General features: G+C 37.1%; 1 protein-coding gene and 1 non-coding gene across 2 annotated transcripts; both read left to right on the top strand.

Moving 5' to 3' along the window:
* The first annotated feature begins 27,614 nt into the window (after nucleotides 1-27,614).
* On the top strand, nucleotides 27,615-132,259 carry SYT10 (synaptotagmin 10). The gene is made up of 7 exons (XM_061124145.1): nucleotides 27,615-27,765; nucleotides 60,754-61,111; nucleotides 81,356-81,923; nucleotides 110,681-110,801; nucleotides 124,897-125,068; nucleotides 128,966-129,095; nucleotides 132,188-132,259. Exons 1-7 carry the CDS (start codon nucleotides 27,615-27,617, stop codon nucleotides 132,257-132,259), a joined length of 1,572 nt encoding a protein of 523 aa, XP_060980128.1.
* TRNAG-CCC (transfer RNA glycine (anticodon CCC)) lies at nucleotides 130,669-130,741 on the top strand. Its single transcript has one exon. It is a non-coding gene; the product is annotated as a tRNA-Gly (tRNA).
* Nucleotides 132,260-144,179: the final 11,920 nt, after the last annotated feature.

Below are 144,179 nucleotides of genomic sequence, written 5' to 3'. Positions count from 1 at the left end.
AGCAGAAAAACATTTCAAGACATTGAAGGATACCTCCCTTCCCCTGCCCATTTGGTATCAAGACGGGTTGACTAAACAATGGAAATCTGGAAAATTAATATTACAGGGAAAGAAGTATGCTTGTATTTCTCCAGATGGAGCCAACAAAATCAGTTGGCTCTCTCGTTGGAAGATCTGCCCCAGGGGAGCCACCAGCATTCAAGATAGAGAAGAAATGGCAAAATCTCCAGGAGGAGGAGATTCCAGTACAAGCCATGGTGCCTTTAAAAATTTCCAAGAAACATCCCACCCTCACCTTTTCCCACAGAGTTCAAAAGTCTGTTCTGTACTTCTGTGTCTCTTTTTCTGTTTTGCATATAGGGTTATCGTTACCATCTTTCTAAATTCCATATATATGTGTTAGTATGCTGTAATGTTCTTTATCTTTCTGGCTTACTTCACTCTGTATAATGGGCTCCAGTTTCACCCATCTCATTAGAACTGATTCAAATGAATTCTTTTTAACGGCTGAGTAATATTCTATGGTATATATGTACCACAGCTTCCTTATCCATTCATCTGCTGAAATGCCACACTCGATGTCATCGAACTTATGATCTCCCTACTTGGGGACAGATAAAAACCCTTACTAATCAAGCTGAAAATCTGGTTTCTCAACAGGGAATGCCTCAGAATCCTGAAAATATTTTTGTTGCTATGCTTGCTTTGCTTCCCCCGCTCAGGCTGACTTGATTAATCACACTTATTGGGCTTATATACCTAGCCCCCCTTTATTGCAGGTTATAGAATGGACAGACATAGGACCAATTGTATCCACTAATGATTCAGTACATATGCCTCCCCTTTGGAGCTTGGAGGGGCCCTCTCATCCTGAGGAAGAAGGAAGACTAATTAACATTTCTCTAGGCTATGAAATCCTTCCTTTATGCATGGGCCCAGCAGGATTATGTATTAATGGTAGTTGACAAATGTGGGCTTTCATCCACCTCCAAAAAAGAACTACCAAAACTCTAGGAAAAGGAAAAAAATTGGAACATAAGGGTTTTACTTATAAGGACTTTAAATATACTCCTGTTTATTGAGATAGATGTCAAGCTAAATCAGGGAAATTAATATATATGGCCAATTACACCATTGTTGATTGGGGACCCCATGGTATGTGGCTATCTAACTGCTCAGATGATATTAACAGTACTATATGTGATCATGTTACTCAAGTAACATGGAAGATTACTAACAGTTCAATGGAACACTTCCATGACAAGGGACTCCTTAGCTGGCTTGACAGTGAAATGGCACCTCCTCACCCTCAAATCGTCCTCAATAAATGGATTGGGCCTGAACAATGAGACACCTGGAAACTTGCTGCAAGTACTGAAAAACTTGGAACTTGGACTGGATATTTCACAGGGACCAGTCATAGTCATAGTAACTTTTCCTTCTGTTATAATCATTCATATTTTATACAAGCTTGTGTTCCCCTTCCTTTTGTTATAGCCATAGGAAACTTACAATTTAATAAGACTTTACATTCTGTGACTTGTATAGATTGCAAATTGTATACTTGTTTTAATTCCTCTATTTCTCTAAAAAACAAATCCCTTTTGATTCTTCGATCTCGACATAGTCTGTGGTTGCAAGTAGATCTCCAATGACCCTGTGAAGAGGGTCCCATGGCAGGACTTGCCTCTCGGTTACTCACTAAATTACTCCGATGATCTATGAATCTCCAGCGATTCATTGGATGGTTAATTCTTGGCATTTTAGGGTTAATAGCCATTTGCACCACTGCTGCTGTTGCAGACATTGCTTTAAAAACTTCAATTCAAACACAAAACTTTATTCAAAATTGGACTAAAGATGCTAATACTATATGGTCCACTCAGGTGCAGATAGATGAAAAAGTTCAAGATAAAATTCAGGAATTAAAAACCATCCAATGGTTTGGAGATCAATTAATATATTTACAAAAACAAGTATTATTAAATTGTGATTTGAATTCTACTCAATTTTGTATCACTCCTGTTCGGTTCAACCATAGTGCTTACAATTGGGAACAAATCAAATTTCATTTACAAGATATACATAATAATGCTTCCTTAAATGTATAATTGTTGCAAAAAGAAATCTTTGAAACCTTCTCTAAGAGTCTACCATCTTCCAACAATTTGGAAACCTTAGCTGAACAGCTAGTTGATCAATTATCTGGACTAGATCTTCGAAGATGGTTTCAAAACATTACACATAGTATTGGATCTGGAACTATAATGCTGATAATTATCCTGGTGATTATATTTTTAGTATGCAGATGACTTTCAACTAAAATTGTTCAAACTAAACAAACTCAATTGGTCAGGACCTTTTTCACAAAAGTATCTACAGTCACCTTCAATTATGGAAAAATAGAAAAGGGGGAATTGTTAGGGAACATTCACCTTTAAGGGATCCAATATGTTTTCTTCCTTTGTGTGCCATTTCTCAAGGACTCTCTGTTCCTTATCAGTTCCTAGAAAGCAGGAACAAGCAGAGCTGCACGCAGTTCTCAGGACTGAGATCATGGGAAAGAGCACCTGCTTGGGTTCCCTTCAGTGACTCCCTTCAGTGACTCTCTTCAGTGACCTTCTACTTAAAGGACTATCCATGTTGTTGTAACTAGTGGAATTTCATTCTTTTTAATGGCTGAGTAATCATTTTATTGAAGATATATAAGCATGTGCTTCTGCAAATAAAGTACCCATGTTTCACTCGAGACTTGGGTCCCCTGCATCCTTCTTCTCGTCGACTCCAGTCCCCAGGTCCTGGTCTACAAAGACTGCGACACAAACTAATCAAAGTAAATTAACTGTGTCCAAAAACAAAAATTAGGGAATTTACAGGAATGCAAAAATATCCAGCTCCCAACAGAATAAAATTTTATATATCTGGTATCAATTTAAAAGTGATCAAGCACACAAAGGCCTTCCCTAGTGGCTCAGATGGTAAAGATGGTAATGCCTGCAGTGTAGGAGACTCAGGTTTGATCCCCTGGAGAAGGAAATGACAATCCACTCCAGTATTCTTGCCTGGAAAATCCCATGGACATGGACGGAGGAGCCGGGCAGGTTGCAGTCCATGAGGCTGCAAAGAGTTGGACATGACTGAACGACTTCACTTTCACTTTCAAGCACACAAAGTAAAAAACCACTACCAATGAAGAGAACAACCAATCAGAGATTATGCAATTAACAGAAAACAATTAAACATTTGTTATAATTGTGTTTCATATGTTAAAGACAAACTACAAGAAAGATTGAACTTGTTAATAAGAGATATGGAATACATACATGAATATATACATATATAATATGATGATAACTAGTATCTGAGGGGACAAATACACTAGGACTTATAAATAGCAGATTAGATACTGCAGAAGGAAAGATTAGGGAGCTTGAAGTCACAGCAAAAGAAACTGCAAAATGAAAGGGTAAAAAATAAACTCTCAAAAAATAAGGAGCAAAGCATCAATGATCTGTGGAACAACTTTATTTGGCCTAAAGATCATATGATCTTGAGTCCCTACAGATGGAGAAAGAATATTTGAAGAAACACAAACAAGCATTTTCCAAACTTTTAAAAACCATTTTATTGAGATATGATTGCCAAAGACAAAAATATGTATATATTTAATGTACACTTTGATGAACTTTGAGATATATATATTCAATTTATATATATATATAATGAACTTTGAGATATATATGTATTCAATTTATATATATATATACATTTATATATATGTATATTCATGAAAACATTACCAACAGTCTATACTGTAGACTAATCTCTCACTTCCAAAAGTTTCCTCCCACCCTCTGTGTTTGTTATTACATTTTATAAGAACAATTTGTATAAGATATATCTTATTTGGAAGAATTTTAGTATAAACTGCAGTGTTTTTAACTATAGGTGCTATGCTAGACAGTTACTCTCTAGGACTTATTAATCTCGTATAAATGAAATATTTTACCCTTTGACTAATAAATCCCTATTTCCCTTTCCCCTGAGACCCTAGCAGCTACCATTCTACTCTCTGCTGCTATGTGCTTAACTATTTTAGATTCCTCAGATAATTCATATCATGTCATATTTGTCCTATGGAATAAAATAAAATATTTTAAAATCATATAGCTGATAAAAATTTAATATCCAAAATGTATGTTCTTCAAACTTGAAGAAAAATATGAACTGCAGATTCAAGAAACACAGTGAAGTCCAAGCACAGAAAGTGTAAAAAACTTTATCAAGGCACTTGATGTTCAAACTGCTTAAAACCAGTACTCAATATGAATGTTTTCTCAGTAGCCAGTGAAAATAGACATGTTACAAACAGGTAGAAAAAAAGATAAAGATGATAACATATTTCTCATCAGAAACTGTGCAAATAATAACTTAATTGACATTCACAGAGCATTCTATGTAAGAACAACATAATAAACTTAATTTTCATGTGTACATGGAATATTTACTAAGGCAGTATTTGCTAACCACATTCCGGACATAAAATGAATATTTAAAAAATATAAAGCTTCAAGTCATACAAATGATCTTCTCCAAGTACTGTGGAATTAAAATATAAATCAATTACATATTTCAAACTTAATGAAGATAAAGAGATAGTATATTGAATTCAGTGTATGAAGCTAAAGTAGCACTTAGTGTATATATTGAATTGGGTCATAGTGCTCTACAGGTCTACTATTTCCTTCTACTTTTCTGTCTATTCATTCTACTAATTTATGAGAGTTTGATATTAAAGCTCCAACTAAAAATCTGCATTTATCTACTTTAAAAAATTGAATATATAGTGGAACTATATGTAATTTTGTTTTGAAGTTTCCAAGTCTCCTGTAAATGTGTTATAATACTTTCATAATTTAAAAAAAAATAAAAAAAGAAGGAGAAAAAATTAAATAGCACTTAGGGTAAATACTTACATTAGAAGAAATGAAAATAAATGACCTCATCCTCTATCTTGAAAACCTAGGGGAAAAAGTACAAATTAAATGCAAAGTAATCAAATGAAAGAGAAAAAAATCAGAACAGACATCAAGAGATTGAAAACAGAGAAACAATAGAGAATAAAGATGAAACCAAAAGCTGAGTCTTTGAGATCAGTATGATTAATTACCCTTTAATAAAAATGATCCTGCCTCTTGAGAAACCTATACACAGGTCAGGAAGCAACAGTTAGAACTGGACATGGAACAACAGGCTGGTTCCAAATAGGAAAAGGAGTACATCAAGGTTATTTTGTCACCCTGCTTGTTTAACTTATATGCAGAGTACATCATGAGAAACGCTGGGCTGGAAGAAGCACAAGCTGGAATCAAGATTGTAGGGAGAAATATCAATAGCCTCAGATATGCAGATGACACCACCCTTATGGCAGAAAGTGAAGAGGAACTAAAGAGCCTCTTGATGAAAGTGAAAGAGGAGAGTGAAAAAGTTGGCTTAAAGCTCATCATTCAGAAAACTAAGATCATGGCATCTGGTCCCATCACTTCATGGGAAATAGATGTGGAAACAGTGGAAGCAGTGTCAGACTTTATTTTTTGGGGCTCCAAAATCACCGCAGATGGTGATTGCAGCCATGAAATTAAAAGACGCTTACTCCTTGGAAGGAAAGCTATGACCAACCTAGATAGCATATTAAAAAGTAGAGACATTACATTGCCAACAAAGGTCTGTCTAGTCAAGGCTATGGTTTTTCCAGTGGTCATCTATGGATGTGAGAGTTGTACTGTGAGGAAAGCTGAGTGCTGAAAAATTGATGCTTTTGAACTGTGGTGTTGGAGAAGACTCTTGAGAGTCCCTTGGACTGCAAGGAGATCCAACCAGTCCATCCTAAAGGAGATCAGTCCTGGGTGTTCATTGGAAGGACTGATGCTGAAGCTGAAACTCCAGTACTTTGGTCACCTCATGTGAAGAGTTGACTCATTGGAAAAGACCCTGATGCTGGGAGGGATTGGGGGCAGGAGGAGAAGGGGACGACAGAGGATGAGATGGCTGGATGGCATCACCGACTCAAAGGACATGAGTTTGAGTAAACTTCAGGAGTTGGTGATGGATAGGGAGGCCTGGCATGCTGCGATTCATGGGGTCAGAGAGTCGGACATGATTGAGGGACTGAACTGAACTGAATAAAAATGATCAGAAAAAAAAAAAAGAAAAAACAAATTGATAATATCAGAGATGTAAGATGTCCGTCACTATGGGCTCTCAAATATAAAAAGAATAATAAGGGAATATTGTGAACAATATTATGCAAATCAATTCAACAACTTAGATGAAAAGGACAATTACCTTGAAAGACACAATTATTGAAGTTGACTAATATAGTAGCTTATGTAGGCTTCTAACAATAAGCGGCATATTTAGGCCTATGTCTAAAAAGGAATTATGTTTTTAGTTAAAAAGCCTAATCACAGAGAAATGGCTATACTGGTAAACTGTAATGAATATTAAAGAAAAAAATCAATTTAATTTCACATGAATATTTCCAGGAAAAAATATCAATTCCACATGAATTCTTCCAGAAAGAGGGATGAATACTTTTCTACTCATTCTATGAGATGTATATCATCTTAATGCCTAAACAGACATTACAAAATAGCAGCAATCCTTATGAGGATAAAGCATTAAATAGTGACTCAAATAAAAAGTAAATCAAGCTTATAGTATGTCCTGACCAACTGTGGTTTATGATTTGAATGTTAAGTTGGTTTAACATTCAAAATCAACCAGTGTGATTTGTGATATTAACAAACTAAAAAAGGAAAAATATAATAACAATTTTCTTAATAGAAAAGAATTTGATAAAATCCAACATTCCTTTCTGAAGACATAGAAGAAAATCTTTGTCATCTTGGTTAGGAAAAAATATATATAAAAAATGCCACCACATGCTGGGAAAACTGGTCAACCACTTGTAAAAGAATGAAACTAGAACACTTTCTAACACCATACACAAAAATAAACTCAAAATGGATTAAAGATCTAAATGTAAGACCGGAAACTATAAAACTCCTAGAGGAGAACATAGGCAAAACACCCTCCGACATAAATCACAGCAAGATCCTCTATGACCCACCTCCCAGAATATTGGAAATAAAAGCAAAAATAAACAAATGGGACCTAATGAAACTTAAAAGCTTTTGCACTACAAAGGAAACTATAAGTAAGGTGAAAAGACAGCCCTCAGATTGGGAGAAAATAATAGCAAATGAAGAAACAGACAAAGGATTAATCTCAAAAATATACAAGCAACTCCTGCAGCTCAATTCCAGAAAAATAAATGACCCAATCAAAAAATAGGCCAAAGAACTAAACAGACATTTCTCCAAAGAAGACATACAGATGGCTAACAAACACATGAAAAGATGCTCAACATCACTCATTATCAGAGAAATGCAAATCAAAACCACAATGAGGTACCATTACACGCCAGTCAGGATGGCTGCTATCCAAAAGTCTACAAGCAATAAATGCTGGAGAGGGTGTGGAGAAAAGGGAACCCTATTACACTGTTGGTGGGAATGCAAACTAGTACAGCCGCTATGGAAAACAGTGTGGAGATTTCTTAAGAAACTGGGAATAGAACTGCCATATGACCCAGCAATCCCACTTCTGGGCATACACACTGAGGAAACCAGATCTGAAAGAGACACGTGCACCCCAGTGTTCATCGCAGCACTGTTTATAATAGCCAGGACATGGAAGCAACCTAGATGCCCATCAGCAGATGAATGGATAAGGAAGCTGTGGTACATATACACTATGGAATATTACTCAGCCATTAAAAAGAACTCATTTGAAGCAGTCCTAATGAGATGGATGAAGCTGGAGCCCCTTATACAAAGTGAAGTAAGCCAGAAAGATAAAGAACATTACAGCATACTAACACATATATATGGAATTTAGAAAGATGGTAATGATAACCCTATATGCAAAACAGAAAAAGAGACACAGAAATACAGAACAGACTTTTGGACTCTGTGGGAGAAGGCGAGGGTGGGATGTTTCGAGAGGAATCGGGTGGAGAGGGAGGTGGGAGCGGGGATTGGGATGGGGAAGACGTGTAAATCCATGGCTGATTCATATCAATGTATGACAAAACCCACTGGAAAAAAAAAAATAAATAAAAGCTCATGAAAAAAAAAATGCCACCACAAAATTTTAATTATCCTCCAATTAAAATAAATAAAGTAATTAAAAAATACCAAAAGCCTAGAAGTAAACAATAAACAATAAACAAATTGGACTTCATCAAAATTTTAAAATTCTTCAAAAGACATTTTTAAGAGACTGAAAAAGCAAGCAACAGACTTGAAGAAAATATTTACAAGAAATTCCCTGCCTGTTCAGTTGTTTGGACTCTGCCTTCACTGCCGTGGGCCCGGGTTCAGTCTCTGGTTGGGAAACTAAGATCCCATAACTGTAAGCCATGAGGCACAACCAAAAATAAACAAAAGAAGATATTATTTGCTAATCATATATGAATTGTCAAATCAACTCTTAAAAGATTGTCAAACCAATTAAGAAATGATCCATGTCAATGTATGACAAAAACCACTACAATAAAAAAAAAAAGAAAACTAATAACCAATTTTTAAATCAGGCAAAAGATTTAAATAGACACTACAATGGAGAAGATATTTGAATGGAAAATAAGAACACGAAAAGACGCTGAACATTTCTATCTGTTGCGTGCGTGTGTGCTAAGTTGCTTCAGTCGTGTCAGACTCTGTGTGACTCTATGGACCGTAGCCTGCCAGGCTCCTCTGTCCACTGTGGACAATCTCAAATGGAAGTACACACCTCACTTTTCTTCTTCACTACACTTACACTATTGTGGTATGTGTTGGAGAGAGGGACAGGGAGGTCATGTGAAAGCAAATCCCTTTACCAGCTGCCCCTAGACCTCCACCACATGACCACAAGTATGATGTGGTGTGGTTTAGTCACTCAGTCATATTCAACTCTTTGTGACCCAATGGACTGTAGCTCCTTGTAACCCACCAAGCTCCTCTGTCCTTTGGGTTTTCTAGGCAAGAATACTGGAGTGAGTTTCCATGTCCTTCTCCAGGGGATCTTCCCTACCCAGGGATCGAACCCTCATCTCCTGTGTCTCCTGCATCGCAGGTGGATTCCTTATCCAATGAGCTATTGGGAAAGCCAACAAATGTGATGTATCTAGCTTACGTGTGGAAAAACAAAAAGTTTTGAATCAAATGGAGATTGAGTTTTAAATGTACAAAATTAAAATCCAAACTAAAGTGAGATTATTGTAGACAATATGTGAAGCATCATGGAATCAGACTGGCTTGCTCTTAAGGTAGCATTCTTATCCAGATGGAAAGAGGGCATGAAAAGGCACTATTGGCATTAATTACTGGGGAAAAGGAAACTGTCTTATACTCACTCTTGTGAGTTGTGACTTTCTAGTGAACTAGCTAAAATTCTATTAAAATTCAAATATGTTACCTGGAAAAATATTACATGAAATAGTTGCCATTAACAGTTGTACCATGTTGCCTATCAATTCTTAATGTGATTTTGAATGAGAGTAGTGAGGGTGAGAGAAGTGACACAGTGGGGAGCCTCTTTTTAATCTCTGGTCAGTCCATGAGATTTTTGCTTTCAATAATTAAAGCAAGAAGCTATGTTTTGTGGAGGTGTTCAAATGGATTTGAGTAAGTATGAACCTGATAAGGCTAAAATGAAAAAAAAAAAATGTACACTTTGAGTCATTGTTGACAAAGGAGAGAATCCATTGTTTTCATAAGATACATTCAGGACTCCATGACCTCAAATTCTAAATGGCACATACAACTATGTCTGAAAGAACCAGTGAAAGAACCAGTATCTGGATAAATGGGTTGAGGATAAATGTGAATTAAAGATGGACAGTCACAGGAAAGAAGCAACTGATGACAGAGACTGGATAAGAAATCTTGTGTAAGAAGGGAAAGGAAAGAGGGAGAGAAAAAAAGACTTAATGGATTTCCCAGCTGGCACAGTGGTCAAGAATCTGCTTGCCAACACAAGAGGTACAAGAAACATATGTTCGATCCCTCAGTCAGAAAGATCCTGTGAAGCAAGAAATGGCAATCCACTCCAGTATCCTTGTCTGGAAAATTCCATGGACTTTCCTGTGGAGTTTTCTGGAAAATTCCAGACTACAGTCTATGGGGTCGCAAAGAATTGGGCACAACTGAGCACATGAGCCCACAAGGGAGAACTAGAAAGGCCATAAAGGCAATGATGTTATTAGAAAATTGTGTTTAGAGTCAGAACAGCGTATTTTAATGCAGTATATTTATTTTCATATAAATGTGAAGTGCCTGTCCCTTATAATTTCTGTTTGTTATATATAACCACAAAAGCAATACATGTTAACACGACAAACTATTACCAAGACATCATTTAAACATTACTGATAGCAAATACATGTAAAAGTTTGAAAGAAAACATCCAGTAAAAATTAATTTATTTAAATTTTGTGGAAACAATCTCTGCTTTCCAAGTCATAGAAATAAGTCAAGTATGAGTGAAAGTAAAAGTGTTAGTTGCTGTCCTGTCCAGCTCTTTGTGACTCCATGGACTGTAGCTCACCAGGTTCCTCTGTTCATGGAGTTTTTCAGGTAAGAATAGTGGAATGGATAGCCATTCCCTTCTCCATGGGATCTTTCTGACCCAGAGATGCAACTGAGGTCTCCTCTATTGCAGGCAGAATCTTCACCATCTGAGCCATCAGGGAAGCCCCAAGTCAAATATAAATATGCAAAATTCTAGTGGGTCAGCACTTGGTCCACTTGCTGTATTAAAGTACTGAGTTTGTAGATGTTATAATACAAACAACCCTATTCTATGGTATTTATAAAAAGAACATAATAACATAGAATGTATTTCCGACTTAATATACTCATGGACTTCTTTTAGGGGGTTATGATTGTGGGTTTTCTTGTTTTTATTTACCACAAGAATTGGAGCTCTTTGAAGGTAAATTATTTCAGCGTAAATCTTCCTTGTGTATCCAGGTCTAGCAAAGAATTCTTTACACACAAGATTTCACATATCATAAATGATCAATGCAAGTTTTCAAGAAGCTAATAAATGAATGGAAACACGGAAGTCACAAGGAATAGATTCCTTCATATTTCGGAAAGTGATAACTCACTGTGCGCTTAGTAGAAGGTTTATTGATGAGGAGGAAATGAATCTGATTGCAAGGGTTGTGTAAGATTCTATGTCAAGATAAATTTGATAAAAGAGTAAATAAAAATTTTACAGAAAATTACAGTTAAAATAATGTCATAAAATATTTTTCAAAATGATTCCAAGTATATTTAGCATTCCACAGCTAAGAGGGTGTCACAGTAATAATAAGTAGCTTGAGGCAAACTTGAGATCAGGAATGTAAAAACAAAGAAAAACATTATTCAGTAGAAAACATGCATAAACACAGAAATTTGGAGATCTTTTGGATCTTACATATAAATGCTTTGAAAGTGAAAATGTTTGGGGGGATTCATAATAATGCATACATATAGACTCTAGAAAAATGGTACTGATTAACCTATATGCAGGACAGTTATAGAGACTCAGATATACAGAACAGACTTGTGGATACAACAGAGACAGGAGAGGGTGGGGCGAATTGAGATAGAAGCATTGAAATGTGTACATTACCACAGGTAAAGTAGATAGCTAGTGAATAGTTGCTATATAACACAGAGAGCTCAATCTGGTCCTCTGTGACAGCCTATAGGAGTGGGATGGGATGGGTCGTGAGAAGGTGATTAAAGAGAGGGGATATTTTGTATACCTATGACTGATTCATGTTGATGTATGGGGAAAACCAACACACCACCATAAAACAATTATCCTCCAATTAAAAATAAGCAAATTAAAAAGATTTTTACCTCAAGGTACCTACAAATTTACCACAAATTTTTCAGCAGAGCTAAAAAATCCAAGTGCAAACACACACACACACACACACACACACACACACACACACACACACATACATACATACATGGGTTTGAGCCAGGATTTCCTCTACTTAGCCCAAAATCTCTCTTTAGTTTTACTTTTTAATATAATGGAAATACAATGTTATCTTACTTTCAGGTGTACTAAATAATGATTTATCTTTTGTATACATTATGAAATTATCACCACAACAAGAGTTTGGTGTTCATCTGTCTCCATACAAAGTTAACACAATAGTATTGAGCTTATTCCTTATGCTGTATATTTCATCCTCATGATTTATTATATAATTGGAGGTTTGACTCTTAATCCCCTTCACATATTTCACTCAACCCTCCATACCTCTTTTCTGGTGACTTCCAATTTGTTCTATCTATGACTGTTTTAATTTTGCTTCAGTTCAGTTCAGTTCAGTCACTCAGTCATGTCTGACTCTTCAAAACCCCGTGGACCATAGCAAGCCAGGCCTCCCTGTCCATCACCAACTCCCAGAGTCCATCCAAACCCATGTCCATTGTGTCGGTGATGCCATCCAACCATCTCATCCTCTGTCGTCCCCTTCTCCCCCTGCCTTCAATCTTTCCCAGCATCGGGGTCTTCTCAAATGAGTCAGCTCTTTGCAGCAGGTAGCCAAAGTATTGGAGTTTCAGCTTCAACATCAGTCCTTCCAATGAACACTCAGGACTGATCTCCTTTAGGATGGACTGGTTGGATCTTCTTGTGGTCCAAGGGATTTTCAAGAGTCTTCTCCAACACCACAGTTCAAAAGCATCAATTCTTCAGTGCTCAGCTTTCTTTATAGTCCAACTCTGACACCCATACATGACCACTGGAAAAACCATCACCATGACTAGATGGACCTTTGTTGGCAAAGTAATGTCTCTGCTTTTTAATATGCTATCTAGGTTGGTCATAACTTTCCTTCCAAGGAGTAGGCTTCTTTTAATTTCATGGCTGCAACCACCATCTGCAGTGATTTTGGAGCACAGAAAAACAAAGTCAGCCACTGTTTCCACTGTTTCCCCATCTATTTCCCATGAAGTGATGGGATTGGATGCCATGATCTTAGTTTTCTGAATGTTGAGCTTTAAGCCAACTTTTTCACTCTCCTGTTTGACTTTCATCAAGAGGCTCTTTAGTTCTTCACTTTCTGCCATAAGGGTGGTGTCATCTGCAGATCTGAGGTTATTGATATTTCTCCCAGTAATCATGATTCCAGCTTGTGCTTCTTCCAGCCCAGCGTTTCTCATGATGTACTCTGTATATAAGTTAAATAAGCAGGGTGACAATATACAGCCTTGACGTGCTCCTTTTCCTATTTGGAACCAGTCTGTTGTTCCATGTCCAGGTCTAACTCTTGCTTCCTGACCTCCATACAGGTTTCTCAAGAGACAGGTCAGGTGGTCTGGTATGCCCATCTCTTTCAGAATTTTCCACAGTTTATTGTGATCCACACAGTCGAAGGCTTTGGCATAGTCAATAAAGCAGAAATAGATGTTTTTGCTTTTTCGATGATCCAGCAGATGTTGAAAATTTGATCTCTTGTTCCTCTGATTTTTCTAAAACCAGCTTGAACATCTGGAAGTTCACAGGTCACATGTTGCTGAAGCCTGGCTTGGAGAATTTTAAGCATTACTTTACTAGTATGTGAGATGAGTGCAATTGTGAGGTAGTTTGAGCATTCTTTGGCATTGCCTTTCATTGGGATTGGAATGAAAACTGACGTCTATTAGGTACATTATTGTAAAAAGAGAAATCATAATCTCTGCCCTCAACAAACTTCCACTTTGAGGTTATTTTTGATTATTTTTATACAAAATAACTCATGAAATTCATAAAAAAATGATGCGAGGTATCTTTTAGTGTCATTATTTTAATTGAAAATATGAGAAAACTAAGGCCTGGAAAATTAATTGATTGTAGTATCTAGTTCTGCTTCATTGACTACACTAAAGCCTTTGGCTGTGTGGATCACAACAAACTGTGGAAAATTCTGAAAGAGGTGGGAATACCAGACCACCTTACCTGCCTCCTGAGAAACCTGTATGCAGGTCAAGAAGCAACAGCTAGAACTGGACATGGAACAATGAACTAGTTCCACATTGGGAAAGGAGTATGTCAAGGCTGTATATTGTCACCCTGCCTATTTTTTTTAAATTTATTTTTTATTGAAGGATAATCGCCTTACAGAATTTTTGTTTTCTGTCAAAGCTCAAAATGAATCAGCCATAGGTATACATGGTATACATAGGTATACGTGGCCTCCCTTTTGAACCTCCCTCCCATCTCCCACTCCATCCCACCCCTCCTCAGAATGTGTTCCTTTTTATGGCCAATAATATTCCATTGTGTATATGTACCACGGCCGCTGCTTCTGTCAATGGATATCTAGGTTGCTTCCATGTTCTAGCTATTGTATGTAGTGCTGCAATGAACAATGGAATACACGTGTCTTTTTCAATTTTGGTTTCCTCAGGGTATATGCCTAGGAGTGGGATTGCTGGGTCATATGGTGGTTTTATTCCTAGTTTTGTAAATTGAAGTTGCTCAGTCATATCTGACTCTTTATGACCCCATGGACTGTAGCTTACCAGGCTTTTTCTTCCATGGGATTTTCCAGGCAAGAATACTGGAGTGGGTTGCCATTTATCTCCATACCATCTTCCATAGCGGCTGTATCAATTTACATTCCCACCAACAGTGCAAGAGTGTTCGCTTTTCTCCACACTCTCGCCAGCATTTATTTTTTTCAGACTTTTTTGATGATGGCTGTTCTGACCAGTGTGAGGTGATATCTCATTGTAGTTTTGTTTTGCATTTCTCTAATAATGAGTGTTGCTGAGCATCTTTTCATGTGTTTGTTAGCCATCTGTATGTCTTTTTGGAGAAATGTCTAAGTCTTTTCCCACTTTTTGATTGGGTTGTTTGTTTTTCTGGCATTGAGTTGTATGAACTGCTTGTATATTTGGAAATTAATCCTTTGTCAGTTGTTTCATTTGCCATTATTTTCTCCCATTCTGAGGGCTGTCTTTTCACCTTACTTATAGTTTCCTTTGCAATGCAAAAGCTTTTAAGTTTAGTCAGGGCCCACTTGTTTACTTTTGCTTTTATTTCTATTACTTTAGAAGGTGGGTCATAGAAGATCTTGCTTTGATTTATGTCATCGAGTGTTCTGCCTATGTTTTCCTCTAAGAGTTTTATAGTTTCTGGTCTTTAATCTATTTTGAGATTATTTTTTGTATGGTGTGAAGAAGTGTTCTAATTTCATTCTTTTACAAGTAGCTGTCCAGTTTTCCCAGCACCATTTATTGAAGAGGCTGTCTTTGCTCCATTGTATATTCTTGCCTCCTTGATCAAAAATAAGGTACCCATAGGTGTATGGGTTTATTTCTGGGCTTTCTATCTTGTTCCATTGGCCTATATTTCAATTTTTGTGCTGATACCATATTGTTTTGATGACTGTAGGTTCATAGTATAGTGAAGTCAGGAAGGTTGATTCCTCCAGCTCCATTCTTCTTTCTTAAGACCGCTTTGGCTATGTGGGGTCTTTTGAGTTTCCATATGAATTGTGAAATTTTTTGTTCTAGTTCTGTGAAAAATGCCATTGGTAATTTGATAGGGATTGCATTGAGTCTGTACACTGTATTTGGTAGTGTAGTCATTTTCATAATATTGATAATTCCTACCCAGGAACATGGAAAATCTCTCCATCTGTTTATGTCATCTTTGATTTCTTTCATTAGTGTCTTATAATTTTCTGTGTACAGTTCTTTTGTCTCCTTAAGTAAGTTTATTCCTAGATATTTAATTCTTTTTGTTGCAGTGGTGAATGGGGTTGATTCCTTAATTTCTCTTTCTGATTTTTCATTGTTAGTATATAGAAATGCAAGTGACTTCTGTGTATTGATTTTGTATCTTGCAACTTTGCTAAATTCACTGATTAGCTCTAGTAATTTTCTGATACTATCTTTAGGGTTTTCTATGTATAGTATCATGTCATCTGCAAACAGTGAGAGCTTTACTTCTTTTCTGATCTGGATTCCTTTTATTTCTTTTTCTTCTCTGATTGCTGTAGCTAGGATTTCCAGAACTATGTTGAATAATAGTGGTGAAAGTGGATGCCCCTGTCTTGTTCCTGATGTTAGGGAGAATTCTTTCAGTTTTTCACCATTGAGAATATTGTTTGCTGTAGTCTTATCATATATGGTCTTTACTATGTTGAGGTAGGTTCCTTCTATGCCCAGTTTTTTAAAGAGTTTTAATCATAAACGGGTGCTGAATTTTGTCAAAGGCTTGTTCTACATCTATTGAGATAATTATATAGTTTTTATCTTTTAATTTGTTAATATAGTGTATCACATTGATTGATTTGCATATATTGAAGAATCCTTGCATTCCTGGAATAAACCCAACTTGATCATGTTGTATGAGCTTTTTGATGTGTTGCTGAATACTGTTTGCTAAAATTTTGTTGAGGAGTTTTGCATCTATGTTCATCAGTGATATTGGCCTGTAGTTTTCTTTATTTCTGTTGTCTTTGTCTGGATTTGGTGTCAAGGTGATGGTGGCATTGTAGAATGAGTTTGGAAGAGTTCCTTCCTCTGCAATTTTTTGAAAGAGTTTTATAAGGATAGGCCTTAGCGCTTCTCTAAATATTTCATAGACCTCCTGTGAAGCCATCTATTCCATCTAAGCCTATTCCTGGGCTTTAGTTTCTGGGGAGATTTTGGATCACAGTTTCAATTTCAGTGCTTGTAATTGGGTTGTTCATAATTTGTATTTCTTCCTGGTTCAGTCTTGGAAGATTGAACTTTTCTAAGAATCTGTCCATTTCTTCCAGGTTATCAATTTTATTGCCAAATAGTTGTTCATAATAGTCTCTTATAATCCTATTTTTGCATTGTCTGTTGCAACCTCTCCTTTTTCATTTCTAATTTTGTTGACTTGATTCTTATTTCTTTTTCTTGATGAATCTGGCTAAAGCCTTGTCAGTTTTATTTATCCTCTCAAAGAACCAGCTTTTAGTTTTATTAATCTTTACTATTGTTTCTTTCATTTCTTTTTTTACTTATTTCTGCTTGGATCTTTATGATTCCTTTCCTTCTACTAATTTGTGGGTTTGTTTTGTTCTTCTTTTTCCAGTTACTTTAGGTATAAAGTTAGGTTGTCTATTTGATGTTTTTATTGAGGTAGGATTGTATTGCTATAAACTTCCCTCATAGAACTGCTTTTGCTGCATGCCATAGGTTTTGAGTTGTTGTGTTCTCATTGTCATTTGTTTCTAGAAAATTTTTGATTTCCCTTTTGATTCCTTCAGTAACCTGTTGGTTATTTAGAAACATTTTGTTTAATCTCCATGTATTTGTGTTTTTTACAGTTTTTTTTTTCTTGTAATTGATATCTAGTCTTATAGTGTTGTGGTGGGAGAAGATGCTTGATATGATTTCAATTTTATTAACTTTACTGAGGTTTGATTTGTGACCTAAGATGTGGTCTATCCTGGAGAATGTTCCATGTGCACTTGAGAAGAATGTGCATTCTTCTGCATTTGTTTTTTTTTTTGTTGTTGTTGTTTGTTTTGTTTTGTTTTTGTTTTTTTTTAGTTGGAGGATAATTACTTTACAATATTGTAGTGGTTTTTGCCATACTTTGACATGAATCAGCCATGGATTTACATGTATTCCCCATCCTGATACCCCCTCCCATTTTTCTGCATTTGGATAGAATGTCCTGAAAATATCAATGAGATCCATCTCATCTAATGTATTATTTAAGACTTGTGTTTCCTTATTAATTTTCTGTTTTGATGATCTTTTCATTGGTGCGAGTAGGGTGTCAAAATCTCCTAGTATTACTGTGTTACCATCAGTTTCTCCTTTTATGTCTGTTAGTGTTTGTCTTATGTGTTGAGGTGCTCCTATGTTGCGTGCATAGATATTTACAATTGTTATATCTTTCTCTTGGATTGATCCCTTGATCATTATGCAGTGTTCTTCCTTATCTCTTGTAATCTTCTTTATTTTAAGGTCTATTTTGTCTAACATGAGTATTACTACTCCAGATTTCTTTTGCTTCCCATTTGCATGGAATATATTTTTCCATTCTCTCACTTTCAGTCTATATGTGCCTTTAGGTCTGAAGTGGGTTTCTTGTAGACAGCATATACGTGGGTCTTGTTTTTGTATCCATTCAACCAGTCTGTGTCTTTTGGTTGGAGCATTTAATCCACTTATATTTAAACTCATTACTGATATATATGTTCTTATTGCCATTTTCAGCAAGAGAGTTCCAGAAAAACATCTATTTCTGCTTTATTGACTATGCCAAAGCCTTTGCCCTGGATGAAATCCCCATAATAAGGCTGAGATTGTGATCATTGGGAACAATTGTAGACACTAGGACAAAGTACAAACTCGAGTAAGGCCAGATCTGAGCCTGAGCTGACTCCAAAACACCCACAGCAGGTCCAGAGACCTTCCTAGAAACATTGGAGTACTTTCTAAATAGGCAGATTGGGTGATGCTTGCTGTGTGGAGAGGTCAGTGCAGGAGTAAGGCCATTCATCTTACTACCACTCTCTCTGTATATAATTTTTTTCTCCTTCCCTTTTCTTTTTTTTCTTTATCACACAGTTCTAATGTTGTTCTTTATTATTTCTTTAATTGTTAATTTCCCCTTTACTTCCCCCTTCAAAAACGAATCTTATTTTAAAATAAACTTACTTTATTTTATGTTTTTTTTCTATTTTTGTAGTACTATTTAATTATATTCATTTTCCCCATATTTTTGATTTTGTGTTTTTGCTAGTGTAGGCTTTAGTATTTATTTTAAATTATGTCTTGGTTGCCCTCTTCTTTCTTGATTCCTGCTTTTATTCATTTTTTTATTTTTCATTTTTTTCACTCTTCTCTTTGTATTTGTGTGAGTTTCTTAGAGTGTTCTTGGCTGTTGGATGTTGCTTTCACCATTAGTCTTGGAGTTTTGTCTTCTGTGCTGTGTGGCTTATGAAGTATTGGTGTGACAATAAGTTGTCAGGCTGAACTTTCAAGGAAGGAGATGGGACTCCAGGATGTTGGACCACCAGAGCATTTCCAACCCAATGGAACATTAATTGGTGAGAGCTCTCCCAAAGGCCTCCATCTCAACACTAAGGCCAAGCTCCATTCAAAGCCAGCAAGCTACACTGTTGGACACTTCATGCCAAACCTTCAGCAAAACAGAAACCCAAGCCTGCTCATTAAAAAACAGACTGCACAAAGCAATACCATGCCCATACAAACCACAAAACTATACTGAACATGGCACTGCCTTTTAAAGGACACGATTCAGCTCCACCCACCAGATCATAGGAACAAGTCCTCTCAACCACTAAGCCTTCACAAGGAACTGGTCCAACCTCAGCCATGGGGGACAGACCTCACAAATAAGAGGAACTATGACTTGTCCAGCCTTCAGAAAGAAGACTCCAAACAAAGTAAACTAAACAAAATGAAAAGACAGAAACATACAATAGATGGAAGAGTATGGCACAAGTCCACAAGATCAAATAAATGGAGAGGAAATAGGCAGTCTACTTGAAAAAGAATTCATAGAAATGATAGTAAAGATGATAAAAAATCTTAGAATAAAATGGAGGCACAAATAAATAGAATGGAGACATGAATCAAGTAGATGCAAGAAATGCGTAACAATGAGAAAATATTTGAAGAGATTATAGTCAAACACTTCCCTAATATGAGTAAAGAAATAGCCACCAAAGTCCAGGAAGCCCAGAGAGATCCATACAGGTTGAACTCAAAAAGAAAAACATGCCAAGACACATATTAATCAAACTAACAAAAATTAAACACAAAAAATAATTATGTAAAACAGCAAGGGAAAAGCAAAAAATAAATACAAGGGGATCTCCATAAGGCTAACAGCTGATATTTCAACAGAAACTCTGCAGGCTAGAAGGAAATGGCAAGATATACCTAAAGTGATGAAAGGGAAAAAAATCTACAACCAAGATTACTCTATCTAGCAAGGATCTCATTTAGATTTGAAGGCAAAATAAAAAGTTTTACAGATAAGTACGAAGAAGGCAATGGCAACCCACTAGAGTACTCTTGCCTGGAAAATCCCATGTACAGAGGAGCCTGGTAGGCTGCAGTCCATGGGTTTGCTAAAAGTCGGATATGACTGAGCGACTTCACTTTCACTTTTCACTTTCATGAATTAGAGAAGGAAATGGCACTCCAGTGTTCTTGCCTGGAGAATCCCAGGGACGGGGGAGCCTGGTGGGCTGCTGTCTATGGGATCGCACAGGGTTGGATATGACTGAAGCGACTTAGCAGCAGCTGCAGCACAGATAAGTAAAAGTTATAAGAATTCAGCACCACCAAATCAGCTTACACCAGGAAACAAATGCTAAAGAAACTTCCCTAGATAGGAAGCAAAGAGAAAGAAAAGACCTAAAAAAACAAACAAACAAACAAAAAACCAAAACCCAAAACAATAAAGTAAATGGAAACAGGATCATACATATCAATAATTACCTTAAATATAACTGGTCAAAGCAAAAGACACAGTTTGGCTAAAGGGACACAAAAACAACAGCTGTCGACAAGGGATACACTTCAGACCTAGGAACACATACTGATTGAAAGTGAGGGGCTAGAAAATATTATTTCATGCAAATGGAAATAGAAAGAAGGCAGGAGTAGCAATCCCCATATCAGAAAAAATGACTTTAAAATAAAAAAATATCATGAGACAAAAGAACACCACCTAATGATCAATAGATCAGTCCCAGAATCATATATAACAATTATAAACATATATGCATCCAACATAGGAGGACACCAATACATAACACAAATGGTACCAACTACTATAGTGGAAATTGACAGTAACACAATAAAAGAGGGAGATTTCACCAACTCACTCACACCAGAACAGATCATCCAGACAGAAAATTAATAAGGAAACACAAGCATTAAATGATACACTGGACCAGCTGGATCTAATTGATCTCTATAGGACAGTTCATCCAAAAACAGTATGTCTCACTTTTTTTTTCTAAAGTGCACATGAGACATTGTTCATGGTCACATCAAGGCTTGATCTTGCATCACATCAAGCCTTGGTAATTTTTTTAAAAAAATGAAATCATTTCAATCATATCAAATCATATCTTTTCCTACCACAGTGTTATAAGATTAGATATCAAGTGAGGGGGGGAAGTCTGTAACAAACACATGGAGGCTAAACAATACACTTCTGAATAACCAACCTGTCACTGAAGAAATCAAAAAGAAAATCAAAATATACCTAGAAACAAATGATAATGAAAACACAACAACTCAATATCTACAGGATGAAACAAAACAGTGCTAAAAGAGATATTTACAGCAGTACAAACCTACCTCAAGAAACAAGAGATGCAATAAATTCTTACACCTAAAACAACAGAAAATGAACAAAAACCCCCCCAAAGTTAGTAGAAGGAAAGAAATCATAAAGATCAGAGCAGAAATAAATGAAAAAGAAAAAGGAGGACAATAGCAATGATCAATAAAGCTAAAAGCTGGTTCTTTGAGAAGAGAAAATTGACAAACCACTAGCCAGGCTTATCAAGAAAAAAAGGAAGAACACTCAAATCAATAAAACTAGAAATGAAAAAAGAGAAGTTACTAGAGACAACACAGGAATACAAAGGATCATAAGAGGCTACTATGAACAACTATGTGCCAATAAAATGGATAACCAGGAAGAAATGGAAAATTCTTAGAAAAGTATGACCTTCCAAAACTGAACAAGGAAGAAATAGAAAACATGAGCAGACCAATCATAAGCATGGAAGTCAGAAGTGTATTGAAAAATCTTCCAACAAAGAAACCCCCAGGGCCAGATGATTTCACAGGTGAATTCTATCAAAAGTTTAGAGAAGAGCTAATACTTATACTACTCAAAACTTTGCAGAAAATTGCAGAGAAAGGAAAACTCCCAAACTCATTCCACAAGGGCACCATCATTCTGATACCAAGCCAGACAAAGATACCACAAAGGAAATTTCAGGCCAATATCACTGATGAACATTGATGCAAAAATCCTCAACAAAATTCTAGCAAACAGAACCCTACAACACATTAAAAGTTTATGCATCATGATCAAGTGGGTTTTATCCCAGTCATATATATCCCAATATATGCAAGGCATGCATATATTGCATTCAATGTATGGAAATCAATGTAAAGCACCATATTAAAAGATGAAAGATAAAAAATCATATGATCATCTTAATAGATGCAGAGAAAGCTTTCCACAAAATTCAATACCCATTTATAATAAAAACACTTCAGAAAATAGGCATAGAAGGAATGTACCTCAACATAAAAGTCATACATGACAAACCCACAGCAAACATTCTCAACAGTGAAAAACTTAAAGCATTTCCTCTAAGATCAAGAACAAGACAAGAGTGCTCACTCTCACCACTATTATTCAATGTAGTTTTGGAAATCTTAAACATAGCATTCAGAGAAGAAAAGGAAATCAAAGGAATCCAGATTGGAAAAGAAGAAGCAAGACTCTCACTTGTTTGCAGATGACATGACACTATATATACATAAAAAACCCTAAATATGACACCAGAAAATTAATAGAGCTAATCAATGAATATAGTAAGGTTGTAAGCTATAAAATTAATACACAGAAATCCCTTGCATTCCTATATGCTAAAAATGAAGAACCAGAAAGAGAAATTAAGTAAACAATTCCATTCTCCATTAAAACAAAAAGAATAAAATATCTAAGAATAACCTACCTAAAGAGAAAAGACCTGTATTCAGAAAACCATAAGACACTGGTGAAAGAAATCAAAGATGACACAAAAAGATGGAGAGATATGCTGTGGTGTTGGATTGGAAAAATCAATACTGTGAAAATGACTATATCCCCTAAAGGAAGCTAAACTTAATGTAATCCCTATCAAATTACCAATGACCTTTTTCACATAACTAGAACAAATAATTTCACAATTTGTTTGGAAATATAAGACCCCAAATAGTCAAAGCAATCTTGAGAAAGAAAAACAGAGGAATCAACCTTCCTGATTTCAAACTATACTACAAATCTACAGTCATCAAGACAGTATGGCACTGACACAAAAACAGAAATATAGGCCAATAGAACAAGATGGAAAGCCCAGAGACAAACCCATGCACCTATGGGCACCTTATCTTTGACAAATGAGGCAAGAATATACAATGGAGAAGAGAGTTTTCAATAAGTGGTGCTGGGAAAATTGGACAGATACCTGTAAAGGAATTAAATTAAAACACTTTCTAACATCATACACAAAAATTAACTCAAAATGGATTAAAGACTTAAATGTAAGGCCACAAACTGTAAAGCTCCTAGAGGGAAATAGGCAGTATATTAGTGCATATATATGGAATCTCAAAAAATGATATTGATGAGCCTATTTGCATGGAAGGAAGGGAGATGCAGTTATAGAGAACAGACAAGTGGACATGGTGATAGAAGGAAAGAGTGGTATAAACCAAAAACATAGGATCAATTATATATACACTACCATGTGTAAAATAGAGAGCTTGTGAAAAATTGCTATATAACACATGGAGCGCGGCCTGGTGTTCTTTGATGACCTAGAAGAGTAGGATATAGGTGGTGAAGAGAGAGGCTAAAGAGGGAGGTTAAAAAGCAAAAATGTTAGTCTCTCAGCCATGTCTGACTTTTTGTGACCCCATGGACTGTAGCCCACCAGGCTCCTCTGTCCATGGAATTCTCCAGGCAAGAATACTGGAGTGGGTTGGCAATTCCTTCTCCAGGAGATCCTCCTGACTCAGGGGTCAAACCCAGGTCTTCTGTGTTGCAGGCAGATTCTTTACGGTCTGAGCCACCAGGAAAGCACTGAAGAGGGAAGTGATACATGCATAATTTTGGCTGATTTGCATTGTTGTACAGCAGAAGCCAACACAACAGTATAAAGCAATTTTCCTCCAATTAAAAAATAAGTTAATCAAAGGAGGAAAAAAAACTGGAAAAAATCCATAAGAGGGTTAATAGAAAGCCATACTGCCTCACTCCAAAAAAGCAAGTAGAGCCTCTAAATAGTATAAAAATCACTGGTTTAGACATCCCATACAACAGCTCATGTAGTAAATATGAAAACAGCATTGCTTTGCAGGTCATTTCATATGGATCTGTCTAAGTGTGGAGGATTGGAAGGCAAGGACAATTGGAAAGGGACTTATTAAAATGTATTACTTATGAAACTAAGCAGGACCCTGAAGGGCCTTCCTGAGTACAGAATCCCCTCTATGCCCTCATTTCTTGTTTGTAGAAAAAAAGGCTTTAGTCTTCAAAATCTTTACTGAGCTTCAAAGAGTAGGCTCAAGCAGTTAGTGATTAGGACAACAGAGTCATTAAACTCCTAATTCTTCCTGAAGGGATAGAGATACAATTTAATGCATATCTTTGAGCTTTTGTATAAATTAAGGCCCCACCGAGGTGGAGGATGGTGACTACATGCTGACTACACACATGTAGGCCCCAGACTGGAGCCGGAAGATTGAGATTTCCCAAACATCACTCTATTATCTTACCATCAACCTGTTACCAAGTCCAAACTCACTCTGCTCACCACATGACAGGTCAATAAATCCAAAAGACTAGGTGTTGAGGTAAGGAATATAACTATTTGGAACGTTGTCTGACCAAGAAGATGGCAGACTAATATTTCAAAATAACCATTTTATTGGAATTGGGAAACCAGTATCTTTTACAGAAAGGAGAGGGGGAAGCAGTGAGGAAGTAAAGTAAAAAGATATTAATCCTGGGAACATTTCCTGGAATGGCCAATCTCAGGGAGGGGCTAAGTTAACTTCTTCCTTCCTAAAGCGACCCACAGGTGAGCAGGGTCCTGAACAAAGGCACTTTGGTTTAACATTCAGACAGAGGGGCAGGGTTTCCCAAAGCAGGCCATTATTTATGACTATAATAACAAAAGCAACAAAAAGCAAAGATTAAAGTCAAAGAAACAGATCCAACATGGAGTCAAAATTGGCTCTTCCCTATCAGCCAATCAGAAGAATGTCCACAGTTCTTTCCTAACATGGTCTGTAAAAACTCTTGCTTGAAAGCCATTTGAGCATAATCTGCCTGTTCTTGCTTAATGCCCAAATAAATCCTTACTTTGCTGCAAAGACCCACTGTCAGAGTTTGGCTTTCTATAACACGGGCACCAGAGCACTTATTTAATAACAGCTTCAAACATAGTAGATATTTAAGGTTTCTTAAATTGATGGTGAAATTATTTCTTTAGTCAATCTGATCTAAAAAAAACCCAGATCAATGTGCATAAAAACAAAAAGTAAATGAAGCCAGCAGATTATACTTTGTCTTAATTCATGAAAGAAAAATTCGTCCTTAGTTATACCAATTGTCCTATGAATCAGGTTAAAATGATTCAACTAGTATATGCTCCCTACTGGGATGCTATGCTAAATGTTTACCCTAAGATTTATCATAGTGTCCTTACAGAAGAAAGAAGAAATAATTTATCACAAACAGTGGAATGGTTTAAAATAAAACTACCTATTCTTTGGGAGCAAAACCTGTCACCCCAAAATGTCTCTTGGGCACACAGATTATTTTGAGCTGAAAACAACACCCAAAACACTCAGGAAGAAATTTTGACAGTCCTTCTAGCTGCCTAAAGAATGTAGCTAGAGCTGTTCCGGGAAGGGAGCTATCATCAAAGAAAACTATTGTATGAACTAGATGTGTAGACTGGGAGAAACCTAGCAAAATCTTTGTTAAAATTCTCATTGTCTCATATTGTCTGTATGGCAGAGTAAACATTTGTTTATCAAGCATCTGCTTTTTCATCTCCTTGTGAATTGTCTTCCACCCCTCTGAGGTACCAAACTGATACCCTCAACGTCCTCTTTTGTCTTTAGCTGAAGAGGGCATTTAAGGTGAGGGCTTCAGCCATTTTGGTGAGTCACTCATTTTTCCTGAGTCTCTCCCATTGTACATTACTATTTTTTTTTTTTTCTCCTGTTGATCTTTCTCACATCAATTTAATTCTTAGACCACTCTGAAGAATCAAGATGGGTAGAGGGAAATTTCTTCCTCCTCAACATGAACAAATTCAGGATGTTTCACTTCTAAAATAAAGAATCCTTACCTAACAAAAGTTAAATCAATCTTCAGATTATAATATGTATGGGATCAAACTTTGCCTGAAAACAATTTAAAAGCAATGCAAATTTATTTCCTACAACCTTGTGGCACATGTGTATTAACATTATTTTTGTAGCTTTAGCTCCAACATTTGCGTTAGAGAATTGTAAGAGTCTAAACTCTTCAGTCAGCCCTTTGACTTAGTTAAAGCCCTGAAAGCAATTTCCTCAGGTTAAGCAATCTGTGTGACAGATTTGAACTTAACCCTTTTCCCCCTTTAACACCTGTGCCTTGTCTTCTTCAGTACTTAAGTCACTTGAAAGAATGATAAAGGAGGTCAGGTTATGCAATCTCAATTGCCAATTGCATATCAATGGCAAAATTCAAACTGAATATTAATACAAACAACATATTTTGTTTTGTGGTCTCTTAAATTTAGTAAAAAAAAAAATTTTAAATAGCATGAACAACTTTGCCTATTCACTTTATTTATGCATAAAGGAAAACTGAACTGGGTAGAAGGTAAAGATGCACCTCATGGAGAATTTTACTAGTAGTAGTAAAAAGAGCTCTTGGGTTGAATATTCTGTTTCTAAACAATCATAGTTAGAAATCAAAAAGAAAAAAGAAGTCATTTCTAAAATGCTTTCCTGGGATGTCTTTTTTTCTTTCTGTACACGTCTGGTTTGATCGCTCATCTACTAGGTATTTGATTAACTTTTTCAGCTTGTTTTCAGTTGGCATGATCTTTTAAAAAAAAGTATTAGAGAATCAGAGCACATCCGTAATCAAGAGGGGCTTTGGTACGGGGGTACGGAGGCTGGGAAAGGTACCCAGAAAACCAAGATTTCTCACCAACCTGCGCGCCAGAAGAGCATCTCCGGCCTCAGCAGGAAAACCCAGCAAGGGCGCCCGGCGGCGCCTCCTCCGTTGTCTACCGCTTCCCCCGGTGACTAGAGAAGGGGTCACCAGACCCGCGCCAGGCTGCGATTGGACGCGCCGTCGTCAGGCACCCTCCAGAAACACAAACGCTTCTGCAAGTGAAGGGCTTTCGGTTTTTTACGTCTCCCCCAGCTCCCCTCCGCTCTCCGTGCAGGTCTCTCTGGCTTGCTTGGGCTCTTTCGCGCGGCGTGAGAGTTAGCAAAAACCTCGCTGCCGCATCCGCCTAGCTCTAATTCCCGCCCCAGCCTCTCCACCTTTTCTGGAGCCCTCTGCTCCCGCCATGGGGCCAACTTGGGGCTCCTAAGAGTTGCCGCCTCTTAGCTGCGCGCTCCTGGGCCAAAGTCTCCGAAGGCGGGATATGGCTTAGGGCGCTAGAGGGGTCAGCACAAAGGTAACTGGAAGGGGAACGAACGGCTATCTGGGAGAAACGAGGCCAAACGATGAGTTTCCATAAGGAGGACGGAGTGAGCAGCCTGTGCCAAAAGGCACTGCACATCGTCACGGAGCTGTGCTTCGCGGGCCAGGTGGAGTGGGAGAAATGCTCCAGCATCTTCCCCCCGGACGGGGGCAGCCAAGGCGGAAGTAACACAGGTAACTGGGGAGGGCTCCGCTTGCAACCTCGCAATCCTCGGGGGCTCGCGCTCTCGGCTTTAAGCTCCTGAGTCCTGCGCCTTCCGCGAGGCGGGGGAGGGGGGGGGAGCTTCTTTAGGAAGCCTAGCCTTCCTGTCTTCTCTCTCTCCTTTGGTTAGCTCCTGGCGACTTCCAGTGTGGACTGTTCGGGTTTTGTCTTTTTGCCTCCATCTGTCTGGCTTCTTCCACTTCTCTGGTCCGCTTCGCACCCGCCGCCGCCGTTTCTCGCTCCTGGGCTCCTGTAGCCTCTTTCTCTGAGCTCTCCCACGCCTCCCATCTCGCTCCCAGAGAGGAGAGGCGAGCGCGGGCCGCGGCGTCCAGACCGTTAGCCGAGCGCTGCCCGCGGGGGCCATTTGCCACCGGGACTCTGGCTGCACTCGCTTTTGTCCCGCAGGTGGCGGGTCGCGGCTTGGGGAAGGGGCCAGGTCGAAGAATCCGTACTTAGATGCAAAAACAAAACCAAACAAAACAAACGCCTTGGAAATGGGGCTGCGTTGGTCCCCGAGAACAGAAAGGAGCCCGGTAGGGGTAACACGCAACCAGTGTCATGTTTGCATTTGACAGTGTGCAAAACCCTTTAATATATATGAAATTCTAGGGCTTCTTGACAACGTTGGGCCAACAGCGGGGATGATCAACCCCATTTTTCGAGGCAACAAGTAAGGCTTAGAAGACAGATTTAAGTGGAAGAAGGAAAGGTTTATAAATCCTTTCTACACAGGTGTTCATACAGCCCTTAATGCAGGCATCCTCTCTGCCCCATCAACAAACTTGGGGGAAAAAAACGGGGTGGGATGGAGGAAGCACATGGATCTTTAGAAATCTGAAGGTGGAAAAAAGTCTCAGGTAACAGATTTTTTTGCAAAAGAGATGTGGAGCATAGCAGAGCCACTCAGGGGTGATGCTTGGGGGGAAAGGATTTGTAACCACCTGCTCTGTGATTAGTTTGTGTAGCCTATTGTGCCATTGATGGGGTCTAGCTGGATTCCTGGAGTTGCGGGCCGAGTAGTTTTAAGAGTGCCATGGGAGAGAGTCCACATAGTTTTGGGAGATGAACACAGGTTTGGGGATTTTCGTTATCAGGCTGGAAGGTTGTCATTCCTTCTGTAGGGTTTGTTTCCTTTTACTAGCCTGTCATTTTAGTCTTCTGGCGGGTCCTCGTGGGTTGAGGGTAGTCAGGGCAACAGATGAGAGCTGGACCTTAGCTCAGCGTGGAGCAGTAACAGTGCAGAACCCCGTATGCTGGGAAGGAGACAAGGAAGGCACACTTAGTGGGCTCCCCATCCACTACCACCAAAGACAAAGAAAGAAAGGATGGAGGTGGGGGACAAATGTGTTTTAACCTTTACAGTACCGTTATTTAAGTGGAATATTTGTACTTTTAAAAATTCTCTGATCATGGCAACAGGAACCAAGAGAGGCTTCTGTCTGCCCTTGGCACAGCCTGAGGAGATGTTGCTACTTGGGCCCTGGAAAGGAATGATATATGATTGCTGCTGTACATATGCTGGAAACATGGACATTTTGTGAATTTTAATAAACACGGCAGAGTCTTTTCCATTTGTTCAGCAGGTTTTCCATTCCTAGGAGTGTGTGAAATTCAACTACTAGTTGAAGGCACTGGCTGAATATTGCATATATGCTTGTCTTGTGTATAGTTGATCAGCATGAAGTAAACACTCAAAATAGTTTGAACTTAAAGTCTTCTGTGGTAATTGGATAAGTTGCTCTGAAATTGATGATACACATGCTAAAGCTAAGACTCGGAGATGGAAGTGCAGTGAAAGAAATGAGAGTATTTAAAAGATCTGAACTTTGGCCACTTAATAGCTGATGCTGTGGATAAGACTACTGATTTCCACTCCACCCCCCAACCCCACCCCTTGTGATCATACAACAAATAATGGTTTTCTGGGCCTCAGATTGGCTGGTAATAAGGAAAATCTGAAGACTGGACATCAAATACTAGCTTTTAAGTCTTTACAATTATGGCCTTCAGGTGGGCTTCCCAGGTGGCTCAGTGGGTAGGGAAACTGTCTACAGTGCAAGAAATGCTGGAGATATGGGTTCGATTCCTGGGTCAGGAAGATTCCCTGGAGGAGGGCACAGCAACCCACTCCAGTATTCTTGCCTAGAGAATCCCATGGACAGAGGAGCCTGGTGGGCTACAGTCCCTAGGTCTCAAAGAGTCGGCCATAACTGAAGCAACCTGGCTCAGCACAGCTTAAGGTAAAACACAGCATATGAATTGTAGAGAGAATTCTGGACTTGTTCTAAGCATTACAGGAAGTAATTGTAATCCTAATTCCTTTTGGATTTGTGCCGGGGAACAAAAATAGAGCAAAACAAAATCTCAAACAATTTCATGGGTATTTTTCTGCCCTTAAGTGAAAATATGTACTATTCACATTGGGTATTCAATCTAATATATGAATATTTATCGAATGGTTACCACTAAAAAAGACATCTTACTAGGTTGTGTATGAGGTATAAAGATGCAAAGCTTGTTTTACACTTTCCATTTGTAAATCCATGCAACAATTAAAAGTAAAATAATCTGCAAATAAGCTCCTATTACTAATAGATATCTATGAAATATATCAAAGATTAACTATCAAATCTTTAGCTATATTAATTAGCTACTCAGCCTCACCTTGTTCTTTATAGTAGATTTTCTTATGCACTTGTTCTAGTAGGTGATTCTCTACTCACTGTTTGTTTAATGAGAAACACATTATGGTAAGAGGACATGGACACTGAGTAGAAGGGTGGTTTTTTACTTTCAGCCCTGCTCAGATGGTGCCGGTTATTCTAAGGTTGCAACAACAATTGCAAGCTTCCAGATTGTGCGTGTTTTTAGATCCCTTCATGCAGGGGTAGGGGGAGAGAAGTTCAGGTACAGGGCTCTCTTGGTCTCCTTGGGGGATTGAATTCAGGAGGCCCCACAGATACCAAGATTTATGATGCTCAAGTTCCTTACATAAAATGCTGTAGTATTTGCTACAGCACTTTCTCCCATATATTTTAAATAATCACTAGATTACTTATAATACCTAAATCTTCAAGAGGTACTTCTAATACCTCTTCATCTTCTTAATGAAGGGTATTCATACCTTCATCTAGGTATTAGAAGTACCTCTTGATGAAGGTGAAAGAGGAGAGTGAAAAGTCTGGCTTAAAATTCAACATTCAAAAAACTAAGATCATGACATCTGGTCCCATCACCTCTTGGCATGAAAAAATGAAATGAAAGTCACTCAGTTGTGTCTGACTGTTTGCAACCCCATGGACTCTACAGTCCATGGAATTCTCCAGGCCAGAATACTGGAGTGGGTAGCCTTTCCCTTCTCCAGGGGATCTTCCCAACCCAGGGATTGAACCCAGGCCTCCCACATTGGAGGGGGATTCTTTATCAGCTGAGCCACCAGGGAAGCCCACTTCATGGCATATAGGTGGGGAAATAGTGAAAGACTTTATTTTCTTGGGCTCCAAAATCACTGCAGATGGTAACTGCAGACATGAAATTATAAGATGCTTGTTCCTTGGAAGAAAAGCTATGACAAACCTAGACAGAGTATTAAAACACAGAGACATTACTCTGCTGACAAAGGTCCATATAATCAAAGCTATGGTTTTTCTAGTATGTGAAAGTCGCTCAGTCATGCCTAACTCTTTGCGACCCCATGGACTGTAGTCCATGAAATTTTCCAGGCCAGAATACTGAAGTGGGTAGCCTTTCCCTTCTTCAGGGGATCTTCTCAACCCAGGGATCGAACCCAGGTCTCCCACACTGTGGGTGGATTCTTTACCAGCTGAGCCACAAGGGAAGCCCAAGAATTCTGGAGAGGGTAGCCTATCCCTTCTTCAGCAGACCTTCCCAACCCAGGGATCAAACTGGAACCACAGGGGAAGCCCAATAATTCTGGAGTGGGTAGCCTATCCCTTCTTCAGCAGATCTTCTGAACCCAGGGATCGAACTGAGGTGTCCTGCATTGCAGGCAGATTCTTTACCAACTGAGCTATCAGGGAAGCCCTCACATATGGACATAAGAGTTGGACCATAAAGGCTGATTGCTGAAGAGTTGATGCTTTTAAACTGTGGTGTTTTAGTATACTGTATTGGTCTTTATCTTTCTGGCTTACTTCACTCTGTATAATGGGCTCCAGTTTCATCCATCTCATTAGAACTGATTCAAATGAATTTTTTTTAATGGCTGAGTAATATTCCATGGTGTATATGTACCACAGCTTCCTTATCCATTCGTCTGCTGAAGGGCATCTAGGTTGCTTCATGTCAATGTATGATAAAAACCACTACAATATTGTAAAGTAATTAGCCTCCAACTAATAAAAATAAATGGGAAAAAAAATAAATAAACTGTGGTGTTGGAGAAGACTCTTGAGTGTCCTTTGGACTGCAAGGAGAACAAATCAGTCTATCCTAAAGGGAATCAATCCTGAATATTCTTTGGAAGGATTGATGCTGAAGCTGAAGCTCCAATACTTTGGCCACCTGATGCAAAGAGTTGACTCATTGGAAAAGACCCTGATGCTGGGAAAGATAGAAGACGGGAGGAGAAGAGAACAACAGAGGATGAGATGGTTGGATAGCATCACCGACTCAATGGACCTGAGTTTGAGCAAGCTCCAGGAGATGGTAAAGGACAGGGAAGCCTGGTGTGTGCAGTCCATGGGGTCACAAAGAATGAGAAACGATTGAGTGACTGAACAACAGCTACCTAAATCAAGGTAAATGATATGTCACTCATTCATTTGGTGCTCAGCCATGTCTGACTCTTTGCAATCCCATGGACTGTAGCCCTCTAGGCTCCTCTGTCTATAGGTTTTCTCAGGCAAGATTACTGAAGTGGGTTACCATTCCCTTTTCCAGAGGATCTTCCTGACCCAGGGATTGAACCTGGGTCTCCAGCGTTGCAGGCAGATTTTCTTCCATTTGAGTCACCAAGGAAGACCCATACAAAGACAATGTAGATAGTTGCCTGTTTGACAATCCAAATTTTGGTTTCTTTAAACTTCCTGAATTTTTTAGAATACTTTCAACCTGTGGCGGGTTGATTGCATGGATATGAAATGTGGATACAGAAGGCTGATTGTAAGCCTAAAGTTACTCTACCTTAAAGAAGTCATGAATCACGTATAGAAATAAAATATTCTTCTACTGTTTTTTTTTTTTTAAACACCAATAAAGAACAGGCTTCACCATTCTCTTTACCATTTACTGCTATAGCAGCAGAAGTAGTGATAATGTTATTGACTTGAGAATCAAGCAGTCAAGTTGACAGATTCTATATTTTAGCAAACTTTACAGTAACTTAACTGCAGATGGCAATACTGGTTAATTTACTCTTTTGACAAAGTTTTTTCAGAGACATTATTGATGTCAACATTACTAGTACACTAGAAAGTTCATCGTGTGCAGTTTTTTAGAAAATAAGATTTTTTCAGTCTTTTTACCACTGATTCTCCCCCTCCAAAATAGACAGGTCACCCACTAAATTCATTAATGTAAAATAGAACTTAATACTCTAATACTTAGGGAAAATACAAAACAGTATATTGGTCTATTGCCTTAAATGTAATTTATCATATATACTGTGACTGAATATACATAATAGTTTTTGAACTGGATTTGAGTTCATTTCTGGTCTTTAATTGCTGCTCCATATCCAAATGCTTGTGAGATTTTAGGAAATTTCATTACTTGAGAAGCAGACCTCATAAGTGCAGCTAATCAAAGCCCCTTAAACTCATAGTCACATCACAACTGTGCAGACCTAACCATAATTTAAAAATTTTATACAAACATTTAATTCCTCAATATTTTAAATTTACATTTTACACTTCTAATTTAGTACTAAAATTCTAAAATAAAAATGTAAACAAATTCTTCTAAATTTGTATATGTGTTCTTCATTTTCTTAAGATGTGGGAATAGTAGGTATTTATATGGCGAACACTTTCATTGAAGTTACTTGACTAATAAAAATAGCAATGGCTAAGTAAAAAAATTAAAATAACATGATTTCCTCTGAGAATAAGGCATTTTAAGTCTGTCATAATAGCTTAAAATGAGTAAAAGAGCTTTGTAGGTTTTCTCTACAGATAGAAAGCAAATGACTACCCAATTAATTTATTTTGTATCACTAGTAGTAATGAGTTTTACACATTTTAATGATTGTATAAAGAATTACAGTTTAATGTATGACAAAGCCCACTGAAATGTTGTGAAGTAATTGGCCTCCAACTAATAAAAAATAAAAAAATTAAAAAAAAAGAATTACAGTTTAGAAATGTAGTAGGCATGTTAAGTTTCAAAAAGTAACTGAACCACAGTGAATTCAGACCTGTAGGCACAGTTGAAGAAGGCTGCACCTGAGGGTTTTTTCCTTCCCGATGTTGATACTCCACTGAAGAATGGCCAGCTACTACTATTTCTAGTTTCATAGTTACATGATCTTCAGTACATATTGTGCTTGCTCTCAGTTGCTTCTAGGCAAATGGATGACTACCTTGGCTTCAAAGGCCAAGCAGGTATCAGCAAATATCCAGTACTCTTCACTGTGAGATATCAATATTTCAGCAGTATTGGCATGATTTATATTTTGCCTTAAACTTTTTTCCACTTTGAGACAAATTAAGATCTGTGTTTCCTCTCTATATGAGCTGTGAATTTCTGAAATCTGATTCTTTCAAGAGCAATTTAATATATCGAGTATATAGCTGTCCATTTCATCCAAATCAGATTTTCTTTAAAACTTAGTCATCATTGTAATCTTGTTTTATGGGGGAAAATTGTCATTATTGGGAATACGTCTGCATTCATTTACAAATTGTTTTTGTACAAAACAGTGTCAGAAAATGAACATTATCATAAATGTTTAATGGGCTTTACAATGTCAATTTCAATAATCTATATTTTGAAAATATAATTATGTTTTTCCTGATCTACCTTTTATTCTGTTAATGACATTACTTCAGTAGGCTGTAAACACTTTGGGGACAGTGGCTTGTTTATTGTTTTATCCTCAGTGCCTAGAAAAAAACTGTGGCTTGTTAAGAGTTTCAATAAATATTTGTTGGATACTGAGAGAATGAATAATTGAGTTAATGAATTTATCCTCAAGAAGCCTCAATATCCTTAACTGTATAACAGTGGGTGCTATTTAATCATCTCCCAATCCCTTCTGAAACTCAGTCTGTTCAGTTCAGTCACTCAGTCATGTCCAACTCTTTGTGTCCCCATGGACTGCAGCATGCCAGCTTCTCTGTCCATCACCAAATCCTGGAGTTTGCTCAAACTCATGTCCATCCAGTTGGTGATGCCATCTAATTATCTCATCCTCTGTTGTCCCCTTTTCCCCTGCCTTCAAACTTTTCCAGCATCAGGGTCTTTTGCAATGAGTCAGTTCTTCGTATCAGGTGGCCAAAGTATTGGAGCTTCAGCTTCAGCATCAGTCCTTCCAATGAATATTCAGGACTGATTTCTTTTGGGTTAACTGGTTTGCTGTCTTTGCAGTCCAAGGGATTCTCAAGAGTCTGTCCCAACAGCACAGTTCAAAAGCATCAATTCTTTGGTGCTCAGCTTTCTTTATGGTCCAACTCTTACATCCATACATGACTACTGGAAAAAATCAAACCATAGCTTTGATTATAGGGGCCTTCATCGGCAGAGCAATGTCTCTGCTTTTTAATACTCTGTCTAGGTTTGTCATAGTGTTTCTTCCAAGGAGCAAGTGTCTCTTAATTTCATGGCTACAGTCACCATCTGCAGTGATTTTGGAGCCCCCCAAAATAAAGTTTCTCACTGTTTCCATTGTTTCCCCATCTATTTGTCATGAAGTGATGGGACTGGATGCCATGATCTTAGTTTTTTAAATGTTGAGTTTTAAGCCAGCTTTTTCACTCTCCTCTTTCACTTTCATCAAGAGGTTCTTTAGTTCCTCTTCACTTTCTGCCATAAGGGTGGTGTCATCAGCATATCTGGGGTTATTGATATTTCTCCCAGCAATCTTGATTCCAGCTTCTGCTTCATCCAGCCTGGCATTTCACATGATGTACTTTGTATATAATTCATTTTTGAACTTTAATTTTGAACTTCTGAAACTAAGTTGTATATATTTGTATCTTTGTGCCTATGGTGTCCAATACAGTATTCTATGTAGATAATATACCACTTATTTAGTTTTATGATAATAGCAAAAATTAGAGCACTTAGGCATTTAAAACCTAGAATATGATAAGCAACATATTCAAAAGTAACTGAACTTTGGATGTCCATTCACTTCCTGAGTGTATTCAGGTAGAACTATGACTCCAGGGCTCAACTTATGTGTTACACAATAAATGTATTGAATTTATTAAAGTTCTAGAAAAGTGGGAATATCTGTTTAATATACCCATTCACAATAGTAAAAGGAAAACCTGTTCATTTGCTTATGTAAAAAGTAGCATGGGAAAAATAATCATATTATTATTCAAAATGTTGTTAGTCATTCCATAAGAACTAGAAATCATCATTTTGCAGTTGTGAAAACTAAGGCAGAAAAGTTAGCAACTTCCCCTCAATCACAACTAATTAATGATGTGGCTAGGATAACAACGCTGGGCTCTTTAGATCCTGTCCTAGGTTCAACAAAAAGTAGGCATAAAAAGAGATCCTGGGGATCCTCTATGACCCACCTCCCAGAATATTGGAAATAAAAGCAAAAATAAACAAATGGAACCTAATGAAACTTAAAAGCTTTTGCACAACAAAGGAAACTATAAGCAAGGTGAAAAGACAGCCCTCAGACTGGGAGAAAATAATAGCAAACGAAGCAACAGACAAAGGATTAATCTCAAAAATATACAAGCAACTCCTGAAGCTCAATTCCAGAAAAATAAATGACCCAATCAAAAAATGGGCCAAAGAACTAAACAGACATTTCTCCAAAGAAGACATACAGATGGCTAAAAAACACATGAAAAGATGCTCAACGTCACTCATTATCAGAGAAATACAAATCAAAGCTACAATGAGGTACCATTACACGCCAGTCAGAATGGCTGCTATCCAAAAGTCTACAAGCAATAAATGCTGGAGAGGGTGTGGAGAAAAGGGAACACTTTTACACTGTTGGTGGGAATGCAAACTAGTACAGCCACTATAGAAAACAGTGTGGAGATTTCTTAAAAAACTGGAAATAGAACTGCCATATGACCCAGCAATCCCACTTCTGGGCATACACACCGAGGAAACCAGATCTGAAAGAGACACGTGCACCCCAATGCTCATTGCAGTACTGTTTATAATAGCCAGGACATGGAAGCAACCTAGATGCCCATCAGCAGACGAATGGATAAGGAAGCTCTGGTGCATATACACCATGGAATATTACTCAGCCGTTAAAAAGAATTCATTTGAATCAGTTCTAATGAGATGGATGAAACTGGAGCCCATTATACAGAGTGAAGTAAGCCAGAAAGATAAAGACCAATACAGTATACTAACACATATATATGGAATTTAGAAAGATGGTAACGATAACCCTATATGCAAAACAGAAAAAGAGACACAGAAGTACAGAACAGACTTTTGGACTCTGTGGGAGAAGGCGAGGGTGGGATGTTTCGAGAGAACAGCATTGAAACGTGTATATTATCAAGGGTGAAACAGATCACCAGCCCAGGTTGGATGCATGTGACAAGTGCTCGGGCCTGGTGCACTGGGAAGACCCAGAGGGAGTGGGTAGAGAGGGAGGTGGGAGGGGGGATTGGGATGGGGAATACATGTAAATCCATGGCTGATTCATGTCAATGGATGGCAAAAACCACTGCAATATTCTAAAGTAATTAGCCTCCAACTAATAAAAATAAATGAAAAAAAAAAAAAAAAGAGAGAGATCCTGGGGCCATCCATGGTGCTAAAGGACACTGGAACAATGTCAATTTCCTCTGTTGTGTAATACCCAATACTGTTCAAGTTTAGAAACAAAATTCCTGAAGGGAACCTCTAAAGAGAGCTATTTTCTTTTTCCTCACAATGTTAAATATCCTAGTGACCACTGAAGATGTAAGAGCTGACATTAACATTGCTTAGGTAGACTGTCAGAAAGTAAAACTATATATATATATATATATATATATATATATATATATATACACACACATATATATGTATATATGTAATAAATATATTAATTCTTTCCTGCAATTGTGCTGTGATGGTCTGAGAGCTAAAAGGTAAAATCATCTAGAGGGAGTGGTGAGGGAAAAAGGAACTGATATTAACTTTTTTCCATTCAGATGGGACCCAAAGTGTTACAATCTACTGTTAAATATTTTGTTATTGAATAGAGAACATGATAGCTTTTAAAACCTTGTAAATCAGTTTGTCCATACTGCAAGATTATTTTAATTTAACAATGAGGACTGTTGTTTTCTCTTCAGTATCCATTGTTCCTTTAGTTGTGTTTAATTAGTCACACATTTATAGGCATAATGAACAAAACAATATTAAGTGATTTATTATCATTTTGAATATATTATAATATGAGTTGTTAATATATGTGAGACACTGAGGAAACCAGATCTGAAAGAGACACGTGCACCCCAATGTTCATCGCAGCACTGTTTATAATAGCCAGGACATGGAAGCAACCTAGATGCCCATCAGCAGATGATATGGATAAGGAAGCTGTGGTACATATACACCATGGAATATTACTCAGCTGTTAAAAAGAATTCATTTGAATCAGTTCTAATGAGATGGATGAAACTGGAGCCCATTATACAGAGTGAAGTAAGCCAGAAAGATAAAGATCATTACAACATATTAACACATATATATGGAATTTAGAAAGATGGTAATGATAACCCAATATGCAAAACAGAAAAAGAGACACAGATGTACAGAACAGACTTTTGGACTCTGTGGGAGAAGGCGAGGGTGGGATGTTTCAAGAGAACAGCATGTATATTATCTATAGTGAAAGAGATCACCAGCCCAGGTTGGATGCATGAGACAAGTGCTCGGGCCTGGTGCACTGGGAAGACCCAGAGGAATTGGGTGGAGAGGGAAGTGGGAGGGGGGATTGGGATGGGAAATACATGTAACTCCATGACTGACTCATGTCAATGTATGACAAAACCCACTGCAATGTTGTGAAGTAATTAACCTCCAACTAATAAAAATAAATGAAAAAAATATATATGTGAGAGATAGTTTTAGCATTATGCTTTTTTCTAACAAATATTTATTGAGGTCTTACTATGTGAGAACCACTTTGCCAAACATTAAAATGTACTGATACCATTAAATGTGCATAGTTTTTCAAGTTAACATAAAGGTAGAGTTGATATAGAATAATAGATTATGAATTATTTACTCAATTATGAATATATGTAAAGATTTAAAAGTAAATTCGGCTAATTTAATATTTGATACCATGCTTGATACTGTCAGGCAGGCTTATTTCTCTTCCTTGATTTTTGTCTCCTCATATCAAAGATTTGGAATGACAGACTAATTACAGCTCAAGCAGGCAGGATTTTTCAGCCCCTGTCTCTTCATAGTAAGCATTCAAAACAAAGGTAAGGTTACAGCTCAGTTATAGCTCAAGCAGAAAGGTCTTTTATTAAACAGACAAGGGATAGTACACTCCTGAGATGTGGGGACAAGCCAACCCTGAAGTAGTGGCCACAATCCCTCTTGGCTTTCCCTTTTTATACTCCCTGTCTCCTCCTCTTGGTTCTACCCTGTACAAAATGCAAATGAGCCAATCAGGGAAGGGTGGGTATCTGGTCACATGCATAATAAGGCTTTTGTATATTCATCTAGATGGGTGCAGACTGAGAATTTTGATAGACAGTTGCTAGTTATATAACAACAGTCTCTATTGTGCATGTCTTTCCCATAATTCAGTCTGTTATAATCAGATGTATGTATGTCTAGAATATTTATGAATACCTAATGAACTGAACTGAACTGAATGGACTCCTAGGGGCCTAAGGTCACTTAAGGAAGTCAGTTCTAATGAGGACTTAAGGACTTAAGGAAGTCCCTGTGGTTAGTTTGTATTCATTGTGTGCCTAGGGTACCTGTGCAGGAGTTGGAAAAGTTTCTGGGGTTATTTTTGTAGCTAATCTGTGAGCTCTCCTGGGCCTGTCTGGAATGGGATTTAGAGCTTGCATCTTTTTTAGTTAGTCCACCTCTTGTTGCTCATATCTAACTTCCTACCTAACAATACCATTTCATTGAATTTAGGATGCTGTTGATTACAAGGCACACCATTATTTTATATTATACCAGGAAAATCAAAAAAGAAGACCATAAAAATTAAATTATGACTTGGTTCTTTTTCATCACATCGAATTTTTAGTTTACACCTATGGAAAAATTTCTTTTAGAACAGACATAAATTTTAAAAATCATATATCATTCTTGTACAAGTATTAAAAGGGAAACAAAACAACAATAACAAAAAGGAAAACACAAAAGACAAATAGATTAAAATAATTTAAAATGTAAAGTACTGAGTCTGATTCTTCTGAATTGTGATACTTTCATTTATCCACTCATTATTGGACTCTATGGCATCAAAAATACTGTCAAGAGTATTAATGATCCATTTTTTTCCTTAAAGGAATTCATTGTTGTGCTAAGTCATGTCTCTTAGCGGTCCCATTGTAGTATGCCAGGCCCCTCTGCCCATGGGATTCTCCAGGCAAGAAAACTAGAGTGGGTTGCCATGCCCTTCTCCAGGGAATCTTCCTGACCCAGGGATTGAAGCTGTGTCTCTTGTCTCCTGCATTGGCAGGTAGTTTTTTTTTTTTTTTTTTTTTTTAAACCACTGACACCACCTGGAAAGCCCCAGAGGAATTCAAAAGAGAGATAAATACTAGTGTTGCTGCACTCTAAAGCTAGCTATACAGTTATGTTGATCCTGACAATGTTGCCAAACTCATTTGACCCAGCAAAAGTTTGGCTTATGAAGGTTATTTCTCTATTTCCTCAACACTTGCCTCCAAGCCATTTAGACTCATTCTTTGACTTCTGATGCAGATGCATTTGCTTTAGCATAAACACAGAGAAAACTATGACACACTTACTTAATGACTACTAGTACTTATAACAGGGCTTCCCTGGTGGCTCAGAGGTTAAAGCATCTGCCTGCAACGTGGGAGACCTGGGTTCGATTCCTGGGTTGGGAAGATCCCCTGGAGGAGGAAATGGCAATCCACTCCAGTATTCTTGCCTGGAGAACCCCATGGATGGAGGAGCCTGGTGGGCTACAGTCCACGGGGTCGCAAAGAGTCAGACACAACTAAGCGACTTCACTTCACTTGTAACAGGTCATTGATACTGATACATTCTGATTTCAAAAACTGAAATGTCTGAAAATATGCATTTTGTAATCAATGAAATATGGTAATGATATAAAGTTTCTATCATTTACTGAAATTCAAGAGAAAGGCAAAAGTCAATAACAATTAAATGGAAATTTTAAGAGGCATTGTTGCAACAGTAATAGGTTGGTTGATTATGTATTGGATTTATGGATGAGGAAGAGACTGATAGTTGTTTCCTAATATTCATTTCCCCCTTCTATTTCACAGCATTAGAATCATTTATTTTTAGTTTGGTATGTGGCAGCATTATTTTTTTAAAAAAACTTTAAAAAGAACAACTTTTTTTAAGCATATCTTATAGGTTGGTACAATTGCATGCCTAAGTTATGATTGTCGGAATATTAGCAGCAGTGATGTGCACTACTTCTAGATTTTTCCCTTAAAGTGAAAGGACACACCATTACCTTCCTTTTTCACTTATTATTTTTCATCCAGCTGCCTGGAATATAAACATGTAAGCTTGCCATCTTGGACACTAAGGAGTAGGCAAAAACCTTTGAATAGAAAAGCAAAAACATGGAAGAAACCAGGATTCCAGACACCTTAAGCTGATGTGTTTACCCTGACTTGCTTATACTGGACCAATTAATTAAATGAGAGAGAAATAAACTTCTGTTTTGTTTGTTAATATTAATTTGCTCCCTTGTTGTAGAAATCAGAATTATGTGGCATTATAATAATACCATATTGTTGTTGTTGCTTAGTCACTAAGTCTTGTCCAACTCTTTGCAACCCCATGAACAGCAGCACACCAGACTTGCCTGTCCTTCAGTATATATCTGACTTTGCTCAAACTCATGTCCATTGAGTCAGTGATGCCATCTAACCATCTCATGCTCTGTTACCGCCTTCTCATCTTGCCCTCAATCTTTCCCAGAATCAGGGTCTTTTCCAGTGAGTCAGTTCTTAACATCAGGTGGCCAAAGTATTGGAGCTCTGTGGGAGAAGGTGAGGGTGGGATATTTCGAAAGAACAGCATGTATATTATCTATAGTGAAACAGATCACCAGCCCAGGTGGGATGCATGAGACAAGTGCTCGGGCCTGGTGCACTGGGAAGACCCAGAGGGATCGGGTAGAGAGGGAGGTGGGAGGGGGGATCGGGATGGGGAATACGTGTAACTCTATGGCTGATTCATATCAATGTATGACAAAACCCACTGAAATGTTGTGAAGTAATTAGCCTCCAACTAATAAAAAAAGAAATAAAAAAAAAAGAAAAGAATAAAATAAAAAAAGTATTGGAGCTTCAGCTTCAGCATCAGTCCTTCCAATGACTATTTAGGACTGATTTCCTTTAGGATTGACTGGGTTGCTCTCCTTGCAATCCAAGGGACTCTCAAGAGTCTTCTCCAGCACGGTTCGAAAGCATCAATTCTTCAGCGCTCAGCCTTATTTGTGGTTCAACTGTCACATCCATACATGACTACTGGAAAAACCATAGCTTTCTAAATTCCATATATATGTGTTAGTATGCTGTAGTGTTCTTTATCTTTCTGGCTTACTTCACTCTGTATAATGGGCTCCAGTTTCATCCATCTCATTAGAACGGAGAGGGAGGTGGGAGGGGCGATCGGGATGGGGAATACGTGTAACTCTATGGCTGATTCATATCAGTGTATGACAAAACCCACTGAAATGCTGTGAAGTAATTAGCCTCCAAGTTAAAAAAAAAAAAACAAAAACCATAGCTTTTACTATATGGACAATGAGGACAACCAAAGAAACAAAAGATTTGCAATTTACAAGAAATTATCATTTCTGATTAATTGAGAAGTTACCTATTTGTACATTTTGAGAAATTAAAGAACTAGAATTTTTAAGTTTAAAAAAGTAGTAATTGGAATTGAGAGAATAGCAATTGGTTTACAATTTTCTGCATCATTGTAGCCATCTGCATGGATAATATGTACTTAGTCCTAACAGTATTTACAATTTCTAGTAATTAAGACCAAGCAGATGTTAGAAATTAGCAAAATTCTGGTTTATTAAAAGCTTATGAGGACTTAGCATGTTTTTGCTAATTATGTTTTCTGATGAGAGTGGTTTTTTTTTTTTTTTCCCCCAGAACTCTCTGACTTTATTCTGAGATATTAAGGAGTGATAAAAGAGTAAGATCTTTCTTTATAGCTACATGAGTCAGAGATGAAGAGCCAGCCAGATGGACAGATGAATAAGTAGACACACAGTGGTAGAAGCAATAGTTATGCCTATGTATGTAATAAAATCAGGGTTTGTGCAATATTAAACCTGATTATCTTTGAGCCTAATTTAATTTTTGAAATTTCATTAACTTTAATTCTTACCAAGATATAATTGGATGAATGGTATATAATGGATTATTTTTAATTATCCAGAGACATTGAAATTTTGAGCTAGAGAGATCCTACTCATCAAGTTTATTCATTATACAATGGGTAACTTCAAAGTCTGTGTGGAGAAGGAAAACCATTCATATGCATCTCCCTCCAGTGCTCTCCTCTCCACCTTACTTCATTTCTTTCATGATCATGGCCAAACACTTGTCATTATGTTAAAAGGACTATTTTAGAATTATAAATCCAAATATTCCAAACCCCAACCAAAAGCTCCTATGCTTTCTTCTTTTGCATTTAGAAACTCCATTCAATTTTCTACCTCTGGCTGAATTCCCTGTCAGTAAATATTGCATCATGCTTATGATACATCATTTAATCATTGCAATCACTTTCTCCTTTGAGGTTTATTACATTCTTCTGGGAAGATTGAAGGTGCTCATTCATGGATAAATTCGTCTGCTTCTCTATTCCTACACCAAAGAACCTGAATATTTAGAAGATTTTATTTTATTTTTATTTTTTTTAGTAGAAGATTTTAAAACCAGGCAGGCTAGTATCACTTTTAGTCTTCAGGTGCAAAAGAACCCTCAATTCTGACCAGATGTCCTATGTTTTCCTATTCAATTTTCTCCTATTCTCTAAAGTTCATATATCAAAATTTTCCCAAGGTATTTAAATATTCCAAATTATTTTCCAATATCCCAAAATAACTGGCAGTTGACTCTAACTCCTATTTGGAGGAAAATTATAAACAAGAATTACCTTGAATTCCTGCCTATACCTATAAAATTTGATTCCAGAATCCTTTTTTTCTTGAAAAGGAAAAAATGATTGAGTTCTTTCATCTTTGCTTCAGATTTCATCCATTGTCACCTTTTATGTGACTTTATTGTTAATTATTCACTCTGCTTGATTTTCTTTCTCCCTTATCTAGTAATACTTTCCCATAAATTATAAACCATGCTGAAATATTGCACATTTTAATTAAAAACATCAATTCCATGAGTGATTCTTTCCTCCTTTCCTAAATACAATATCTTGAAAGAACTATCTATACTCACAGAATTCGCATCTTCACTCCATTCATTAAACTACATTCATCTGGTTTACACAGTCTCTGCTGCACTAGTCTCATTGAATTCACTGCAGACTTACTTGTTTAAGTTAATGTTTACTTATCTACCTTAGTTTTGATTGAATTTATTTTAACTTCTTATGCTACTTATCACTTTATATTCTCCAAACTTCTATGAAAGCACCTTGACCTCATTTTTTTCATAAGTCTTCTACTCTTTCTCAGTCTTATATGCAGGCTCTTTGTTCTTTAAATTTCTCTTTCTTTCTTTAATTATTGATGTCTTCAGGATTCTGTTGAGGAGCTTTTACCTTCTTTGTCACGGATTCAGATTCTTCTGTTTAAAGAAGTCCTTCAATTTTATCTTCAATTGCAGTCATATATGACCAACGGCTTACTCAAAATTTCTGCTTGCATGTTGAATATTATTATTAATATATAGTCTAAACCCAACATAGCTGAAGTCATGGTCTTCCTTACTTCATCATCCTGTTTGTCTCCCAGTGAATCACATTCTTGTTCTTCAATCTTCACACTCCTCACTAGCCCCTTGCCTTGCCAAATACCTCTAAAATGTGCTCTTTTCCTCATTCTAGCCACCCTCATTCAGAACCACTATCATCTCTCGTGTGGATGACTGCTATAATCTGTAACTATTTTTTCTCTTCTCATCTGGCCTCCACTTTTATTTTCTCCCCAGCCAGAGTGTTATTTATGAAATGCACATTTAATCATTTCATACTTTGACATAAAAATGCTTCTGGGATTGCATATTGCAATTTGAACTAAGTCCAAACTCATAACATCCTTTATGTCATAGTTAAATGTTGAAAAACAATCATTAAAAAAAATTTTTAAGCATTTTGATGACTTTACAAATTCTCACAAATCCTCCCTTAATCTTTTTTAAACTCTTAATCTTTTGATAGTCAGAGTCTTTATCTTGTTTAACAAATTTTGTTGAAAAAAATGTGATAAAGACCTAAGAATTAAACTCTTGGTTTTGTTTTTTAAATACTCTTATTTGTCATAATTGCAATAATAAGCAATGTAAAAATATATAATGCAATAAGCTTGTTTTTATAATTTTAGCTTTATTTTTCTCAAAGAAATTCTAATTAATGAAACTCCTTTCACTTTTTGTTGTTGTGGGAAAAGTCCTTTCCCCTCGTTTTGCATTTTTGGATGGAAGAAGCTACAAGATAAGATAATCAAGGAATCTTAGCTTACCCTATCCCTAAGACATGACTTACCTGTTTCCCTCTTCATTGATGGATATTCTCTACTCCTTCATGTAGTAAATTTTATAGGGTCAAGTACTCATGGAGAATACTTGTGGTTGTCCAGCCAGGCTTCTGACTGTATCTAAAAGTCTAATTAATTCAAGGTGATACATTAGCAAGTCCACTTTCTAACAGACCTAAGAAGAGTTGATGCTTTTGAACTGTGGTGTTGGAGAAGACTCTTGAGAGTCCCTTGGACTGCAAAGAGATCAGTCCTGGGTGTTCATTGATGTAGAAGCTGAAACTCCAATAATTTGGCCACTTCATGCAAAGAGCTGACTCATTTGAAAAGACCCTGATTCTGGGAAAGGTTGAGGGCAGGAGGAGAAGGGGACGACAGAATGAGATGGTTGGATGGCATCACCGACTCAATGGACATGAGTTTGGGTAAACTCTGGGAGTTGGTGATGGACAAGGAGGCCTGGTGTGCTGCGCTTCATGGGGTCACAAAGAATCGGACACGACTGAGCGACTGAACTAACTAACCAAGCTTATGCTAACTTTTATTATAATTGCTACCTGGTTGAGCAGTTTCTCTGAGCACAACTGGGTAGGAAAATAGAATGTTATTTATTAGCTTCTTGAAAAAATAATTTTTACTTAGAAATTTTGGTCTCTAATATAAACAAATTCACTCCTTTTAGTACCAAATAGCATTGGAAGATGTTTCTCTTCTTACTAATCTGTGAATCACCATTCAATCCATACTCATTCCATACCCATGCCTCCTTTCCTCTAGGTACTCTTGTTTAAAGAAAAAAAAAATTGATAATAGTAACAACCCGTTGTTACCCTTACTATGTTGTTATTACTCATAGTTGTTGGAAAATATGATGTTAAATAATTTACATACATTTCCTTATATAAAACTCAAGCATTCCTATGAAACAAAAAGATAAATTCCTCAATTTTACTAAGATTCTTGATCTGGGTTCAAAATGGTTTCACAGTATAATTGTACTATTTTCCTAGTATAAGAATTTCTGCATATTTCTTTCATATCACTCAACTCTTAGTTATCCAGCTGTCCTGAGGTACATAGGCATATCTTTTCAGATAATTCCCAAAATATGTTTTCAGTAGCTCCATAAATATTTTTTGACTGTGTGATATATACTAAACATTAAAAAAGGTAAATAAAGGGAGTGAATTTATTTTTAGGCTGGGAACACATGGAGAAGCAAAATAAACACATATCCACAATCCCTTATCCACAGTTATGGAACTTCCAAACCTCTAAAAACTGAAAATTATTTTGTAAATTGTCCAATTTGGCACCAACATCTTACCTAAATTGACATTAAGTTGCTTATGGTCTTCAGTGATCCCATTCAGTGTGCCTAATTCATATATTTCATTACATATCTATTAATGTGTTTGGTTACTAGATGTTATCCCTGATAATGTTTACCATAATACCTTCCTAACATCCAAAAGAAAATAATTTTTGAAACCATTGTGTCCCAAGCATTTAGGATAAAAATTATAGGCCAAAAATTATTAATGTTACAGTACTAGTGCTGTGGTGGTGGGTGTGCTTTAAAAGCCATTAGGAACAGAGGAGACAGAAAGAGCTTCAGGGAAAGATATTACTGGATCTGGTTACTGAAGCATGAATACAAATTTGCCAGGCAGACAGATAGGAGAAAACAATGGAGCCACTTGAAACAGACTGAACAGAAATCGTGAGAGAGTAACATGTGGCCTGGAGGAGGAGACTAGGCAAGAGAGTGGCAGACGAATGAAGTTGGGTCAATAGCCAAGGGTCAAATCACAGGATACTGTGGAATGCTATGCAAAGTTTAAATTTGACCCAGATTGGCTAAGGTGACCTGGGAGGATGTTAAGCTAAAAGAGGTAGGAACACAGTTTATCTAAGTTGCATAGTAATATAATATATAAATTAATAAAATAACTTTATTCCTGCTATCCTGGTATTACTGATAGTATAGGCTGTCACTTTCTTTTCTTTTTTTTTTTAGATTTTTTCCATTTTATTCACTTTCCAAATTTATAGACGGTAAAAAATCATGCTTGTGCATTTCTAGGATTTTGACAAATGTATACAGTTAAATAACAATCACCAGAAATAAAACAAAAACAAGACTTTTATCAACCCAACAATTTCCCTTGTGCTGCCCATTTAAAATCAGTTCCCTTCCAGCCCCTGGAAAACTTTGAATTTAAAAAAATTTTTTTTTCATTTATTTTTATTAGTTGGAGGCTAATTACTTCACAACATTTCAGTGGGTTTTGTCATACAGTGACATGAATCAGCCATGAAGTTACATGTATTCCCTATCCCGATCCCCCCTCCCACCTCCCTCTCCACCCGATTCCTCTGGGTCTTCCCAGTGCACCAGCCCCGAGCACTTGTCTCATGCATCCCACCTGGGCTGGTGATCTGTTTCACTATAGATAATATACATGCTGTTCTTTCGAAACACCCCACCCTCGCCTTCTCCCACAGAGTCCAAAAGTCTGTTCTGTACTTCTGTGTCTCTTTTTCTGTTTTGCATATAGGGTTATCATTACCATCTTTCTAAATTCCATATATATGTGTTAGTATGCTGTAATGTTCTTTATCTTTCTGGCTTACTTCACTCTGTATAATGGGCTCCAGTTTCATCCATCTCATTAGAACTGATTCAAATGAATTCTTTTTAATGGCTGAGTAATATTCCATTGTGTATATGTACCACAGCTTCCTTATCCATTCGTCTGCTGATGGGCATCTAGGTTGCTTCCATGTCCTGGCTATTATAAACAGTGCTGCGATGAACATTGGGGTGCATGTGTCTCTTTCAGATCTGGTTTCCTCAGTGTGTATGCCCAGAAGTGGTATTGCTGGGTCATATGGCAGTTCTATTTCCAGTTTTTTAAGAAATCTCCACACTGTTTTCTATAGTGGCTGTACTAGTTTGCATTCCCACCAACAGTGTAAGAGGGTTCCTATAGGCTGTCACTTTCAAAAGTGATTTGGTTTGGATGAAGTATTATATGACCAAGAATAGTGAGAAGAGAGGTGTGATATTGTGTATATATATTTAGTCTTTATCCACAGTTTCTGGCTCACAGCTCCCAAAAACCTTAGTATTTCTTTAGTAATGAGAGCCATAAAGGTGTCTTGTTAGGTTAATGACATGACTTCTGGATCCCAGCTAAGGTTGGGTACTGTTTTCCAGAAGATCAACCACGTGATTAGAGGACTGGAACTTTAGTTCAATCCTGCTGAACTTCTGGGAGGGGAGAAGGGCTGGAGGTTGAATCAGTTGGAGGTTGAACCAATGGCCAATTTTTTTACTCAGCCATGCTAGTATCAAGAAGCCTCTATAAAAACCCCAAAGGATGGGGTTTGAGAGCTTCTGTGTTAAACATGCAGAAATTTGAAAACAGTGTGCTCTGAGAGGGCATGGGAGCTTTCTCAATACTTTGCCCAATGAACTCTTCAATCTGGCTATTCCTGAGTTATATCTTCTTTTAATAAACTGGTAAATAAACAAGTTTCCTGAGTTCTATAGGCTTGTCTGGCAAAGTAATCCAGTTTTCATTCCAATCCCAAAGAAAGGCAATTCCAAAGAATGCTCAAACTACCACACAGTTGCACTCATCTCACACGCTAGTAAAGTAATGCTCAAAATTCTCCAAGCCAGGCTTCAGCAATAATGAACCGTGAGCTTCCAGATGTTCAAGCTGGTTTTAGAAAAGGCAGAGGAACCAGAGATCAAATTGGCAACATCTGCTGGATCATCGAAAAAGCATCCAGATGTTTCCAGAAAAACATCTATTTCTGCTTTATTGACTATGCCAAAGCCTTTGACTGTGTGGATCACATTAAACTGTGGACAATTCTGAAAGAGATGGGAAAACCAGACCACCTGACCTGCCTCTTGAGAAACCTGTATGCAGGTCAGCAAGCAACAGTTAGAACTGGACATGGGACAACAGACTGGTTCCAAATAGGAAAAGGAGTATGTCAAGGCTGTATATTGTCACCCTGCTTATTTAACTTATATGCGGAGTACATCATGAGAAATGTTGGGCTGGATGAAGCACAAGCTGGAATCAAGATTGCTGGGAGAAATATCAATAACTTCAGATATGCAGATGACACCACCCTTATGGCAGAAAGTGAAGAGGAACTAAAGAGTCTCTTGATGAAAGTGAAAGAGGAGAGTGAAAAAAGAAAAAAAAAAAGTTGGCTTAAAGCTCAACATTCAGAAAACTAAGATCATGGCATCTGGTCCCATCACTTCATGGGAAATAGATGGGGAGTCAGTGGAAACAGTGTCAGACTTTTTTTTTTTGTGGGGGGGGGCGCTCCAAAATCACTGCAGATGGTGATTGCACACATGAAATTAAAAGACACTTACTCCTTGGAAGGAAAGTTATGACCAACCTAGATAGCATATTAAAAAGCAGAGACATTACTTTGCTAACAAAGGTCCGTTTGGTTAAGGCTATGGTTTTTCCAGTGGTCATGTATGGATGTGAGAGTTGGACTGTGAAGAAAGCTGAGTGCTGAAAAATTGATGCTTTTGAACTGTGGTGTTGGAGAAGACTCATGAGAGTCCCTTGGACTGCAAGGAGATCCAACCAGTCCATCCTAAAGGAGATCAGTCCTGGTGTTCATTGGAAGGACTGATGCTGAAGCTGAAACTCCAATACTTTGGCCACATCGTGCGAAGAGTTGACTCATTGGAAAAGACTCTGATGCTGTGAGAGATTGGGAGCAGGAGGAGAAGGGGACGACAGAGGATGAGATGGCTGGATCACATCACCGACTCGAACGACATGAATTTGAGCAAACTCTGGGAGTTGGTGATGGACAGGGAGGCCTGACATGCTGCAATTCATGAGGTCGCAAAGAGTCGGACACGACTGAGCGACTGAACTAAACTGAACTGAAGGAGTAGGTGGTGGGAACCTCCTCCAATCTTTTGCCAGTTGGTCTGAATCCCACAGGTGACAACCTGTGTTTGCTACTGGCATCAGAAGGGAGAGGGACAATGTTTTGGGACTGAGCCCTTAACCTGTGGAATTTGATGCCACCTCCAGGTAGGCAAACATCAGAATTGAGTTGAATTTTAAGAACACCCAGTTGGTATCCACAGAATTGTTAGTGGTTTGTGAATCACCCCTCCTCCCACACACACATTGAAATTTGGTAAAAGAACCTAAAAATAGGGGATATTTTCAGTTATAGACTGAAAACTGTTTCTGTCCTTTCTCCCACCCCGCATTGTCCTGCAGTCTCCTTATATCTTGGCTTTGGCTCCAACTGAGCAGAACTTAGCCACTAAAGAAGTTAACTGGGTTAAAATATCCAGAAAAAATATATAAGTGGGGCTTGAAATATATGAAGAATATGAAGCAAATCATAGGCTTCCTTCATTTCAAAATTGTAGTTAATAATCAGGAAGCATATTGATGTTATATTTCTTCTCTTTTACTCAAGTTATAGTGCTAAAAATAAACTGCAAAATATAAAATATCACACATTCCTCATCAATGGAATATAAATGGAAAATATAATCAATGAGGCTTTAGCTTCAATTGAAAAATGAAGGAAAAATTAGTAAACAATAAAAACAGAATTATTTCAATTTCTGAATGGATTTGCATCAGCAACAGATTGAGAATTAAACCAGAACCATTTTATCTCACTAATTACAGAAATATAAAACTACCAATCATTTTCCTATCAGGTCAATGAAAATAAAAATAAAATAGTATTTCTCTGAAATTGTAGGAACTGGTAAGCTTATATGATGTTTTTATTAGTGAGTCTGAGTTCTGTTTTGAAATATCTATTGTTGTTGTTGTTGTTCAGTTGTTAAATCATGTCCGACTCTTCGAGAACCCATGAACTGAGGCACACCAGGATTCTCTGTCCATCACTATCTCCCTAAGTGTGTTTAAACTCATGTCCACTGAGCCAGTGATGCCATCCAACCATCTCATCCTCTGTCACCCCCTTCTCCTCTTGCCCTCAATTTTCCCCAGCATCAGGGACTTTTCCAATGAGTCAGCTCCTCGCATCAGGTGGCCAAAGTATCGGAGTTTCAGCTTTAGCATCAGTTCTTCCAATAAATATTCAGGGGGGATTTCCTTTAGGACTGACTGGTTTGATCTTCTTGCTGTGCAAGGGGCTCTCAAGAGTCTTCTCCAACACCACAGGTCTTAAGCATCAATTCTTCAGCGATCAGCCTTTATGGTCCAGCACTCATGGTCCAACTCTCATGGTCCAGCTCATCCCAAGAAAGTGAAATCTGATCCTGTTTCCACATTTCCCCCATCTATTTGCCATGAAGTGATAGGATCTAGTTTTATGTTGAGTTTTAAGCAGGCTTTTTCACTATCCTCTTTCACTTTCATCAAGAGGTTCTTTAGTTCCTCTTCACTTTCTGCCATTAAAGGGGTATCATCTGCATACCTGAGGTTGTTGATATTTCTCCCAAACATCTCAATTCCAGCTTGTGATTCATCTAGCCTGGCATTTTGCATGATGTACTCTTCATATAAGTTAAATAAGAAACATAGCAATGTACAGCTTTGTTGTACTTTCCCAATTTTGAACTGGTCAGTTTTTCCATACATGTGGGCTTCCCTGGTGGTTCAGTATAAAGAATCTGCCTGCATGAAGGAACCCCAGGAGATATAGATTCAATCCCTGGGTTGGGAAGATCCCCTGCAGGAGCGCATGGCAACCTACTCCAGTATTCTTGTCTGGAGAATCCCATGGGCAGAGGAGCCTGGCAGGCTACAGTCAATAAGGTTTCAAAGAGTTGGACACAACTGATGTGACATAGCATGCACAAATACATATAGTTTTTCCATGTCCAGTTCTAACTGTTGCTTCTTGACCTGCATATGGGTTTCTCAGGAGACAGGTAAGGTGGTCTGGTATACCCATATCTTTAAGAATTTTCCACAGTTTGTTGTGACCCACACTGTCAAAGTCTTTAGTCAATGAAGCAGAAGTAGATGTTTTTCTGGAACCCCCTTGCTTTCTCCACGATCCAACAAATGTTGGCAATTTGATCTCTGGTTCCTCTGCCTTTTCTAAATTCAGCTTGAACATCTGGAATTTCACAGTTCACATACTGTTGAAGCCTGACTTGGAGAATTTTGAGCATTACTTTGCTAGCATGTGAGATGAGTGCAATTGTGCAGTAATTTGAACATTCTTTGACATTATCCTTCTTTAGGATTGGAATGAAATCGGACCTTTTCCAGCCCTATGGCCACTGCCGAATTTTCCAAATTGGCTGATATATTGAGTGTAGCACTTTAACAGCAGTGATATCTTTTAGGGTTTTAAGTAGGTCAGCTGGAATTCTATCACCTCTACTAACTTTGTTCATAGTAAGGCTTCCTAAGGCTCACTTTACTTCCCACTCCAGAATTTCTGGCTCTACATGAGTGACCACACCACAGTGCTTCTCTGGGTCATTAACACCTTTCTGAGTATTCTTGCCATTTCTTCTTAATCTTCTGCTTCTATTAAGTCCTTACAATTTCTGTCCTTTATTGTGCCCATTCTTCTATGAAATATTACCTTTATATCTCTAATTTCTTGGAGAGACCTCTCATCTTTCCCATTCCACTATTTCCTCCTATTTATTTGAATCATTCATTTAAGAAGGCCTTCTTGTCTCACCTTGTTATTTTCTGGAATTCTACATTCAGTTGGGTATATCTTTCCCTTTCTCCTTTGCCCTTCACTTCTGTTCTTTCCTGAGCTATTTGTAAAGCCTCCTCAGACAACCACTTTGCCTTCTTGCATTTCTTTTTCTCTGGAATAGTTTTGTCACTGCCCCCTGTACAGTGTTACAAATCTCTGCCTTATTCAGGCACTCTATCAGATCTACTCCCTTGAATCTATTTGTTACCTCCACTGTATATCACAAGGGATTTGACTTAGGTCTTACCATGAATGACTAACACTTTCACTGAATGATCTAGTGGTTTTCCTTACATTCTTCCATTTAAGCTTGAGTTTTGCAATAAGGAGCTCATGACTTGGGCCAACTTCAGGTCTTGTTTTAGCTGACTGTATATAGCTTTCCATTTTCAGCTGCAAAGAACATAATTGATCTGATTTTCATATTGACCACCTGGTCATGTACATGTCTCTTGGTATGTTGGAAAATGGTGTTTGCTATGACCAGTGTGTTCTCTTGGAAAAACCCTGTTAAACTTTGTCTTGCTTCATTTTGTACTCATAGGCCTAACTTCCTGGTTATTCTGGGTATCTTTTGACTTCCTACTTTTGCATTCCAATCCGATATAATGAAAAAGACATCTTTTGCTTTTTGTTCTAGAAGGTGTGGTAGGTTTTCATAGAACCAGTCAGCTTCAACTGCTTCACCATTAGTGGTTGGGGCACAGACTTGGATTACTGTGATATTGAATAATTTGTCTTGGAAGTGAACTGAGATCATTTTGTCTGAGCTTGCACCCAAGTACTGCATTTCAGAATATTTTGTTGACTATGAGGGCTACTCCATTTCTTCTAAGGGATTCTTGCCCACAGTAGTAGATATAATGATCATCTGAATTAAATTTTCCCATTCCTGTCCATTTCAGTTCACTGATTCCTAAGATATCAATGTTCACTCTTTCCATCTCCTATTTGACCACTTCCAATTTACCTTGATTCATGGAGCTAACATTCCAGGTTCCTATGCAATATTGTTCTTTATAGCATTGGACTTTACTTCCATCACCAGGCGCATCCACAACTGAGTATCATTTCCGCTTTGGCTCCGCTGCTTTATTCTTTCTGGAGCTATTAGTAACTGTTCTCTGCTCTTCCCCAGTAGCATATTGGACACCTTTTGCTCTTGGGGGCTTATGTTATGGTGTCATATCTTTTTACCTTTTCATACTGTTCATGGGATTCTCAAGGCAAGAATACTGGAGTGGGTTATCATTTCCTCCTCCAGTGAAATTCTATATTTTATTCTATATTTAAAATTCTATACTTTATGATTACTTAAGAGATATTTTTGTTTATTAGTGCTTGGAATGGACAGAGTCACACCAAACTGAGGTTACTGGTTGCTTTCGAGGAGTGGTGTGTCCTCCTGGATTTACAAAGGTGATTAAAATAAATTAGATTTGTTCTTTAGTGTGCTAGGGCTTCCATAACCAAGTACTACAATGGGTCACTTAAGGAACAGAAAGTTACTCCTCAGAGTTTTGAAAACTAGAAGTCTCAGATAAGTTGTCAGGAGGGTTGATTTCTTCTGAGTCCTCTCCCCATTGGCTTCTTGATGGCTACCTTCTCCCTGGGTCCTTACATGGTCTTCCTTCTATGACTGTCTTTGTCTTAATCTCCTCATCTTATAAGGACCTCAGATATATTGTGCTAGGGCTCATTCATATGACCTCATTTTGCCTTAATTACTAATTTAAGAGGCACATCTCCAAATACAGTCATATTCTGAGGTCCTGAGTGTTAGGACTTTGACATATGAATTTGGAGGTGGTGGAGGGACAGACACAGTTCAGTCTATGTTTTATCCCTAACATCTTTTATTTAAAACAGAGAAACAAAAGAAATTAAGAGTTACACTTGACACTGATGCTAAACAAAGTTGTGAAATAAAAGTATATCGTTATCTAAGTCTAGAAAAGTTCTTCATGGGATATCTATTTACTCTTCCAAACTTTAAGAGTGCTACAGCACCAGATTGCTAACATTTTAAGAAGGTGAAAATGGAAGTTGGTAGAGGGATATTCTTAACATGTTTCAATGGATTTTACTTTTTGAAACAGTTGTCAACGTACAGAAACATTTGGGAAGACAGTACAGAGTTTCCATATTCCCCACACTCAGTTGCTCCTATTATTAACATTTTACATTAGTATGTGAAACACTAATGTGTTTGGTTACAGTTGCTGAACTAGTATTGATACATTGTTTACTGAAGTCCATACTTTATTCAGATTTACTTTTTCATAATTTTTTTTTTTTTTTTTAATTCCAGGAGTCTATCTAGGATAATTCCATCTAGATTCAGTTCAGTTCAGTTCAGTTGCTCAGTCGTGTCCGACTCTTTGCAACCCCATGAACCGCAGCATGCCAGGCCTCCCTGTCCATCACCAGTTCCCGGAGTTCACCCAAACCCGTGTCCATAGAGTCGGTGATGCCATACAAGCATCTCATCCTCTATCGTCTCCTTCTCCTCCTGCCCTCAATCTTTCCCAGCAACAGGGTCTTTTCAAATGAGTCAGCTATTCACATCAGGTGGCCAAGTATTGGAGTTTCAGCTTCAACATCAGTCTTTCCAATGAACACCCAGGACTGATCTCCTTTAGGATGGACTGATTGGATCTCCTTGCAGTCCAAGGAACTCTCAAGAATTTTCTCCAACACCACAGTTCAAAAGCATCAATTCTTCTGCGCTCAGCTTTCTTTATAGTCAAACTCTCATATCCATACATGACCACTGGAAAAACCATAGCCTTGATTAGATGGACCTTAGTTGGCAAAGTAATGTCTCTGCCCTTTAATATGCTGTCTAGGTTGGTCATCACTTTCCTTCCAAGGAGTAAGCATCTTTTAATTTCATGGCTGCAGTCACCATTTGTACTGATTTTGGAGCCCAGAAAAATAAAGTCAGCCACTGTTTCCACTGTTTCCCCATCTATTTCCCATGAAGTGATGGGACCAGATGCCATGATCTTCTTTTTCACTCTCCTTTTTCACTTTCATCAAGAGGCTCTTTAGTTCTTCTTCACTTTCAGCCATAAGGATGGTGTCATCTGCATATCTGAGGTTATTGATATTTCTCCTGGCAATCTTGATTCCAGCTTGTGCTTCTTCCAGCCCAGCATTTCTCATGATGTAGGCTGCATATAAGTTAAATAAGCAGGGTGACAATATACAGCCTTGACATACTCCTTTTCCTATCTGGAACCAGTCTTTTGTTCCACATCCAGTTCTAGCTGTTGCTTGCTGACCTGCATACAGGTTTCTCAAGAGGCAGGTCAGGTGGTCTGGTATTCCCATCTTTTTCAGAATCTTCCACTGTTTATTATGAACTACACAGTCAAAGGCTTTGACATAGTCAATAAAGCAGAAATAGATGTTTTTCTGGAACTCTCTTATTTTTTCGATGATCCTGCAGATGTTGGCAATTTGATCTCTGGTTCCTCTGCCTTTTCTAAAACCAGCTTGAACATCTGGACAAGAGTGAACATCGACATTCTAGGAATCAGCGAACTAAGATGGACTGGAATGGGTGAATTTAACTCAGATGACCATTATATCTACTACTGTGGGCAGGAATCCCTTGGAAGAAATGCAGTAGCCATCATAGTCAACAAAACAGTCTGAAATGCAGTACTTGGATACAATCTCAAAAATGACAGAATGATCTCTGTTTGTTTCCAAGGTAAACCATTCAATATCACAGTAATCCAAGTCTATGCCCCGACCAGTAATGTTGAAGAAACTGAAGTTGAACAGTTCGATGAAGATCTACAAGACCTTCTAGAACTAACACCCAAAAAAGATGTCCTTTTCATTATAGGGGACTGGAATGCAAAAGTAGGAAATAGAAACACCTGGAGTAACAGGCAAATTTGGCCTTGGAGTGCAGCATGAAGCAGGGCAAAGGCTAATAGAGTTTTGCCAAGAGAACGCACTGGTCATAGCAAACACCCTCTTCCAACAACACAAGAGAAGACTCTACACATGGACATCACCAGATGCTGGACACCGAAATCAGATTGATTATATTCTTTGCAGGCAAAGATGGAGAAGGTCTATACAGTCAGCAAAAACAAGACCGGGAGCTGACTGTGGCTCAGATCATGAACTCCTTATTGCCAAATTCAGACTGAAATTGAAGAAAGTGGAGAAAACCACTAGACCATTCAGGTATGACCTAAATCAAATCCCTTATGACTATACAGTGGAAGTGAGAAATAGATTTAAGGGACTAGATCTGATAGACAGAGTGCCTGATGAACTATGGATGGAGGTTCATGACATTGTACAGGAGACAGGGATCAAGAGCACCACCAAGAAAAAGAAATGCAAAAAAGCAAAATGGCTGTCTGAAGAGGCCTTACAAATAGCTGTGAAAAGAGGGGAAGCAAAAAGCAAAGGAGAAAAGGAAAGATATTCCCATTTGAATACAGAGTTACAAAGAATAGCAAGGAGAGATAAAAAAGCCTTCCTCAGTGATCAATGCAAAGAAATAGAGGAAAACAACAAAATGGGAAAGACTAGAAATCTGTTCAAGAAAATTAGAGATACCAAGGGAACATTTCATGCAAAGATAGGCACAATAAAGGACAGAAATGGTAGGGAACTAACAGAAGCAGAAGATATTAAGAAGAGGTGGCAGGAATATACAGAAGAACTGTACAAAAAAGATCTTGATGACCCAGATAATCACAATGGTGTGATCACTCACCTAGAGCCAGACATCCTGGAATGTGAAGTCAAGTGGGCCTTAGGAAGCATCACTATGAACAAAGCTAGTGGAGGTATGGAATTCCAGTTGAGCTATTTCAAATCCTGAAAGACGATGCTGTGAAAGTGCTGCCTTCAATATGCCAGCAAATTTGGAAAACTCAGCAGTGGCCACAGGACTGGAAAAGGTCAGCTTTCATTCCAATCCCAAAGAAAGGCAATGCCAAAGAATGCTCAAACTACCACACAATTGCATTCATCTCACATGCTAGTAAAATAGTGCTTAAAATTCTCCAAGCCAGGCTTCAATAATATGTGAACCACAAACTTCCAGATGTTCAAGCTGGTTTTAGAAAAAGCAGAGGAACCAGAGATCAAATTGTCATCTAAATTATCATATCACATTCAATTATCATGTCTCCTTTGTCTCTTTGGGTTATGACAGTATGACAGTTTCTCAGACTTCCTTTTTTTTGACAACATTGGGTTTTGAAGAGTACTGGTCAGGTGTTCCGTAGAATGTGCCTATACTTGAAAATTCATATTTTTTTTTTCATGATTAGATCTGGGTTATTAATTTGGGAAAGAAGATTACAGAAGTAAAGTCCCATATTCATCACATCATATCAAGGCTATCACATCAATTTGGGAAAGAAGATCACAGAAGTAAGTCCCATATTCATCACATCATATCAAGGCTATCACATCAATTTGGGAAAGAAGATCACAGAAATAAAGTTCCATATTCATCACATCATATCAAGGCTATCAATGATTTGTTACTGTTGATGTTCCCCTTGATCATCTGGATGAGGTTGTATTTTTCAGATGTCACCTGTGTAAAATTATACCATTTTGCCCCTTTTCGTACAAAAGGTACTTATTAGGTACTCACTAGGAGGAAGTACTCTTTAGGAGGAAGTCACTTTGTACATCCCACAGTTAAGGAGTGGAGAGCTGTTTTCCACTTCCTTGAGGGCTGAGTATCTACATAAACTCCTTGGCATGATTTTGCATGAGAGATTTGTGACTTCTCTCCCATTTATTTATTTATATAATCTTATTAACTTTTTATTGTATTCCTTTTATTTTACAGATATATTAATTTTGTAATTATTTTAAAATAAGAATATTTTAAAATTCCTTAGCAAATTATTAACCAATTTTGGACTTCAGAAGTTAGGAACACTCAAGCTTATTAGGAAGGACCTATGGAGTTTGAAGAGGGGTTTCGCAGGTAGCGCAGTGGAAAAGAATTAACTCCTGCTAATGCAGGAAGTGCAAAAGATGCATGCTGGTTTGATTCCTGGGTTAGGAAGATCCCTGGAGTAGGAAATGGCAACCTGCTCCAGTATTCTTTCCTGGAAAATTCCATGAACAAAAGAGCCTCGTGGGTCCATGGAGACACAAAGAGTCCAACATGACTGAGTGAGTACATACACATACATGGAGTTTGAAAATACAACACATTGTGTACTCATTCTCTGTTAGTAATGTGGCCCAGGTGGCGCTAGTGGTAAAGATGCTGCTTTCCAGTGCAAGAGACATAAGAGACATGAGTTCAATCCCTGGGTTGGGAAGGTTTCCAGGAGAAGGGCATGGCAACCCACTCCCGTATTCTTGCCTGGAGAATCCTATGGACAGAGGAGCCTGGCAGGCTACGATCCATAGGGTCACAAAGAGTCAGACACGGCTGAAGCTGCTTAGCACACACACATTCTCATTTAGACCATAGAAAGCAGCTTATACAAATATTTAGCATTACTACTGCTTAGAGAGTAAGAAGGTTGCATCTGCAGATCAAAGATGAAGCCAACAGAAGGCTTTCTTGTTGTATACAGTCTCAGAGCATGTTATGCTTCGTGACTTCAAGGTAGGTCGCAAGGAGCTAACCTTCATTTTGCAAACTCTTGGACAACCTTGTACTATACTTGGAAATGATATGTATATATCATGCTTTTCTGGTATACAACTGGAAACTTCCTGGGATAGAATTTTTCAGTTGTTTCCTTTGAATATATATATAGGTAATATATATATATGTAATTGAAGTATAATTGTTTTGCAATATTATGTTAGTTTCCTCTGTACAATGAAGTGAATGAGCTATATGTAAATATACATATTTCCCCTCCCTCTTGGACCTCCTTCCTACCTCCCTCCTTCCCATTTCCCCCCATCCCACCCATCTATGTCATCAGTGGTATAGATGAACCTATTTCCAGTGCAGGAATGAGATGCAAACATAGAGAACAAACATAATTATTAATATTTCCTCCCTACAAAAGTACTTAAAAGTAAATTTTTGAAACTCTAAATCAGCATACTATTAATAATAACCTTAATGTCACATTATCCCCCAATTACTGCTCTATTATATACATTATCAATAACTTAATATTTCTCCTACATTGTAATTTTTTTCCAGATATTTCAGTCAGCCTGTTAGCAGTTGTTGTCAGCTTTTGTGGCCTGGCCTTGTTGGTTGTTTCACTTTTTGTCTTCTGGAAGTTATGCTGGCCTTTCTGGAAGAGCAAACCCATGACTTCCAATGTCAGTACCCTTCCACAGAGCATGTCAAGTGCTCCCACTGAAGTTTTTGAGACTGAAGAGAAAAAAGAGATTAAAGAAAATGGAGAACCAGCACTAAAAGTTATTGAGCCTGCAATAAAAATCAGCCACACTTCCCCTGATATCCCAGCCGAAGTCCAAACTGCTGTAAAAGAACCTTTAGTTAAACATGCACGTGTGCAAAGACAAACAACTGAGCCTACATCTTCATCCCGGTAAGGAAAGATCAAATAAACAAAACTATTTGGGCTGTGTGTCTGTCTGTATTTGTGTGTGTTGTATGTGATTTTCTGAGGGAGAAAAACTGAGGTGGGAAAGGAGAAAAGACAAACAAGAGAAGTGAGAAAGACAGAGAAAAATAAATAATAGAGTAAGGAGGGAATTGATAAGGCAGAATAAATAGGGATGAAGAGAAAGAAATTGAGGACAAAGTCAGACAAGAGTGTGGTACCATGAAAGGTAGAGGTTTCATTAAAATAATCTAATTAGAGATTTATTTATTGGCTTTTTCCTTTGAAATATTTTTGGTTGATTTCCAGTCTTTCAATTTAGTTTAATACAACCAATAAATATCAAGAAATCAGCCATTTGCCTTGTGTTCCATTAAATCATCTACAAGTTCACAATCAAAACCAAGTAACAGAGGCTAATGTTTAGTTTACACTTGTTTAACACCTATACCATAAACTGCTAGAAAATTTCATAGCTTATTGGAACCCATAGACCAAACTATTATGGTAAATTCCACAACAGCTTTGGTGAGTATCATGAGCATAGCAAGAGAGTACATGAAGGAAAGGCAGAGGGAAACCTCCTTAAAGGGATACATTTTAAGGAGGTACAATTTAATTCAGCCTGGAAAAATCAGCAAAAGTTTACTTGAACAAAAACAATTTGCTATAGTGTATTTCAAATTGTGTTAACTGTAAATGGGAAAAAGATTCTTATGAAAAGATTGTTTTCTACTAAGTATGGTCTTCAATCTTTAACATGAAAAACCAGCATGTTATTGTAATAGTAGCACTGTTTCTGATAATAACAGTCTAATAGTAGCAGTGTTTCTCTGATTCCCAGATGTAACAACTAGTTTTACCATAGGGACACGGTAAAAAGCATGGGGGTAAGTGATGTTTTCTGCTAAACAATTGACTTCCTAAAATTGCCTTCCTATCTCTCTAAATCAAAGATGCATTCATGCTTTCTGACATGACATACTTTTTGTGGATTTGGAAATCTATCAAGTTGAAAAACTACAAGGGTCATGTTTGCTACTAGGATTGAAAGAATATTCAATATATCTTTTGTAAAATTTTAAAAAAGGATTGTATCTATAAATAAACCATCTTCTTTCTGAGATAAAATCCAGTGAGATAAGTAAGAATAATTGTTACTTCAGGGATGAAGAACTTTTGGGTAAGGAGGATGGATGGAAGTGTTATACTTTTCAAGCTATTTAAATTTTATAACCTAGATGTGCTTCGTGTTTAGCTATTATGTTGACAGGTTTTCCTGAGTGCTGCATTTATTCACTTTTATGATCCAGTATGCATTAATTTAAATTTATCCATGGATAGTTAACTCTAAAATAATTATTCCATATGCTTCTTCTTTATATTTATAGGAAAAATGCTTTAAAATTATTTCATGTGGTTATTTGATTATCATTACTATCAAAACTTCAAACTGTGGCCAAATATGATATTTAATAAAGCCTTAACATACTCAGAAATTTCAGGGTAAAAATATTCAATTAATCTACAAGATATTTTTTTAAAAATATTGATACTCTCTGTGACTATGTATCAACTTAGTGTTCAGAATTATTCAAATCTTTTAGTGGATAAGCGCACCCCATGTAAGGACACTCAATTAATGAAGATAACTTGGGCTTCTCAGGTGATAATCTGCCTACCAATGCAGGAGACACAGAAATCGTGGGTTTATACCCTGGGTCAGGAAAATGTCTTGGAGGATGAAATGACAACCCACTCCAGTGTTCTTGCCTGGAAAATTCCGTGGACAGAGTAGCCTGGCAGGTTGCAGTCTATGGGGTTGCAAAGAGTTAGACACAACTGAGTGACTGAAGATGTACAATAAGAAAAACTTGCCTTTCTTTGCTCAATTTTTTTTTTAAAAAACCTCGGAAAAATAAAACACTATCTCCAAAATGTTATCTGTTGAATGTAAACAAACAACTTATCCAATTATCACCATCTTCTCTGGTAGCTCAGACGGTAAAGCGTCTGCCTACAATGTGGGAGACCCGGATTCGATCCCTGGGTCAGGAAGATCCCCCTGGAGAAGGAAATGGCAACCCACTCCAGTATTCTTGCCTGGAAAATCCCATGGACTGAGGATCCTGGTAGGCTACAGTCTATGGGGTCACAAAGAGTCGGACACGACTGAGCGACTTCACTTCACTTCACTTCTGGGGAGAATGAAAGAATACATACTGAGAACACAAGTTTGAAGAATTGGTTTTGGATGCAGAATTGCTGTCTAAAAATAAAATACAGCAGAGAGTGACAACATGTCATTTTAGCACTAAATTTTTCAGTCAGTCAGTCATCCAGTCATGTCTGACTCTTTGTCACCCCATGGACTGAAGCCAATGAGGCTCCTGTCCATGGAATACTGGAGTGGGTTGTCATTTCATACTCCAGGAATTTCTAAGTAATTATATGAAATCAAATCAGAAAAAAATCCTTTTTTCTATTAATCCAAAAAACATAAAGATGGCATTGTATGTATGTCTCATATTTTTTAAGAGAAAAAGTATAATACAGATTCATAGTTTTTCTATAAGTTTGATATCATTGGCCTGTTTGAATTTCCTTGTTTATGAGTGGTTGGGGAAGGAAGAAAATGAAATATCATTTTTGAGTGCTTACAGTTTAATCACCATGCCAGCATCCTTCCTGCTAATCCTCTGCCAGCCTGTATGAAGTTAATATTATTAATTATCCCTATTACTTGTGAGTTAACTGAAACCCAGAGAGATTTTAAACATTTCCTAAAGAAATGCAGCTGGTGAATATTAGAACTCACATTTATCCAGATTGATGGAACACATTTTTAGTGTTACAGCCAAGGAGATATGGTTTTTTTCACAATCAAAAATGTTACAAACAAGGACCTGCTATACAGCAAGTTATCTTGATTGCTTTTTCATTCATCCAGTAGTCTTATTAATAGATATAGTCAGTAGATATAACTTTTAAGTATAGTTAGGGTATTCTGCATACTCTGTCTGATCTGTAACTCTAGGGAACTGAAAAAAGCTACCACAACATAATGCAGGAAGATAAGAAACATAAGAAATCACAATATTCAAAATTACAAGCACATACTGTGTGGTGGAAAATGTGGATTTAAGAGAATAGAAAAATCATTACCAGCTGAGGCATGGATCTGAGGCCAAAGGAAACTAGAAATTCACGTAAATGGCAATTTGAAGAGGGTATGCATTCCATATGGAAACATTTTATATGGAAAGACACAGAGTAGGAAATCTTGCTATGAAAACATCAGGTAAGTTACCTTGATCAGAAAATAGAGGTCAATTGAGGACTAATTGAAGATAAAGTCAGTTAGATTTAAAGTCTGAGAAGGGCTTGAAATCATGGACAAAATGTTCAAGGTCTGTCCTGTCAAAAATATTTGTGTCAGAAGTCTCTTGGTTAAAGAGCTGTGTTTAGTACAATTAATTTGACAACAGTTTGTAGGGCAGGCTGTAGAAAAAGACATCTATTTTGAAAGTAATATAGTAGTTCAGGCATGATAAAAATCAGGAAGTTGCAAACAACAACAAAAGGAAAACTGAGAAAAGTTATAAAGGAAGAATCTAAAATTTAATAAAAAATATTGTGACACTTCTATCATTCCAAGTCTATTCCAATCCTAGACTAAAAGCTTGACATTCAAACTTTTGATGTTTGATGTTTTGATGTCTGATGATGCCAAGCTGCCATTTTAATATTTTAGGTCCATATTTCCCCACACATATAGTTCTGCCTTCTTAGGCAGAAAACCTGCTGATATCAATTCTGCATTGCTCTTGACACCTAAACAAAGCACTGTAGAAATTCAGGATATATTTGTTGAATTTAAAAAATCAGTAAATGAATTTGATGACTTCATCTTATCTATCCAAATGGGTCTTTCATGGTTATCAGTTAGAAAGGTGCTTGGTCTTTTTATCATCCTCCTGTAGATCTCAACTGTATTCTTCTGTGCTCGTTTCCCTCATCTAGAATGAAAAACTCTTATTCACTATAAGATCTTTAAGGAAATAAATATTTTTCTATCCAATTATCAGTTATTGTCCTTTAAAGTCATATCTACAGTCTAGCAATTGTTTATTGTCTTAATGTTAATCTCTAGCTGATTGCTATATCTAATAGGATAACTTTTCAGAGAACCAGTGTGTATATAACCTACTTTAATGAGCTCTTTTTCCCATCATTGAAAGACGCTGAGAGTGTTAGTTGCTCAATCATGTCTGACTCTTTATGACCCCATGGACTATAGCCTGCCAGGCTCCTCTGTCTGTGGAGTTCTTCAGGAAAGTATACTGGAGTGGGTAGCCATTCCCTTCTCCAGAGGATCTTCCCAACCCAGTGATTGAACTCAGGACTCCTGCATTGCAGGTGGATCTTTACCATCTGAGTCACCAGGGGAGACCCAATTTCCATCACTGGGTAAGTGCATAATAAGCATCAAGTAAATGATTTTGATTGGTTATCTCTCCACTTTGCTCTGTTAAAGACATCATCAGCTGGTGAGATAATAAGTGCTAATATTCGGAGGAGATTAATGATGGCTAAACCTAGGTCAACTCCCTAGGATTAGTATAAGGAACAATTTTCTGTGCATTCATTACTATTGTGAAATGAGGTGAATTGTAAGTGGCAAAATAATTTGTTGAGGATGAGAAATTATGTTGGTTAATCACTGTTAGAGAGGATTCTAAGTACCTACTGAAAATAGTTAAAGAAATCATTGACTTATATGTACTGATGGATTTACATTAGCCATGGTTTCTTAGAAAAGCAATTCTTAAAGTCATCACAAATAAAGTTAGAAAGAACACTCAGAAATAAATTATGTAAAATTATTTAAAAAATATATAAAACTGGATTTCATAGTTTTCTTTAAGAGACTTTTTAAAAATGAAATCCTTCTCAAAAGATAGCAAAAGTTGCAATTTTCATCCCAAGATACTGAACAGAGTGGGAAACAAGATGTTACACAAATGAAGAATTTAGAAGATATTTAACTAGCTAGGATATCATGACCAGAACAATAGGAGAACCTCAAATCTGTTGTTGTTCACTCACTCAGTGTGCTCAACCCTTTGTGACCCCATGGACTGAAGCACATCAGACTTCCCTGTCCTTCACTATCTCACGGAGTTTACTCAAACTCATGTCCATTGAATTGATGACGCCATCCAACTATTTCATTGTCTGTCACCCCCTTCTCCTCCTGCCCTCATTTCCCAGCATCAGAGTCTTTTCCAATAAGTCAGCTCTTTGGAATCAGGTGTCAAAATATGGGAGGAAGCTTCAGTTTTAGCATCAGTCCTTCCAATGAAAATTCAGGTTGGATTTACTTTCTAATTGTCTGGTTTGACAGCCTTGCTGTTCAAAGGGCCCTCAAGAGTCTTCTCCAGCACCATAATTCTAAAGCATCAATTCTTTGGTGCTCAGCCTCCTTTATGGTCTAACTCTTATACCCATACATGACTCCTGGAGAAATCATAGCTTTGACTATACAAACCGTTGTCAACAAAGTGCTGTCTCTACTTTTAAATATGCAGTCTAGGTTTGTCAAAGCTTTTCTTCAAAGGAGCAAGAATCTTTGAACTTCATGGGTGCAGTCACCATCTGCAGTGATTTTGGAGCCAAATAAAATTAAGCCTGTCATTGTTTCTGCTTTTTCCCCATCTATTTGTCATGCTTAGTGGTAAAGAATCCATCTGCAATGAAGGAGACCTGGGTTCAATCCCTGGGTTAGGAAGATCCCCTGGAGAAGGAAATGACAACCCACTCCAGTATTCTTGCCTGGAGAATCCCATGGACCCAAGAGCCAGGTGGGCTGCAAAGAGGGCTGCAAAGAGTCAGACACAACTGAAGCAACTTATCAAGCACACACAATGGGACTGGATACCATGATCTTTGTGTTTTGAGTGTTGAGTTTTAAGTCAGTGTTTTCACTCTCCTCTTTCACCTTCATCAAGAGATTCTTTAGTTCCTCTTTGCTTTCTGCCATTAGGGTAGTGTCATATGCATATCTGAGGTTTTTGGTATTTCTCCTGGCAGTCTCGATTCCAGCTTGTGATTCTTCCAGCCCAGTATTTTGCATGAAGTGCTCTTCATATAAGCTAAATAAGCCATATCTAGCTCCTTGAAATAACAATTCATAAAATATACTGTACAGATGCTTGAGGTGGTTAAATAATCTCCTTTAGGAAACATATGCTTTTGATATATAATCTAACTTTTGAAATGGAGTGGCTCTTTGAACCAAGGTCAGAGATAAAACCTTATAAGGTATAAAAACTAGGAGATTTTGCTTAAAAACACTGATAAATATTATCTCCTCTTTATAAGCACCGATTATAAATTGGTTAGGGCTTCCCTAGTAGCTCAGCTGGTAAAGAATCTGATTGTAATGCAGGAGACTCTGGTTCAATTCCTGGGTCAGGAAGATCTTCTGGAGAAGGGATAGGCTACCCACTCCAGGATTCTTGGGCTTCCCTGGTGGCTCAGAAGGTAAAGAATCTGCTGCAATGCGGGAGACCTCGTTTCAGTCCCTGGGTTGGGAAGATCCCCTGGAGGAGGGTATGGCAACCCACTCCAGTATTCTTGCATGGAGAATTGCTATGGATAGAGGAGCCTGGGGGGCTACAGTCAGTGGGGTTGCAAAGAGTCAGATGTGACTGAGTGACTAAGCACAGCGCAGCACATAAATTGGTTAGGCACTCTTATTCATAGTACAAATAATTCTTGGGAAGTTGATTTTTATTAGTCATAAGATCTTTTAGTAATCATTTCATACAAACTCTGACAGATATTTCCTGAATCCCAGCTTGTGATTATTATGAAATTCATGAAAAGATTAATAAAACTTATTTTCTGCTATTATAAAGAATATTAGTGGAAGGGTTTGGGATTGGTAGATAAATCTGAAGATAGGATATTTCAATACACTCTTTGCAGTATGCTCAAGGAGTTGTGAAGGTACAGAAGAAGGGCCCCAGAGTGGTAGGTAAATTCATTTGAAGGATTTTAACATTTTTCTTCAAATCCTAGCTGAGCTCACTAGGAGAGAGGCTCATGATAGACATCAACATACTTAAAATTAAGAGACAGCCTAAATGACATGTTGAGCATAGAAAGTTAAAGCTAAAATACATAACATAAGGTCAAAAGACCTTACACAGGATGTAGCAATACCAAACAAAATATTCTTGGTTTTATTATTCTGACAAGATGTTATTGTAAGATTATTATTATTTTTTTAGATTTAGGCTTTTATATTGCTCCATTCTTTTAATATAAAATATTATGTTCTCAGAACTTTATTTGTAGATAAAAAACTACCAAGAAAAATTCCCCAACCTACTTACTTCATATACATTCCTTTCAATATATGATACATCAAAAGCAATTGCTTATCATCTCTTCTTTTGATTTATAAACATTTTTTAACATGATAAAAGGTCAAAGGACAAGTATTTTCTGAATACCAACATTCATTTTATTAACTTCTATTAAAGAACAAGTTTCCTTGAACAGAATAAAGATAAGTTACTCAAATTAATTTTAACCTTTATATTGCATAATTGAGAAGAAAAACAGTTTTTCTCTCCAAACAGCTTTTATTATTATTGGATTGTTAGTCATATAGCTAAAGTTTTCAGGGAAATTTTTTAACTTATTTATTCAACAATATTTATAGAGCAGGGCTTCCATAATGACTCAGGGGTAGAGAATCCATTTGCCAATGCTAGAGTCTTGAGTTTGATCCCTGGGTCAGGAACATAACCTGGAGTAGGAAATGGCAACCCACTCCAGTCTTCTTGCATTCTTGCCTGGACATTCCCATGGACAGAGGAGCCTGGAGGGCTACAGTCCGTGGCGTTGCAAAAGAATCAGACATGACTTAGCAACTAAACAACACCAACAATGGTATGTGCGCGTGCACACATGCACACATGTGTGTGTGTTTATTCAGTTCAGTTCAGTCACTCAGTTGTGTCCGATTCTGTGACCCCATGGACTGCAGCACTCCAGACTTCCCTGTCTATCACCAACTCCCAGACCTTGCTCAAACACATGTCCATCGAGTCGGTGATGCCATGCAATCATCTCATCCTCTGTCATCCCCTTATCCTCCTGCCTTCAATCTTTCCCAACATCAGGGTCTTTTCAAATGAGTCTGTTCTTCACATAGGATGGCCAAAGTGTTGGAGTTTCAGCTTCAACATCAGTCCTTCCAATGAACACCCAGGACTGATCTCCTTTAGGATGGACTGGTTGGATCTCCTTGCAGTCCAAGGGACTCTCAAGAGTCTTCACCAACACCACAGTTCAAAAGCATCAATTCTTCGGCACTCAGCTTTGTTTATAGTCCAACTCTCACATCCATACATGACTACTGGAAAAACCATAGCCTTGACTAGATGGACTTTTGTCAGTAAAGTAATGTCTCTGTTTTCTAGCATACTGTCTAGGCTGGTCATAGCTTTTCTTCCAAGGAGCAAGTGTCTTTTAATTTCATGGCCGCAGTCACCATTTGCAGTGATTTTGCAGCCAAAGAAAATAAAGTCTGACACTGTTTCCATTGTTTCCCCGTCTTTGCCATGAAGTGATGGGACCAGATGCCATGATCCTTGTTTTCTGAATGTTAAGTTTTAAGTCAACTTTTTCATTCTCCTCTTTCACTTTCATCAAGAGGCTCTTTAGTTCTTCTCTTTCTGCCATAAGGGTGGTGTCATCTGCGTATCTGAGGTTATTGATATTTCTCCCAGAAATCTTGATTCCAGCTTGTGCTTCATCCAGTCTGGCATTTTTCATGATGCACTCTGCATATAAGTTAAATAAGGAGGGTGATAATATGCAGCCTTTATGTACTCCTTTTCCGATTTGGAACCAGTCTGTTGTTCCATGTCCAATTCCAAATGTTGCTTCTTGACCTGCATGCAGACTTCTCAGGAGGTCAATAAAGTGGTCTGGTATCCCCATCTCTTGAAGAATTTTCCACAGTTTGCTGTGATCCATACAGTCAAATGCTTTGGCATACTCAATAAAGCAGAGTAGATGGTTTTCTGGAACTCTCTTGCTTTTTTGATGTTCCAACAGATGTTGGTGATTTGATCTCTGATTCCTCTGCTTTTTTGAAATATTTCTTGACCATCTGGAAGATCACAGTTCATGTTCTATTGAAACCTGGCTTGGAGAATTTTGTGTATTACTTTGGTAGCATGTGAGATGAGTGCAATTGTGCAGTAGTTTGAACATTCTTTGGCATTGCATTTCTTTGAATTGGAATGAAAACTGACTTTTTCCAGTTCTGTTGCCACAGCTGAGTTTGCAGTTTGCTCAGCAGTGGCTAAACTCAGCAAACTATATATACATCTTCTGGCTGGATTCAGACCATACTTTGAGGATAGAACACAGAATATGACACATTAGCTTGGGCATATGAGTAAGAAGAGGAAGTCAAGACTGACTGCAATGTTTCGACCTGAGCATCTGGAAATATAAAATTGATAAAGATGAGACTGAGAACGGAATGAGTCTGAGAGCCAAGAACAGGAAATATGGAACTGTTTTGTTTAAGGATTTTGTTTGAAATCTTAGTTGAAAAATTGAATGGGCAACGAGATAATGACTCTGGAACTCTGGAGAAATTTGTGATACATACTTAAATTTGGAATCCATATAGAGCTGATGTTCAAACTCAGGGGATAATATTATCAAAGGGGTGAGTGTATATAAGAAAGATAAAACAAGGGATGAGCCCCCAAACTACTTCAATATTAAGTCATCAGGAAAAACACAGTAGACTGAGAAGTAAAGACTAGTAAAGTAGAAGGAAAACCAGGAGAGTACAATCTGAAAGCCAAGTGAAGAGAGTAGGTAAAGAACCATGTATTAACCTGGGTTTAGTAATGTGGAGGAGATACTGTGGACATTTTCAAGAGCAATTATATCAGAATTGGTGTGTGAAAATCTAATTAACATGTGTTTACATAGAATGGAAAGAAATAAACTGGATAGTGCACGAACTATCCTCAACTCTTTCAAGGAGTTTGGCTGCAAACATGTTAAAGAAACAGCAGTACAGACAGAGGAGTGGGTTGTTCGGAAAATTCCTTTAAGATAGCAGATATAACAGTATCCTCTTGTGCTGATGGCAATAATCTGGTAAAGAGGCGTTAATAATGCTGGAATCAAAGAGGAGCAGAATTTAAATTGACATGACAGAAAATGGGAATTAGTATACAAGTAGACAAACTGGCTTTAGATAACTGCATGGGTGTGATCACTCACCTAGAGACAGACATTCTGGAATGTCAAGTGGGACTTAGGAAGCATCACTATGAATAAAGCTAGTGGAGGTGCTGGAATACCAGTTGAAATATATCAAATCCTAAAAGATGATGCTGTTAAAGTACTGCACTCCATACGCCAGCAAATTGAGAAAACTCAGCAGTGGCCATAGGACCGGAAAAGGTCAGCTTCCATTCCAATCCCAAAGAAAGACAATGCCAAAGAAAGTTCAAACTACTGCACAATTGCACTCATCTCACACGCTAGCAAAGTAATGCGCAAAATTCTCCAAGTCAGCCTTCAACAGAACATGAACGATGAACTTCCCAATGTTCAAGCTGGATTTCGAAAAAGCAGAGGAACCAGAGAGCAAATTGCCAACACCCATTGGATCATCAAAAAAACAACAACCTTGTCTCTCTCCTGAGAAATCTGCATGCAGGCAAGAATAAAGAGTTGGAACCAGACATGGAACAACAGACTGGTTACAAATTAGGAAAGGAATACGTCAAGGTTGCATTTTGTCACCCTGCTTATTTAACTTATATGCAGAGTACATCATGCAAAATGCCGGGCTGATGAAGCACAAGCTGGAATCAAGATTTCTGGGAGAAATATCAATAACCTCAGATATGCAGATGACACAATCTTATGGCAGAAAGTGAAGAACTAAAGAGCCTCTTGATGAAAGTGAAAGAGGAGAGTGAAAAAGTTGACTTAAAACTCAACATTCAGAAAACTAAGATTATGACATCTGGTCCCATCACTTCATGGCAAAGATGGGGAAACAATGGAAGCAGTGTCAGACTTTATTTTCTTCAGCTACGAAGTCACTGCAAATGGTGACTGAGGCCATGAAATTAGAAGACACTTGCTCCTTAGAAGAAAAGCTATGACCAGCCTAGACAGTATATTAAAAAACAGAGGCATTACTTTGCTGACAAAGGTTCGTCTCGTCAAGGCTATGGTTTTTCCAGTAGACATGTTTGGATGTGAGGGTTGGATTATAAAGAAAGCTGAGTGCTGACGACATGATGCTTTTGAACTGTGGTGTTGATGAAGACTCTTGAGAGTCCCTTGGACTGCAAGGAGATCCAACCAGTAAAGCCTAAAGGAAATCAGTCCTGGGTGTTCATTGGAAGGACTGATGGTGAAGCTGAAACTCCAACACTTTGGCCAACTTATGTGAAAAACAGACTCATTTGAAAAGACCCTGATGTTGGGAAAGATTGAAGGCAGGAGGAGAAGGGGAACACAGAGGATGAGATGGTTGGATGGGATCACCGACCCAATGAACATGAGTTTGAACAAGCTCCAGGAGTTGGTTATGGATAGAGAAACCTGGTGTGCTGCAGTCCATGGGTTCTCAAAGAGTCAGACATGACTGAGCAATTAATCTGAACTGAGCAGCATGGATGATTAATCTTTTAGCAATCAGAAAGGTAGAATTATATATATATATATATATATATATATATACACACACACACACACACATATATATGTATATATATATATATATATATATATATATATATACATACAGATACTGATAACAGAGTTGATAAGGTGGAAGGTTTCTTCTCTTTCCTTCAACTTCATTAGTGAAATGGGAATTAAGGCCCCATAGTGAAATGGGAAGTTAGTGAGATGGGAAGTGAGATTGGGAATAAGGATGGTGATACAAGTTTGAATAAATGAGAAGGTGGAAATTAAGAGTGAGAATGTTTTGCTGTTCAGTGTTAGGGTCTAATGAGGATTTTGGTCATGAATTTAAAATGAACATTGAAAGCTATTTATGTTTTTCTTTAGCTTATTCACTTATACATGTACAGGTGTAGAAATGGTGGAAAGTTGAATTCAACTAGGACTGTGGTTTTGCCCTACCACGAAGAAGATAGAGAGCAGCAAGAAAATTGAGAATAGATACATGAGAGTGACTCTAATGATTAACAATGGAATTGAATTGAATTGAATAAAGAAGGGACCTACTGCACAATCGGGATCATTTCACATGCTAGCAAGGTAATGCTCAAAATCCTTCAAGCAACAGTATGAAAAGGCAAAAAGATTGGACACTGAAAGATGAACTCCCCAGGTCGGTAGGTGCCCAATATGCTACTGGAGATCAGTGGAGACATAAATTCATAAAGATGAAGGGATGGAAACAAAGCAAAAACAACATCCAGTTGGGGATGGAACTAGTGATAGAAGCAAGGTGTGATGCTGTAAAGAGCAACATTGCATAGGTACCTGGAATGTTAGGTCCATGAATCAAGGCAAATTGGAAGTGGTCAAACAGGAGATGACAAGAGTAAACATCGACATTCTAGGAATGAGTGAACTAAGATGGACTGGAATGGGTGAATTTAACTCAGATGACCATTATATCTACTACTGTGGGCAGGAATCCCTTGGAAGAAATGCAGTTGCCATCATAGTCAACAAAACAGTCTGAAATGCAGTACTTGGATGCAATCTTAAAAACGACAGAATGACCTCTGTTCGTTTCCAAGGCAAACCATTCAATATCATGGTAATCCAAGTCTATGGCCCGACCAGTAATGCTAAAGAAGCTGAAGTTGAACAGTTCTATGAAGACCAACAAGACCTTCTAGAACTAACACCCAAAAAAGATGTCCTTTTCATTATAGGGGACTGGAATGCAAAAGTAGGAAGTCAAGAAACACCTGGAGTAACAGGGCAAATTTGGCCCTGAGTACAGAATGAAGCAGGGCAAATGCTAATAGAGTTTTGCCAAGAGAACGCACTGGTCATAGCAAACACCCTCTTCCAACAACACAAGAGAAGACTCTACACATGGACATCACCAGATGCTGGACACCGAAATCAGATTGATTATATTCTTTGCAGTCAAAGATGGAGAAGCTCTATACAGTCAGCAAAAACAAGACAGGGAACAGACTGTGGCTCAGATCATGAACTCCTTATTGCCAAATTCAGACTTAAACCAAAAAAGGTAGAGATAACCACTAGACGATTCAAGTATGACCTAAATCAAATCCCTTATGACTATACAGTGGAAGTGAGAAATAGATTTAAGGGACTAGATCTGATAGACAGAGTGCCTGATAAACTAAGGAAGGAGGTTCATGACATTGTACACGAGACAGGAATCAAGACCATCTCCAAGAGAAAAAAAATGCAGAAAAGCAAAATGGCTCTCTGAAGAGGCCTTACAAATAGCTGTGAAAAGAAGGGAAGTGAAAGCAAAGGAGAAAGGGAAAGAGATTCCCATTTGAATGCAGAGTTCCAAAGAACAGCAAGGAGAGATAAGAAAGCCTTCCTCAGCGATCAATGCAAAGAAATATAAGAAATATAGGAAAACATTAGAATGGGAAAGACTAGAGATCTTTTCAAGAAAGTTAGAGATACCAAGGGGACATTTCAGGCAAAGATGGGCTCAGTAAAGGAGAGAAATGGTAAGGACCTAATAGAAGCAGAAGATATTAAGTAGAGGTGGCAAGAATACACAGAAGGACTGTTCAAAAAAGATCTTGATGATCCAGATAATCACGATGGTGTGATCACTCACCTAGAGCCAGACATCCTGGAATGTGAAGTCAAGTGGACCTTAGGAAGCATCACTGCAAACAAAGCTAGTGGAGGTGATGGAATTCCAGTTGAGCTATTTCAAATCCTGAAAGATGATGTTGTGAAACTGCTGCACTCAATATGCCAACAAATTTGGAAAACTCAGCAGTGGCCACAGGACTGGAAAAGGTCAGCTTTCATTCCAATCCCAAAGAAAGGCAATGCCAAAGAATGTTCAAACTACTGCACAATTGTACCAATCTGACACGCTAGTAAAGTGATGCTTAAAATTCTCCAAGCAAGGCTTCAGCAATATGTGAACCATGAACTTCCCGATATTCAAGCTGGTTTTAGAAAAGGCAGAGGAACCAGAGATCAAATTGCCAACATCCATTGGATCATCGAAAAAGGAAGAGAGTTCCAGGAAAATGTCTATTTCTGCTTTATTGACTATGCCATAGCCTTTGCCTGTGTGGATCACAATAAACTGTGAAAAATTCTGACAGAGATGGGAATACCAGACGACCTGACCTGCCTCTTGAGAAACCTGTATGCAGGTCAGGAAGCAACAGTTAGAAATGGACATGGAACAACAGACTGGTTCCAAATAGGAAAAGGAGTATGTCAAGGTTATATATTGTCACCCTGCTTATTTAACTTATATGCAGACTACATCATGAGAAATGCTGGGCTGGAGGAAGCACAAGCTGGAATCAAGATTGCCAGGAGAAATATCAATAACCTCAGATATGCAGATGACAGCACCCTTATGGCAGAAAGTGAAGAAGAACTAAAGAGCCTCTTGATGAAAGTGAAAGAGGAAAGTGAAAAAGTTAGCTTAAAGCTCAACATTCAGAAAACTAAGATCATGGCATCTGGTTCCATCACTTCATGGCAAATAGATGGGGAAACATTGGAAACAGTGGCTGACTTTATTTTTCTGTGCTCCAAAATCACTGAAGATGGTGATTGCAGCCATGAAATTAAAAGATGTTTACTCCTTGGAAGGAAAGTTATGACCAACCTAGACAACATATTAAAAAGCAGAGACATTACTTTGCCAACAAAGATCCATCTGGTCAAGGCTATGGTTTTTCCAGTAGTCATGTATGGATGTGAGGGTTGGACTATAAAGAAAGCTGAGCACCGAAGAATTGATGCTTTTGAACTGTGGTGTTGAAGAAGACTCTTGAGAGTCCCTTGAACTGCTAGGAGATTCAACCAGTCCATCCTAAAGGAGATCAGTCCTGTGTGTTCATTGGAAGGACTGATGCCGAAGCTGAAACTCCAATACTTTGGCCACTTGATGTGAAGAGCTGACTCATTGGAAAAGACCCTGATGCTAGGAAAGATTAAGGGCAGGAGTAGAAGGGAACTACAGAAGATGAGATGGTTGGATGGCATCACTGACTCAATGAACATGGGTTTGGGTGGACTCCGGGAGTTTGTGATGGACAGGGAGGCTTGGCGTGCTGCGGTTCATGGGGTCGCAAAGCGTTGGACATGACTGAGTAACTTAACTGACCTGAGGCTTCAACAATATGTAAACTGAGAACTTCCGCATGCTCAAGCTTTATTTAGAAAAGGCAGAGGAACCAAAGATCAAATTGCCCATATCCACTGGATCATAGAAAATGCAAGCAAATGCCAGGAACACATCTACTTCTCCTTCACTGACTATAATAAAACCTTTCACTGCGTGGATCACAACAAATTGTGGAAAATTCTTAAATAAATGAGAATAAAAGACCAACATACCTACCTCCTGAACAACTTGTATGCAGGCCAGGAAGCAACAGTTAACACCAGACGTGATACAATGGGCGGATTCAAAATTTCAAAAGGAGTGGTGCATCAAGGCTGTATATTTTCACCCTACTTATTTAACTGATACACAGAGTACCTGATGTGAAACGCCAGGCTGGATGAAATACAAGCTGGAATCAAGGTTTTGGGGAGAAATATCAATAACCTCAGATATCTAGATGACACCACCCTAATGGCAGAAAGCTAAGTGGAACTAAAGGGCCTCGATAAAGGTGAAAGAGGAGAGCAAAAATGTGAACTTAAAACTCAACATTTAGAAAACTAAGCTCATGGCATCTGGTCCCATCACTTCAGGACTAATAAATGGGGGAAACATGGAAACAGAGACATACTTTATTTTCTTGGGCTCCAAAATCTCTGTGGATTGTGATTGCCATCATGAAATTCAAAGATGTTTGCTCCTTGGAAGAAAAGCTATGACAAACCTAGTCAGCATATTTAAAAGCAGAGACATCACTTTGCTGACAAAGTCCCTATACTCAAAGCTATGGTTTTTCCAATAGTCATGTACAGGTATGAAAGTTGGACCATAAAAATGCTGAGCACTGAAGAATTAATGCTTTCAAATTGTAGTACTGGACAAGATTCTTGAGAGTTCCTTGAGTAGCAAGGAGATCAAACCAGTCAATCCTAAAGGAAATCGACTCTGAATAGTCCCTGGAAGGACTGATGCTGAAGCTGCAGCTCCAACACTTCAGCCACCTGATGCAAAGAACTGACTCATTGGAAAAGACTCTGATGGTGGGAAATATTGACAGCAGGAGGAGATGGAGGTGACAGAGGATGAGATAGTTAGATGGCGTCATGAACTCAATGGACGTGAATTTAAGCAAGCTCCAGGGGTTGGTGCTGGACAGGGAAGCCTGGTGTGCAACAATCCATGGGATCACAAAGAGTCAAACACTACTGAGTGATTGAACTGAACTGAAAGGCCAAGTAGTTGGAATAAATTTGTGCATTGTCAGGTATTAAAGCAAAAGCATTGTCAAAGAGTTCGTGAATGAAGAGATTAAAATAATGAAGATTTTAAAAGAAGTGATTTGAGTATTGGTAAATGACTCACAGTGCTGCAGTTCATGGCATCACAAAGAGTCTGACACGATGGAGTGACTGAACTGAAAATGCCTCACAATAAGTGGTAATGGGGATATGATCTGGTTTTTTAAAAAATATAAATTTATTTATTTTAATTGGAGGCTAATTATTTTACAACATTGTGGATGTGATCTGTTGACTTGAACTTTTTAGAGCCTGGAGTGGTGTATTCAGGAGGACTGATGTGAAAGTGGTAAAGGAAGACAAGAAAGAAGGGTTGTGTGCAGTTATGTTGTGTCTGCTATGTCTGCTATGTCTGCTGCACCAGCCAGGAGAGAATAAACAGGTCTGCAGTTCCTACACTCCTCACATTTTCTTCCAGTCTCTTAGCTCTCATGGTAACCTTGCTTACCATGGTTTCAGCGAGCAATGTGCACAGTGAGATACAGCAAGACAATTGGCGCTGTGAGCAGGATGAAGAACAATACAATGTAAGAGACATGGGCTCGATACCTGGGTTGGGATTCCCTGGAGAAGGAAATGGCAACCTACACCAGTATTCTTGCCTGGAGAACCCCAAGGACAGAGGATCCTGGCGGGTGACAGTCCGTAGGTTCTCAGCGTCAGGCATGACTAAAGCAACTGAGCAACACATGGCAGCATGGATGAAGAAAATAAAGTTCAAGAGGTGAAGGGGCTTGTCCAAAGTTGCTCACTTCATAGGAAGGCTGGGGCCACACTACTGTCTGATTTCAAGTGCAGCATTTTTTAAATCTCGTCTCAATATAATCTTCTTCAAGTGCTTTCACTTGGATAGTGGGAAATATTGGCACGGTTTCCAGTGGGATTCCAGGACTCTACTCACATGTCACCCAAAGAGATTCTGTCCATACGTATTCAACTTCTGGTCTCTGATTTTGTTTGAAAGAAAAGAACTGTTGGTAAAATAATATTTTACAGTTGCCGTATTAATACATTTATTCCTGTGACATTATGTAATATTGACTATATTTAGTAGCTACCCTCGGATGTTCCAGGTAAGGTGGGTTAAATTTTTCCTTCTCAATCTGGAGAAGTATTTGTGTGTTGTTTTCTTAGGTTTGAAGGTTAAGAGTGGGGTCTGTAGCAGTCTAATGGCCTGTACTTTAATTGGTTGGATATTTGTTTGAGACTAGCCACTTACCACTGTCATTCCAAAGGAGAAAAAAAAAATGGAATAAGGTAAAGATCTGTGTTGTCATGACAATGCTTTAACATTGTAATAATTAAAGCTTCTCCTAGATGACTAGCTAAACTCTGACTTAGAACAGGCACTATTTACTCTATAATTAGGGTACTGGCTTACTAGAATGAAAATCTTAATACTTTTTGATTCCTGTTAGAAGGGGCTTTCAGCTGCACAGTTATATTCAGTGACATAAGAAATAAATTATTGATTTTTTTAGGGGGAGGACAGAAGATTAAATTTTATTGAAAAGCATAAGGGAGGTGAAAGTATGGATCAATTTATAAAAAATAAGAAAACAATTTTTGTGGGGTTTTTTGCTTGCAAAAATAAAAAAATATTAAATTTTTGCATAAGTGAAAGTGATTTTGGCAGAAACATTAGATTGTTTAGTAAGCATTCCAAATCTCTTAAGAATGTTGCATGTATAAAGTGGGCTATACTAGATCTATTTAATAATTCACAGCAATATATTCTACCTGTATTCCTTTTAAAATTCTTATTAGTTCCTGATGATTTGTGACCCTAATTTAAGCCCCTGATCTTATATATCTGGAATAGAGTCAATATTAAAATACATTATATAGTGTGTTCAACACATTAAAATGGGATCAATCTGAGGAAGCAGATCACTTCAAGCTTTAAGTGAGCCAGTAAAGACTTTTATATTTAAACTTAAATACTGAAACTAAAATACTGAATTATTTTAGTTTTGAATTCAGTATAGTTTAATTAGGAGCAAATTCCCTCATCTGAGATAAAGTAGTCCTAGTTTGTCTTTGTATAGAAATAATTTTCCAATTATGATCAAGTGGAAAAAGATATAACGACAAGAGCAAAGGATTTTGACATAAGTGCTGGAGAGCTATTGAGTGTAAGAGAAAGCTGAAAGAAGGAAAGTCAAACTGAAGGCTACTGTAGAAAGCAAAGTATGAGGTGATGAGAATCTGGACCGAATATAGCAATGGAAATGAAGCAGAATATGAGATGTCTCAAAGCAGTAGATCCACAGGACTTAGAAAATTGAGCAAAGCCCATGAATTAAAGGAAAGGTGATTCAAAGCATACTGCAGCATTCCAAGCATAAATGATTGATAAAACTGTTAGACCTATTATAAGAGATTATAGAAGAGATAACAGATTTGAAAGCAAAATAGAGAAAATCAAGAATTTGCTTGACTTTGGGGCAAAATTAGGACATTTGTTTAGAAATTTCCCTTGAAGACAACGAGATATGGAACTAAATTTTTGTCTATATGAGATATATCTATATCTCAGGAATCTCTGGGAATCATCAGATTTAAGATAGTAATTATAGCCCAGGAACTGATTATTAGTCTAATGGAGTGACTGAAAAAAGAACAAAAAACCTGGAACTAGATCTTGAGGAAACACTTAAGTTGACATAGCTCATGCTAGAAATCATGGAGAAAGTATAAGAGAATCAGATCTTAATGCAAGTCACAGTTAGGTGACAATTAGTAAGCTGATATATATATATATATATATATATATATATTTAATGTTCTGGAAATGTTGATGAGATAAACAGTAACAGTGAGTATATGAAATTCAGTTTGAATTTTAAGAACTATTATTTAACCCCAAATTCTAAAATTCTACAATTTTTCAATCCTTAAGAGTTTCTGAAGCCAGTCTATGTTGAAAAAAGTAAAATGTGCATTTTGGCTGTCATAATTATGTATTTTTTTGAAAAGTAAATGTTAATTTGGTTAAATGTTAGAAATAACATCGTGTAAGAACATGTGGACTTATGCCTTTAATATTGACACTAAAATGAAAATTCATAGGACCAAAATATCCAGATGAAAAGAAACCAGTCATCTGAATGATTTGTTTACATAATGTTTACATCTTGATCCACCCAGTAATTGATAACATTTATAGCATTTTGTGTAATATTGAACTTTTTTGGTAATCCTATTTCTTTGTAATTGTGCTTATGATGGTAAGTAAAAATACCAAGAACTTGTAAATTGTGCATTTGTGTGTTTTAGGTGTTTTTATAATTTTAGGAGATTTTCTCTTTGAATACTTCATCCTGGTTTTTCAAAAGTACTGTGTGTGTATGTGTTTGTGTGTGTGTGTGTCCATCTGTTTATTGCTGTCGATAAAATACTTCATTATCATGGGTGTGGGGAAGAGTTTATATGCCACTGTATATAACATTATTATCAAAACAATCTACCTAAATGATTTTTTGTGTGTATATATATGTATATATATGTATGCAGACACAATTCCTTCAGAAGACACCTACCAAGGCAAATGCAGGTTTCCAGTGTTGATTTGGGCATGGGCACAGAACCCATTTTACAAAGAGGAGAAACAACCACCAGCATTGGGAGAATAAAACCAGAACTCTACAAACAGAAATCAGTGGACTCTGAGGACGACAGGAAAGAAGATGTCAAAACCTGTGGGAAGCTTAATTTCACCCTCCAGTATGATTATGAAAATGAACTTCTAGTGGTGAAAATTATCAAAGCCTTAGATCTCCCTGCTAAAGACTTCATGGGAACTTCTGACCCTTATGTGAAGATGTATCTTCTTCCAGATAGGAAAAAGAAATTTCAGACTCGTGTGCACAGAAAGACTTTAAATCCTCTATTTGATGAAACTTTTCAGTTTCCTGTAGCATATGATCAACTAAGCAACAGAAAACTACATTTCAGTGTGTATGATTTTGACAGATTTTCTAGACATGACATGATTGGGGAAGTGATTTTTGATAATTTGTTTGAAGCCTCTGATCTCTCCAGAGAAGCCACAGTATGGAAAGATATTCATTGTGCTACCACAGTAAGTTATAATTCCACCAATATATTTCTTTTATTTGACCTGCAGTGATATATAAAACTAATTTTCACCCAGATTAGTTCCAAAAGGTTAGGGAAATTTTGTCCTAAATACCTGCAAACAGTGTATGAATTACATATATACATACATAATTCAGGCACTTAACACTATCTAGGTAATATTAGTGATTGTATACATAAAAAATCTTTTCTTTCAATGTCTAACCTTTGTTTCTACACTTCTTGTTTTGAGGAAGTTCATTACTTCACCATACTGGACAGTTCTTATAATTTGCCCAAAATAGTAGGCCTTTTCATTTGTAAAATATTTATCTTTAACTTATTCTCTACAGTCAATTTCCAAATAGTTGTTATTGATTTTAATTATTTAAGACGATTTAATTCCTCAGGTTTAACCTAAAATGTACTTTGATGCCATTTGGAAAGGCCTTGATTTGGCTTAAAACTGCCCACTCCTTCAGTTGTGGAATTGGTAGAATTATACCATTTGAAATTGCAAATGATGAGGAAGTGATTGTTTACATTCCGTTCCGTTCAGTTCAGCCGCTCACTTCTGTCTGACTCTTTGCAGCCCCATGGACTGCAGCACCCCAGGCCTCCCTGTCCATCACCAACTCCTGGAGATTACCCAAGTTAATGTCCACTGAGTCAGTGATGCCATCCAACCATCTCATCCTCTGTCGTCTCCTACTCCTCCTGCCCTCAATCTTTCCCTGCATCAGGGTCTTTTCAAATGACTCAGCTCTTCACATCAGGTGGCCAAAGTATTGGAGTTTCAGCTTCAGCATCAGTCCTTCCATGAACACCCAGGACTGATCTCCCTGCAGTCCAAGGGACTCTCAAGAGTCTTCTCCAACACCACAGTTCAAAAGTGTCAGTTTTTCGACATCAGCTTTCTTTATAATCCAAATCTCACATCCATACATGGCTACTGGAAAAACCATAGCCTTAACTAGATGGACCTTTATTGACAAACTAATGTCTCTGCTGTCTAGGTTGGTCATAACTTTCCTTCCAAGGAGTAAGTGTCTTTTAATTTCATGGCTATAATCACCATCTGCAGTGATTTTGGAGCCCAAAGAAGCAAAGTCTGCCACTATTTCCACTGTTTTCCCATCTATTTGCCATGAAGTGATGGGACCAGATGCCATGATTCTAGTTTTCTGAATGTTGAGCTTTAACCCAACTTTTTCACTCTCCTCTTTCACTTTCAAGAGGCTCTTTAGTTCTTCTTCACTTTCTGCCATAAGGGTGGTGTCATCTGCATATCTGAGGTTATTGACATTTTTCCCGGCAATCTTGACTCCAGCTTGTGCTTCCTCCAGCCCATCATTTCTCATGATGTAAGTTAAGTAAGTTCTCTGCATATAAGTTAAATAAGCAGGGTGACAATATACAGACTTGATGTACTCCTTTTCCTATTTGGAAACAGTCTTTTGTTCCATGTCCAACTGTTGCTTCCTGACCTGCATACAGATTTCTCAGAGAGCAGGTCAGGTGGTCTGGTATTCCCATCTCTTTCAGAATTTTCCACAGTTTATTGTGATCCACACAGTTGAAGGCTTTGGCATAGTCAATAAAACAGAAATAGATGTTTTACTGGAACTCTCTTGCTTTTTCGATGATCCAGAAGATGCTGGCAATTTGATTTCTAGTTCCTCTGCCTTTTCTAAAACCAGCCTGAACATCTGAAATTTCAAGGTTCATGTATTGTTGAAGCCTGGCTTGGAAAATTTTGAGCATTACTTTACTATTGTGTGAGATGAATGCAATTGTGTGGTAGTTTGAGTATTCTTTGGCATTGTCTTTCTTTGGGATTGGAATGAAAACTGACCTTTTCCATTCCTGTGGTCACTGCTGAGTTTTCCAAATTTGTTGGCATATTGAGTGCAGCACTTTCACAGCATCATCTTTTAGGATTTGAAATAACTCAACTGGAATTGTTTACATTAGAACTTGTCTTTTTCATTGTAAAATGATTTTTATGATTATAAAATAATTTAATATCAAAATTTGAAAAATAGATTAAAATATGCAATTAAGTAGTCTATAATGCCATGAATTAATATGTAAAAACTTGGCATATTGTTTTCTATTTGTTTTTCTATAAATGTATGAAAATAATTAAAGTCAATATAAGTTTAAACTTTTCCATGCTTTTTTTCAGATGATATTTGTTTTACTACATGATGTTCAAGATATGATCCATTTTCCCTAGTGAATCTTTTATTGTTGGACATTTAAATTAGGCATAAATTTTGTTATACTAAAAACTGTTGCATTCTTTTTACAGAAATTTATTTTATATTCAAGAATATTTGTCCAGAATAGAACTGGAGAAACAGAATTAGGGAACTGGTCTCCTAGAAGGTTAGAGTGCTACTTTTTTTTTCATTTATTAGTTATTAAATGAAGGTATTTAATTTTTTACTGCCAGGCTGTCCTTATGTATTTAACATGTTTTATAAAAGTTTAACCACAAATTATAAACTTAAAATGTTGAAGTTTTAGACAGAGACAGAGGTTATTTAAAAAATAAGAAAACTGTTAAAATCTAAATAGCTCCTTCTGTAGTACACTCGTATTTGAGGTCAACACATTTTCATTATAAATTATACAGGTAAATTAAATAAAAATTTATATTGTCAGTTTATTGCATTACATCATCAAAACATTTTAACTTTTGGGTTTTTATCTCATAGTCTCCACTGTGATTCTCTATTAAGGAACAAACTAGATTATATTTCAAAGGCACATTGGGGCTTTATTGATTTCATATCATTTTTTACCTTATTACTTATATTCTTACAGGAATAACAGTGGTGAAGAGGGAATTTTTACTGAATTTTTTCTAGAATTATAAAATGTGGATAACAATTAATTTTTAGGTTATTTCTCTTGATTCTCCAATCTTCTATTATTCCTTCTTTTATTTATTCAACAACTATTTGCTGATTACCTACTCTGTGTTTGACATACTCTGAGTACTAGGAATGTGAAAAATGTTACCATAAAAAATTGTTTGACATACATTCTGTTCATATATTTGCGATCAGAGGTAGGTAACCCCTAAATGAAGTATAAAAATTAGTATAATTTTATAGGTGACTGAGAGTGGATTTTCTTTTTAACATTCTTAAGTTTTGTGTTCCATAATTGGTCCTTAAAAACATAGTAAGGATTCCTCATGGAAGCCTCAATTTTTGACTGTTTATAAAACATAAACTGTTTTTTGGTAAATATAAATGAACTCTTCAGTTTTATTTTCAATTCTCCCATATGCTTCAGGTATTACTATTTTATTTCTCCTGTAAAACTTGCCACAAATACAGTGTCTTAACACAAATTTATTACATCATACTTCTGTAAGTTAGAAGTCCAACATAGGTCTTATTGGACTGAAATCAAGGTGTTGGCAGGATTCTGCTCCTTTCTAGAGGCTCTAGGGGTGATGCATTTCCTTTCCTTTTCCAGATTTTAGCAGTCACAGGAGTTCCGTGGTGTAGATTGAGCCCATGTGAGCAATCGAGGATAAGCTTTCCATCCCAAGGTTTATAATCTCAATCACATCTGCAAAGTCTTTTTCTGCCATGTAGGTAGCATACTCAGGTCTTGTAATTAGGATGCAGCCATCTTTAAGGATGCCTTTATTTTGTCTGCCATGGCTATAGACATTTTCATTTCAGTGCTCTGGAAGTATGACAAAGTATGAGGATAATAATGCATATCATTAAATTATTCTAGTCAAATGATGTTTCCCTTTAACTGGAACACTGAGCCACACACTGTTCTAGATACTACTTATGACTTTTTTGTTGTGAAGATAGTGACGAAACCTAAGTTTCTTGAATACGGAACCAAAGTTCTCAGTATGCACTAGTATCATCTTTTAGGTTAATGTAGTATTTAATTAAAAATTCTCTTTAGCTTTTGAGAAATTATTAAACATTTTTATATCCTCAAATTAATAAAAGTGAAAAAAACGAGTTGAAATTTGCTTAAGAAATTGTCTATTCCTACTCACTATCTTTAATTTTAAAAAATTCACACAGAAATTATAGAGTTTTCTAGAAAGAAGGAGAAAGGAATGAAATAGTAATGTAGTCATATGCCCTCACTAAATACTTGTTGAATAATTAACTTAGCATATCTTCATATAAGGTCAAGTGAAAGAATGTATGTTAGTACAAATCCCCCAGAGGGGAAAAAAACAATGCAATGATGTACTGTATTGATATGTTTGGTTCTATTTGTTGCCATTAACTACTTTCTGTGGACAAAAAAAGTTAAAAATTATTGAGTGTGTAGCACAAATTCATATGTGAAATAAGCCAGAAATATTAATATTTTAAAATTATTGTTAATAATCTTATGAAGAAAAAGAGATGTATATCAGGTATAAATGTATTACTAATTATTTCTATACAAGTAGGATTAATATTTTTATCAGGAATTAGCAGGGTTTTTTTTAAATTTCAGGTTGGATGACAAAGAAAACAGTAAAGTTGTATCTTTATTTTGTGCAAAAAATTAGTTTTCACTTTAGAGCTCATCTCATTGCATGTTAAAAATGTGGTAAGCCAATCAGCACTTCACCTAACATATAAATATCTCCAATGTAGGAAAAATCATATTGAAAGACAGTGTATATCCTATACCTCTACTTCTAAAATGGGAAAGAAAAATATATATTCTCATTGAGTTATATATGCAATAAAGGTCTTTATAAGGAGACATAAAAATTTAATAATAGTTATTGCATGTGTCCCTGGTCGCTCAACTGGTAAAGAATCTGCCTGTAATGCAGGGGGCCCTAGTTGGATTCCTGGGTCAGGAAGATCCCCTGGAGAAGGGATAGGTTACCCACTCCAGTATGCTTGGGCTTCCCCTGGTGGCTCAGATGGCAGAGAATGCAATGCGGAAGACCTGGGTTCAATCTCCAGGTTGGGAAGATCCCTTGGAGGAGGGCATGATAACCCACCCCAGTATTCTTTCCTGGAGAATCTCAGAGGATTCTGAGGAGAGGACCCTGACAGAGGACCCTGGCAGGCTACAGTCCATAAGTCGCAAAGAGTCAGACACAACTGAAGCAACTTAGCATGCACGCAGGCAATGTGCTTAGCTGCCCAGTCGTGTTGGACTCTTTGTGACCCCATGGATTGTAGTCCATCAGGGTCCTCTGTCCATGAGATTCCCCAGGAAAAACACTGGGGTGGGCTGCCATGCCCCCCTCCAGGGGATTTTTCTGACTCAGGGATGGAACCTGCATCTCTCTCTTACATCTCTTGCATTGGCAACTGGGTTCTTTATACCTAGAACCACCTGAGAAGCCCAATAATAGTCATTGCCTATTGGCAAAAATGGTAGAAACTGGATGAATATAGAAAAAGAATGATTTGTAATATATTACTTTATATACATCTTATGTTTAGGTAGTTCAGTTCAGTTCAGTCGCTCAGTCCTGTCTGACTCTTTGCGACCCCATGGACTACTGCACACCAGGCTTCCCTGTCCATCACCAACACCCAGAGTTTGCTCAAACTTATGTCGGTGATGCCATCCAACCATCTCAACCTCTGTCGTCCCCTTCTCCACCTGCCTTCACTTTCATCAAAAGGCTCTTTAGTTCTTCACTTTGCCATAAGGGTGATGTCATCTGTGTATCTGAGGTTATTGATATTTCTCCCAGAAATCTTGATTCCAGTTTGTGCTTCATCCAGTCCAACATTTTGCATGATATATTATGCATATAAGTTAAATAATCAGGGTGACAATACACAGCCTTGATTACTCCTTTCCCAACTTGGAACCAGTCTGTTATTCCATATCCAGTTCTAACTGTTGCTTCTTGAACTACATACAGATTTCTCAGGATGGAGATAAGGTGATCTGATATTCCCATCTCTTGAAGAATTTTCCACAGTTTGTTGTGATCCACACAGTCAAAGGCTTTGGTGTAGTCAATAAAGCAGTAGATGTTTTTCTGGAACTCTCTTGCTGTTTTGATAATTCAGTGGATGTTGACAATTTGATCTCTGGTTCCTCTGCCTTTTCTAAATCCAGCTTGAATATCTGGAAGTTCACGATTCACGTACTGTTGAAGCCTGGCTTGGAGAATTTTGAGCATTACTTTGCTAGCATGTGAGATGAGTGCAATTGTGTGGTAGTTTGAACATTTTTTGGCATTGTCTTTCTTTGGGAAAACATACTTTTTCCAGTCCTGTGGTCACTGCTGAGTTTTCTAAATTAGCTGGCATATTACTGAACTGAACTGAACTACTGAAACATAAAATATATATAAAATAATATATTACAATGTGAGTAGAGTACATTAACAGAATCACCTTTTAGGATGTGAAATATCTCAACTGGAATCCCATCACCTCCACTAGCTTTGTTCATAGTGGTGCTCTCTAAGGCCCACTTGACTTTGCATTCTGGGATGTCTTTTCCATTCTATTGTTTTCCTCTATTTCTTTGCCCTGATCACTGAGGAAGGCTTTCTTATCTCTCCTTCCTATTCTTTGGAACTCTGTATTCAAATAGGTATCTCTGTCTTTTTCTCCTTTGCCTTTAGCTTCTCTTCCTTTCTCAGCTATTTGTAAGGCCTCCTCAGATAACCATTTTGCCTTTTTGCATTTCTTTTTCTTGGGGATGATCTTGATCACTACTTCTTGTACAATGCCATGAACCTGTGTCCATAGTTCTTCAGGTACTCTGTCAATAAGATCTAATCCTTTGAATCTACTTGTCACTTCCACTGTATAATCATGAGGGATTTGATTTAGATCATACCTGAATGTCCTAGTGGTTTTCCCTACTTTCTTCAATTTAAGTCTGAATTTGGAAATAAGGAATTCATGATCTGAGTCACAGTCAGTTCCCAGTCTTGTTTTTGCTGACTGTATAGAGCTTCTCCATCTTCAGCTGCAAAGAAAACAATCAATCTGATTTTGGTATTGACCACCTGGTGATGTGCATGTGCATAGTTTTCTCTTGTGTTGCTGGAAGAGGTGTTTGCTATGACCAATGTGTTCTCTTTGTAAAACTCTGTTAGTCTTTTCCCTGCTTCCTTTTGTACTCCAAGGCCAAATTTACCTGTTACTCCAGGTATCTCTTGACTTCCTACTTTTGCATTCCAGTCCCATAAAATGAAAAGGACATCTATTTTGGGTGTTAGTTCTAGAAGGTTTTGCGGGTCTTCATAGAACTGTTCAACTTCAACTTCTTCAGCATTATTGGTTTGGGCATTGACTTGGATTACTGTGATATTGAATGGTTTGCCTTGGAAACAAACAGAGGTCATCTTATGTTTAAACTAATACTATTCAAATTTTAATTAACTTTTTCAAAAAGTCAAATATCATAAAAACTAATGTAGTCTGAATACATAAATGTAGTATTCTTATGAACACTCAAGAAGCCACTGAAAGTTCAAATATATAAGGAAAGGCTTTCCTTCTTATAAACAGAACCATTTCATTTGCACATTTATTTATTTATCTTGCTATTGAACTAATATTTTTTCAGCATCACCTATGTTCTAGACACTCAGGAATCTCAAGGGGGGAAGAATGTATGTGTGTGTGTTTATGTGTGTAACCACATTGACCTGGTTTACAGATATAAAATGTTTCAATCTATTATCTTTTAATAGTCTATCAAAAGTCTATTATGTTTTGACTCTGTTTCTGTTTTGTAAATAAGTTCATTTGTACTATTTTTCAGATTCCACATACAAGTAATAGCATATAGTATTTATCTTTCTTTAATCTCTAAGTCCATTCATGTTGCTGCAAATGACATTATTTCATCCATTTTTATGGCTAAGTATCAGTCCACTGTATATATATTACATGTTTATCCATTCATCTGTTGATGGACATTATGGTTGCTTCCATGTCTTGGCTATTGTAAATAGTGCCACTACAAACATTGAGGTGCATGTATCTCTGAATTAGAGCTTTCATCTTTTCTGGACTTATGTGCAGGTGTGAAATTGCTGGGTCATATGCTGACTTTAATTTTAGTTTCTTAAGGAACCTCCATACTGTTTTCCACTGTAGCTGCGTCAATTTAAATTCCCACCAACAGTGTAGGAGGGTTCTCTTTTTTCCATATCCTCTCTAGCTTTTATTTGTAGACTTTTTGATAATGGTCATTCTGAAGGATGTGACATGATGCCTCTTTGTAGTTTTGATGTGTATTTTGCTAATTATTAGGGCTTCCCAAGTGGTGCAAGTAGTAAAGAACCTTCCTGCCAGTGCAGGAGACATAAGGGACACTGATTCAATCCTTGCATCAGGAAGATTCCCCTGGAGAAGGGCATGACAACCTACTCCAGTATTCTTGCCTGGAGAATCCCGTGGATAGAGGAGCCTGGCAGGCTACAGTCAATAGGGTCACAAAGAGTCAGAAATGATTGAAGCATGCATGACAATTAGTGATATTGAGCATCTTTTCACGTGCCTATTGTCTTCTTTGTACGTCTTCTTTGGAGATATGTCTATTTAGGTCTCCTGTCCTTTTTTTTTTTTTTTAATTTCATTGTTGAGTTGTATGATCTGTTTGTATATTTTGGAAATTAAACCCTTGTAGGTTCCATCCTTTGCAAATATTTCTCTGAGTCCGTAGATTTTTTTTCCCTTCATTTTGTTTTTGGTTTCCTTTGCTGTGCAAAAGCTTATAAGTTTGATTAGGTCCCATTTGTTTATTTTTTTCTTTTATTTCTATTGCCTTGGGAGACTGATCTAAGAAAACATTGCTACAATTAATGTCAGAGAATGTTTTAACTATGATGCTTCTAGGGGTTTTATGGTGCCTTTTCATATGTTTAAATATTTGAGCCATTTTCAGTTTATTTTTGTGTATGATGTGGGGGAGAGTGTTAACTTCATTGATTTACATGCAGCCGTCCAGGTTTCCTAGCACCACTTATGGAAGAGAATGTCTTTTCTTCACTGTATTTTCTTGCTTCCTTTGTTGAAGATGGACTGTAGGTGTGTGGGTTTATTTCTGGACTCTATATTCTGTTTCACTGATCTTTGTCTGTTTTTCTGCCCATACCATGCTTTTCTATCACTGTAGCTTTGCAGTACTGTCTGAAGTCTGAAAGGCTTATATCTCCAGCTTTCTTCTTTTTCCTCAGCATTGCCTTGGCAATTGTGACTCTCATAGTTCCATATAAATTTTAGGATTCTCTGTCCCTCCCTTCTGACAACCACCAGTTTGTTCTTTGTACCTATGAATCTGTTTCTGTTTTATTTGTATTTGTTGTTTAGATTCCACATATGAGTGAGTTTATATGCCACTTGTCTTTATCTCTCTGATTTATTTCACTTAGCATAATGCCCTCAAGTTCTATCCATATTATTGGAGATGGCAATATTTTAGTTTTTATGACTGAATACTATTCCATTGTGTACATATATACCACTTCTTCTTTATACATTTATCTGTCAATAGAAACAGGTGGCTTCCATATCTTGGCTACTATAAATAATGCTGTAATGAACACAGAGGTACATATATGTTTTTAAAAGAGTATTTTTATTTTCTTCAAGCAAATACCCAGAAGTGTAGTTGCTGGCCCATATTTCAGTCTTATTTTTCATTTTTTGAACAACCTTCATACTGTTTTCTACAGTGCTTGCACCAATTTACAGCTTCCACTAACATTGTATGATAATTTTCTTTTCTCCATATCCTCACCGAAACTTTTTCCTTGTCTTTTGATAATAGCCGTTCTGACAGTTGTGAGGTGGTATCTCATTATGTTTTTTGACTTGCATTTCTCATTCTTATTTTTCCCATTCAGTAGGCATTTTAGTTTGATCTAGTCCTACCTATTTGTTTGTTTATACTTTTGTCTTCCTTTCCTGATGAGACACATCCAAAAAATATCATTAAAATCAGTGTTAGGGAATGTACTGCCTATGTTTTCTTCTAGGAATTTTATGGTTTTGCTTTGTACATATAACTCTTTAACCCATTTAGAGTTTATTTTTATATGGTGTGAGACAGTAGCCAATTTGATTCTTTTGAAAATCGCTGTTCAGTTTTCCAATACCATTTACTGTATAAGCTTTTCCCATTGTCATTTCTTGCCTCCTTTAAGGTAGATTAATTGTCCATCTAAATATGTGTTCATTTATGGGCTCTCTATTCTGTTCCATTGATTGGTTTTGTGCCAGTACCATACTGTTTTGTTTCCTGTAGCTTTGTAGAATAGTTCAAAGTCAAGGAGCATGAGATTTTCAGCTTTCTTCTTCCTTCTCAAAATTGTTTTGACTATTCAAGGGCTTTCATGGTCCCATACAAATTTTAGGATTATCTGTCCTACTTCTGTGAAAAAAATATCAGTTATTTTAATAGATATTGCAATGATTAATAAAATATTGATTTGTCCAATTCATAAGCACAGACTATCTCTCCTCTTATTTGTAATGTCTTTGATTTCTCTCATCAAAGTCTTAAGAATTTTCAGGATAAATATCTTTCACCTCCTTGGCTAAATTTATTCCTATATATTTTATTTGTTTTGATGCAGCTTTAAATGGGATGTCTTTTTTTATTTCTCCTTCTGATAGTTTGGTATTAGTGTATAAAATGCAACAGATTTATGTATATTAGTGTGTATCCTTCAATATTGCTGAATTTTTTAATTTTTGTTGATGGAGTCTTTGGGGCTTCTATATGTAGTGTCAGGTCATCTGAAAACATTGATGATTTTACTCCTTCCCTTCCAATTTGGATGATTTTTGATTATTTTTCTTGACTAATTATTGTGGCTAGAATTTCTAATACTCTGTTGCACAAAAGTGACAAGAATGGGCATCCTTGTCTTGTTCCTGATCTTAAAGGAAATGTTTTCAACTTTTTATCATTGAGTATGATGTTAGCTATGGGTTTATCATATATGGTCTTTGATATGTTGAAGTATGCTCCTTCTATGCCCACTGTGTTGAGAGTTTTTATAATAAATTGATGTTGAACTTTATAAAATGCCTTTTCAACATCTGTTGAGATGATCATATGATTTTTACTTTTTGTTTTGTTCATATGGTATGTCACATTGAATTTGTGGATATTGTACCATTCTTGCAATCCTGGAATGAATCCAAGTTGATCATTCTCTCTTTAACTTTTGCCATTTTAATTTTAGTATGCCTTGGTGAGGACCTTTTTAGGTTTATCTTGTTTGGGGCTGCCTGTGCTTTCTATACCTGGATGTCCACAGGTTAGGGAAGTTTCCAACCATTATTTCTTCAGATATATTTTCTGTCTCTTTGTCTCTCTCTTCTCCTTTTGGGGACCCTGTAAATATTATAATGCTTGATTTCTTAGTGTATTTTTATATCAGTTATTATAGTCTTCATTTCTGCCTGATTCATTATTAAATTTTCTAAGTCTTTGTGAAAATTCTCACTGACAGAAGCAGTCACAAGGATACCCACCCAAATCAGGAAAAGAATGGAAGAATTCAGTGAGAACTTTGAAACAAACTGACCATGGATTTGCATACTTATTAGATTATTAATCTGTATATTTTTGAGTAAGTTACTAGATCTCTCTAATTCTTAATTATCTTATCTGCAAAATGGGGATATGAGAAGATTAATCATGGTTTGTTGAATAAACTAAATAAGATGTGCTTAGCATAGATCCACACCTTTTGTAAATGCTCACTATACATTAGCTGCTAAGAAGTATTGGCAGAATGATATCACTGATATATTGTTTTGGCTTTTGTTATAGTTGGCTTATTTTATAGGAATGAAGATCTTGGTGCTAAATATAGCTTTGCCTTATTATTATACTGAAGATAGTTTTAGATGGTGTGTTTTTCTACTTAGATTGGAAAGTTTTGTGCAGCAGATAATTCAAATCTATTTAGTTACTGTATGCCATGACTCAGTGAGTAGATATGACTTTTTCTTTTATGATACATACTGCTACCTAACATGCTTCTCATCTCCCACCTGACTCGACTCTTCCTTTTCCGCTGGGCCCATCTCCTCTTTTTCCCCTCACCGACCTCTGCATGCACTTATAATGTGTTTCTTATAAAACCTCAAGAGTTAATGATGCTGGTTATCTTCAGTATGCTACTTTCCACTATTCTTCAACCTGTTTGATGCATAAAGAGGTTGACTTGTTTGTCCACACACTCTATGCTCTCTGAGTTCTGGCAAAAGATGTTAGGGCAGAAGGAGAATGGCATTTGGCTATGTATTCTCTTTAGATTTTTCTATGAGAGATTGTCTCAAGCTGGCTGTGTGCTTTACCTGAGGGTACAGTTCCTCTCAAAGTAGGCTTTTCTTATTACACCTCTTTCTGAGTTCTGGTAACTGTCCTCTCCCTTGCCCTTTCAGGCCTTGGGGTCATTACTACCTCTACTCTTACCAGCAGCCAGGGCATCACACTGTCTCTTGTGGTTTCCCTACTTCCTGCTTACACCCCTTAGATGCCCGCCCTCCCCCCCCACATTAAACCCTTTGGAATTACTCTGATTTGTGTGTGTCATTCTGTTTCTTCCTATATCCCTGAAAGATATCACAAAGAGATAAAATGATTCCTGATTACAAACAGCTTAATTTCCTGTAAACTTCTAGGATCATGAATGTATGCACGCTTAGTTGCTCAGTCTGTCCAACTCTCTGTGACCTTATGGACTTTGCGATCCTGCCAGGTTCCTCTGTCCATGGGATTTCCCAGGCAAAAATACTGGAGTGGTTTGCCATTTCCTTCTCTAGGGGATCTTCATGACCCAGTGATCGAACTCACATTTCCTGTATCTCGGGCATTGCAGGCGGATTCTTTATCCATTGAGCCACTGGGGACCATGCCACGTGTGGAATATATTCTGCATATTTATTACTTTTAGGGAAGCTAAGTTAGTCCTTTAAATGCTTGATATTAAGATAAGGTTTTCAACTATTAAGAAGGCAAAATAGCCATGACATTTGTACGGTCTTCTAATTATTTTTATACAGAGAATTTCAAAGGGCTTCCTTGTATCAGAATATCACATTTCATTGCAACTGAAAAAATATCTGAATTTCTGTCTTTTAAAAAATCAAGATTTCAGCATAAATAATACACCATTTATTTAAATAGTCTAAAAAGTGATTCTATTTATGATAATTTTTTTAGATTTCAAAACATATATTTGTGTGCCCAGTTTAGAAATATAATCTAAGAACACATTATATATATATATAAAATCTCCCTACTTTTTCAATAGAAACTACTGAATATAATTTAGCCTTTGCTTATTAGTGGTGATCTTTATGACAATTAATTATGATAGTAAATTTTAAAAGCAGACTTTTATTTTTGTCCTTTGTTCATCTATTACACTGTTTTTTCTCCATATAAGTATACATGCTTCTTACATTCCTTACTTCTCCAATTTGTTCCTTTTAGGTTTTATAATAAAATATCTAAGTTGGGAGAACTATATATAAGTAAAATCAATATGTGTTAAGTAATGATTTGAGATTTTGTTCTCATAGTAAAGTGCATGAGGCTTATAACATGAAAGAAGTCTTTTTATATTAACCTAAAAGCTCAAGGGTATGTTCTGAGTAGGTTTTGAAAGTCTGGATCTTATGATCAATATTATTTTAGAATTGGTAGAGAATTCAAGTGATCCTTTTATTTTATAGCTTAGCAAATGGTGGTCCAATTATAATAAGAAAATTACCAGTTCACACTGCTGATAAATAGAAAGTTTAAAGCTAGATTTTAAATCATTAATTAACTCTTGGTTCAGTGTTGTTTGCCCTGAACTATGTTAGAATGCATGTTTGAAATATGCTAAAAAGAAATGAAAAGAATTAATTTTTTAACATGGAATTTCACTTCTGGTTTACAGAATTAAAATCTCAAACTACTTACATAATTTGAATTAAATAAAAATTTAATATGACACTTCTGACAAAATATATGTAAAAAATTTAAAACTTATAACCCTGTCAAATTTATCTTTACAACATTGATCAAAAATGCATGAAGTACTAAGCAGTAATTCTTTTGGCCTTATTCAAACCAGTAGTCAGAATCAATGCTATTTCAGGGAATGTCTAGGCTATTTTTCATTCTTATATATATTTGGTGAAAAATCCACACTAGAAATATAATTTGATTGTATTTATTGTTTGTGTCTTTCTGTATTATAATGTTTGGAGGTTATAGGAAATGGAAAGAAACTTTTTATGCCCATGATGTTCTAGCAACATATGCAGGTCTGTTGCAAGTTTTAGGAATTTAGTATAATTCTACTGGTAGTGTTGAATGAAAAATTTTCCTTTCTCTCTTGTGTTTAACTAGTTTAATTATTAAGATTCTCTTATATAGTGAAAAGAATATGCAGTTGATTTTTAAATATTCAAAATATTCTCCTCTTCTATAATAGACTGCATTAAATAGTTTCCTAAAATTCAGTAACTGATTTTTTAATTAAAAAAAATGTTTTTTCAAAGAAATATAGTACTTCATTCACTAGCTTTGGAATCTAAGTCCATGAAAACAATTCTGAATTTGTCCTTCTGGCTTGTAAAATGAGAAGCAGTATTTCCCCTGAGGAAAGTCACAGAGGAATGCAGAAGTCCAGAGGAACTCAAAATGAGTGTCCTTTAATTACAATCCAGGATTTGTTACCATCTAGTCATATCATTTTGGGAAAACTGCTTACTATTTCTGAACTTGTTCCTACAACCATAAAAAAAAAGATTTATAATAATATCAACCCCATGGGAATAATTTTGAAAATAAAACAAGATAATAAAAAGTGCAGTTCTGTAAAATTTAGTGACTTTAAAATAACTTGTGTCACTTATCCCCAACATGCTATAATCTTGTGAATAAAGAAAACAGCTGCTTGTTATCTACTCGATTCAGTTCAGTTCAGTCGCTCAGTCGTGTCCGACTCTTGGCGACCCCATGAACCGCAGCAAACCAGGCCTCCCTGTCCATCACCAACTCCCAGAGTCCACCCAAACCCATGTCCATTGTGTTGGTGATGCCGTCCAACCATCTCATCCTCTGTCATCCCCTTCTCCTCCTGCCTTCAATCTTTTTCAGCATCAGGGTATTTTCTAATGAGTCTGTTCTTCACATAGGATGGCCAAAGTGTTGGAGTTTCAGCTTCAACATCAGTCCTTCCAATGAACACCCAGGACTGATCTCCTTTAGGATGGACTGGTTGGATCTCCTTGCAGTCCAAGGGACTCTCAAGAGTCTTCTCCACCACCACAGTTCAAAAGCATCAATTCTTCGGCGCTCAGCTTTCTTTATAATCCAACTCTCACATCCATACGTGACCACTGGAAAAACTATAGCCTTGACTAGACGGACCTTTGTTGACAAAGTAATGTCCCTGCTTTTTAATATGCTGTCTAGGTTGTTCATCACTTCCCTTCCAAGGAGTAAGCGTCTTTTAATTCCATGGCTGCAGTTACCATCTGCAGTGATTTTGGAGCCCAGAAAAATAAAGTCAGCCACTGTTTCCCCATCTACTTGCCATGAAGTAATGGGACCGGATGCCATGATCTTAATTTTCTGAATGTTGAGCTTTAAGCCAACATTTTCACTCTCCTCTTTCACTTTCATCAAGAGGCTCTTTAGTTCTTCTTCACTTTCTGCCATAAGGGTGGTGTCATCTGCATGTCTGAGGTTATTGATATTTCTCCCAGCAATCTTGATTCCAGCTTGTGCTTCATCCAGCCCAGCATTTCTCATGATGTACTCTGCAAAGAAGTTAAATAAGCAGGGTGACAGTATACAGCCTTGATTATCTTGAGTATCTTGAATATCTACTTGATTAGTAATATCCAATTCTCTCCATGTGTTAAATTTCTTACCTTAATATTTAACTTTCTTAAATGTATTACTGTCATAATGTTTTTAAAAATGAATAAGATATTCTTTACTATTATCCTCATTCTTAAGTTGATTAAAGCATGACACATTATAAAAGACTGTGCTATGGCATACACTGCATTAAGTCTTTCTATAAGTTTAATTAGTTCACTTAACCAGTTTTTTATTTGGTTTTGTAAACTAAATTTTTGCAAAATTTTTACCAATTTTAAACCATTCAATTATGGATTGAATACCAATTTTATTTATATTTTTGGAATGCTTTTAATTTTTGTATATGCTATGCACAGTCCCACACCTCATAGTAAGTAATGGGATGCTTGACAAGTATAGGCATGTATGAAATAGCAATCTAGGGAAGAGCTTAGACACCCAGGAACAGGAAATTATGTCTAAATAAGTTGCTACTGTGCCAAGTAGACTGCAGATGTTTCAATTTATAATTAGTTATTGATAGAGAAGCAACTATGATATAACTGATATTATGACTGTAAAATATTGCCCACACAGTGGAAAATAATGACTAGGAGAACATTTTTGTAACAGAGGCTGGTTACCTGCTATGCCTATTTAGACCAAGGATCTTAAATCTACTGGTTCAATAACTTCTGTTTAGTTCTTCTATTTGCCAGGTATTCTTCTGGATGTTTTAGAACATAAAATGTCCCCAGTCTAATAAGGCTTACTATGTAGAAACAGATGATAATGAAAGAAATATGAATATCTCCAGTGAATGGGAGTTCTATATGAGGCAAGGTAAGGGACAAGAAGTTGGCAGTGAGGTGGGGCCACTCTTCATAGTGTGGTCAGATAAAGCCTCTCTGATGAGAGTGGTTGATGAGGGTCAGGTCACCAAGAGCCTTTAGGTCATGGAAGGAACTTTGAGTTATATTCTGAGTGACATGTGAGACCATTGATGGCTTTTGATCAAAAGTGAGCCATGACTTCATTTATTAGCTGTGAGATCTCTGGCTACTATATGGAGAAAAAACTTTGGCAGAGAAAAGTGGAACCAATTAAACTAACTTATTATTTTTTTAAATAGTGAAGCCAAGTTCTTCCAGTTCACATATCTTCATATAGCAATAACTGAGAGGAATTCCTTCAATTAGGAATTTTGTAATGATATTTAAAGGCACCAAACATTCTAAGGACTGCTGTATACAGTTTACTACACAAGTTTCTACACCCCATCTATGAATAGTAATTAAGTTTTGAAAATAAGTCTCCAGTTCTCAGTAAGAAACTTTGATATCTCTTAACCAGTAAAATGAAGAGTTCTTATCAAATTTGTATATTCTTATTGTGTTCCAAGTTCTTCTTGTCCCAGTGTCTATATTAGTCTATCCCATTTGCTCTTTATGTAGATGGTTAGGATACTTCATTTGTTAAATCCAGGAAAGTTTGTTTCAGCTCTGTCTCTTCAACCTGAGCATTCAATGACTCCTGGTAGCTAATCCAATGGCTGTATTGGATTGTATAAGAGTTAAACCATTGTGTCAGGTAGTTATTTCCTGCTTGGATTAAGGGCTGAAAATGGTTCTCCTACTGAGACAAAACAGGGGCAATATTAAATAGCATCCTTGGCAATAATAGCTCTTGGCTGTGATCATTAAGCACTTAATGCTCAGTATGCTTTATAATGGTCCCATCTGTAACACTACCATGCTCTCTGCCCACTTCTGCCCTGACTTCAGATAAGTTCCATCTTTGTTCCATGATGAAGCACAATGCTTAATATTATATGTTTAATACAAAGGCATTTCTTCATTCTTATGGAAATACTAGCAGATCCTGCTAATGGACATTAGGTGAGAATTTTCTCTGTTTTTAATGGAGATGGTGGGAAAGAATCAATAAAGAAAATGTGAGGTAATCTATAAAGAAATAGGTTCAATAAAACTAGCAGATATGTATCACGCAACTTCAGCTCCCCATATCCTGTGTATCTTTAAATGACTCAAAAGTGTTTTGAGCCATACATGGATATGCCCTTGCACACTTGTAGAGGGTTTCACTCATAAAGCCCTCAACAGTTGTGAACAGTGTCCTAGCTCAGTTGCTCTCTGGTTAATGAGCAGTCTTCATATCTTCAAATGGAAGTGAAGTCCCTGCTGCCACTGACCTGGCTTGATGCTTATATGATTTTTTTCATTCAGTATGCTTTTTATTGAGAATCAACATTATGATGCTCATAAACAATAGAAATATTGTTAAAACAAGAAAAGAATAGTATTTCTTGAGCATCTGCAAATTGAACATACATTTTCTTTGCATATTATCCCTTTTAAGTCTAAATGCAACCTCCCCAGGAAATTGTTATTGATATTAGTCATGAAAGTGGATCTCATCTTGACTGCAGAGGAATTCTGGGTTGATCTGAGTAAGTATTATTGAGAGCGGATCCTAAACCAGTGATGTTGTTTACATTCTGGTCATAGTTAGTCATCTAAAAGCCTTACCTCACAACTTCTTTATATGATGCTTCCTCTATTTTTGATTTCCTTTACCATTAGTCTTTCTTCAAGATTCAATCACCCACTTCTGAAGTTCTCCTAGATCCTCATGGAAAGAATCAAGTATTTTTCATCTCTATTCTTATAATTAAAACCCAGGAATCCCTCTAAAAGACCATACAACACTGGATTTAAAAATGTACTTTAAAATTATACAGACCTACATTTTTATTCCATTTTGTCTCTTAATTATGTGATGTTCTGAGAGGCTATGTAACTTATGAAAAATCCCATATAAGCCCTATGAGGAAAAATTTTGTCCTGATTATCAGTGTTCCCCTAATGACAAGGACAGTGCTTTCCATTTAGGCTGTTCTCAATAAATACAAGCAAGCTAATAAATGAATGAATGTTTAGAAATCGATGAGGTATTTGGTAAAGCTAGAGTGCAGTGTTTGTTGTATCAGTTCAGTTCAGTCACTCAGTCGTGTCCGATTCTTTGCAACCACATGAACTGCAGCACGACAGGCCTCCCTGTCCATCACCAACTCCCAGAATTTACTCAAACTCATGTCCATTGAGTTGGATGGTGATGCCATCCAACCATCTCATCCTCTGTCGTCCCCTTCTCCCACCTTCAATCTTTCCCAGCATCAGGGCCTTTTCAAATGAGTCATCTCTTCGCATCAGGTGGCCAAAGTATTGGAGTTTCAGCTTCAACATCAGTCCTTGGACTGATTTCCTTTAGGATTGACTGGTTGGATCTCCTTGCTGTCCAAGGGACTCTCAAGAGTCTTCTCCAACAACACAGTTCAAAAGCATCAATTCTTCAGTGCTCAGCTTTCTTTATAGTCCAACTCTCACATCCATACATGACTACTGGTAAAACCATAACCTTGACTAGATGGACCTTTGTTGACAAAGTAATATCTCTGCTTTATAATATGCTGTCTAGGTTGGTCATCACTTTCCTTCCAAGGAGTAAGCATCTTTTAATTTCATGGCTGCAGTTACCATCTGCAGTGATTTTGGAGCCCAAAGAAGCAAAATCTGCCACTGTTTCCCCATCTACTTCCCATGAAGTAATGGGACCGGATGCCATGATCCTACTTTTCTGAATGTTGAGCTTTAAGCCAACTTTTTCACTCTCCTCTTTCACTTTCATCAAGAGGCTCTTTAGTTCTTCTTCACTTTCTGCCATAAGGGTGGTGTCATCTGCATATCTGAGGTTATTGGTATTTCTCCCAGCAATCTTGATTCCAGCTTGTGCTTCCTCCAGCCCAGAGTTTCTCATGATGTGCTCTGCATATAAGTTAACTAAGCAGTGTGACAATATACAGCCTTGATATACTCCTTTTCCTATTTGGAACCAGTCTGTTGTTCCATGTCCAGTTCTAATTGTTGCTTCCTGACCTGCATACAGATTTCTCAGAGAGCAGGTCAGGTGGTCTGGTATTCCAATCTCTTTCAGAAATTTCCACAGTTTATTGTGATCCACACAGTCAAAGGCTTTGGCATAGTCAATAAAACAGAAATAGATGTTTTTCTGAAACTCTCTTGCTTTTTTGATGATCCAGTAGATGTTGGCAATTTGATCTCTGTTTCCTCTGCCTTTTCTAAAACCAGCTTGAACATCTGGAAATTCAAGGTTCACCTATTGTTGAAGCCTGGCTTGGAGAATGTTGAATATTATTTTACTAGCGTGTGACCCATTATGACTAAATTAATGGAAAAAAGCATTGGAGTGACGTTTTCTCCCCACCCTTGCCCTATTTGGACCCTTGATTGGGACACACTTCCTGCAGCAGTGAGCCCAAAGGAAGGAGATACCCCATGTCCAAGGTCAGAGAAACCCCAGTAAGACAGTTGGTGCTGGAGCGACTATGAGATATCCCATGTCCAAGGGCAAAGGAGATGCCCTAGCAAGATGGTAGGAGGGGCAAATTTGCATTTAGAATCAAACCCCATTCCCACCAGTGACACTAAGAGGGCTCAAACAAACCTTGTGTGCACCAGGACCCAGGGACCCTATAGAGACTGAGACTGAACTGTGTTTGAACATCTCCTGTGCAGGTACGGGTCAGCAGTGGACTGCCACAGGGACAGGGGCTCTGGGTGCAGCAGACTGGGGTATGGTATAAGCCCTCTTGAAGAAGGTCGCCATTAACCCCACCATAGAGCTGCCAGAACTTACACAGGACTGGGAAATAGACTCTCGGAGGGCACAAACAGAACCTTGTACACCAGGAGCCAGGAGAAAGGAGCAGTGACCCCACAAGAGACTGACCCAGACTTGCCTGTGAGTGTCCAGGAGTCTCCAGCAGCAGCATGGGTTCATGGTGTGGCCTGATGCCGGGTTGGGGGCACTGAGTGTAGCAGTATATACCTGAGATCTTTTGAAGGAGGTCACCATTATCTTCATTACCTCCACTATAGTTTGGCCCCAGGTAAATAACAGGAGGGAACACAGCTCCACCCATCAACAGAAAATTGGATTAAAGATTTACTGAGCATGGCCCCTCCCATCAGAACAGGACCCAGTTTCCCCCTCAGTCAGTCTAGCCCATCAGGAAGCTTCCATAAGCCTCTTATCCTTCTCCATCAGAGAGCAGACAGACTGAAAACCACAATCACAGAAAACTAACCAATGTAATCACATGGACCACAGCCTTGTCTAACTCAATGAAACTATGAGCCATGCTGCGTAGGGCCACCCAAGATGGACAGGTCATGGTGGAGAGTTCTGACAAAATGTGGTCCACTGGAGAAGGGAATGGCAAACCACTTCAGTATTCTTTCCTTGAGAACCCCATGAACAGTATGAATGGTTTGTTGTATATAACAAGAAATTTGTAAATGAAAGTAGAAAAAACATAGGAACCAACTTGATACAGACTATGAGTCATGTTGAGGAGTATGGACTATATTGAAAGTCCTGTGTGTCCAACATGTATCAGGGAGTCAAATACTTGGAATTTTTAGCAGAGCTGGGGAACAATATAAATGACCCTGAATGTTACTTGTTCAACATGGTCTTTTCTCACACATCCCTAACCAAATAAACCCTATGTTCTCTACCTTAAGGATTGGATCCTTCCTCATCTGCACCACATTGTCTAGCAATTTAATTGACAGCCATGCTTTATAATTGCTTTTTCTTAAACTCGAAATCAAGCTATGAGCACAAACTGATCCTTTCTAGTCTTTCCAATGAGGTTTTGCCAGCTCTGTAGCACACAAAGACTAAAAGGGCCTGTCCATCCAGTCTAAACATACCTGAGCTATGTTTATTATTTAGTCCTCATTCTGCTAGCAATTAAGACACAAAATTTTAGAGCTGGAAAATCAACTAGTTTTTCTCTTTGAACACCTTCATTTTATACCAAAACCCACTAAGGCCAAATAGGGTTAAATGGAATGATTGAGGTTAGGTTCTATGATTTCCTCAGGTGTATGGGAGGTGTGGGTCAGAGAGAAATAAATATTTTACTATAGTTTAAGTTCAGTAGACCCTCTTTGAGTCTGCATTTCACTATAGCTTCATTTCATGAAGTAAAATAGTAACTTCATGAAGACACTCATTTGATCCAATAACATATCATTTAACAAAGTGAGGAAAACCATCTGTTTTCTTACCAAGCAGGAAATTTGGAAGGCAGGCTGCATTTAGGGTCCTAAGTGGATGTGATGACTGCTGTCACTATGGCAACAAGTTGTTCATTCAAAGATTTTTTAAATAAGTCTTAATGATCCTTCCTAATATATCTCTGAGGTGAATTCAAGCACGTCTTTAGCCAGCACTTCCCTATATCTGTTTACTTCAGTGACCCCTCTCTTTGGTCTTTTCCCAGACTAATATAGCCTACTCAAAATAAATAAATGTTTTTAAACCATTATTTTCATTGGTATCATTATTTGTGAATGTCTATTCATGGCAGGCACTTTATATGGATGATACCTACCTTGTGAGGCAGAAGTTACTATCCCCATTTTACTTGTGATCAAACTGAAGTTAAAGGAGGTCATATTTTCGCCATGTGCTTGGGAACAAGTACATGGAAGATGTAGCTTTCAGCTCTGGCTTTTCCAATCCAGGAACCTATGCCCTTTTTATTCTGCCAAGCTCTCACTCTCTCGTGTTAGCAAAACGTTTGGATCCCTGTTGTCCAGAGAAGTCACCAAACCAACTACATGTAGCCTTAAACCTCCTTCAACATGTTGCCAAACTCCATATTTCTCAACATAAATCATCCATTCTTATTTCTGAGTATTTATCATAGTACTCACCTGTAGCATTATTCCTTCTCTTCCCTTTAAAAACCAATTTCATTAATTCTTCAAACCCAACATAATGATCATGTCCCTCCAGGAGTGCTTCCCTTGGTTATTATACACACTAGTCATTGAGCCTTTAAACTGCCTCCTCTCCATATCTTGAACTTGCTGTTAGTTCAGTTAGTCCTAAAATAAGATGTGCAGTGCAACTGTTTGCATATTGATTTATCTTTCCAATGATTGCTGTTTTAGTGACACAGTACCCACAAAAACTTTATAACTGTGACTATGTTTCAGAGGTTGACTGTAGCCAGTCATCAATTATCTTGCTCTCTCCAGCTCTATGTCTGTGGAACCAGGTAAAAGAAATAAAAGATACAGTGTCTAACCCGACCTTGGTGTTAGCTTTTATTCATAAGCCCTTTATTCCAAGTATGGATTAAGAAAATTGTCATTGTGAATGTTTCACCAGTTACATGAGTGTGTATCAGAATTATTAATACACACAGAACTATCTGAAAGAAAATTTATGGAACCTGATATCCTAGACTTAATAGTAGGCTTTCAAATAATTATATGCATAAAGACACAACTGTTTTTCAAAGGTTAATATGGAGAATTCATATTTATATAGCATTACAGTAAATGAGATTACTCATAAATAAAATTTTCAGAAATTCAAAGCATTTCTCATTTTAAGCCAAAATTATTATTTTAAACATTTTAAGATTTGGGGATAAAAATAACTCCAAAAAGTAGTGTATACTTCTCTACTTCCTTAAACAAAACATAAAGGATAATTTTCCCTAGCTTAATGACTCAGAATCATCATTTTGAACTTTAATTACTCTTCAACTCTGTAATAAAATGACATTTTTAAGTTACTGAGGCATTATTAGTGTTAGTCGCCTTTGATACAAAATGATTCTAGATTGCTATCCTTTTTAGAATACAGTATTTGCTTCTTTTTTATATGCTTTGTGTCTCTGCAGCTATCATTTATCTCTGCTTTTGCTAGACCTAGTGCTGTTAGTTTTCCCAACTTTACATTTCATGTGTGAGTTTTGACCTGTTATAGATTGATACACCAATTAAACATTCTTCTTGGAACTTTGTCTAAAATAATAGTAAGTGGGTGTTGAATAGGGATGGTATAGCATCCTTATATAAGATAATTTTACTGCATACCTATGTTATATTTATGCTGTATATTCAGAGACCTTTCAATTTATCTCCTGGTCTTTTGCTGGGCCTGGGAAGTTCAGATTGTTCAAAGTGACTTTCCTTATAAACTGCATTGCTCTGGGGCAGACAGAGTCAAATAAAACTCAGTCTGGTCCCTGGAGGTGGGCTATCAATATAGGGACAGATTCAGTGGTGGGTACTGAGATCAATGCACATTGTAGCTCAGAAGACTGTCACAAAAATCCAGAGATTTGATACACTTTTGTTATGGGATCTTTTTATAGGCCATACAGCCATTTACCTTCATCAAGTTCACTTCTCATAATCCATTGCTTCTAGATTTAAAAAGCTGTAAGAATATTGGCATTTACCCTAGAGAGTATTTTGCCCTTTTCCATATATGGGCAGTTTTACTTCTTTCAAATCCTTACTTCCTAAAGGAAAAACTTAGTCTTAATAAAGACTCAAATTTTGTGCAGTTATTATGCATGCCTACAATACATTAATTTTCCCCACTCAGGTCATTCCAGTTTCCTTAAAACTCCTGACTAAAAGTTTCCTTAAAACACTTGCACACTTAAGTGGATTTCTTAGTAGTTCAGTGAGCAAAAAGCCAAGTAGCTTGTCATCAAAGTGGCCCTTTAATCATATTCTTTTCTTTCAGTTTATTTGGGCTAGTTCTTCAATCACTCTTCAATTTAACCTCTTCATATTTGCCAATACTTGTTGATAGTCAAAATTATGTTGCAACTCAATTCATAGATAGGATCTTTCAGAGATGGCACCAAACACAGTAAACTTTCTTTGTTCCACCCTGTAAACATGTGATACATCAAAAGAAAAAGAAAAATTACTCCTACAGATTGTGTGATGTATAAAAGTGAAACCATCAGTCAGAGGTATGAAAATGTTTTATTAATCCCTTTAGAAGTCTCTGTGTGCTTTTTTTTTTCTGCACAAGCAGAAAATGTGGTTCATTTCTTGTTGAATTCTAAGTATTTCATCTCTGAGATTATCTCTCCTATTTCTTTCCTAACTTATCTATCATAATCCCCAACATGTTTCTTGGTGGCACTTGGTATCTTGTTCTACATTTATAGAGGGATCCTTTAATTTTTGTTGTTGTTCAGTCTCTCTGTCATATCTGACTCTTTGTGACCTCATGGACTGCAGCACACCAGGCTTCTTTGTCTACCATCTCCCAGGGCTTGCTCAAACTCATGTCCATTGAGTCGATAATGCCATCCAACCATCTTTTCCTGTCATCCCCTTCTCCTGCTGCCTTCAATCTTTCCCAGCAACATGGCCTTTTCTAATGAGTCAGCTCTTTCCATCAGGTGACCAAAGTATTAGAGCTTCAACTTCAGCACCAGTCCTTCCAATGAATATGCAGGACTGATTTTCTTTAGAATTGACTAGTTTGATACCCTTACAGTCCAAGGGACTCTCAGGGGTCCTCTCCAATGCCACAGCTCAAAAGCATCAATTCTTCAGTGCTCAGCTTTCTTTATGGTCCAACTCTCACATCCATAAATGACTACTGAAAAAAACTATAGCTTTGACTAGATGGGACTTTGTTGGCAAAGTAATGTTTTTGCTTTTTAATATGCAGTCTAGGTTTGTCATTGCTTTTCTTCCAGGGAGCAAGGGTCTTTGAATTTCATGGCTGCAGTCACCATCTACAGTGATCTTGGAGCCCTCCAAAATAGTCTGTCACTGTTTCCATTGTTTGTCCATCTATTTGCCATGAAGTGATGGGACCGGATGCACAGTCTTAGTTTTTTGAATACTGAGTTTAAGCCAGCTTTTTCACTGTCTTTTTTCATCTTCATCGAAGCTCTTTAGTTCTTCACTTTCTTCCATAATAGTGGTGTCATCTGCATGTCTGAGGTTGTTGATATTTCTCCTGGTAATCTTGATTCCAGCTAGTGATTCATCCAGCTCTGCATTTCTCATGATGTACTCTGCATATAAGTTAAACAAGCATGGTGAAAATATACAACCTTTACATACTCCTTTCCCAATTTTGAACCAGTTTGTCTTTCCATGTCCGATTCTAACTGTTGCTTCTTGACCTGCATACAGATTTCTCAGGAGGCAGGTAAGGTGGTCTGGTATTCCTATCTCTTTAAGAATTTTCCACAATTTTTTTGACCCACACTGTCAAAGGCTTTAACATAATTAATGAAGCAGAAGATGTTTTTCTAGAACTCTTGATTTTTCAATGATCCAACAGATGTTGGCAATTTGATCCCTGGTTCCTCTGCCTTTTACAAACCAGACTTGAACATCTGGAAGTTCTTGGTTCACATACTGTTGAAACCTAGCTTGGAGAATTTTGATCATCACTTTGCTACCGTGTGAAATGAGTGCAATTGTGTGGTATTATGAACATTCTTTGGCATTGCCCTTCTTTGGGATTGGATTGAAAACTGACCTTTCCCAGTCCTACGGCCACTTCTGAGTTTTCCAAATTTGCTGGCATATTGAGTACAGCAGGTTAACAGCACTTTAATTTTTACCAGCTTTCAACAAAAAGTGCCTACTCTGATTGATAGTTCTTGTGAGGACAAACATCCAGAAATGGAAAGAGGGATGGGCTACAGACAAGGAATTTTAACCCATTAACTGAGCCTAAAGAAATTCTTGGAAAAAGAGAGAATAAGTAAAGAATCAGATAAATAAATTCAGACTTATTTTATTAGCCCTTTATAGTCTTATATACTGACTTCCTCCTCAGCTAAGATCTTCGAGGGCAGAATCATGCCATCTCTCTTTTAGTATCTACAGCACCAACCAGTGTACCTAACAAATAATGCTCAATATTTTCTTGGTAGTGAAAGTAATGAGTCCTGTAGGAGGCTGTATCTTCCTGTTTTCCTCAGGCCTCTCCTTTTAGATCTTTCTTGCTATTTCAAGTGTGCAGCAAACAAGCCAGAGGAGAGCCATTTGGATATACTTTTGTTTTAAAATAATTATTTTCTTACTCTTTTTAAAAATAATAATTCTTCTATTTATTTTTTTCACTTATCCAATATTTCTGAGCAGCTGATCTGTGTTAAGGCATTGCTCCATGTGATAGCAATACAACAATGAACAAAACAGCATACCTTATCATATGCCAGACACTTTGTTAAATGCTTTGGACTTTATTTACATTATCTCAATTACTGATTAAAACCCCTGTGGGGAGGAAAAGGATATTTTCTTCAATCTGAAAATGAAATTTCAGAGACTCAAACCTTAATTAAATTTCCTAGGATCTCACAGCTCAGAAGGAGAAAACAGAAGTCAATGCAAGTTTAGCTGACTCTAATATTTATGCTCTTAATTGCTAGGTCTGATGGTTCAGATGGTAAAGAATCTGTCTGCTTGACTGAGCAACTAACACCAATTCTAGACCATGAATAAAGAAATGGGAATTACATAGATCAGAACTTGAATTGTAAGAACTAGTCCAATAAATGTTAATAGTATTTCATGAAAATTTTTAAGAACCAAGTTTTATGAACCTTAATGAATAGCAACTTATTCTTTCCCATATTAAATCTACCACAGATTTTCTTACCAGGAATAATTTAATTTAACTCCTGTAAACAACTCTTTAAGAAGCATCCAGAATGTGCATTGTTCACACTCATTTTCATTTGTTCACCATCTAGGCAGACTTTGACAGCAAATTTATCTATACCAGGATACTATGGACAGTTTTACTTTACAAATGAAGCAAAGCAGTTCAGATTTTTATCCAGATTAATTAATAATATTTTCATTCCTTCAAAAACTGTACTGAAAGTCAGCTATGTACCTTTATTAGGTTATAAAAATAAAATAAATAGAACTATACTCCCTTAGACCTTACATATGGGAGTTGGGGAAATGAAAAATGAATTTAAAAGATAATTCTGATGATGCTTAGTGCTATGAAAAACTGTGAAGAATCTGTGAGTAGGATGGGTATAGGATAGGAAGGGGGAAGGCCTCACTGAAGAGATTTATTTTTATTTATTTTTTTTTTTTAGCTGAGTCCTACATGGTGAGAAGGAGTCAGCCATATAAAGTTATGGAGGATAAAAAGAAAATGCAAAAGTAACAAGCACAAACAAACATCATCTGATGAATAACTGAGAAAAAGGCTTTTGGCCTACAAGAGAGCGAACTGAGGGAGGGACAAGAGATTAATAGAGTGATAGATGAGACCAGATCACATGGGTCCTATGTGTATGACTTTGTAATACATTATCTAAACAAAGACATATTTAATAATAGAGATATTCTTAATAATTATACCAGGACAAAAGGTATTAATCTGGAATTTCCTAGATATACCAGCTGTTTAGATGATTTTAAGCAGAAAAGTGAGATAATGTGGTTTGCATTTCATAGGTCACCACACTGACTGCTTCTGATCAATCTTTGCAGTAATCCTGATAAGAAGTGAAAGTGGCTTCCATGAGATTAATAGTAACAGAGCTGCAAAGAACGTCAGTAATTTCAGATATATTTTATAGATAATGTAGACAAGATGTGGGTTGGATGTGTTAGGAGTGAGAGAAAAAGAAGAATAAGAGTAAGTGCTAGGTTTTTAACTGCAACCTCTAGATGAATTAAGATACCATTTCCTGATTTTGAAAAGATGGCAGAGGAACTGGTTTTAGTAAATGTTTGCAAATGAGTAGAACCAGCAGTCTGATTCTGAGTGTATTGAGTTTGAGATTCTGGTTAGAATTACAAGTGAATATATCAAAATACCAGCTGGGATATACTTTCTTTTCTTACCTGCTTATTAGAGCATTTTTGTATTGTAACATGTATCCTCAATAAAACAATTTAAAATGGAATTCAAATAGTCCACTAAAGTGATTTTTTTACTCAGCAGTAATTTTTTTTCCCACTATCTGGTGTTTTAAATTGCTAACGTTATTTATTTCCTTTCTAGGAAAGTATAGATCTGGGTGAAATCATGTTTTCCCTTTGTTATTTGCCAACTGCTGGACGTATGACATTGACAGTCATCAAGTGCAGAAACCTGAAGGCTATGGATATCACTGGCTCATCAGGTATGCTCACAATTGGCTAATGGGTACATTCCCAAACAAACATGCCATATAGCTGAAATTATGAATGGCTACTGAATTATTAAGTTCATTTGTCTGTTGTGGGGCACTATGTGCTAAGTTGCTTCAGTTGTGTCCGCTTCTTTGCGACCCCATGGACTGTAGCCCACCAGGCTCCTCTGTCCATGGGATTCTCCAGGCAAGCATACTGGAGTAGGTTGCCATTTTCTTCTCCAGAGGATCTTCCCAACCCAGGGTTTGAACCAGCATCTCTATGTCTCTTGCTTTGGCAGGTGTGTTCTTTACCACTAGCACCACCTGGGAAGGCTTGGGGCACTGTAAAAGTAGAAAAAGAGATTATCAACTAAAGTGTTCTAAACACCTCTTTAGTTTACATTATCACTATGACATTTTTGAAAGGTATTATCAAGTAGATTGCCTTTGGACTTGGGTTTATATCTTCATTTCTTTCTCTACTGATGTAGTTCTTTCACAAAAAATGTGTAACTTACCATACACTTTGGGGCTTCCCTTGTGGCTCAGCTGGCAAAGAATCCACCTGCAATGTGGGAACTCTGGGTTCGATCCCTGGGTTGGGAAGATGCTCTGGAGAAGGGAAAGTCTATCCACTCCAGTATTCTGGCCTGGAGAATTCCACGGACTGTATAGTCCATGGGGTCGCAAAGAGTCAGACACAACTGAATGACTTTCACTACTTACAGCTACTCAGTTGCTTATAAAGGAAGATCCTTGGACTATGGGCTTCCCTGGTGGCTCAAACAGTAAAGATTCTGCCTTCAATGTAGGAGACCTGGGTTTGATCCCTTGGTCAAAAAGATCCCCTGGAGAAGGGAATGGCTAACTACTCCGGTATTCTTGCCTGGAGAATTCCATGGACAGAGGAGCCTGGAGGGCTACAGTCCACGGAGTCATATAGAGTTGAGCACAACTGAAGTGACTGAGCATGCATGCATGCAGTAACAGAGAAATATAATAAAGTAAATGAACACACCTTAAAGTTTCTTAAAAACATTCTTGGAGGAAATTTTTCTTTTTCTAGATTTCATAAAGAGGTAAAACCCCATCATCCTCTTTAATCCCTTCATTTAAATCACCACAGTTCTAGAGAGTTATTTGTAAGTGAATAGGGAACTTTGGCACAGCTCTGTAGAAGAAAAAATGATAAGGACAGAGTAGGGAGGTCAGTAGCATTTATAGAATTAAATAAATAAGAAATAATAACACAGATATAGTAAAAGATGACATGGGGAGTGCAATCTATAACCTTTTGGTTCTTCAGAGCAAAATAAACTAAATTTGTATCACAAAAAGTATTAAGAACTCTAATGTAGAAAGGATTCCAGGAAAAACTAACTGAATAAAAAATGAAGTACAAGCATAAATATGGATATCATGCTCCTTTCGATATAATAATGTGGAATCTTAGAATATATATCATGTTGCTAATATTTGCATAAAGAAATACTTGAGTGATATATAAAAACTGAGGGGTGGAGAAGTAAGGGAATAGATGAGAAGGAGACTTCTCATTGCATGTCTTTCTCTGTCTTATCTTTTAAAATTTGTTATGAATTTTTATTCATTTTTTTAAATTTGCAATGCATAGTTGAAATATAAAGATAGAAAGAAAGGAAATTAATTTCACATTCATTTTGGTGAAAAAGTTTTAAGTAAACAAATTTGGAAGAACTTAAGATAAACAATGTATTCTGCAAATTATTGTTTATTTTGCTCTTTCTACCATGTATTGAAAGAGAACCAAATTTCCAGACAAGCAAACAGCAAAGTTGTAATTAAGTTCAAGAATATTTTTTATTTGTATGAAGCTTCTCATCAGGGGAGTGCATGCTTTGAGAACATCACCTCATTAAGTCTCACAACAGCCTTGTGAATCAAGTAAGGAACCCGTAAATTATCTTTATCACTAATAGAGAAATGTCATCAGAGATATGATGGGGGTAACAAATGATAAACCAGGCCTCATTCTCACTGTTAATAAGAGGCTTAGGCCTGGGCTCATACCACAAAAGTGAGTTTCTTCCTTAGAACATAGTTCCTATTATTAAAAATATATAGGGATGTTTCTATTTTGCAAATAAGTTCATTTATATCATTTTTAGATTTGCATATAAGCAATACCATGCAGTATTTATCTTTCTCTATCTGACTTATTTCACTCAGTATGACTTCTCTAGGTCCATCCATGTTACTGCGAATGGCATTATTTCATTCTCTTTTAATAACTGAATAATATTCCATGAACATTATTTAATAACTGAATTCATATTCCGTGGAATATGAATAATATTCCATATATATATATATATATATATATATCTCTCACATGTTCTTTATCCATTCCACTATCAATGGACATTTATTGTAAAACAGTGTTGCAGTGAACATTGGGATACATGTGTCCTTTCGACCATGTTTTTCTCTGGGTACGTGCCCAGGAGTGGGATTGCAGGGTCATATGGTAGCTATATTTTTAGTTTTTGAAGTGAAGTGAAGTGTTAGTTGCTCAGTTGTGTCTGACTCTTTGTGACCCCAGGGCCTATAGCCTGCCAGGGTCCTCTGTCCATGGGATTTTCCAGGCGAGCATACTGGAATTCTTAAGGGGAAAAGGGAATGGGTAGACACTCACTCCCTTCTCCAGGGGATCCTCCCAACCCAGGGATCAAACCTGTGTCTCCAGCATTGTGGGCAGATTCTTTACTATCTGAGCCACCAGGGAAGACCCAGTTTTTAAAGAAACCTTCAGAGTGGCTGTATCAATTTACATTTCTACCAGCATATTAGGAAGATTCCCTTCTTTCCACACCCTCTCCAGCATATATTTTTTGTTGACTTTTTGATAATAGCTATTCTGACTAGTGTGAGGTGATATCTTATTGTAGTTTTGATTTGTACTTCTATAAGTAATTAGCAATGTTGAGCATCTTTTCATATGCCTTTTGGCCATCTATATGTCTTATTTGGAGAAATGTCTAGATCTTCAGCCCATTTTTTGATTCAGTTGTATTTTATAAATTTTTATTTATTTATTTATTATTTATATTTTTGCTGTGTTGGGTCTTTGTTGCTGCATGTGCTTCTCTCTAGTTGAGGTGAATGGGAGCTACTCTGTAGAGGCCATTTGGGCTTCTCAATGTTGTGGCTTCTATTGTTGTGGAGCATGGGCTCTAGGGCTCATGGGCTTCAGTAGTTGCTGCATGTGGGCTCGGTAGTTGTGGCTCCTGGGCTCTCGAGTGTATAGGCTTAAGAGTAGTTGTGGCCTGTGGGCTTAGTTGCTCCATGGAAGTGGGATCTTCCCAGATCAGGGACTGACCCCATATCTCCTGCATTGGCAGGTGTATTCTTTACCACGGAGCAACCAGGGAAGCCCTGGGTTGTTTGTTTTGATGATGTTAAGCTGCATGAGCTGTTTGTAAATATTGAAAACAAACCTCTTGTCAGTCACATGATTTGCAAATATTTTCTCCGTTTCTGTGGATTGTCTTTTAGTTTTGTTTATTGTTTCCTTTGCTATGCAAAAGCTTTTGAGTTTAATTAGGTCCCATTTGTTCATTTTTTGCTTTTATTTCCATTACTGTGAGAGACAGATCAAAAAAAAGATGTTGCTGTGACTTATGTCAGAGAGAGTTCTGCCTATGTTTTGCTCTAAGGTTTTTTTTTTTTAAATTAATTAATTTATTTAAATTGGAGGCTAATTACTTTAAAATATTGTAGTGATTTTTGCCATATATTGACATGAATCAGCCATGGGTGCTCTTAGAGTTTTATAGTGTCTGGTCTCACATTTAGGCCTTTAACCCACTTTGAGCTTATTTTTGTGTATGCTGCTAAAGAATGTTCTAATTTCATTTTTTATTAGCATATAGCTGTCTAGTTTTCCCAGCACCATTTATTGAAGAGACTGTCTTGCCTCCCTTGTTTCATTGTTTAGTTTTCCCACTTTTGTCATAGATTAATTGACCATAGGTGCATGGGTTTATTTCTGGTTTTTCCATCCTGTTCTGTTGATCAATATTTCTATTTAAACAAACTCACAGAGTTAGAGAACAAACTTATGGTTACCAGGGGGAATGGGTGGGGGGAAGGAATAGTCAGGGATTAGGGGATTGATATGTACGCACTGCTATTGATATGTACAACCTGGGCTTCCCTCATAGCTAAGTCAGTAAAGAATCTGCCTGCAATTCAGGAGATCCAGGGTTCAATTCTTGGATCGGGAAGATCCTCCGGAGAAGGAAATGGCAAGCCACTTCAGTATTCTTGCCTGGAGAATCCCATGGATGGAGGAGCCTTGCAGGCTACAGTCCATGGTGTCGCAAGAGTCAGACACGCCTTAGCAACTAAACCACCACCACACCCTGCTATATTTAAAATGGATAACCAACAAGCAGCTACTGTATAGAGAAGATAAGTCTGCTCAATACTGTAACAGCCTAAATGGGAAAAGAATTAGAAAAAGAATGAAGTGAAGTGAACTCACTCAGTTGTGTCCGATTCTTTGCGACCCATGGACTGTAGCCCACCAGGCTCCTCAGTCCATGGGATTTTCCAGACATGAATACTGGAGTGGGCTGCCATTTCCTTCTCCAGGGGATCTTCCCGACCCAGGGATCGAACCCAGTTGGGTCTCCCGCATTGTAGGCAGATGCTTTACCGTCACAGCTACCAGGGAAGCCCAGAAAAAGAACAGATGCATGTATATGTATAACTGAACCACTTTGCTGTAAACCTAAAACTAACACAACTTTGTTAATCAACTCTGTATGTGTGTTTGTTAGTCGCTCAGCTTAGTTTGCAACTGTATGACAATATAAAATTAAAAGTTTAAAAAAATACAGTCATTGAATATTTCCCTTTTACCTTGTTTTCCTCTAGATACCTTATTTCCAGCCACAAAATGTGTTTTGACCCCTTGGTACAAATGCTTATGAAATATACAGATAATTTTTCTAGAATCTAAAAAACATTAATTTCATTCATTTGCTGAAATAAATTAATGTCACATTTTTGGCTTATTCTAAGAAAATAAGATCTATTATATTGATAGGAAAAAAAAGTTGTGGTGCTATAATTGGAGGATAACTATAAAGAAAAAAAGAACAAATGAAGATAGAATAGACAGTTTTAACCACCTGGAAAACTCACCCCAATGCCTATACCCTCTTCCAAAACCATGCTTCCTTTTTATAAAAAGGTACAAAAAGCAAATTTTGATAAATATTATATCAGTTCAGTCCAGTTCAGCTGCTAAGTCCTGACTGACTCTTTGTGACCCCATGGACTGTTGCACGCCAGGCTTCCCTGTCCATCACCAACTACCGAAACTTGTTCAAACTCATGTATATTGGTCAATGATGCATCCAACCATCTCATCCTCTGTCATCCCCTTCTCCTGCCTTCAATCTTTCCCAGCATCAGGGTCTTTTCCAATGAGTCAGTTCTTCCCATCAGGTGGCCAAAGAATTGGAGCTTCAGCTTCAGTCCTTTCAATGACTATTGAGGACTGATCTCCTTTAGGATGGACTAGTTGGATCTCCTTGCAGTCCAAGGGACTCTCAAGAGTCTTCTTCAACACCACAGTTCAAGAGCATCAATTATTCAGTGTTCAGCTTTCATTATGGTCCAACTCTCACATCCATACATGACTACTGGAAAAACCATAGCTTTCACTAGACAGACCTTCATCAGCAAAGTAATGTTTCTGCTTTTTAATATCCTGTCTAGGTTGTTCATAGCTTTTCTTCCAAGGAGCAAGTGTCTTTGAATTTCATGGCTGCAGTCATCACGTGCAGTGATTTTAGAGCCCAAGAAAATAAAGTCTGTCACTGTTCCCATTGTTTCCCCATCTATTTGCTATGAAGTGATGGGACCAGATGCCATTTTTTTTTTAATGTTTTGGAGAAATAACTCCAGAAAGAATCAAGAGACAGAGCCAAAATGAAAACAATGCCCAGTTGTGGATGTGACCAGTGATGGAAGTAAAGTCTGATGCTGTAAAGAACAAGATTGCATAGGAAACTAGAATATTAGGTCCATGAATCAAGGTAAATTGGAAGTGGTAAAGCAGAAGATGGCAAGAGTGAACATCACGATTTTAGGAATAAGTGAACTAAAATGGACTGGAACGGGCAAATTTAATTCAGATGACCATTATATCTACTACTGTGGGCCAGTATATCTACTACTATGGGCCATTATATCTACTACTATTCTCCTAAGAATCCCTTAGAAGAAATGGAGTAGCCCTCATAGTCAACAAAAGTCCAAAGTGTAGCATTTGGGTGCAATCTCAAAAGGACAGAATGATCTCTGTTCATTTCCAAGGCAAACGATTCAATATCACAGTAATCCAAGACTGTGCCCCAACCACTAATGCCAAATAAGCTGAAGTTGAACAGTTCTATGAAGACTTACAAGACCTTCTAGAACTAACATCCAAAAGAGATGTCCTTTTTGTCATAGGGGACTGGAATGCAAAAATAGGAAGTCAAGAGACACCTCGAGTAACAGGTCAGTTTGGCCTTGGAGTACAAAATGAAGCAGTGCAAAGGCTAACAGAGTTTTGCCAAGATTATTCAATGCTCATAGCAAACACCCTCTTCCAACAACACAAGAAATGACTCTACACATGGACATCACCAGATTGTCAATATCTAAATGAGATTGATTATTTTCTTTGCAGCAGAAGATGGAGAAGCTCTAAACGGTCAGCAAAAACAAGACTGGGAGCTGACTGTGGCTCAGATCATGAACTCCTTATTGCAAATATTGTATGATTTTTTATAATACTGTGGCAGTTTTTCTACTTAAGGTGATAGGAGTAAGAGTAGAGATCAGTCATCTACAGCAGAACTTGTTACCAATTATTTGTCCTCTTTGGCCCATAAAAATATAACCTAAATGAAATTTTTTCTTTCCTATTGGCATCATGCAGATAATACATTTGAGGAAACTTCCTTGAGAATATATGTAAACCAAATATCACTTTTTTTCATTTTATATGGCTGAGCATTGAATAAATAATTTGTAGTAATCATTCCTTCAATCCAAACTCCTTATCAAGCATGATGACTAAAACAGAACCTCTAAATTTCGTGCCTTTTCCAACAATTCAAGACAGTCTGACCTAGTAAAGTTTTGCTAATTTCAATTCATTGTGATTATATATACTTATCTAGATACAATGTTGCTATTTCATACATTTTAGTCTTCTAATTCTAAATCACTTTGAAGGAAATAAATACAGTTGTTCCTATTGGGATTATATTCCTTAGAAATCTCTTACAATAAAGCATGTCCTCAAATAACTAAAAGACACATTATGATTTAGACTGGCTCTTGGTAAAATAGTGGGTTTTTTTGCATTGTATTAAACACAGTGATCAGCTAATTCTTTTCTAATTCATTGACTAAGAAGTCTCATTCTGTTGCCCAACGGTTATGCCATTTGATTATAAAACTGGTAATACTATAGGACATCAGTCAGTCATTCAGTTGCTCAGTCATGTCCAACTCTTTGGGAGCCCATGGACTGCAGCACGCCAGGCTTCCCTGTCCATCACCAACAACAAAGCTTGCTCAAACTCATGTATATTGAGTTAATGAGGCCATCCAACCATCTCATCCTCTGTCATCCCCTTCTCCTGCCTTCAATCTTTCCCAGCATGAAGGTGGGCCAGTTCTTCCCATCAGATGACTAAAGTATTGGAGCTTCAGCCTCAGCATCAGTCCTTCCAATGAATATTCAGGACTGATTTCTTTCAGGATTGACAAAATGGATCTCCTTGCAGTCCAGAGACTCAAGATTCTTCTCCAGCACCACAGTTCAAAAACATCAATTCTTTGGTGCTCAGCTTTCTTTATAGTCCAACTCTCACATCTGTACACGACTACTGGAAAAACCATAGCTTTGACTAGACAGACCTTTGTTGGCAAAGCAATGTCTCTGCTTTTTAATATGCTGTCTAGGTTGTTCATAGATTTTCTTCGAAGGAGCAAGTGTCTTTGAATTTCATGGCTGCAGTCACTATCTGCAATGATTTTGTAGCCCCCCAAAATAAAGTCTGACACTGTTTCCATTATTCCCCCATCTATTTGCTGTGAAGTGATGGGACCAGATGCCATGATCTTTGTTTCTTCAATGTTGAATTCTTTTTTTCATTTATTTTTATTAGTTGGAGGCTAATTACTTTACAATATTGTAGTGGTTTTTTGCCATACATTGACATGAATCAGCCATGGATTTACATGTATTCCCCATCCTGATCCCCCTTCCCACCTCCCTCACCACCTGATCCCTCTGGGTCTTCCCAGTGCACCAGCCCCAAGCCCTTGTCTCATGCATCCAACCTGGGCTGGTGATCTGTTTCACCCTTGATAGTATACATGTTTTGATGCTGTTCTCTCAAAACATCCCACCCTCGCCTTCTCCCACAGAGTCCAGAAGTCTGTTCTGTACATCTGTGTCTCTTTTTCTGTTTTGCATATACGGTTATCTTTACCATCTTTCTAAATTCCATATATATGCGTTAGTATACTGTATTGGTCTTTATCTGTCTGGCTTACTTCACTTTGTATAATGGGCTCCAGTTTCATCCATCTCATTAGAACTGATTCAAATGAATTCTTTTTAATGGCTGAGTAATATTCCATGGTGTATATGTACCACAGCTTCCTTATCCATTCATCTGCTGATGGGCATCTAGGTTGCTTCCATGTCCTGGCTATTATAAACAGTGCTGCGATGAACACTGGGGTGCACGTTTCAGATCTGGTTTCTTCGGTGTGTATGCCCAGAAGTGGGATTGCTGGGTCTTATGGCAGTTCTATTCCCAGTTTCTTAAGAAATCTCCACACTGTTCTCCATAGCAGCTGTACTAGTTTGCATTCCCACCAACAGTGTAAGTGGGTTCCCTTTTCTCCACACCCTCTCCAGCATTTATTGCTTGTAAACTTTTGGATAGCAGCCATCCTGACTGGCATGTAATGGTACTTCATTGTGGTTTTGATTTGCATTTCTCTAATAATGAGTGATGTTGAACATCTCTTCATGTGTTTGTTAGCCATCTGTATGTCTTCTTTGGAGAAATGTCTGTTTAGTTCTTTGGCCCATTTTTTGATTCGGTCATTTATTTTTCTGGAATTGAGCTGCAGGAGTTGCTTGTATATTTTTGAGATTAATCCTTTGTCTGTTGCCTCATTTGCTATTATTTTCTCCCAATCTGAGGGCTGTCTTTTCACCTTGCTTATAGTTTCCTTTGTTGTGCAAAAGCTTTTCAGTTTCATTAGGTCCCATTTGTTTATTTTTGTTTTTATTTCAATATTCTGGGAGGTGGGTCATAGAAGATCCTGTTGTGATTTATGTCGGAGTGTGTTTTGCCTATGTTCTCCTCTAGGAGTTTTATAGTTTCTGGTCTTACATTTAGATCTTTAATCCATTTTGAGTTTATTTTTGTGTATGGTGTTAGAAAGTGTTCTAGTTTCATTCTTTTGCAAGTGGTTGACCAGTTTTCCCAGCACCACTTGTTAAAGAGGTTGTCTTTTTTCCAGTGTATATTTTTGCCTCCTTTGTTGAAGATAAGGTGTCCATAGCTATGTGGATTTATCCCTGGGCTTTCTATTCTGTTCCATTGATCTATATTTCTGTCTTTGTGCCAGTACCATACTGTCTTGATGACTGTGGCTTTGTAGTAGAGCCTGAAGTCAGGCAGGTTGATTCCTCCAGTTCCATTCTTTCTCAAGATTACTTTGGCTATTTGAGGTTTTTTGCATTTCCATACAAATTGTGAAATTATTTGTTCTAGTTCTGTGAAAAATACCCTTTGTAGCTTGATAGGGATTGCATTGAATCTATAGATTGCTTTGGGTAGTGTAGTCATTTTGACAATATTGATTCTTCCAATACATGAACACAGTATATTTCTCCATCTATTTGTGTCCTCTTTGATTTCTTTCATCCATGTTTTATAGTTTTCTATGTATAGGTCTTTTGTTTTTTTAGGTAGGTATACTCCTAAGTATTTTATTCTTTTTGTTGCAATGATGAATGGTATTGTTTCCTTCATTTCTTTTTGTTTTTGTTTTTGTTGTTGTTTCCTTCATTTCTCTTTCTGTGTTCTCATTGTTAGTGTATAGGAATACAAGGGATTTCAGTGTGTTAATTTTATATCCTGCAACTTTACTATATTCATTGATTATCTCTAGTAATTTTCTGGTAGAGTCTTTAGGGTTTTCTACGTAGAGAATCATGTCATCTGCAAACAGTGTGAGTTTCACTTCTTCTTTTCCTATCTGGATTTCTTTTACTTCTTTTTCTGCTCTGATTGCTGTGGCCAAAACTTCCAAAACTATGTGGAATAGTAGTGGTGAGAGTGGGCACCCTTGTCTTGTTCCTGATTTTAGGGGAAACCAGACAAAGATGGCACAAAAAAAGAAAACTACAGGCCAATATCACTGATGAACATAGATGCAAAAATCCTTAACAAAATTCTAGCAAACAGAATCCAACAACATATTAAAAAAATCATACATCATGACCAAGTGGGCTTTATCCCAGGAATGCAAGGATTCTTTAATATCCACAAATCATTCAATGTAATACACCACATTAACAAATTGAAAGGTTAAAACCATATGATTATCTCAATAGATGCAGAAAAAGCCTTTGACACAATTCAACATCCATTTATGATTAAAACTCTCCAGAAAGCAGGAATAGAAGGAATATACCTCAACATAATAAAAGCTATATATGACAAACCTACAGCAAGCATTACCCTCAATGGTGAAAAATGTTGAGTTTTAAGTCAGCTTTTTCACTCTCCTCTTTCACTTTCATCAAGAGAATTTTTAGTTCCTCTTCACATTCTGCCATAAGGGTGGTGTCATCTGCATATCTGAGGTTATTGATATTTCTCCCAGAAATCTTGATTCCAGATTGTGCTTCATCCAACCCAGCATTTCACATGATGTACTCTGCATATAAGTTAAATAAGCAGGTTGACAATATACAGTCTTGATGTACTCCTTTCCCAATTTGGAACCAGGCTTTTTTCCCATGTCTGATTCTAACCATTGCTTCTTGACCTGCATACAAATTTCTGAGGTGGCAGGTAACGTGGTCTGGTATTCCCATCTCTTAGAATTTTCCACTGTTTGTTATGATCCATACAGTCAAAGGCTTTGGCATAGTCAATAAAGCAGAAGTAGATGTTTTTCTGGAACTCCCTTGCTTTTTCCATGATCCAATGGATGTTGGTAATTTGATTTCCAGTTCCTCTGTCTTTTCTAAGTCCACCTTGAACATCTGGAAGTTCTCAGTTCATGTACTGCTGAAGTCTGGTTTGTAGAATTTTGAGCATCGCTTTGCTAGCATGTGGAATGACTGCAATTGTGTGGTAGTTTAAACAATCTTTGGCATTGCCTTTCTTTGGGATTCAATGAAAACTGACCTTTTCCAGTCCTGTAGCCACTGCTGAGTTTTTCCAAATTTGCTGGCATACTGAATGTAGCACTTTCACAGCATCATCTTTTAGAATTTGAAATATCTCAGCTGTAGTTCCATCACCTCCACTAGCTTTGTTCATTGTGATGCTTCCTAAGGCCTACTTGACTTCTCAATCCAGGATATTTGACTCTAGGTGAGTGATCATACCATCGTGGTTATCCTGGTCACTAAGATCTTTTTTTTATAGTTCTTCTGTGTATTCCTGCAACCTCTTAATATCTTCTGCTTCTGTTAGGTCCTTACCTTTTCTGTCCTTTATTGTGTCCATTTTTGCATAAATGTTCCCTTGGTGTCTCTAATTTTCTTGAAGAGATCTCTAGTCTTTCCCCTTCTATTGTTTCCCCCTATTTCTTTGCATTGATCATTGAGGAAGGCTTTCTTACCTCCCCTTGCTATTCTTTGGAACTCTGCATTCAAATGGGTATATCTTTCCCTTTCTCCTTTGCCTTTAGCTTCTCTTCTTCTCTTAGCAATTTGTAAGGTCTCCTAAGGCAAACATTTTGCCTTTATTTTTTATTTTTTGAGGATGGTCGTGATCACCACCTTCTGTACAATGTCATGAACCTCTGTCCACAGTTCTTCAGGCACTCTGTCTATAAGATGTAATCCCTTGAATCTATTTGTCACATCCACTCTATAATTAAGAGATTTGATTTAGGTCATATTTGAATGGTCTACTGGTTTTCCTTACTTTCTTCAATTTTAGTCTGAATTTTGTAATAAGGTGTTCATGATCTGAGTCACAGTCAGCTCCTGGTCTTGGTTTTGCTGACTGTATACAGCTTCTCCATTTTCAGCTGCAAAGAAAATAATCAATCTCATTTTGATATTGATCATCTGGTGATGTCCATGTGTAGAGTCGTCTCTTGTGTTTTTGGAAGTGGGTGTTTGATATGAGCAGTGCATTATTTTGGCAAAACTCTGTTAGCCTTTGCCCTGCTTCGTTTTGTACTCCACGACCAAACTTGCCTTTTACTCCAGGCATCTCTTGACTTCCTATTTTTGCATTCTTGTCCCTTATGATGAAAAGGACATTTTTTGGATGTTAGTTCTAAAAGATCTTGTAGATCATCATAGAATTGTTCAGCTTTTGTCGCATAAGTGGTTGGAGCATAGACTTGGTGGGTGATCATACCATCACTTACTCTGATATTGAATGGTTTGTCTTATAAATGAATAGAGATCATTCTTTCATTTTTGAGATTGCACCCAAGTACTGCATTTTGGACTCTTTTGTTGACTATGAGGGCTACTCCATTTTGTCTAAGTGATTCTTGCTCACAGTAGTAGATATAATGGTCATCTGAATTAAATTCACCCATTCTGGTTCATTTTAGTTCACTGATTCATAAAATGTCAATGGTCACTCTTGCCATCTCCTCTTTGACCACTTCTAATTTACCTTGATTCATAGACCTAACATTTCTGCTTCCTATGCAATATTGTTCACAAGAAGTCATCAGACATTGAAGCTTCCATCACCAGTCACATTCGCAACTGGGCATTGTTTTCACTTTGGCTCTGTCTCTCCATCTTTCTGGAGTTATTTCTCCATTATTCCAGTAGTGTATTGGGCTCCTACCTATTTGAGGAGTTCATCTTTCAATGCCTTATTGTTTTGCCTTTTCATACTGTTCACGGGGTTCTCAAGGCAAGAATATTGAAGTGGTTTGCTATTTCCTTCTCCAGTGGACCACGTTTTGTCAGAGCTCTACAACATGACCCATCCATCTTGGGTGGCCCTACCTGGCATGGCTCAAAGTTTCATTGAGTTAGACAAGGCTGTGTTCTATGTGATCAGTTTGGTTAGTTTTCTGTGATTGTGGTTTTCATTCTATCTGCTTTCTGATGGATAAGGATAAGAGGCTTGTGGAAGCTTCCTGATGGGAGAGACTGACTGTGGGGGAATCTGGTTCTTGTTTTGATAGGCGGCGCCATGCTCGGTATATCTTTAGTCCAATTTTCTGTTGGTGAGTGGGGCTGTGTTCCCTTCCTGTTGTTTGGCCTGAGGGCAAACTATGGTAGGGGTAATGGCGATAATGGCAACTTCCTTCAAAAGGACTTATGCCCGCACTGTTGTATTCAGTGTCCCTGACTCTGCAGCAGGCCACTGTTGACCGATGCTTCCTCCAGAGACTCTTGGACACACACATGCAAGTCTGGCTCAGTCTCTTATGGGGACACTGCTCCTTTCTCTTGGATCCTGGTGGGCACAAGGTGTTATTTATGCCCTCCAAGAGTCTCTTTCTCCAGTCCTGTGGAAATTCTGTAATCAAATCCCACTGGCCTCCAAAGTCAAAGTCTCTGGGAGTTCTCAGTCCCTTTGCTGGATCCCCAGGTTGGGAAATCTGTTGTAGGTCCTAGAATTTTCTTAACAGTGCAAGAATTTCTTTGGTATAATTGAAACTATAGGGCTTAATATACCATTATAAGACATAATATACCACTATAAGACATAATATTCTGTTTTTCTAATTTAATAAAATTAACCAGTTTTTATTTGTGCTTTGTACTATTATTTGCATTTTCTTAAAACTACCCTTCTATTGCTAGATCCATATGTCAAAGTGTCTCTGATGTGTGAGGGTCGAAGATTAAAAAAGAAGAAGACAACTACGAAGAAAAACACTCTAAACCCTGTGTACAATGAGGCAATTATTTTCGACATCCCTCCAGAGAATGTGGACCAGGTCAGCCTCTCCATTGCAGTCATGGATTATGATAGGTAAGTTCATTTTTCTACTCACAGAGTAATTGCTACATTTAGTCATATGTGGACCAAATTCAGCTCTTCAGGTTATTTTCTGCTACAAGAATTTTAATTTAAATTGGAAAAGGGAAAATTGTTTATTCAAAATTTACTTTAGTCTATGCTGTAACATTTCAGTTTTCTTTTCCAAAAGTTGAAGGACAGGTTACCTGAGTATTGTGACATAATGGGTGTGGAAGTTGTATGGGATACATTATAAGAAACACTTTTGTGAAGTTTTTTTTTTTTTTTTTTTTTAAATAGCAACAGCAGAAATTACAATCAATGGATTTTGCTTTTCCAAGTGGTCTGGAATATGAATATCATGATGCTTACCTGAGCTCTATCATTAGTTAGCTGTCTGAAGGGCAAGTTTCTCTTAGAGATTCACTTTTCCATTGTTAAAACATTAGTATAATGTGAAATTGTGGACAATGAGAATTAAGAGTTGAAGGTGAATATTGTCCATATTGTTATTGCCTTGAAGGTCTCACATTAATCTTAAATCATCACTTTATGGTTAGTTCTTCTAGCTCACACACTTTGATTACTTCTCCTTTCATAAAATAAATAGGTGACTCCTGAGTAAAGCACTGAATCTTCTTCCTGTTGCAGCACCTACGCCTTCCTTATATGAAATGTTGCCCTGCTCAGTTTATCTCATTCCATTCATGGTTCACAGCTCTGCTCAAGTCACCACTTCTGTGTCTTTCTCGGCTAACCAATCTCTTCTTCCTCTGAACTTGTATTCCGCTGAAGTTCCTTGCAATATAATTCTTTTTATTGTTTTCTTTTTATATTTATAAGGCTTTCAAAAATGAATCTTGTATATTTAAGCTACAAAATTATCAGCACATAGACAGTGTCTTATTTTGTTCTAAAGATAACACAAGTGGTACAGAATGCACATACATAAATATTCAGTGTCTATTTTGTATTATTATGCAAATGGTAGTAGCCAGAACCCTATAACAGAGAGACATTAAGAATGGTATACTCTGGATGACAGCTAGAAAAAATGAAGTACTAAACGATAAGATGATCTGTACTATCTATTTGTAGTTAGTTTATATCACAGTTTACAGAAAAGCTGACACTGTTTAAAGAGAGAGAGAGAGAAATCTTGAATTTCTAGTTGAAATGGCAAACTCTAAAAATATTACAGTGTTTCAATCAGAACCCCCTGTTCCACTTTATCAAAAAAAAAATTACCCCCATTGATTTCTCATAGCAAAGACTGCAAGTAGATACAGTTGATCATTTGTCACCCAAATAATTTTAGGGAGGTGGACCCTGACAATCTGTAAACCGAATTTTTAAAATTATTTATAAAAATACACTTTTGGGGAGACTTCATTTTAAGGGGAAAGATACTAAGCATCAGTTCAGTTCAGTTCAGTCACTCAGTCGTGTCTGACTCTTTGTGACCCCAGGGACTGCAGAACACAGGCTTTCCTGCCCATCACCAACTACCAGAGTTTGCTCAAACTATGTTTTTCCTTATCTACCTTTTAGTCTGCTAATGACATTAATTCGATAGGTAGTAAACTCTTTGAGGGCAGTGACTTGTTTATTGTTTTATCCTCAGTGCCTAGAAAAAAACCTGTTGCTCCTTTAAGAATCTCAATAAATATTTGTTGCATACTGAGAAAATGAATAATTGAATTAATGAATTTATCCTCAAGAATCCTCAATATCCTTAATTGTATAACAGTGGGCACTATTTAATCATCTCCAAATCCCTTCTGAAATTCAGTCGGTTCAACTCAGTTATTCAGTAGTGTCTTGTTCTTTGCGACCCTGTGGACTACAGCATGCCAGGCCTCCCTGTCCATCACCTGCTCCCGGAGCTTGCTCAAACTCATGTCCATCGAGTTGGTGATGCCATCCAACCACCTCATCCTCTATTGTCTTCTTCTCCTCCTGCCATTGAGTCTTCTTAGCTTCAGTATCTTTTCTAATGAGTCAATTCTTCACATCAGGTGGCCAAAGTATTGGAGTTTCAGCTTCAGCATCAGTCATTCCAATGAATATGCAGGCCTGATTTCCTTTAGGATGGACCAGTTGGATCTCCTTGCTGTCCAAGGGACTCTCAAGAGTCTTCTCCAACACCACAGTTCAAAATCATCAGTTCTTTGGCCCTCAGCTTTCATTACGGTCCAACTTGAGCATTCTTTCATGACTACTGGAAAAACCATTGCTTTGAATAGACAGACCTTTGTTGGCAAAGTAATGTCTCTGTTTTTTAATATGCTGTCTAGGTTGTTCATAGCTTTTCTTCCAAGGAGCAAGCATCTTTTAATTCCATGACTGCAGTCACCAGATGCAGTGATTTTGGAGCCCCCCAAAATAAAGTCTGTCACTGTTTCCATCATTTCTCTATCTATTTGCCATGAAGTGATGGGACCAGATTCCATGATCTTTAGTTTTTTGAGTGTTGAGTTTTTTTTTTTTTTTTACTTAGTCAAGGCTAGTTTCTTTTCTTTTTTATTTATTTATTTATTTTTTCAGTGGGTTTTGTCATACATTGATATGAATCAGCCATAGATTTACACGTATTAGTGTTGAGTTTTAAGCCAGCTTTTTCACTCTCCTCTTTCACTTTCATCAAGAGGTTCTTTGGTTCCTCTTTGCTTTCTGCCATAATACATCAGTTAATCACTACATCATTAATTAACTGTACAATTAATACATCAGTGACAGTGAGAAATGTCCTAAAATCATCTCAAAAATCTCCTTAAAGTTTTATGTCAAAATAATGCTAGAAAAAAATGCCTTTAACTTGTATTCTGTTCTTGAGAAGCAGCTTACCCCATGTGTGTTTGGGTCAACTCTTTTGATTCAAGTCTTCTATCTCTTACTAAGTGTACAAATGCAGGCAGGTCCCTTCTGAGTTTTTAATTTCTTTGTCTGCAAAATGAGTTGATAATAATGATATTCATGGTCATGATATATAGTGAGTCAGTACATTTAAATTACTTAGAAAAGTGTCTCATACATAATAAGCTCTCAAAAAGATTAACTATCATTATTATTTTGATTTATTGCTATGAAAACAAGGCATGAATAGAAAACAAGAATGTTCACTATGCTCTGATGCTATGCAGTAAGTTAAATGCCATGATTCAAAATGTAGCCCTTCCCTGTTTAATTATTATACCAGTGGTAACATTCACTGACATATCATTTAGAATCAATTAATTATGGTCATTTATACAAGCTCATTTATATTGAACTCTTTGTGAGTAATTTATGCATCATTATAAAACATTAAGCCCTTTGGGAAAAGGAGATTAGAGTTAGATCACTTAAAGTTAATAGGTCTGCTTCCAAGAAAGAAACTCATCATATAGGTAAGGACCAATTGGCATTTCTCATTCACACTCCTATTATTGTGAAATGTGCTTAATTTACAGAGCACTAAAATAGTTTGTGTATAGTCCTTTTGCAAATTCATTTTTGAATGCTGATCCTGCTCAGTCACTTCAGTTGTGTTCTACTCATTGCGACCCTGTTGATTGTAGCCCACCAGGCTCCTCTGTCCAAGGGATTCTCTAGGCAAGAACACTGAAGTGCGTTGCCATGCCTGATTCCAGGGAATCTTCCTGACCCAGGAATCAAAACTGCATCTTTGATATCTCCTGCATTGGCAGTTGGGTTCCTTACCACTAGAACCATCTGGGAAGCCCAATCTTTTTAAATAAGTTTTAACTTACTTAAGACTCTTCATTTGACCTGAAGTAGTTTAACATGTAAAATTATCTAGAACTTATCACAAAATCTCCTGGTTTAATTGTGCTTAAAATTCTGTTAAGGTGTGTGAAACTTATCTTTGAATATTGGAATGAAAGTAAAATATTCTCCAAATCATAGGGTAGGACACAATGAGGTCATAGGAGTGTGTAGAACAGGACTGGACGCCGAGGGTCTTGGGCGAGACCACTGGAACGAAATGTTGACCTATCACCGAAAACCAATAACACATTGGCACCCCTTGCTGGAGGTAAGCTCTGGACCTCTCTCTCATCTACTCTCTTCTTTATCTCTTGTTTAAATATTATTTATCTGCTAACATTTCACATATTCACCTTTAAAAAAAAAAAAAAAAGCTATTTGCTCTTTTATTTGTCCCACAGACTCTGTTACGCAGTATGCAAAGTTTTGTATGTCTTGTTGGTTTTTAAAAACAACTAAATTTTCTGAGCTTGATATTCCTTTGGAGTAAGTCCATAAAAACTGCAAATCTACTATTTTCTCTATGTAGTCTGAAAACGTGTGTCATTAAGTGGTGTAGCAATCAAATAAATCCATTATTACCTGGAAACTGAATTTTGGTGCTTCTCTTTTGTGAAAACAGCCACCTCACCGAAACTTCCCAAGAATTCCAAATAAAGATGTCACTTAATATGTAAGGGGGCAGGTATATAGTTACTGGCTCTGTTCAGGAAAGTCTCACAGATTGTTTTTAAGAATATTGAGGCATTAGTTTGCCTAAGTTGAAAACCTGGCTCTGCTGTGTGACCACATACTGGAGAACCTTGGGCAAGACATAAACCTCATAGCAAACTTAGAGTAAAACTAGATGAACTGCTGACTATTAAGTACTTAACACAGAGTACAGCACAATGTTGCTCTAAATATAACTAATATTAATAGTTATATTGACTAGAAGTGATATCAATACCAGTTTCTATCAGAATATTTAGCCATGAAAGCAGTTGGCAGTCTACTTGGTACACTGAATGTTGTAAGTGAAGTGATTTTCTTTCCCAAAGACTGGAATATCTTGAAGAACCTCAAAATAAATTATTTATATGACCTAATTAATTGTGAGTTGATAAGAGGTGGAATTTATGCAATTCAATACAAAAATTTATGATAACCACACAGTAATAACAAGTGAAGTATGTATACATTGCCATCTCTCCCATGGATAAGACTCTGCTTCTTATTCTGTTACTAAGCATAGGTTGAATAAGAGAGACAGAGCAGTGTAATTAACTAAATGTCATTGAGCCCTCCTTCTAAGCTCGGCTTGGTCACAAAAGTGTGACCTTGGCTGCATTACTCAAGACATTATGGGGAAAATTCCATGAACACTCTATATACAGCACATACTCAGGCATAGGAGGTGAAATGTCATCTTAGATAAATTATCTGCTTTATTACATTAATGTTCTAAATCTTTAACTCACTTCATCATTTATTGTAAATCATAAAAGACAGACATGCTATGCAAATGCACACTCACACAGCACTTTCCCCTAAATAACAAATCAATAAGTCTTGAGAAGGTTGTTTCATTTCAACAAAGTGTATTATCTGAAGTACACTCTACTGCTTTGCTATTCTTTTCCTGTTTCTCATCTTTGTTTTTACTTAAAGTTTGAAAAGTAATTATTAGGTCTAAGAATCTAGACATAAGAGTAGAGTTTGCTGGACAGAGTACTACACTGAAGGCAGACATGAATTCTAACCCTTGTTCCTCTGACTGTCTAATCCTGGGCAGACCATGTACTTTATCTGCAGCTACATTTCTCTATATTTAGAAACTAGAAATGCACACCTCTGGGACTTCCCTGATTGTCCAGTGGCTAAGACTCTGCATTCCCAATGCAGGGGCCCCAGGTTTGATCCCTGGTCAGGGAACTAGGCTCTACATGTTGCAACTAAGCATTCTCATTCCACAACCAAAGATCCTGCATGCCACAATGAAGATCCAGCACAGTCAAAAAACTAACAAGTATTAAAAAAAGAGAAATACACACTCTCACAGAGTTTATAGGGATGATGTAGGGATAAGTGAGATAATATGATCAACAATTTTTAACTAATGAAAGGACAGATGTTTTATGACCCAAAGCATATTATAATTGCTTATGACTAATAAGTTGGGCATGCAGCAGTCCATGGGGTTGCAAAGAGTTGAACAAGACTGTTCGATTGTTGTTTAGGGCAACTGAACAACAATAAGCAGTTATATATTTATATGATGAGGAAAAACTATGAAATAGGCATGAATTTGTGTGTGAAAACATGGGAGAACTTTTAAGTCATTGTAGGGTATATAGGAAGGATAAACATCAGAAGAAGATTCCCAGATACAATTTTCTAGTTGCTCACTAGCAGAGGACAAGAGGGCTGAAAAGATTATGCAGAGGTACATTCTCCAGCAAATAGCTCCCTTTTTCTGACTTCTGCACCTTCATTCACTGGTCAAAAAGAACATAAGGACTACAGATCTGAGAACTGGCTGGGTTTTGAATTGTGGGAAAGTTGTGTGTGTGTAATTGTGTTTTGTTGCCACAAGAGGGATTAAAATGAGAAGGGAACAATTACTCAAGAGCTGAGTAAATTGTTAAGAAAGAGACTAAAGCATCACTTGGAAAATATGTCTACTTCTACCTGGATATAAAAGTTTATCCTATTGTAATTAAACCTTTAAAATATACATAATATTTAGGGACCAGGAGAAATTATTCTTTATTCCTTGTGGCTCATATTTTCCAAACTTAGTCCTTCTCATTAATTGCTTCTATAAAAATCACCTCCTGCCTTAGAGCAAATGGAATGCAGTCTCTTGTGTCTTGAACCTTCTTGCTCTTACCCAACCTTAAAATGAAAGTGTTAGTTGCTCAGTTATGTCCCATGATTCTTTGTGACCCCATGGACTGTAGCCCACCAGGTTCCACTGTCCATGGAATTCTCCAGGCAAGAATACTGGAGTGGATAGATATTCCCTTTGCCAAGGATCTTCCCAACCCAGGGATCAAACCTGGATCTCCTACATTGCAGGCAGATTCTTTGCCATCTGAGCCACCAGGAAATAAATACTAATAGTCTGTGATAGAATGTGAAATAAATCTGCAGTTTTCCTGCATGTCATCTATGTACCATGCTCTGCCTACATTTTTGTGAGATGTTTGTGTCCCTGCACACCACCTGAGAAGGTGAGTTATGAAAGTCATGGGGAGTTATGTATATTTTCTCTTCAGAGACTAGCATATCATGGGTGTGAATATTCACTATTAAAAGGTAACAACAATTACCCACTTTATTATTATTATTGCACATTATAAAATTATTATCTTTCAGTTACCTGGCCGGGCGACCAGTTTTGATAGTCAAGGATCCTGTCCATCTCCCAAGCCAACTTCCACACCATAATGCTTCCAAAATAATGCCATTATAATAAGGACCCAGGACCATGTACTCACCAAGTCAGAAAAAAAAAAAAAAGTGGAAGATTTGATTTCCTCATTTAAAATGCATCCTGATAAGAAACAAAATATTGTGTAAATTTTATTTGCCTTTATTGTCTGTTTACTAACTTTGAACATCTTAATATATTTTACTTGAATACAAATGGTCTTTACTTACATAAGGCATTTTATTATTTGTGTCATATGCCAATTAGCAGAAAAAACTGTTTTTAATAAATTGTAAGTTCTCTGCACAAGCAAATAATACATTTTTGAAAATAGTCCATACTTATCTAAAATTAAATATAGTTAATGCTGCTATTGTATAAAGTAGCACATGTCATATATGTATGGTTTTGACTTTGTTAAAACTATGTTCATTTCCAGTTGTGTATATGGTTCTATATAAATCTTAATGGAAAATGTGAGCTTTACTCACTGCATTAAATAATCAAATTAATATAATTTATTAATTAATTTATTATTTATTCTTTCATTCTCAGTGGTGAAGTTTGGTTTTTGCTAAACTCTAAAGTTTTTCTTTCAAGCTTATTCTTTAAGATATAGAGAAAACACTATAATTTGAAGATCCTCTCTGAGTATAAATTTAAGAATATTTAGTAGCTGGAAAATGGAGATTGAGCCATTTGGGCTACTATTTTATACTGTGTTAAAGTTACTAGTTCAAACATCTGTAGCACTGTTTGATATTTCAAAAATTCTATTATTCGTGTTCTCAAATGTAGCATTAGTATTCCTAAATGAATAGAATCAGAACTCATGAGATTCTCAAGTACTACAACATGTTTATTTTGTGACATAAAGTTATCATGTAGATCCTGTATTCCTGATAGACATACTGACACCAAAGTTACAATAAATCTCTGTGCTTATTGCCATTTGGAATGTACACAGTGATAGTGACTTTTAAATTCAAACAGAAGCTAATCTTTAGAAATGGGTATTTTCTTTTAAAAAAAAATGACTTATTTCAGCAAATTATAAAATTATAAATAATTCAACTTCAACATCTAATAGAAAACAAATAATTTTTAAGGCACAGACCCACAGTCTTTTGTGAAAGGCTTTGCCATCATAAGAATCAAGAATCAGGCCACTAGTTGTAAAAACAGTGCAAATGTCTTTACAGAAATTTCCTTTAAATCATGTCAACTTTTTATTGTCATGTTTCTGGGCCCTATTAGAAGGTATCTAGAATGACCCCAACCTTACTTTTGAGATGTGTATTGTGCATGTTTCAAGCTTATCCCAATATAGAAGGTTAAAGCCCAATCTTCTCCCACCCCTCAAAAAAAACAAAAAGCAAGAAAATCTGCATTTAGGCTATAAAAACAGATTCATTAGAATGAGAAAATTTTATCAGCAATTGCAAAATTTTGATTTTAGTAGAATCCCTTATTTCTAAATATTAAAATTAGGTTTCAAAGTCTTGAGATTTTGTATGTTGGCACCTCTCATATGATGGTATTACCATTAATTAAGATGTGACTATTTTACAATTTTTTTCACCTAAAACATACTTAAGGATTTTTATTCATGCTTTTCTTTGCCTCCTATGTAGAAATAGTCAATGTTTACGGTGAAAAACACAAATAGCCAACTAGGAGACTTTAATATGGCTATTGTAGACTAAAAGTTTAAGATAATTTTTTTTTAAATTGTTGTTTCATAGGGATTAGAATAACATATCAGGACTGATCATTTGCTAATCTTTGAGAGATTAAAGGGAGAAAATTCATAAGATTTTAAATGCATGATTTAAAATGGTGTGAAATTATTAGTTGCTCAGTCATGTCTAACTCTTTGGTACCTCATTGACTATAGCCCACCAGGCTTCTCTGTCCATGGAATTCTCCAGGCAAAAATACTGGACTGGGTTGCCTTTCCCTTCTCCAGGGAAGCTTCCTGACCCAGAGACTGAATCCAGGTCTCCTGCACTGCTGGCAGATTCTTCACTGTCTGAGTCACCATAGGATTTTCAACACAGTACACCCTACTCTGCACAGTCACACATCCATACAAACATAACTTATCTTCTTTCTACTTATGATTAAAGATGGAATGTTTTTCATTTCAATATTTAAAGTAAGGTTTACTGTTACAGATATTCTCCACTAAGTTGTGTGAAAGAGCACATTTTAACAACCACACTGACGCATGATGAAGTTGCAGTTTAGGTATATAATCGATACTTAATTCCAGGGACTTGCCAAACATAAATCTAAGAAAAAGAAACCTGTTGATTAGTTAGTGTAACAACAGTGATGTTCTTTTTGTTATTTTTATTTTGTTTATTCATTTGCTTATTTTACACTAAGTAATTAGGGGAATGAGGAAATTGAATATAAAAAAGCACAGATGTTTATGGAATATATATAATATAAAATATGGAATATATAATAATCTCAGTTCAAGTGTTTTCTCATCAAGGCAAAAACATGTTTTTATTACCACTTTGTTCATCATGAAGATTGGTGACCAGGGTTTGATTTGATAGCATAGTAGTATCATGATATCAAGACCTTAAAAAGAAAGCATAAAGGGCTAAGGTGGAACTTAAGGATTTATTGAATGCAAACATTTTGGATATTAGAAATAGTGATTGAAAAAAATAAGTAGAAGATACAAGGGAGAAGATAGGCTTCTTCATGCTTGAAATGATTTAAATACACTTTTATAAGAAGACTTGATTACACTAATCCTATTTTATTTATACCAAAACACTGGAAATGACTTCTATTCAATGGATTAAATATGCAAATAGTAATTGTATGGAAATGTTTTAACCTCAAATTGACAGTGATTTCTTTGAAGCTCAACTGGGTCATGAATGCCCTCTCCAAAGAACAAACTATGCCTGATTTTGTCATAAAAGGGTAAAAGTAGACCACTGTTTTCAGAAATTTTGTTATGAGTTGCATCAGCTATACGCAGAATCTATTTACTGTATGGGATGCTGAATTTCAATTATTTGATATCATAATTTTGTTTCCTCAAAAACAATGTATGGGATAACTGCACATTATAAAAATGAGTCAAAATTGTTCAGAAAAATAATTCCCAATGCTGAAAAGTTAATGCATTGGATTTTTATTTTTGTTGTCTTTTCAAAATTGCTTTATTATTTTCCCAATCTAAATATCCATACAGAGTTATATTTGACTATGACTTTGCTATAGAACAAAGTTTGTGAACCTAAAAAAAAAAAACAACCTAAGGCTATGTACAAACTGGTCACAGAATCATTCCCCTTGAAAATTACATGGTTTATTCTATTTGTATCCATATGGATCATTTTGCTAATTTTATTATATATATATTTGTTTTTTCTTTTAAAAGACCCTTTAAGCTTTCCATATAGAAGCATAGTGATCCCTGATGTGAATAGCTTCATAAATTCTATCACAGCATAAGAAAGAAGCAGGTAGACAAACTCTAAAATACAAGATATTTGCATTTAAAGTTTTTATAAACAAAAAGTCCAGCTCAAATTTGCATTAACTTTTTGGACTTTTCCAACAGAGAGAAATAATTAGGTTCATCTGCAAAATCTAGATAAACTTTGGAACACATGAAGTGAGATCTTCATGAAAGAATGAAGAAGTCAATATAGAAAAGAAATTTCTCACATTGTAAATACAATGATTCCACTAATGAGCAGTCCAAGATAATTTGCCAGTTATTCTAAGCTGGCAGAAGACATGGAACTTCTTCATTTCATATATGTCATTGAATAATTTGTATCCATTATATTTGACATTTTTTTGTATCCTTCAGTCATTGTTGATGTGGTGGCTTTTTAACTGAAGTTTGTGATATAATATGTAGTTATTCAAATAGATATCTCTGAGTCTGTATAATAGAACAAAAATTTTAAAATCTTTTGAAATTCATGTTTCTGGCTTTTGTATATGGTGACCAGACATTTGTGAAACTTGACAACATATAACTGTATTACTTAGAACAAATGTTTTGCAACCACCTTTAAAAGATGTTACATAGTTCAGTATTTTTACAATGTCTTCTTTAAAATGTGTGAATATATTTGTCAGGTTCAGATGAATTAAGAAACAATGAAACCTCAAAGCTGTCGTAAAGTCTATGATTACTTTTATAAAAGAAAATGGAAAAGCACTTGAAATATAATTTTATTGTTTCATATGTATTTTGAAAAATAAAGTGATTAGAAATTATTTTTTCTTGATATTGAAGAAAATGTCTTTTTCAGATTTATTTTTGAGACCTTTAAATTGCTGTCTTTCTTTAACAGTCATTATTTTTGGCATTCATTAGAGAGCAGAGTAATTCATTTATCAATAATTCAGTAGCTAAAGCAACTTAATGTCTTTAAAACCTCACTTAATTCATACCATTATTTTAATAAAATTATGAACTTAAGATCCTGGATTATTTACATATGGAATAATGAAAAAAACATGAATCATGTGTAAGAAGAGGTAAATGTCACTTATACGTACTAGCTACATTTGTTTTATCTGCAAAATATCCCTACAAATGCATTATCAGATGATCTAGTAGTTGGGGAATACCAGTTATTTTGTTTCTCTTTACTTCATATTTTCAAAAATAATCAATATTTTCATAAGGAAGGTACACATAGCAACAAATTTTAGGCAATCAACACAGCACTGACTCAAAGGAAATTGTAAACCAAATGTTCTATATTTGATTTTGTTTAAAACAAAAATTAGACAAGTGGACACTCTTAAAGATATTTTGTGTTTCTAAATGTCTCTCCAGGAAGTTTTTATATTTACATTTGCACTGAATTAAAATTTATATTTCCACTAATAATATACAAGAATTTCCAGTTAACCTAGTCAATATGTGACATATTATCATTTGAAGCTTTGCCAATTTAAACACAACTAAAATGATATTTCATTAGTATTTTAATTTTATTTCTTTTTTACTCAGGTGGTATTCATCATTTTTCATAAATTTTAATTGGAAATTTGAATTTTATTGCTTACTATTTTCTCATTCTTTTGTTGAAATTGACTTCCTCATTCAATTTTAGAGGCTTTTTTTTTCTTAATGTAGACACATTCTTCACATGACCACATCTCAAATTAATTTCCATTCTGCAGAGCTGAAGGCATTTAATACTAGATTATAATCTGTAAAGGCAATTTATACAATCTATAAAGGTGAAAAATATATAGTAAAAATATATATAAGAAATAAAAAGTGCAATCAAAAGTCACCATGCTTTTATTATAAAACATGAGATGTTATGTTGACAAGGTTCTAGATCATTTTGTGCTGTCACTGCCAGTGTTTCTAAAAGGATTTGAAGGCATCCTTTTATGGATATACCATTATTTCTTATGTTTTAACTAATTTTTGTGCTGGGTTTGGACAGTTTCAAAACTACCCACTTTAATAAATTAATACAGAAAATTAAGCCAAAAGTCTGAACAGTAACTATGATAAGACACAACAGTTTCCATGTTTTTTTAACTCAGTTTTCCTTCAAATGAAAAAAATATCATCCAAATTTCCACCTACAAGTATAAACTATGTAGGCGGAGTCAATTCCAACTATGAATCCACTTAATGAGTCTACTTGTTTAGCTTGTGTGCATTTCATGAGCAAGATTTGTGTGTGGGGTCATGCTTGTTTGTTTTTTATAATTTTCAGGATATATGACTGAAAAATGTACCTTTTCAGCCTTGAGTCACTAGAATTCAGTCAGTGACTGGAACTTAAACCAGCAAGAAAAGGAACTAATAAATAATCATACAGATAGCTAATAAACACATGAAAAGATGCTCAACCTCACTCATTATTCAGTTCAGTTCAATTCAGTTGCTTAGTCATGTCTGATTCTTTGCGACTCCATGGACTGCAGCATGCTGTCTCCCTGTCCATCATCAACTCCCGGAGTTTACTCAAACACATGTCCATTGAGTCGGTGATGCCATCCAACCATCTCATCCTCTGTCCTCCCCTTCTCCTCCTGCCCTCAATCTTTCCCAGCATCAGTCAGTCAGTTCAGTCGCTCAGTCATGTCGAACTCTTTGCGACCCCATGAACCACAGAACGCCAGGTCTCCCTGTCCATCACCAACTCCTGGAGTTTACCCAAACACATGTCCATTGAATCAGTAATGCCATCTAACCATCTCATCCTCTGTTGTCCCCTTCTCCTCCTGCCCTCAATCATTCCCAGCATCAGGGTCTTTTCAAATGAGTCAGCTCTTTGTATCAAGTGGCCAAAGTATTGGAGTTTCAGCTTCAACATCAGTCCTTCCAATGAACACCCAGGACTGATCTCCTTTAGGATCGACTGGTTTGATCTCCTTGCAGTCCAAGGGACTCTCAAGAGTCTTCTCCAACACCACAGTTCAAAAGCATCAATTCTTCTGCGCTCAGCTTTCTTTATAGTCCAACTCTCACATCCATACATGACCACTGGAAAAACCATAGCCTTGACTAGATGGACCTTTGTTGACAAAGTAATGCCTCTGCTTTTTAATATGCTGTCTACATTGGTCATAACTTTCATTCCAAGGAGTAAGCATCTTTTAATTTCATGGCTGCAATCACCATCTGTAGTGATTTTGGAGCCCCAAAATATAAAATCAGCCACTGTTTCCTCTGTTTCCCCATCTATTTCCCAGGAAGTGATGGGGCCCAATGCCAAGATCTTAGTTTTCTGAATGTTGAGCTTTAAGCCAACTTTTTCACTCTCCTCTTTCACTTTCATCAAGAGGCTCTTTAGTTCTTCTTCACTTTCTGCCATAAGGGTGGTGTCATCTGTATATCTGAGGTTATTGAGATTTCTCCCGGCAATCTTGATTCCAGCTCGTGCTTCATCCAGCCCAGCGTTTCTCATGATGTACTCTGCACATAAGTTAAATAAGCAGGGTGACAATATACAGCCTTGACATACTCCTTTTCCTATTTGGAACCAGTCTGTTGTTCCATGTCCAGCTCTAACTGTTGCTTCCTGACCTGCATACAGGTTTTTCCAAGCCAGGCTTCAGCAATATGTGAACTGTGAACTTCCAGATGTTCAAGCTGGTTTTATAAAAGGCAGAGGAACCAGAGATCAAATTGCCAACATCCGCTGGGTCATTGAAAAAGCAAGAGATTTCCAGAAAAACATCTATTTCTGCTTTATTGACTATGCCAAAGCCTTTGACTGTGTGGATCACAATAAACTGTGGAAAATTCTGAAAGAGATGGGAATACCAAACGACCTACCTGCCTCCCAGCATCAGGGACTCTTCAAATGAGTCAGTTCTTTACATCAGGTGGCCAAAGTATTGGAGTTTCACCTTCAGCATCAGTCCTTCTAATGAATATTCAGGACTGATTCTCTTTAGGAGGGACCGGTTGGTTCTCCTTGCAGTCCAAGGGACTCTCAAGAGTTTTCTTGAATACCACAGTTCCAAAGCATCCATCCTTCAGTGCTCAGCTGCCTTTACAGTACAACTCTCACGTCCATACATAACTGCTGGAAAAATCATAGCCTTGCCTAGACCGGCCTTTGCTGACAAAGTAATATCTCTGCTTTTTAATATGCTGTCTACGTTGGTCATAACTTTCCTTTCAAGGAGTAAGTGTCTTTTAATTTCATGACTGCAGTCACCATCTGTGGTGATTTTGGAGCTCAAAATAATTAAGTCTGTCATTGTTTCCATTGTTTCCCCATCTATTTGCCATGAAGTGATGGGACCAGATGCCATGAACTTAATTTTCTGAATGTTGAGCTTTAAGCCAACTTTTTTTCACTCTCCTCTTTCACTTTCATCAAGAGGCTCTTTAGTTCTTCTTCACTTTCTGCCATAAGTGTGGGAGAGGTATCTGTGTATCTGAGGTTATTGATATTTCTCCCAGCAATCTTGATTCCACCTTGTGTTTCATCCAGTCCAGCATTTCTCATGGTGTACTCTGCATATAATTTATATAAGCAAGGTGACAATTTACAGCCTTGACATACTTCTTTCCCGATTTGGAACCAGTCTGTTTTTCCATGTCCAGTTCTAACTGTTGCTTCCTGATCTTCATACAGATTTCTGAGGAGGCAGATCAGGTGGTCTGGTATTCCCATCTCTTGAAAAATTTTCATTTGTTGTGATCCACAGAGTCAAAGGCTTTGGCATAGTCAATAAAGCAGAAATAGATGTTTATCTGGAACTCTCTTACTTTTTTGATGAGCCAGCGGATGTTGGCAATTTGATCTCTGGTTCCTCTTCCTTTCCTAAATCCAACTTGAACGTCTGCAAGTTCCCAATTTACATACAGTTTAAGCCTGAATTGGAGAGTATTGAGCATTACTTTGTTAGCATGTGAGATGAGTGCAATTGTGCAGTCGTTTGAGCATTCCTTGGCACTGCCTTTCTTTGGGATTTGAATGAAAACTTATCTATTCTAGTCCTGTGGCCACTGTTGAGTTTTTCAAATTTGCTGGCTTATCAAGTGCAGTACTTTCACAGTATCATCACTCATTATTAGAGACAGGCAAATCAAAACCACAATGAGGTATCATCTCACACCTGTCAGAATGGCCATCATTAAAAAGTTTACAAACAACAAGGCTGAAAAGGGTGTAGAGAATAAGGAACCCTTTTACACTGTTGGTGGGGATGCAGACTTGTACAACTACCATAGAGAACAGTGTGGAGATTCCTTAAAAAATCTGGGAATAGAACTGCCATATGACCCAGCAATCCCATTGCTGGGCATATACTCTGAAGAAACCAGAATTGAAAGAGACACATGTACCCTAATATTCATTGCAGCATTATTTACAATAGCTAGGACAGGGAAGCAACCTAGATGTCCGTCAACAGATGAATGGATAAAGAAGTTGTGGTACATATACACAATGGACTATTACTTAGCTGTATAAAGGAACTCATCTGAGTCAGTTCTAATGAGGTGTAATAACCTGGAGCCTGTTATGCAGAATGAAGTAAGCCAGAAAGAGAAAGACAAATACTGTGTATTGACACATATATATGGAATTTAGAAAGATGGTACTGACAGTCCTACATGCAGGCCAGCAAAGGAGACACAGATGTAAAGAATAGACTTTTGGACTCAGTGGGAGAAGGTAAGGATGGGATTATTTGAGAGAATAGCTTTGAAACATGTATATTACCATATGTAAGTTAGATGACCAGTGCAAGTTTCATGCATGAAGCAGGGCACCCAAAGTCGGTGTTCTGGGACAACCCAGAGGAATAGGGTGGAGAGGGAGGTGGGAGGGATTTCAGGATTGGGGGAACACATGTATATCTATGGCCAATTCATGTTGATGTATGCCAAAAATCAGCACAATATTATAAAGTAATTATCTTGTGATTAAAACAAATAGATTAATTTTTTTAAGAAAGAATTATATTTGAGAACACCAAAAGGTCACCTAATTACACTACTTCTAGAGGCATTGATCACATTCACATGAATATCACCCCTTAAATTAGTGAATAACAAGGGAGAAGCATATTGAAAACTATAGAGGTACCTTAACTAGAAAAAGTAATTACAAGCTAGAGTTAAGAATTAGGGAGATTCTTTTTTTTTTTTTTTTTTTTAGTGGAGCACAGCTTTGAACACAAAGTAAACTCATACTTAAATCTGAGCTTTTATTCTCTACATATCATGAAATATAAAATCTAATATTTATACTTTTTAAAAATGTGACTGTGTTGGGTCTCAGTTGTAGCACATGGAACTTTTGTTGAGGCACATGGGGTCTTTCACTAGGCTTGAGGGCTGTCTAGTTGTGGCATGCAGGCTTAGTTGCCCCATGGCATGTGGGATCTTAGTTCCCAAACCAGGGGATGAACCTGCATCCCTTGCATTGCAAGGCAGATCCTTAACCACTAGACCACCAGGGAAGTCCATATACAACTTTAAAATATTTTCATATTTGCTATTTCTTGATTCTTATCCAAGTCATATGGGTTTTATCACTCCCATTTAACAAAAATGGCAATTGTGGTTAAAAGAGATTACAAGAAATCCCAAGGTCACATAGTAGATGGTGGAACTGGGCCTCAAATCTAGATCTTTGGCCTTTAAGCTAGAAGTATAAGCAACCTGATGTTTTTTCAGTTTAACACTAAAAATACAGCTAATTGGATTTTTTTGCCTCTTTAGATAAATCACCAAGACCGAAGATGTGTAAACTTTCTTGACCTTTACTCATCTCTAAATTAAGATCAGTTGTATCTGCCTGATGTACCAATTAGTTAATGTTTCTGTCACTTTTACAACATGTCAATCACTATGAACATCAGTAGGTACTACTTTTTTCACCAACATCATTCTGATCATTAACACCTATAACCACGGATAGGGTAAATATTTTTTAAGAGGCCTAAGATAGGAATATGTGGGGATCAATTTGTTAAGGAAAAGGAACTCCCTTCAAATATTGAATCAACCCTGACCTGGCATAAAAGAGCAAAGAAAGGAAGAGAAGGAGCATAGACTCCCACTAAAAATATTTCAGGCTTCTCAGGTGGCTCAGAGGTATAGAATCTGTCTGCCAATGCAGGAGACATGAGTTTGATCCCTGGGTTGGGAAGATCCTATGGAAAAGAAAATGGCAGCCCACTCCAGTATTCTTGACTTGGAATTCCCATGAATGGAAGAGCCTAGTGTGCTACCAGCTATGGGATTGCAAAAGAGTCAAACGTGACTTAGTGACTAAACAACAGTAATAATATCTCATTTTAAAAGTATTTTTCCATTGATATGATTCTGATTCAGGCCATGAGCCCTTTTATCTGCATTTCATAAATCTTGATAATTGGTTTAGAAACCTCCAGATTCTCATAGTTGGGGGTGGGGAACATCATGCATGTGTACTGTTGAGAATAATAGTGTAAAAAAGGAAAACGTAATACAAGGGAGGGATACAGAATTCCTAAAACAATGTCTCTACATGAGTAGAGGTTTAATACACCCATGAAAATTTTGGAGCACAGGGAATTCAGGTAGGAGCACAAGTAGCTCAATTTGCTGTCAGATATTTTAGCTACAGGTGCTGGTCAGTTGGTAGATGTGGTGTTGGGATCTGGGAAGGTTCTCCCTTGAATTTCAGTATTCTCAGTGAATAAGAAAGCAAGGGTGTCAGCTGAGAGAGAAGGCCACAGGGGAAGCCTGAATGGAAGATATGAGAAAATCTTCAAGGTAGTGTAGGGTTGAGCAACCTAGTGAAATGTACTGATTATTAGGCATAATTAAGGGACTACCTTTAAGTTTGTGGTATGAATTTAATAGAAACAGTGAATGTGGGTATGTGTTCTTCTCCAGTGGTGTTCAGTTTCAGAGCTATAGGAGCAAAATTTTGAAGGAATAGTAATAATAGGAATGATCTGGAAAGGCAGGAGATAGTGATCCAAGAGAAGGGTGCATAAAATTTATATAAAGAAGAATTGCAGTTATACATGTCTTTTGTGAGGAAAAAAATCATAGAAAAATCAATTTTGACCACTTAAGGTCAAAATAAAGATGGAATAACTACAGTCTGTAAAATATAGTAAACAGATTGATTTAAAATAATTCATTCAGTTTTTTCCCATGGATGTTATTGAGAACCTACAAAACAGGCCCAGACCCTACCATTATGGAGCTTAAATTGAGGATAAGTAAGAGTTATTAATAATTTTAATTGAAACATGCACATTTTTAAAACTGTGTGATAGGAAAACCTAACCTAGTCTGTTGGAGAGCTTGGTCCTTAGAGACTTTGTTGGAAGAAGGCATATTCTCATTGAGATGTGAAGAATGAGGTGTAAGGTGAATTGGAGAGAAAACAGCTAATTATGGGGGAATAAAAAATTGGCAGTCTGAGGAGTAATACAAGATGAGGCTGG

The sequence above is a fragment of the Dama dama genome, chromosome 22 (assembly GCF_033118175.1).
Source record: "Dama dama isolate Ldn47 chromosome 22, ASM3311817v1, whole genome shotgun sequence".
NCBI lineage: Eukaryota > Metazoa > Chordata > Mammalia > Artiodactyla > Cervidae > Dama > Dama dama.
The sequence above is the reverse complement of the archived record's forward strand: the minus strand, read 5'-3'. Positions and strand labels throughout refer to the sequence as shown.

Coding starts and splice junctions, on each gene's coding strand:
- SYT10 (XM_061124145.1), top strand. CDS start 27,615: ATGAGTTTCCATAAGGAGGACGGAGTGAGCAGCCTGTGCCAAAAGGCA. Junction 125,069..128,965: donor GCAGTCATGGATTATGATAG/GTAAGTTCATTT, acceptor TCCAAATCATAG/GGTAGGACACAATGAGGTCA. Junction 129,096..132,187: donor ATTGGCACCCCTTGCTGGAG/GTAAGCTCTGGA, acceptor ATTATCTTTCAG/TTACCTGGCCGGGCGACCAG.